Below are 144,179 nucleotides of genomic sequence, written 5' to 3'. Positions count from 1 at the left end.
GAGGAGGACGAGGTAGCCAACACTGCTTCTTTTCAAAAATTTTAAATGAGGGTACACCCCAAAAGAGTGAGAAAGAGCAAAAATGGAACAATGGGTGGGTAAGGTCGGTATCCATTGCTATTCTGCATAAGGTACGGAAAAGTCCCGTGGGATCCATGCCTGGTTCATTTTAATGAACGTGAGCTTGTCCACATTGTCTCTGGACAGGCGGCTGCGCTTGTCTGTTATAACGCCCCCAGCCGTGCTAAATACCCGTTCAGATAATACACTGGCTGCAGGGCACGCCAGCACCTCCAAGGCGTAAAGGGCAAGCTCAGGCCATGTGCCCAATTTGGAGACCCAGAAGTTGAAGGGGGCAGACCGGTCATTCACTACATGTAGGCGTGTGCACACATACTGCTCCACCATGTTGGTAAAATGCTGCCTCCTGCTAAGACGTTCCATCTGAGCTGCTGGTGCTGCTGTTTGTTGTGGCGTGCTGACAAAGCTTTTCCACATTTCGGCCATGCTAACCCTGCCTTCTGAGGTGCTGGCGGTGCCCTGGTTGCGTTGGCGACCTCCTCCTCCTCCTCCTCTGCCTTGTGCTTCCACTGTGGCCCCACTGTCAGATGGGAATGCCAGCAGCATGGCGTCTACCAGCGTGCGCTTGTACTCGCGCATCTTGCGATCGCGCTCCAGTGAGTGAATTAAGGACGGTACGTTGTCCTTGTAACGGGGATCCAGCAGCGTGGCCACCCAGTAATCAGCACAAGTTAGAATGTGGGCAACTCGGCGGTCGTTGTGGAGACACTGCAGCATGTAATCGCTCATGTGTGCCAGGCTGCCCAGAGGCGACGAAAGGCTGTCCTCTGTGGGAGGTGTATCGTCCGTGTCCTCTGTATCCCCCCAGCCACGCACCAGTGATGGCCATGAGCTGGCCTGGGTGCCACCCTGCTGTGAACATGGTTCCATCTCCTCCTCCAGCTCCTCCTCCTCCTCATCCTCCTCATCCTCCAGAACTGTGCCCCTGCTGGACAATTGCGTCCCTGGCGTTTGCGTGTGCAGGAACCCACCCTCGGAGCCCCTTGCGAATGACTGCCCTGAAAGCCTTGGAAATGTTACCTCTTCATCCTCCTCCTCCTCCTCATCCTGTGCCACATCCTCTTCCATCATCGCCCGAATTGTTTTTTCAAGGAGGCATAGAAGTGGGATAGTTAAGCTGAGAACGGCGTCATTGCCACTGGCCATGTTGGTGGAGTACTCAAAACAGCGCAACAAGGCACACAGGTCTCGCATGGAGGCCCAGTTAAATTAAATAGCGGAATAGAAAATATGATCCAAAAAAAGTGTATGTATATCACACGTACACAACCACACTAGGCCCCAATTACTATTGTTTGTACCCCTAAAAGGCTAGGAGTAGGGGGAGTATGGAACAGGCAGCACCCTCAAACCTTCAGAAGTATGAGATGAACCCCAACAACTTGGAAAGGTGGATCTCTCTCACACGTACCAACACAGACTATCCCCCAATTTAACTGATCCCCAAAGGTTTTTGATTAAATAGCAGAATAGAAAATATGATCCAAAAAAAGTGTATGTATATCACACGTACACAACCACACTAGGCCCCAATTACTATTGTTTGTACCCCTAAAAGGCTAGATGAGGAGTAGGGGGAGTATGGAACAGGCAGCACCCTCAAATCTTCAGAAGTATGAGATTGTGTTCACTGTACCCCACAAAGATTGAGTTCACTGCACCCCACAATGATTGTGTTCACTGCACCCCACAAAGATTGTGTTCACTGCACCTCACAAAGATTGTGTTCACTGTACCCCCCAAAGATTGTGTTCACTGCACCCCACAAAGATTCTGTTCACTGTACCCCACAAAGATTGTGTTCACTGCACCCTAAAAGGATGTTGTTCACTGCACCCCAAAAAGATTGTGTTCACTGTACCCCCCCAAAGATTGTGTTCACTGCACCCCACAAAGATTGTGTTCACTGCACCCCAAAAAGATTGTGTTCACTGTACCCCCCAAAGATTGTGTTCACTGCACCCCAAAAAGATTGTGTTCACTGTACCCCCCAAAGATTGTGTTCACTGCACCCCACAAAGATTCTGTTCACTGTACCCCACAAAGATTGTGTTCACTGCACCCCAAAAAGATTGTGTTCACTGTACCCCCCCAAAGATTGTGTTCACTGCACCCCACAAAGATTCTGTTCACTGCACCCCACAAAGGATTTTGTTCACTGCACCCCAAAAAGATTGTGTTCACTGCACCCCAAAAAGGATTTTGATCACTGCACCCCAAAAAGGATGTTGTTCACTGCACCCCAAAAATGATTTTGTTCACTCCACCCCAAAAAGATTGTGTTCACTGCACCCCACAAAGATTGTGTTCACTGCACCCCAAAAAGATTGTGTTCACTGTACCCCCCAAAGATTGTGTTCACTGCACCCCACAAAGATTCTGTTCACTGTACCCCACAAAGATTGTGTTCACTGCACCCCAAAAAGATTGTGTTCACTGCACCCCAAAAAGGATGTTGTTCACTGCACCCCAAAAAGGATGTTGTTCACTCCACCCCAAAAAGATTGTGTTCACTGCACCCCACAAAGATTGTGTTCACTGCACCCCAAAAAGATTGTGTTCACTGCACCCCAAAAATGATTTTGTTCACTGCACCCCAAAAAGGATTTTGTTCACTGCACCCCAAAAAGGATGTTGTTCACTCCACCCCAAAAAGATTGTGTTCACTGCACCCCAAAAAGATTGTGTTCACTGCACCCCACAAAGGATTTTGTTCACTGCACCCCAAAAAGATTGTGTTCACTGCACCCCAAAAAGGATGTTGTTCACTGCACCCCAAAAAGGATTTTGTTCACTGCACCCCAAAAAGATTGTGTTCACTGCACCCCACAAAGGATTTTGTTCACTGCACCCCACAAAGATTTTGTTCACTGCACACCAAAAAGGATTGTGTTCACTGCACCCCAAAAAGATTTTGTTCACTGCACCCCAAAAAGATTGTGTTCACTGCAGCCCAAAAAGATTGTGTTCACTGCACCCCAAAAAGATTGTGTTCACTGCAGCTCACACACAGAAAAATGGATGTGGATCACTGACACCTGCCTATCTCCAATCCCACACCACACAGCAATATCCATTGTAGTTTGTAGAACACAGTTTCCCTAAAATTCAGCAGACTCTGTCCCTAACAGGATTGAGAAGAGATCGTAGATCAGGATTGAGTGCAGATTCACCCCACCCCCCACACAGCAATATCGATTGTAGTTTGTAGAAGACACTGACCCTATAATTCAGCAGACTCTATCCCTAAAATGCCTACAACTCGCCCTGCCTAAACACTCCGACCTGTCCCTCAATTCTATCCGGACACAAATGGTTTTTTCCTGCCTATCTTTCCCTAATCAGCAGCCAGCACATTGATGTGTGCTCTGTCCCTTAGCTAAGCAGCATAATGACGCCGCTGCGGCTGCCTCGAACTTATAAAGACTTGGTCACATGCTTCAGACGGCCAATCACAGCTACTAAGACATTTGCAGGCATGGCTGGGATGGCTTAAGGCACACCAGTTAAACGATTGTTGATTGGCTGTTGAAAGCCCGCCATGAAAAGAGCGCCAAAGCATGCAAAACCCGGAAATAAAACGACCGAACACGGATTTTTACCCGAACATACAGTAAAGTGTCCGTGTCCGTGTTCGGGTAAAAAAAATCCAATTATTCGGTACGAACACGAATAATACAGTCCGTGTTCGCTCAACACTAATCACAACAACAATATACTTTCCTAAAAAGTCGGGGCGCTGTGTAAAATCTACAATGATTTGCCAATCTAATAAACCCGGATTTTATTCCCAATAGAAAATAGAAAACATATCAAATGTCTAAACTGAGAAACCATTTTAGGAAAAAATAAATTGATGGCAGCAACACATCTCAAAAAAGTTGGGGCGGGGCCATGTTTACAAAGGTGTAGCCTCCCCTTTTCTATGACCAACACTCTGTAGGTTAAAGCCCCGTACACACGTACCGATCGTCGTCATACAAACGTTCGTCTTTTCTCCCCGGGATGTCGATGTCTGTTGAAAAGTGCAAAGACAGCACAAGAATTTTGTCCGCCGACTTCAGCTGACTGCAGAAGTGATGTCATGTAATGGTTAACTTTCCCTGTGTTTTTTCTTTTCTGAGCATGCCCAGTCTTGCAAATCTGCGGTCTGTCGGCTGATTTCTGTACTGACTGGCGAACAATCGTCCGTTCTGGTGTCGGCATACAAAAATTTTTATGTTTGCAAGAAAGACTCTTGTCCGCAGAATGTGCGCAGACAGCTGTCGGAGGCACCATACTAACAAGCATACAATCGGCAGATCTTTCGTCCGCCGACGTTTGTATGACGACGATCGGTACGTGTGTACGGGCCTTTAGGTTCACATTTATGCGGCTGCACTTGATGCAGTTTTCAGGCACATTTTGCAGTGCATTTTGCATTTTTAAACCCTCCTTTTTTATGCGTTTTTGCATGCAGTTTTAATGCATTTTACTTTTTTTTTCTCTCTTTAACCACTTAAGCCCCGGAGGATTTGGCTGCTAAAAGACCAGGGGCTATTTTGCGATTCGGCACTGCGTGACTTTAATGGACAATTGCGCGGTCGTGCGACACTGTACCTAAACGAATTTGGCGTCCTTTTTTTCCCACAAACAGAGCTTTCTTTTGGTGGTATTTGATCACCTGTGCGATTTTTTGATCACGCGCTATAAACAAAAAAAGAGCGTCAATTTTGCAAAAATAGCAATATTTTTCACATTTTTTTATATGAAATTCCCCCCAAAAAAAAAATGTAAAAATCAAAATTTTTTAAAATTTTCGGCCAATTTGTTTTATGCTACATATGTTTGGTAAAAAAAATCGCAAAAAGCGTATTTTGATTGGTTTGCGCAAAAGTTATTGCGTTTACTGACTAAGGGAAAGATTTTTGTCATTTTTGTTGTTTTTTTTTTTAACGCGTAATGGCGGCGATCTGCGATTTTTTTGCGGTACGACGTAGATCGGCGTGCGGCGGTCGGCAAGTGGTTAAACACACTGTACATTGTTGGTTGCTAAGGAGCCCACCTGCCCAAAAGCACCCATCCCCCATGTTGAGGGCATGCAGCCTGGTATGGTTCGGAGGGGGGGGGGGGGGGCGCTCACTCGTCTCCTCCCTTTCCTGACCTGCTGGGCTGCATGCTCGGATAAGGGTCTGATAAAGATTTTGGGGGGAACCCCCACCATTTTTTTAAAAAATTGTTGGTGTGGGAGGTCCCCTCTGAATCCATACTAGACCCAAAGGACCTTGTATACCTGCGGGGGGGGGGGGGGGACCTCACGCTGTTTTTTTTCCATTTTTTTCTTTTTGCTGACAATCTTTTTTTTTTTTTTTACATTCAGCTGTCTGCGGAGAACCCTGCTGACAGCTGATGACTCATCAGTTATTAAGGACGCTGTGGTCGGCTTTCCTGCCCACTCCTTAGCAACCAGCTATATACAGTGTTTAAACTGAAAAAATAAAAAACGCAAAACGCAAACACTTTATTACAAAATTACATCGCGTACACAACACTCACATTTTTTGGTGTGATTCTATTGAAGTCTATTGCACGCAAAAAGGGGGGAAAAAAAAGTCCCTGACCCTTACCAATAATGCACCGGCTGCAAAGCGCATAGATGTGAACGTGTAATATAGGAAACTATGTTAAATGGACTGTAGTGTGTTTCTGCAAACTGCAAAATGCACTAAAAAACGCCTAGGTGTGAACCTAGGGTAAAGGTCTAGGAAATGAGGGGATAGGCTGCTAGAGTTTTGGGAGAGGAGAGTCGGCCCATTCTGCCCAATATAGGATTCCAACTACAGAACAGTCCTGGGTCTTTGTCCAATTTTTCCTTCAGTTGGTGAAAGGTCTGGACTTCAGACCAGCTAGTAAAGCTCAGCTCACATATATGCAAATTGAATATGTTTTTAACCGCATCCAATTTGCAGAACATGTGCAATGCCGCGATGCAGTTTTAGAAAGGGTCCTGTCCAGATGCGATTTCAGGTAAAAATTCACACCTGAAACGCACCTGAACAGGTGAACAGAACCCCACCGGACTGCCGCACTGAAACCGCAGTAGCATATGTGTGAACCCAGCCTAAAGCAACTGGACCCTTCTACTAGGAAGCCATGCTGTTGCCATAGATACAGTATGCGGTTTAGCATTGTCCTGCTGAAATATGCAAGGTCTTCCCTGAAAAAGACGTCGTCTGGATAGGAGAATATGCTGCTCTATACCTGGATATATCTTTCAGCCGTGATGGTGCCTTTCCAGATGTGCAAGCTGCTTATTCTATACACTAATTCCCCCCCTCATACCATCAGAGGTGCCTGCTATTGAACTGAGTGCTGACATCAAGCCGGAAAGTTCCCTCTCCTCTTTAGTTAGGAGGATGCGGCGCCCATGGTTGCCAAAAATTTCCATTCGTCTGACCACAGAACAGTTTCCCACTTTGCAACAGACCATTTTAAATAAGCTGTTTTTAATGCACTGCCATCCGAGGGCCCACAGATCACTGCATCTACTATTGTGTTACAGCCTTCTCCCTGCACCCAGAGATTCCTCCAGATTCTCCAAAGCTTGAGGTGATATTATGTACTCTACAGTGGCGGAATTACCAGGGTCAGGACAGGACCACGGTGTTCCACCGCGCCGAAGGGGTCCCAACGCGGGACTTCAATAAAGGGCCCTGCAATGGGAGTAAAAGGCCCCTGAATCAGTGGGAAGGGTCCCGGGAAAAATGGAAAGGATCAATGGTTTCTTGCACCAGGGCCCTAAAGGAACTAGTTACACCCAGGGGTGTATTTTCGTTCTGTGCTGCCCTAGGCAAGACTAAAATTGGGCGCCCCCCCTTCCCCTCCTATGTAAATTTGCCCCACTCCTTTTTTAACGGATGTGACTCCCTCCAAAATTGAAGGACTATAAGTCCCAGCATGAACCCCTGAGATTTCACGAGAGGGGAGTGGGTGTGGGAGAGAGAGAGAGAGGGGGGGGGGATGAGAGAGAGAGGGGGGGATGAGAGAGAGAGGGGGGATGAGAGAGAGAGAGGGGGGATGAGTGAGAGAGGGGGGGTGAGAAAGAGGGGAGATGAGAGAGAGGGAGGATGAGAGAGAGAGAGAGGGGGATGAGAGAGATGAGAGAGAGGGGGATGCGAGAGGGGGATGAGAGAGAGAGGGGGGATGAGTGAGAGAGGGGGATGAGTGAGAGAGGGGGGGTGAGAAAAAGGGGAGATGAGAGAGAGGGAGGATGAGAGAGAGAGAGAGAGGGGGATGAGAGAGATGAGAGAGAGAGAGGGGGATGTGAGAGGGGGATGAGAGAGAGAGGGGGATGCGAGAGGGGGATGAGAGAGAGAGAGAGGGAGGGTTGAGATTGGGGGTGAGAGAGAGAGAGGGTGGGTGAGAGAGGGGGGATGAGTGAGAGAGGGAGGATGAGAGAGAGAGAGAGGGGGGATGAGAGAGAGGGGGAATGAGAGAGATGAGAGAGAGGGGGATGAGAGAGAGAGAGAGGGAGGGTTGAGATTGGGGGTGAGAGAGAGAGGGTGGGTGAGAGAGAGAGAGAGAGAGAGAGAGGGGGGATGAGAGAGGCTGCTCTAGCAACCAATGGCCAATAGAGTCTAAGGTGGACGGGGGGCGGCTTTTTTGCTGCCCCCCTGCAAAGTGCCGCCCTAGGCCTGGGCCTTGTTGGCCTAGGCCAATATACAGCACTGGTTACACCTCTGGTACTGTAGATGATGATTGCGGCCGACGATTTCAACTGTGTAGAGCTGGAAAAGATTTTTCCTAAATTTTTTAAGAATGTGCACTTTCCAACAAGCGAGAAGAGTGATCAGGTATATACAAATGTGTCCAGTGCATATAAAGCTACTTTGTTGCCACATCTTGGTCTATCAGATCATGCCTCTTTAACCACTTAAGGGCCAGGCCTATTTCTGCCACTTGTTGTTTACAAGTTAAAATCAGTAATTTTTGCTAGAAAATTACTTAGAACCCCCAAACAATATACAGTATCTCACAAAAGTAAGTACACCTATCACATTTTTATAAATATTTTATTCTATCTTTTCATGTGACAACACTGAAAAAATGAGACTTTGCTACAATGTAAAGTAGTGAGTGTACAGCTTGTATAACAGTGTAAATTTGCTGTCCCCTCAAAATTACTCAACACACAGCCATTCATGTCTAAACCGTTGGCAACAAAAGTGAGTACACCCTTAAGTGAAAATGTCCAAATTGGGCCCAAAGTGTCAATATTTAGTGTGGCCCCCATTATTTTCCAGCACTGCCTCAGCCCTCTTGGGCATGGAGTTCACCAGAGCTTCACAGGTTGCACCGGAGTCCTCTTCCACTCCTCCATGATGACATAACGGAGCTGGTGGATGTTAGAGACCTTGCGCTCCTCCACCTTCTGTTTGAGGATGCCCCACAGATGCTTAATAGGGTTTATGTCAGGGGACATGCTTGGCCAGTCCATCACCTTTACCCTCAGCTTCTTTAATAAAGCAGTGGTTGTCTTGGAGGTGTTTGGGCTCGTTATCATGTTGGAATACTGCCCTGTGGCCCAGTCTCTGAAGGGAGGGGATCATGCTCTGCTTCAGTATGTCACAGTACATGTTGGCATTCATGGTTCCCTCAATGAACTGTAGCTCCCCAGTGCCGGCAGCACTCATGCAGCCCCAGACCATGACACTCCCACCACCATGCTTGACTCCTCACCTGGTTGCCGCCACACACGCTTGACACCATCTGAACCAAATAAGTTTATCTTGGTCTCATCAGACCACAGGACATGGTTATTATACAAGCTGTACACTCACTACTTTACATTGTAGCAAAGTGTCATTTCTTCAGTTTTGTCACATGAAAAGATAGAATAAAATATTTACAAAAATGTGAGGGGTGTACTTACTTTTGTGAGATACTGTAGATTAGCTCAGAGTTCCTTTTTAACTTGAGTATTGCTTTATTACAGTATAGAATATCAAAATATACTTATAAAATATAGAATATTACTTTGAATTCTGTTCCTTGATATAATAACATTCTGTTTTCCTGTTGTTTTTCTGAGTCAGTCCTGCTGAACCCTGAAAGTTTATGCGGGGTTTAGCTGACTGACATAACATCACTTGCTTATTCACTGAGTAAACCTTAAAGCTCATTTATGCTGTGTCAGTGTGTTCCTTAAAGGTGTATACACTATGTCTGATCCGAGAGTGTCAGGTGGGTTGGACTGTTCACAGGGTCACGGTAGTGCTGAAGAACACCAACTAACCAGCAACCCTCAACTTGGGGGTAGTGCTACATCCAAAACACGTTGGGTGGGCAAAGTACAACATTAAAACGATATCCCACATTGTAACTAATGGTTCCCTGCTATCCCTCACATCACTTTCTGTTGATTATAATGTCCTGGCCTCCCATTTGTTTAGATATCTCCAGTTGTCCAATGCTTTCAAAAGTCAACTTCCCACTGACTCCCTACAGTTGAAACCATCGGAGCTAGAACATGTAATTAGGACTGAGTGTTCAGAGAAACCTACCTCTGTGCTATATAATCACCTATTGTTGGCCCCTCTTCCGGACCTTTCCGGTCTTCGACAGAGGTGGCTGAGGGATAAACCCGAGCTTGAGGATGAGGACTGGGAGGATGTTTGAGATCCTCCATTTCGCCATTTGGTTTCCCAAAGAGATAGACTCATTCAATTCAAAATTGTCTATAGAGCTTATTTCACTCCACATAGGCTGCATATCATGAACCCCTCGATTTCTCAGGAGCGCTGGAGATGTGACCACTCTCCAGCAGATTTCTCTCATGTCTTTTGGGGCTGTCCGGCCATAGTCAAAGAGGAAGTGGTTAATGTTATCAACTCTATTGTTAAAAATTCCCTGAAACCCTCTGTTGGTCTGTGTCTGTTGGGGTTGGTGGAAGCAGTAGACCGTATGGTAGCAGGAACCTGCACTTCCAACAGATGACACCGCACCATATACCATGTAGACATCAACGTGTTTCTGCGGAATTTCAATTATTGCACTGATTTGGGTATATTTACATCAGTATTTGGGACTCTCAGGGACGGAGTTCTCTTGGGTCTCAGTGATACTGTTAGGAACCTGTCAGGAAGGCTCTGGCAGTGGATGAGTTAAGACTCACAGGCTATTCCGGCTCCACCCCTCTCATCTAGAAAGAGCTCTATTTAAGCTGGATCAGCACACAGGTTCAGTGCTGTCTTGTCTTCAGCTCCTGCCGTTGTTCCTGAACCTGTGACCTGTTTGCTGCTGATTTCCTGTTGACCTTTTGGCTTGTTCCTGACTCCGCTCGTCTGCTGCCCGTCCTGACCCCGGCTTGTTTGACCATTCTCTCGGATCTCCCTTGTCTGTTTACCCGCCTTCGGACCTTGATCGGTTCACCCCTGGTGGGGCGACCCTGAGGACCGCGACCTGGTATCCACACGCAGCGAACTCCATCCTCACCACTAGAGGCTCTGGCGAAAACCGGTGGATACTTAGACTCCGCACCTCAGGCTAGCCTGTGTCACTTACCTTGGGGGGTTCCGTCCAAGCTCCGCCCTCTAGCGGACATCGGGGCCTATCTCTGTCGCCAGGTTACCACCAGCACCCTAACAGTACAAGACAGCCATGTCGGAACCTGCAAGAGAGGCTTCACCGTTAGAGGAGATCGGCCAACACCTAGCAGCCCTGTCTCAAGCCGTGAGGACGCTTCAGGATGACTATCTTCCTGGCCGATGGCTCCCACATCAAGTCTGGACCCGTGACCCAAGAAACCCTTCCTCTTCCAATGGTCTCTCCATCTGGCCATAAGGAATTGATACGTTTGGATGTCAGCGCATCTCCCTTATTTCCCATTATCCTGGGATTGCCATGGTTGCAGGCACACAACCCGCAAATCAACTGGATCACAGGAGCCGTCCAGTTCCCGTCTCCTTACTGCAGGAACTCCTGTCTACCCGCTCCATCCAAGTCCCCCCAAACTCTGTTCTGTCTCGAATCTGAGCCTGATTTATGTTCTGTTGTACCCAAGGCATATCACGACTTCCTGGATGTTTTCAGTAAGCGGGGAGCTGAGACCTTACCTCCTCACCGTTCATATGATTGCCCCATCGACTTGCTCCCGGGAGCCGAGATCCCATTTGGCCGAATTTACCCACTATCTGAACGTGAGCTGGACGTTTTAAAGGACTATGTGGACGAAAGTCTGAAGAAGGGGTTTATCCGTCCTTCCACCTCTCCGGCAGGGGCAGGTATCTTTTTTGTAGAAAAGAAGGATCACTCCCTTCGACCTTGTATCGATTACCGAGACTTGAATAAAGTTACCATTAAGAACCGCTACCCTCTCCCTCTGGTTCCCGAGCTCTTTCAGCGGCTCAGATCTGCTGTCCTGTTCACTAAGTTGGATCTCCGCGGGGCCTACAACTTAGTCCGTATTAGAGAAGGCGATGAGTGGAAGACAGCTTTTCGTACCAGGTTCGGGCATTTCGAATATCTTGTGATGCCTTTTGGCCTCTGCAACGCCCCAGCTACGTTCCAACACTTTGTGAACGATATTTTCCGGGATTGGCTGGATATCTTTGTCATAGTTTACCTAGATGACATCCTAATCTTCTCTACATCCCTGGAGCAACATCGCGAGCATGTTCGAAATGTCCTCGGCCGCCTCCGTCAGCATGGTCTCTATGTTAAGGCCGAGAAGTGTGAATTCGAGCGGAGCAGCATCCCGTTTCTGGGGTTAATAATTTCTACAGAGGGTATAGAGATGGATCCCCAGAAAGTCTCTGCCATCCTGGATTGGCCACCTCCATCTGACAAAAAGGGAGTACAGCGATTCGTTGGCTTCGCCAACTTCTATAGAAAGTTCATTAAGGGTTTCTCTCATATCATCACTCCCATTACTCAGCTCACCAAGAAGAGTGTTCGCTTTCAATGGACCCCCGAAGCCCAGTCCGCCTTCTTGGTCCTTAAGAAGCTCTTCACGTCAGCCCCTGTGCTGAGTCACCCGGATCCCACCTTACCCTACCTCCTCGAGGTTGACGCTTCTGAAGTTGCTGTCGGGGCAGTCCTCTCCCAAAGACAGGGAACCAAGGACTTGATACACCCAATAGCCTTCTTTTCCCGGAAACTCTCCTCTGCAGAGAGGAATTATGATGTTGGGGACCGGGAACTTCTGGCGATCAAAGCCGCACTTGAAGAGTGGCGGTATTTGCTTGAGGGGGCTGTACACCCTATTCTTATTTTTACGGATCACAAAAACCTTGAGTATCTGAGATCTGCAAAACGTTTGAGACCCCGTCAGGCACGGTGGGCACTTTTTTTTTCAAGGTTTTCATTCCATATCACCTATCGGCCTGGGTCTAAAAATGTTAAACCGGATGCCCTGATGTTTGATAGCCCGAAGGAAACTTCAGTACCTGACACCATCCTATCCGAAAAGAACTTCCTACTTTTATTCACAAATCTGAAGACCCGTCTTGAGCAAGCCTCTGCCCACATTCCTGGTCCACCTGGAATACCCCTGGTGCACAAAAATGGCTTGTTATGGGTTAAAGACAAGATCTTCGTCCCGGAAGAGGTCAGAACAGCAATTCTGGCTGCCTGTCATGATCACCCTCTGGCCGGTCATTTTGGCGTCCATAGGACCCTTGACCTCCTGCAGCATTCTTTTTGGTGGCCTGACATGGAAGAGAGCTGCAGGAGTTATGTACTCTCCTGTACCACCTGTTCCCGGTGTCGGGATTCGAACCCGTGACCAGCCACATCCCAGGTGGTAGCCCTGCTTACTAGGCTACCGTCCTCTCTGGACATTCCTCCCTGAACATTCCTCCCTGAAGCCTATTATTTAAACCTTAGTCTTGCCAAGCCTTGCTCATCACCCTTGATTCCTGACACCTGGTACTTCCCTATATAAGTCCAGCCCCGTGCACTCAAGTTTGCTGATTATTGAGCTCCTGAGCCTTGATCAAGCTACTCCTCACCTGCTGCTCTTATCTACTACCACAAATCCAACGCTGACCAGGAATTGACTACCGACTACTCTTCTGCTTTGTCCCCATCTACTGAACTGCTACCTCTGTTGCCGATCCGGATTGTCTGACCACGCTTACTGCTGCCCGCCCCGACCTTTGGCTCGTCTGACTTCTCTCTGGGTATTCCCTTGTCTGCTCCTCTGCCTTTGGACCGAACCTGCACTCTGCCTGGCTGGGTGATCCTGAGGACCGCGTCCTGGTGTTAGCTTGCAGCGCAGTCTATCCCCACCATTAGGGGCTCTAGTGAAAACCAGCTAGCACTTAGTTTCCGCACCTCAGGTGAACCCGTGTCCTCATCAGAGTACTACGCGGTGTCCATCCGGTATCCAGCGTCTAACAATCAGCTCCTGAACAACCTAAACAACTTCATCACCGCCATGAGCCTAGTCTTCGATGACCCCAACCGCTGTGCGACGGCCGAGGGGCGACTACATAGTCTGCGACAAGGGAGACGCTCCGTCGCCGAATATACCGCCGAATTTCGCCGTTGGGTCACGGACACCACCTGGAACCCAGCAGCACAGAGGAGCCAATTCCGGCGAGGCCTGTCTGAAGCAATAAAAGACGAACTCGCCAGAGTTGAAGCCCCGGACGATCTGGATGACTTTATTCAAGTATGCATCCGGATAGATCAAAGACTCTCCGAGAGGAAGAGGGAAAGATTCTGGTCCTCGGACCACAGACCCACTTACTCCTTCTCCTCTACCGACCAGCGCGACCCCCAGTCAGCACCTGAACCTATGCAGGTCGACGCACTACGGAGGTCTCTATCCACAGCTGAGAAGGAGAGACGGCTGGCGGAAAACCTCTGCCTCTACTGTGGAGAGCCGGGTCATTTTGCCATCAAATGTCCCAATAAGATTCGAAGAACTATTGCCGTCACGGAGCTAAAGGAGCAATCACAGACTCCAACCCCGCCAGCAGCCCCTGAAGATAACAATACGGCGGCTCATGGATCCCACTTCATCATCCCCATCCTCATCGACATCGAGGGGCGACAACTCCCCTGTTCTGCGATGTTAGACTCCGGGGCGGGAGGCAACTTCATGGACCTAACCTTCGCCCGTGAAAAGAACATTCCACTGACAATGAAGGCAGCCCCTGTTGACCTGGAAACCGTCGACGGATCCCCACTCTCCTCAGGGCCGGCGACTCATGAGACCATCGAACTACAACTCCTTATAGAACCTGATCACCACGAGAAGATCCACTTCTCGCTGATCGCCTCCCCAAAGTTTCCGGTGATCTTGGGCATCCCATGGTTGGCCACCCACAACCCCTCGGTGGACTGGGAAACCCGCTGCATACAGTTCCCATCCGAGTTCTGCTCGCTAAATTGCTCCCACAAACCCGTGCTTCCACCCGAAGACACCACCATATCTGAACTATCCGTCAAGGATCTGCTACCCCCTCAATACCGCGAGTTCCAGGATGTCTGCGACAAGAAAAACGCAGACAATCTGCCACCACACCGACCCTATGACTGCCCTATAGAACTGTTGCCCGGGGCCGAAGTACCCTTTGGCAGTATCTACCCCCTCTCGGAGCCTGAACTCAGGGCCTTGAAAGAGTACCTGGACGAGGACCTAAGGAAGGGGTTTATCCGGCCCTCTACCTCCCCTGCGGGAGCCCCCTTTTTCTTCGTAGAGAAAAAAGACTCCTCCCTGCGTCCCTGCATTGACTACAGGAAGCTTAACGACATAACCGTAAAGAACCGGTACCCACTCCCACTGATTTCAGAACTCCTCGAGAGACTCCGGGCGGCGAAGATTTTCACCAAACTTGACCTTCGTGGGGCCTACAACCTCGTCCGAATCCGCCCTGGGGATGAATGGAAGACCGCCTTTCGGACACGTTATGGTCACTTCGAGTACCTAGTCATGCCTTTCGGACTCTGCAATGCTCCCGCCACCTTCCAGCACTTCATTAACAACGTCCTAAGGGACATGCTCGATCTGTTTGTAGTCGTTTACCTGGACGACATCTTGATCTTCTCCGAAGACCTCGAGCAGCACCGCGAACACGTCCGCAGGGTACTGCAGAGACTCCGACAGAACTCTCTCTATATCAAGCTAGAGAAATGTGAGTTTGAGCGAACCACCACTCAGTTCCTCGGATACATCATCTCCCCAGAGGGCCTAAGTATGGACCCGGGGAAGGTCCAAGCCGTGATGAACTGGCCAATTCCGAGAAACGAGAAGGAGATACAAAGATTCATTGGCTTCGCTAACTTCTATCGGAAGTTTATCCGGAACTTCTCCAAGATCATAGCACCAATTACCCAACTCACCAAGAAATCAGTCCCCTTCTCCTGGACACCAGAGGCACAGGAGGCCTTCACCAAGTTGAAACTCCTCTTCACTTCCGCTCCAATCCTAATCCACCCAAACCCCGAGCTGCCATTTACAGTCGAAGTGGATGCATCTGACTCCGCGGTGGGGGCTATTCTGTCACAACGGACAGGGGAGAAGATGCTACTACACCCGTGCGCATATTTCTCCCGCCAGATGTCCCCCTCCGAGAAGAATTATGACATCGGGAACAAGGAACTACTGGCGATCAAGGATGCCTTCTCTGAGTGGAGACACCTGCTGGAGGGAGCCACCAACCCCATAATCGTACTAACTGACCACAAGAACCTCGAGTTCATCCGCAGCGCTAAGAGACTCTCAGCCAGACAGGCCAGATGGAGCCTATTCTTTTCCCGCTTTAACTTTCTCATCACCTATCGCCCCGGATCAAAGAATGGTATGGCTGACGCCCTCTCCAGAATGTTTTCCGAGCCCTCGCAGAGTAACAAGGGCCAAAACAACATCCTACCCGAGAGAAGGGTCGTAGGGGTCACCTACTCTAAAGAACTCCTGGGCACAATCAAAGAAGGATATGAAAATGACCCCTTCCTTGCCCATCCCACAAGGAATGTCAGCCTTACGTTTAAGAACGGTCATTGGTTTCATCAGGACGTACAGTTATATGTACCAGAAATCGCACGGCTCGAAGTACTCAGACTCAACCATGACTCCAAGCTGGCCGGCCATCTAGGCACAAGAAAGACCCAGGAGCTTCTCTTCCGCTCCTTCTGGTGGCCAACATACAAGGAGGACATCAAGAGGTACATCTTCTCGTGCACGGTCTGTGCCCTCAATAAGACTCCTCGTTCCTCTCCCGTGGGTCTATTACAACCTCTCCCCATTCCCTCCCGCCCCTGGGGCTTGATCTCCATGGACTTTGTGGTAGACCTTCCTCCTTCAAAAGGGATGAACACCATCCTGGTCGTAGTCGACCGCCTCACCAAGATGGCCCATTTCATCCCCTACAAAGGCCTACCCACCGCCAAACAGACGGCCGATCTTATTCTCAGAGAGGTCTTCAGGCTGCATGGGATCCCGGACGATGTGGTCTCCGACCGAGGCGTACAATTTGCCTCTAAGTTCTGGAAGAACTTCTGCTTGGCGCTCGGGGTTAAGGTGAACCTCTCCTCCGCTTTCCACCCCCAGTCAAACGGGCAGACGGAGAGAACTAATCAGACCCTAGAGCAGTACCTACGCTGTTTCAGCTCCCACCTGCAGGATGACTGGCTTGACCATCTCTCCACGGCAGAGTTTGCCTACAACAATGCTGAGCACAGCTCAACCAAGCAAAGCCCCTTCTTTGCTAACACAAGCTCGCACCCGGTGTTCATTCCGCACCTACCTGTCGCCTCCACCCTCCCAGCAGTGGCAGAACGCCTAACAACCCTACAGGAGGCACAAAAGAACATTATAAACAACCTCCAGCTCGCCCAGAGGCGCTTTAAACAGGGAGCAGACAGACGCCGCAAACCCACCCCGGGTTTCCATGTGGGAGACAAGGTGTGGCTGTCCACCAGGAACCTCAGATTGAAGGTCCCCTCCAAAAAGTTGGCCCAAAAATACATGGGTCCGTTCCGGATCTCCGCTCAAATTAATGAGGTCACGTTCCGGCTCAATCTTCCAGACTCCATTAGGGTGCACCCTGTCTTCCATTGCTCCCTCCTCAAGCCATACGTGGAGAACACCTTCACAGGCCGCAACTCGCCCCCTCCACCACCCGTGAGGGTACAGGGTGAAGAAGAATACACTGTAGCAAACATCCTTGACTCCAGGATCCACCGGGGAAGACTACAATATCTAATTGGTTGGGAGGGCTACCCTCCCGAGGATAACTCCTGGGAACCAGAAGAAAACGTCCACGCCCCCAGACTGGTAAGAGAGTTCCACCAACGGCACCCCGGTAAGCCTGCCCCTGCGGTGCCCAGAGGTCACCTTGGAAGGGGGGGGGAGTACTGTCGGGATTCGAACCCGTGACCAGCCACATCCCAGGCGGTAGCCCTGCTTACTAGGCTACCGTCCTCTCTGGACATTCCTCCCTGAACATTCCTCCCTGAAGCCTATTATTTAAACCTTAGTCTTGCCAAGCCTTGCTCATCACCCTTGATTCCTGACACCTGGTACTTCCCTATATAAGTCCAGCCCCGTGCACTCAAGTTTGCTGATTATTGAGCTCCTGAGCCTTGATCAAGCTACTCCTCACCTGCTGCTCTTATCTACTACCACAAATCCAACGCTGACCAGGAATTGACTACCGACTACTCTTCTGCTTTGTCCCCATCTACTGAACTGCTACCTCTGTTGCCGATCCGGATTGTCTGACCACGCTTACTGCTGCCCGCCCCGACCTTTGGCTCGTCTGACTTCTCTCTGGGTATTCCCTTGTCTGCTCCTCTGCCTTTGGACCGAACCTGCACTCTGCCTGGCTGGGTGATCCTGAGGACCGCGTCCTGGTGTTAGCTTGCAGCGCAGTCTATCCCCACCATTAGGGGCTCTAGTGAAAACCAGCTAGCACTTAGTTTCCGCACCTCAGGTGAACCCGTGTCCTCATCAGAGTACTACGCGGTGTCCATCAGGTATCCAGCACCTACTACCTGCCTGTGGTCTTTGCCACTGGGCTCCACTCCTAACTCCGGCCAGCAGTCCTCTGACTCAGGTGAGCCTGTAGGATTGTTACACCCGGTGTAAAACCGCCAGAAGTAAGGCATGGGGCCTTCTCAGACCTCTTCCCATCCCTGATCGGCCCTGGCAAACAATTGCCATGGATTTTATCGTGGAACTTCCACCTTCTGCAGGGTGCTCTGCCATTTTTGTGGTGGTAGATCGACTCTCTAAAATGGCCCATTTTTTGCCCCTCAAGGGTACTCCCACTGCAAGGGAAACTGCAGAGATCTTCATTAGGGAGATCATAAGACTCCATGGGATTCCCAGGAACATCATCTCTGACAGAGGGGTACAATTTACGTCCCGCTTCTGAAAGGCTTTATGTAAACTGTTAAAGATCGAGCTGTCTATGTCCTCAGCCTACCACCCACAGACCAACGGACAAACTGAGAGGACAAACCAAACCCTGGAGCAGTACCTGCGGTGCTTTACCACCTTTGTCCAGGACGACTGGGTAGCCCTGTTACCATTTGCAGAATTCTCCTACAACAATTCCAAGCACTCTGTTATTGGCCAATCTCCCTTCTTCGCTAATTATGGATTTCATCCCTCCTTCTTACCAGATATTCCATGTGAATCCGGAGTTCCTGCAGTCCAAGACACTGTCAACTTCTTTTCCCGGAATAATAACCTTCTGCGGGAGACCTTAGCCAAGGCCCAAACTGCGTCCAAAAGGATCTTTGACAAGAGAAAGAAGGGAGAGTTGATTCTTCAACCTGACGATCGGGTCTGGCTTTCCACGGCTAATCTCCACCTAGCCTGTCCGTCCAAGAAACCGGCTCCCAGATTTATTGGTCCATTTCCAGTTAAAAGGAAACTCAATGATGTGTCCTATGAACTATCCCTACCCGATACCCTTCGGATCCATCCCATATTTCATGTTTCCTTACTGAAGCCCGTGATCCCCGATAACTTCCCTGGTAGAAGTTCAGGTACCCCAGAACCTGTGTTCGTGGATGGAGATGTGGAGTATGAGGTTGAGGCTGTGGTGGACTGTCGAAAGAGAGGCAACCAGCTACAGTTTCTCATCAAATGGAAGGGTTATGGTCCGGAAGAGAACTCCTGGGAGCCTGAACGGAACGTCCATGCTGCGGACCTAATCCAAGCATTTTTTCGTGCTCATCCACAAAAAAGGAGCTTGTTGGGCACCCGGAGGTTGCCCTTAAGGGGGGGGCAATGTTAGGAACCTGTCAGGAAGGCTCTGGCAGTGGATGAGTTAAGACTCACAGGCTATTCCGGCTCCACCCCTCTCATCTAGAAAGAGCTCTATTTAAGCTAGATCAGCACACAGGTTCAGTGCTGTCTTGTCTTCAGCTCCTGCCGTTGTTCCTGAACCTGTGACCTGTTTGCTGCTGATTTCCTGTTGACCTTTTGGCTTGTTCCTGACTCCGCTCGTCTGCTGCCCGTCCTGACCCCGGCTTGTTTGACCATTCTCTCGGATCTCCCTTGTCTGTTTACCCGCCTTCGGACCTTGATCGGTTCACCCCTGGTGGGGCGACCCTGAGGACCGCGACCTGGTATCCACACGCAGCGAACTCCATCCTCACCACTAGAGGCTCTGGCGAAAACCGGTGGATACTTAGACTCCGCACCTCAGGCTAGCCTGTGTCACTTACCTTGGGGGGTTCCGTCCAAGCTCCGCCCTCTAGCGGACATCGGGGCCTATCTCTGTCGCCAGGTTACCACCAGCACCCTAACAGATACCTATTTTCTTTATATGTGGCTTCCCCACAGAAACTCTGAGGAACCTTTAAGATCATAATCCAATGCCATTGTCTTCTTTCCTAATGATCCTCCATACAGTGTGTCATGTATTGGATGTACAGGCAGAAATACTAGACCTTGTTTTTAAGAAGATACATACAATATCCATGTGATTGACTTGAAGTGATACCACCTTTACTTCCTGATGAAGGAGAGCTCCTTCTCCGGCATGCGTTGGGTGGAGGAGGTCGCAATTTCATGACTGCATCCTCCACAGATGGTGAATTTACAGTCCATTACTATTGTGCTGTATGTATCTCATGTATTTTTTGTATTTTCACTTGCATGTGTAACTATTTGTACAATATATTTTTATATTTTTCATTGGATTAATAAACTATATTTTTATATATTTTTTCCTTTTTCATTATCCAATACGTAATGCCTTAAAAGTCCCAATACCAGCAGGAAACTTTCTTCTACGGTAGCAGGAAGGACCATACTTAGTTTACTACTGTTCTATGCCCGTAAGGCCATACCTAAGTCTTGGAAGAAGGCTACTCCTCCATCCCTTACCTTTTGGAAACATTTAGTTAACATCAACCTGCCCTTATACAAATAAACCTATGTTAATAGAGGCTGTCCAAGGAAATATGATAAAGTGTGGTCCAAATGGTTAGCTGATCCATCTACTGCTGTCATGCAGGACATAATCTCACCCTTGTTCACACTGTGATATGTCCAATAAGGAGGTGCGGCGACACTTGGAAGACTCTCCTACCAGTGGCGTACCAATGGGGGTTGCGCTAAATGCCTGATTATCCTTCTCTCCCTCCTGCAGGCATTCAGCAGCTGAAGGAGGAATATGGAAAGATCAATTCCTCTTTATGCAATTGCCCCACCGCTCCTCCTATGCAACTTTTTTTGCTGGCCCCCCAGTGCTCTCCAGCCCCCCTCCCCCCAGTGCTCTTTAGCCCCCCCCCAGTGCTTTTCAGCTCCCCCATATACTCTCTAGCTCCCCCAGTGCTCTCCACCCCCTGTGCTTCCTAGCTCCCCCCTCAGTGCTCTCCAGCCCCTACGCCCTTCAAACCCCTTGCAATGCTTTCCAAACCCCCCGTTAATTCTGTCCAGTAACCCCCTAATGCTCTCTAGTCCCCCCCCCCCCCGTGCTCTTCAGCTCCTTCAGTGCTCTCTGCTTCCCCTGTGCTCTCCGGCTCCCCTAGTACTCTTCTATCTTCTATCATGTCTGCAGTCTCTGACCATCTTTTGTATCACGTCTGCAGTCTCTGACCATCTCTTGTATCATGTCCGACATATCTAAGCATCTCTTGTATCATGTCTGCAGTCTTTCACCATCTCTTGTATCATGTCCTCAGTCTCTGACCATTTCCTGTATCATGTCTGCAGTCTCTGGCCATCTCCCGTTCATGTCTGCAGTCTCTGACCATCTCTTGTATCATGTCCTCAGTCTCTGACCATCTTCTGTATCATGTCTGCATTCTCTGACACTCACCTGTATCATGCCTGCAGTCTCTGACCATCTCCTGTATCATGTCTGTAGTCTCTGACCATCTCCTGTATCATGTCTGCAGTCTCTGACTATCTCTTGTATCATGTCTGCAGTCTCTGACCATCTCCTGTATCATGTCTGCAGTCTCTGACCATCTTCCATATCATGTCTGCAGCCTCTGACCATCTTCCATATCATGTCTGCAGTCTCTGACCATCTTCCGTATCATGTCTGCAGTCTCTGACCATCTTCCATATCATGTCTGCAGCCTCTGACCATCTTCCATATCATGTCTGCAGTCTCTGACCATCTTCCATATCATGTCTGCAGTCTCTGACCATCTTCCGTATCATGTCTGCAGTCTCTGACCATCTTCCATATCATGTCTGCAGCCTCTGACCATGTTCCATATCATGTCTGCAGTCTCTGACCATCTCCCGTATCATGTCTGCAGTCTCTGACCATCTTCCATATCATGTCTGCAGTCTCTGACCATCTTCCGTATCATGTCTGCAGTCTCTGACCATCTTCCATATCATGTCTGCAGTCTCTGACCATCTTTCGTATCATGTCTGCAGTCTCTGACCCGGGGGATGGGGGGCAGACTGCAAGGGCCACTGTGCTGGGGGGCTGTGAAATGTGTGCAATATTCTTGAAAACATTACAAATTTTTGTGTCTTTTCATTTTAAAGTGTGTGTGTGTGGACAGGGGGGGGGGGGGGGGGGGGTGCGGGGGTAAGCCAGATATAGGATCCGCCCTGGTGCCAAATGCTCTAGGTATGCCACTGTCTCCTACCATGTTACCCCGAAAATAAGACGGGTCTTATATAAATTTTTGCACCAAAAGACACAGTAGGGCTTATTTTCAGGGTAGGTCTTATGGTGTAATGTGCTGTCTTCTGTTCTCCTTCCCTGCCTGTCAGGAATCCCCTGTGTGAACCTTGTTTAGTGTTTGTAAAATCCTAGAATCCACTCTATTACTGTTTTATATAATGTCCAGTGTGTGTTTCTGTAATCTAATTGTGTGAAATACCTTCGGTACAGCGCCGCTCTGTGTTCACCTAATCTCCCGCTGCTCTCCTTCTCCTCTCCCCCGCTGACAGCTTAGGGCCATGGAAGCGCCGAGCGGCGCTGTATTGAAGGTATTTCACATAATTATAATATAATACTCGGCGCATCCATTACCCGCTCTGAACACTGCAGAGGGGAGGGGCTGAGATCCCCCGCTGAAAGCTGGGAGAAGAGAAGAGAGCAAAGCGGGAGATTAGCTGAGCGCCGAGCGGCGCTGTACCGAAGGTATTTCACACTATTATATTACAGGATCACATGATGGACATTATATAAAACAGTAATAGAGTGGATTCTAGGATTTTACAAACAGGATTTTAGGTAGGGCTTATTTTTGGGGTAGGGCTTATATTGCAGCCCTCTCAGAAAAGAACAGTAGGTCTTATTTTCAGGGTAGGTCTTATTTTTGGGGAAACACGGTATTAGTCGTATCACTGTTACACATGGGAGGGTGGCATCTAGGACATGAGCCATGTCTAGTCTCAACACGGCCACCAAACTGCTGAAATGTATCATGCTGTTTTTTTGAACCTCTGTGTGGGCAACTGAGACTTCTGTCTGTTTTTGCGTTGTGTATTGTACACTTGATATACAAATAAAAAGATATAAAAAAATAAATAAAAATAAAAAAACAGATATGTGGGCATGTGCTAGGAGTATGGACTGTATGTGAGGTTGTGTTGAGAAATGTTTTATTGCTGTTGTAAACAGTATCCTGATAACTTTAGTTGTATGTTATACAATGACCAGTGGCGGGTGGTGCTCCATGGGTCGGGGGCGGCAAATGGATCTGACCATGGACCACACCAGCTCCAGTCCACACCGCACAACATACCCCCCCCCCCGTGTCCCCCTTCGTTAGTCGGGCTTCCCCTGCGTCTCCTCCCTCCTCCTCCTTCGCCAATAGGATGGCTGCTCCTTTTGGCCAAAAGGGAAATGGGTCTAAGGACCCGCTTCCTGATTGGCCAGGAGGAGAATCCATGTGACAATAGCGAATATTCATTTGCTATTGTCACACAATGGGTGGGCTCGGGGCGCAGTGCTCTGTTCCCCAAGCCCACCCTTTTTTTTAAGCCTATTAGAGCCTCTGTCTCTAATCACGTGCTTCAAAAAAAAAAAAAAATCCCCCATTGGAATCCATGCATCCGGCGCCCTGCATGTAGATTAGGGGGCTGGACGCATGGCTAGGGGGGGGCGGCGCCCCTGCACGCCTAATGGACGGGCTGGCCCTGACAATGACAATAAATTATATTATCTTTTATATTTAAAGTGTAACTCCACTTTTGTTGAGAAGAAACTTTTCCCTCTGGGTGATCTCTGTACATTGCAGGGATTGTAACAAACTTTGTTGCAGATTCCTTCCTTTTGTTATTCTGAAGAAATCATTGTTTGTTCCTCTGTGCTGAGTGGGTCTAATGGGAGTGGTTTCATAATTATCAATCAGCTGTAGCAGCTGCAGAGCACTGATGAGGAAATCTGCAGGGCCTGCATCCCTTTAGACGTGTTCCTATTGGGAGGATCTCACCAAAAATGTTGCAGGGGATGCCAGAAATCTGACTTGTATCTTAGTGCAGACTTCTGGGAAAATTGGTGAGCCAATCACACAAGCAGGAAATGATGTTTCTGGGGGTGTGGTCAGTGTACATTCTGTGTACAGAACAGCTCCAGGCGGCCATATTGCATTTTACAGAAAATTACAACAGCTGCAGATTGAAAAGGAAAGGTCATTTTTAATAACATCCAATTGCAATATGATTTGGGTCGCAGTTAGGCTACATTGTTTTTTCTTTATTTGCTATTTTTTTTTTTTTGCTCATGAAAGTGGAGTTACCCTTTAAAGTCTTTGCAATTTTACGTTGAGGAATCAGTCTGTAATTTTTCGATATTCTTCAGATTTTCACAGATTGCCCACCTTTATTTCTGAGACCCATTGGGGTTGATTTACTAAAACCGGAGACTGCAAAATCTGGTTCAGCTCTGCAGAGAAACCAATCAGCTTCCAACATTTAATTACTTTTTTTCTTTAACCACATAACCCCGCCCACCGCAGATTTACTGTGGCAGGCAGCCGCTCCTGGGCAAAGCGACGTTATACTACGTCGCTCGCTCAGGAGACTCTAGCGCGCTGCTGCCTCTGCTCGTTAGCTGGGGAGCCAGCGCGTGTGACCGGCCACTCTCCCGCAGCTGACAGAGAAGGACGGACGGCTGATATAAACACAACTGTCTGTCATTCTCCCTGAAGAGATCACAGAGGCTATGTGATCCTGCTATATAGGATCGCATGTCTCTGCGATTACTTCACAAGCCACGCCCCCTGACAGTTAGAATCACACCCCTAGGGACACATTTAACCCACTGATCACCAGTAATGTTAACCCCTTCACTGCCAGTGTAATTTTTACAGTAACAGTGCATATTTTTAGCACTGATTACTGTAGTAATGTCACTGGTACCCCCAAAAGTGTCAAGAATGTCAGTTAGGGGTCTGATCTGTCTGCCGCAATCCCGCAAAAAAAAAAAAAAAATCGCAGATCGCCGCCATTACTAGTAAAAAAAAAAAAAAAAACAATAAAAATGACATAAATCTTTACCGTAGTTAGGAAACACAATAACTTTTGCACAAACCAATGAAAATACGCTTATTGCGATTTTTTTTTACCAAAAATATGTAGCAGAAAAACAAATTGGCCTAAAATGTTAAAAAATTTTTGATTTTTACTTTTTTTTTTTGAGAATTTCATATAAAAGAATGTGAAAAATATTGTAATTTTTTCAAAATTGTCGCACTTTTTGGTTTATAGCGCATAAAATAAAAGATCGCAGAGGTGATCAAATACCACCAAGAGAAATCTCTGTTTGTGGGAGAAAAAGGATGTCAATTTAGTTTGGGTACAGCGTCGCATGACCGCGTAATTGTCCATTAAAGCAATGCAGTGCTGAATCGCAAAATAGGGCCTGGTCTTTGAGCAGCCAAATCCTCCATTGCTAAAGTGGTTAAAGCTTATTTGAACAAGCTGATGTTAGAAGCTGATTGGCTAGCATGCGCAGCGGCACCAGATTTTTTCACTCTCGAGTTTTAGTAAATCGGCCCCTCTGACTCTTTTTATACCTAATCGTGTCGCTGACCTGCTGAATCCCAGACCCGGGCTGTGGAAGGGTTAACGTGGTTATTATTTTTTTTATATTACATCATGATATAAAAAGAAAAACGTTGAGCCGTTTGTTTCTATTTGTTTATTTTATACTCTCAGGAATAACAAATAAACACGATACAGATTTTTCCTTTTTCTTCCTTGGATGGCAAATATCAAACTTGGCATTATGAGGAAAAAGAAGATATTTTATAAACAGATACAAAACATATTTCCATCCTTTTTTTTTCCGCTTTTAGGCCCATTTCACACTTGTGCGACTTGTGACTGCAAAGTCGTATGACAAGTCGTACTCCATGATTTCCATTGAGTACCGTTCATAATTGTGCGACTTCAAATCCTGCACTGCTTTGGCCCAACTGCGTGAGTCGCATGAAAGTCAAATGTATCCAAACTCCAAATCACAATAGTAACAAATGTAAACCAATCCTCCGAAAATAATGAAACAAAATTAGTCCGAAATAACAAAATTCGAATTCAAATCAATTTGGATTCGAATTTGGAAACAAATAATAAATGGAAACGAATTGCAATTTTTAGATGTGAAAAATTTGGCTGCCGCACTTGAATAAAAAATTTAAATGATGATACGAATTTTCCAAATTCGGTCAAATTCGAAAACAAAATTGAATTGAATTAAAAAATAAATAAACAAAATTAAATCAAAAGAATTTCCCGGAAAGGATTTCTGAGCCTTCTCCCCTCCATTCTATCCTAGAAAGAACAGCTGTTGGCTTGACATGCACTGTAAGTATGCTTTGCAGATTCTCTAGTAATGATGACAATGTGATAATCTGATTGGCTGCTCATGTCCTGTAAGAAATCAGATTGCCCCCCACCCCTCCCCCCCGATGGCAAACTATGCACACTCCACGCCAGCGTCCTCGCTGTGGCTACAATTGTGTTTCTCCCAGTCAGATTTCGGGCAATCCAGAATACTCAATTCATTTCCGGTACACTTCACGTCATCCAGCAAAATTTTACCAGTGCCTGCGGAGAGAGAAACCCCAAAACATGAACTAGAGAACCACAAACTCCCAGAATTCAGAGAAACAATGTATCACATAGAGAAACAAAAGTATCATTCAGGAAATCAACAATCGCTATGTGTAACAACGTATCACACAGATACATGTTCTATTATTTAATATAGCTGTACAGAGATCACTGAGCCAAACACATCAGTCTCTGTACCAGAGGAGCTTACACTCTAATGTCCCCTCCCCCACAGTCACATCAGTCTCTGTACCAGAGGAGCTTACACTCTAATGTCTCATCCCACACAGTCACATCAGTCTCTGTACCAGAGGAGCTTACACTCTAATGTCCCCTCCCCCCACAGTCACTTCAGTCTCTGTACCAGAGGAGCTTACACTCTAATGTCCCCTCCCCCCACAGTCACTTCAGTCTCTGTACCAGAGGAGCTTACACTCTAATGTCCCCTCCCCCACAGTCACATCAGTCTCTGTACCAGAGGAGCTTACACTCTAATGTCCCCTCCCCCCACAGTCACCTCAGTCTCTGTACCAGAGGAGCTTACACTCTAATGCCCCCCCCCCAGTCACACACTATTATTATTAGTATACATTTATATAGCTCTGACATATACCGCAGTGCTGTACAGAGAACACTGAGCCAGTCACATCAGTCTCTGTACCAGAGGAGCTTACACTCTAATATCCCCTCCCCCCAGTCACATCAGTCTCTGTACCAGAGGAGCTTACACTCTAATGTCCCCTCCCCCACAGTCACATCAGTCTCTGTACCAGAGGAGCTTACACTCTAATATCCCCTCCCCCACCGTCACATCAGTCTCTGTACCCGAGGAGCTTACACTCTAATATCCCCTCCCCCCAATCACATCAGTCTCTGTACCAGAGGAGCTTACACTCTAATGGCCCCTCCCCCACAGTCACATCAGTCTCTGTACCAGAGGAGCTTACACTCTAATGGCCCCTCCCCCACAGTCACATAAGTCTCTGTACCAGAGGAGCTTACACTCTAATGTCCCCTCCCCCACAGTCACATCAGTCTCTGCACCAGAGTGGTTGTGTGTGCTGCAGCTCTCCCTCTCCAGACACCAGGGGGTCAGGTGTGTTACCTGGCCCCAGTGAAGATGGGAGATTCTGGGGATGACCCTGGCGATGGTCCCCCTGAGGGATCCAACTTGCATTCTCATGCTTCATCTTCACCTGAAGACCTCGGCTATGGCCCTAAAAAAGGGGAATCTACCCCCACTTTCAGAGGGTGGGTTGCTGATTGTCTGCTGAGAATTGCAAAGGAGGAAGAAAAGCTGATTATAGAAAGAAGAAGGCCATGCATGATAAAGCATGGAGCAGCAAGTGGCAAAGTTTGAACCCAGAGTTAAACGTTTTTGAGGACGCCATCAAGAAGCAGCAGAGTCTGGTAAAGTCTTTAAAAGAAAAGAGTGGAGCTTTTAACCACTTGCCGACCGCCGCACGACTATCTACGTCGGCGGTCAGCCCCTCACAGGCAAAGTGACGTAGGTCTACGTCACTAGCTTGTGAGGGTCTAGGGAGCGAGCGCGCGCCCCCGGAGGCGCGCTCCCGCTCCCGAGTGGTCACGGACCCCCCCGCGCGTGTGACCGGCGGACCCGATGTCCGCCGGCCACTCTGTGATCGGCGGGGGAGAGGGAGAAAGTCAGGCAGCTTGTGTAAACAAGCTTCCTGTCATTCTCCCCTCTATATGAGAGCTGATCATATGGATCTACTATGTAGATCCGTTGATCACTCTGCATACAGTTGAAGCCACAGCCAATCACAGTTAGAATCACGCCCCTAGGGACACACACAGCCCCTCCCTCTCAAATAAAGTTAACCCCTTCACTACCAGTGTATTTTTACAGTAACAGTGCATATATATAGCACTGATTACTGTAGAAATGTCACTGGTAACCCCAAAAGTGTCAAAAATGTCAGTCAAGGGTCCGATCTGTCCGCCGCAATGTCGCAGTCCCGCAAAAAAAATCGCAGATCGCCGCCATTACGCGTTAAAAAAAAAAAACAACAAAAATGACAAAAATCTTTCCCTTTGTTAGTAAACGCAATAACTTTTGCGCAAACCAATCAAAATACGCTTTTTGCGATTTTTGTTACCAAACATAGGTAGCATAAAACAAATTGGCCGAAAATTTAAAAAAATTTTGATTTTTATATTTTTTTTGGGGGGAATTTCATATAAAAAAAAGGGAAAAATATTGCTATTTTTGCAAAATTTACGCTCTTTTTTTGTTTATAGCGCGTGATCAAAAAATCGCACAGGTGATCAAATACCGCCAAAAGAAAGCTCTGTTTGTGGGAAAAAAAAGGACGCCAAATTCGTTTAGGTACAGCGTCGCACGACCGCGCAATTGTCCGTTAAAGTCACGCAGTGCCGAATCGCAAAATACCCTCTGGTCGTTTAGCAGCCAAATCCTCCGGGGCTTAAGTGGTTAAAGAAAACTTTCAGAATGAGGAGCGATTCCGGAAAATGAGGGATAACGCCAGTCGTGGAAAAGTTTCAGCATCGGCGGTGGCAGTAGGGGTGGAGATTGAGGAGGGGGTCTGGGATGCTGCCCCTGATACCCCATCCAACTCAGGATCTGCTTCACCGGAGGAAATGGCGGCCTCTGCCTCCCTCCCAAGCAAGCTGGAGGAACAGCACAGGAGGTAGAGGAAAATGGTGGAGGACAGCTAAACTTTATTCAGGAGATTGAGTCTCCCTTGAGTGGAAGAACCTTTCGTTTTTCAGAGGACTCTGCTGATGAGGACAATGGCAATGACTCTGTGCCTGGACCTGCAAAGGTAAAACTTATTGAAAAGTCTTTTTTTGCTAAAACTGACAGCAGGAACTCCTCCAGCATGCAGAGCAGCATGGAGGGAATCCCTGCTGTGTTTGTGCAAAGCCCTGCAGACAAGATGGCTGGTATGCCTGCAGGACTGAGCTCTGCTGATACTAAGAAGTCTTTGAATCTGAACTTTGATAATAAGAAAATTGTGACTGTGAACTCTGCTGGGGGGAAGGGAAAGGGATCTACCATTGTCTCTGCACAGTCCCCGGTGGTTGGTGCTGGTATAGCAGATAATGGTGGGAAAGGAAATGGCAGCTGCACTGAGAAATGTGTTTCTGAAACCCAGGGAATAGTAAGAAGGAGTAGAAGGCTTTTACCCAAAAGGAGTATGATAGGAGAGGAGGAGGTGAAGACAGCAGCATCTGGTGTGAGTGGGTCTGCTGGGAGCAGTAGTGCTATGGATGGGAAAATGAATGTGAATGATAAAGCTGTTTGTAATGCTGGAAAGGGGAATGTATGTGTGTTGGTGGATGGAGTGACACCTGCTGCTGCCTCTGGTGGTGATTTGCAGAGCGGGGGTTCTGATATTCCTGCAGCCAATGGTGCAGCTTTAAGATCTGGGGTGTCTAATCCTGCTAACAAAACTTATGCTGGGGCTCTGGCTAGGATGAGGGGGTCACATCAGGCTGGCGGCTCAGGAGGGAGGTCTGCTGCAGGTCTGCCAGCTGCACCCCTGTCTTTCAGGCGCAGGAATGTAGTGCTGCTTAGGTGGGAAGGTGGGGGTGCCCCCCCTATCAGAAGGTTGGTTGTGGACAAGATTTTGGCAATGGGTTTTAAGGAGGATGACATCTTTGCTCTGATCAGTCCGGTAGGCTCCTATGAGTATGATCTCTCCTTTGTTCGCCCCCAGACGCTCAATGTTTTTTGGGAGAAGTATGAGCATGTGTATAGGGGTCTGCCGGAGTGGGAGGGACTCATCCCAAAACTTGTCTCATGCCAACCTCTTGTGAAGAATGTCACCATCCTGGTCAGGAATGAATCCATTCCCTCTGCTGATTTGTCTGTCTGGCTAAGGAGATTTGGGGAGCTTCTGACCCCTCTGAAGAAGATTGTGGATGAGAGGGGCATATGGACAGGTGGGTGGTCGGTGCAGACAAGGTTGCATGTGTATGGGAATCAGGTCCAGCATCTTCCCTCCTCAGCCTTCATTGGCAAGGATAGGATTGTTGTGTTTTACCCTGGCCAGCCCAAGCTCTCTAATAAGTGCAATTCTCGGGGTCATTTTGCCTCCTCGTGTCCAGAGATGAAATGCTCTCTGTGTCAGGGCCTGGGGCATTTGGCTAAGGATTGCAATAAGATCAAATGCAATCTTTGTGATGAGTTTGGGCATGCGTACAGCCAGTGCCCTGAGGCCTTGCATAATCAGTCTGCTATAGTGGAAGAGTTTTTTCGCCTGGACATGGAGGAGGCAGAGGAGAGGGGGGCTGTGTCAGGGGTCCCCAATGTCTCTGTCCCTATTGTCTCAGTGCAATCAGTGTCTGATGGTCCATCCAATGATGTGTCATCCGCTTGTGTCATGCCCCCTGAGTCGGTGTCAGTGGATGTTGTGTCTGTTCCTCCTGTGTCAGTCTCCCCAGTAGTAGTAGGGGCTGTGGAGGGAGCTGGACCAGTGTGCAAGGTTGCACCGACCCCCCCCCCCCCCCTCCTCGGTGTCTGAGGAGATGGAGTGAATGATGGTGGGGGTGCTGGGGTGAAGGGTGGGGGGACTATTGTGGTGAGTGGAGTGAGTGGGTTGGATGATGTTGTGGGTGATGGTGGAATGGAGGGGGAGGGGCTTTACAGTCAGAGTTGTCTCATGAAGATATGGTGTGGTTGGAGGCAAAAAGAAACTCTGGGAAGAAGAAGAAGGATGTGCCTGTACCTGAACCTGGGAGGGTGGAGGTGTCCAATAAGTTTGAGGTGTTTTTTGAGGTGGAGGATGAAGGTTCTTCGGGGGATGAGTCTGTCATTTCAATGGAGGAGGAATCATGGAGGACACTAAAGCGTGCAGGGTCTCCAAGTAGGGAAGGGGGTAAGAAGGCTAAGAAACGTGTACCCCAATCATCCTGATGGCAGTTCCCACTCCTTTAAAAGTGGCGATCATTAATGTCGCCAGTAAAAAATCAGTAAGTGCTCCTAACATGGCCTTATTTTTGCTCAGCAGGTTTGATGCTGATATTTTCTTTTTGTAGGAGACCCGGTAGTCTAGTTTGGCCGATATTCATCTGGCAAAGAGGGAGTGGAGGCATGGGCCCTCCTTCTGGTCTCTGCTGCCCAGCCTTACACTGGAGTTGCGGTACTTTTTCCCGGCATGGTAACCTGTCGGCGGATTATTGAGGTAGAAATGGGGAGATGCATGGTCTTAGACGTCTCCATGGAGGGGGGGCAGGACCTGCGCCTGATTAACATCTATGGACACCAGACAAAGTGGGGCAGGAAATGCCTCTTCATGAAGGTCAAGCCTTTTCTTTTTACAGCCCAGCAAGTTGTCTCTGGTGGTGATTTCAACACCATCACTAGGACTAAGGACAGGAAAGGTATCGGAGCCAGGCTGGACTGTGACGGCTTTTTTTTTTAACAAAATAGCTAGGGAGGCAGGTCTGGTTGATGTGCACATTCACTGCTGCCCAGACGACACGGGATTCACTTTTCAGCGAGGTAGTAGTCAGAATAGAATAGATAGGGTTTTTTTTAAAGGGGAACTCCGCCTTCTCGGCACCAGTGTGTCAGGCGTGGAGTTTTCCGATCACTGTATTCTGTCTGTGACTCTGAATAGCCCCGATACACCACCTAGAGGGAGGGGTACCTGGAAGCTGAATTGGGCACTCTTGGATAATGAGAAGGTGAGTCAAGCCTTTGAGGGATGACCTGGTGTCAAGAAGAGCAGCAAAGAAGCCACTTCTCTCCAGGAAAAACATCCAGAACAGAAGAATGATATTCTGCAAAAGGTCCAGGGATTGGATTGCTGAGGACTGGGGGAAAGTCATTTTCTCTTATGAATCTCCTTTCCGATGGTTCAGGGAATCCGGAAAAAACCTTGTCCGGAGAAGAAAAGGGGAGTGCTACCATTAGTCCTGTGTCATGCATCCTGAGACTATTCATGTGTGGGGGTGGCTTCTAAGCCAAGGGCGGGGGCATTACAATTTGCCATGAATAAAGAATGGTACAAAAACATCCTCCGAGAGCAACTTCTCCCAGCCATCCAAGAACAATTTGGTGAGGAGCAATGCCTTTTCCAGCATGATGGAGCACTTTGCCATAAGGCAAAAGTAATAACTAAGTGGCTTGGGGAACAAAACATCAAAATTTTGGGTCCATGGCCAGGAAACTCCCCAAACCTTAACCACTTAAGGACTGGAAGGTTTTACCCTCTTAATCACTTCAGCTCTGGAAGGTTTTACCCCATTAACCACTTTAGCCCTAGCAGGTTTTACCTCCTTAACCACTTTAGCCCCAGAAGGTTTTACCCCGTTAACAACTTTAGCCCTCGGAAGGTTTTACCCCCTTAAACCACTTCAGCCCTAGAAGGTTTTACCCCCTTAACCACTTTAGCCCCAGAAGGTTTTACCCCCTTAACCACTTTAGCCCCAGAAGGTTTTACCCCCTTAACCACTTTAGCCACAGAAGGTTTTACCCCCCTTAACCACTTCAGCCCCGGAAGGTTTTACCCCCTTAACCACTTTAGCCCCAGAAGGTTTTACCCCCTTAACCACTTTAGCCCCAGAAGGTTTTACCCCCTTTACCACTTTAGCCCTGGAAGGTTTTACCCCCTTTACCACTTCGGCCCCGGAAGGTTTTACCCCCTTAACCAGTTCAGCCCCGGAAGGTTTTACCCCCTTAATGACCAGGCCATTTTTTGAGATTCGGCACTGCGTTGCTTTAACTAACAATTGCACGGTTGTGCGACGCTGTACCCCAAAAAAATGTACGTCCTTTTTTCCCCCCACAAATAGAGCTTTCTTTTGGTGGTATGTGATCACCTCTGCGGCTTTTAGATTTTGTACTATAATCAAAAAAAAGCGACAATTTTGAAAGGAAAAACAAATAATAATTTTTACTTTCTGCTATAAAACATTCCCAATAAAAAAAAATTAAAAATCAAATATTTTCTTCAATTTAGGCAAATTTGTATTCTGATACATATTTTTCTTAAGAAAAAAATCCCAATCAGTGTATATTGATTATATTATTTGATTGGTTTGTGCAAAGGTTATCGCGTCTATAAACTAGGGGAAAGATTTATGTAATTTTTATTTATTGACTTTTTTTGTTGCTAATAATGGCGGCGATCTGCGATTTTTAGCAGGACTGCAACATTGGGGCGGACAGATCTGACCCCTAACTGACACTTTTGGGGGGACCAGGGACATTACTACAGTAATCAGTGCTAAAATCAGGATATGGCCCAGAAGTTGAGTGGCACCATGCCAAGGAGAATTGTAGAGGTCAGGAAAAATAAGGGTCAGCGCTGCAAATATTGCATAAACTTAATAAGGGTCAGCGCTGCAAATATTGCATAAACTTCCCATCATTGTCAATAAAAATCTTTGACTCTTATGAAATGCTTGTAATTATATTTCAGTATCCCATAGGAACATCTGACAAAAAGATCTAAAAACACAGAGGCAGCAGACTTTGTAAAAATTAACCACTTGCCGACCGCCCGACGCCTTTTTACTGCGGCAGGGCGGCTTGGCTGCGTCCAGTCACGTAGTACTACGTGACTGAGTGCATGTGGTTTCGGCGGTGCGCATGCCGCACTCCCGCTGCGTTTAGCCTGCTTTGTTTACATAAGCAGACGGGTCTTCTCTCGGTTTCCGGGGGCAATCGCCGCCGCTCCTCCAGCGATCGTCCAGGAAACCGAGAGAAGACCCGCCTGATTATGTAAACAAAGCAGGCGGCTCTTCTGTCAGACAAGCAGGGAGAGATCAGCAGTTTCAGCTAAGCTACAACCCCCGATCTCTCTGTGCCTGTCACAGAACCAACCCCCCCCCCCCCCCCCCAACAGTCAGCAAGCACATTAGGCATACATTTAACCCCTTTGATCACCCTCAGTATTAACCCCTTCCCTAACAGTGCATATTATTTAGCACTGATTACTGTATTGGTGTCACTGGTCCCCCCAAAAATGTCAGTTAGGGGTCCAATCTGTCCGCCGCAATGTCGTAGTCCCGCTAAAAATCGCTGATCGCCGCCATTACTAAAAAATAAATAAATAAATAAAAAGTCCAAAAATCTATCCCATAGTTTGTAAACGCTGTAACTTGTGCGTGAAACCAATTAAAATGCACTTTTTGTGATTTTTTTTTTTTTTTACCAAAAATATGTAGCAGAATACAAATTGGCCTAAACTGATTAAAAAATTTAATTTTTAAAACATTTTTATTGGGAATGTTTTATAGCAGAAAGTAAAAAAATATGGCGTTTTTTCCAAAATTGTCGCTCTTTTTTTGTTTATAGCGCAAAATCTAAAAACCGCAGAGGTGATCAAATACCACCAAAAGAAAGCTCTATTTATGGGGGAAAAAAGGACATCGATTGTATTTGGGAACAGCGTCGCACGACCGTGCAATTTTCCGTTAAAATAACGCAGGGCTGGATTGCAAAAAATGGCCTGGTCATTAAAGGGGGTAAAACCTTCCTGGGCTGAAGTGGTTAATATTTGTGTCATTCTCAAAACTTTTGGCCACGGCTGTACAGGGCGATTTGTAGATCGCCTCTCACCACCTCCTCATCATTGGCATCAGGAAGGGAATGACTAGCAGGAAAAGCCCAGGAGAACTAAAGGTGACAACGATCCCTAATTACCTCCAGCGGCGGTGAAGGTTGCCACGACCCGGGAGTAGCCCAGCATCCTACAGATGACTTTTCCATCATTATTATCCCATTCATCGTCACAGATCGTTCCCCACTCGTTGTTGCGTTTAATTTCCACTCGACCTCTATTCCCTCCAATAATCCGCACAATATCTAGGGAAAAAAAAAGGGAGGGTTATAATCCTCACCAGCAGGGGGCGATATCCTCTCCTCTGTACATAGATGAGACTTTTGGAGCCTTTTCTATTTCCTGCGCCTGGAACTTAGGGGTCTTTTTTTTTTTTTTAAATTGCATAGCCATTCGTCCAATGAATCTGCATGTACATTTGTTCTGTGCAAAATAAAGTTACATAGTAGTTACATAGTAGTTGAGGTTGAATAAAGACAATAGTCTATCCAGTTCAACCTGTGTAGCCGTAATCATCCCTCATACCCCTGAATGTTCTGGTTCTTCTATGTTCTCTTCTGAGCAAATGTTCTTTCATAGGCAGTAGCAAATTGACACATTATGGCCACTAGATGGAGCTGAGGAACATAGGAAATACATACATCTTCGTAACACATGCAATGTAACAGTTTTAGAGAACGTTAGAAGGAATTAGCAAATGCATGCAAAAATTGGTTACATCCCTCTAGCGTTCTCTAGAATTGTTATAATGTAACAATTCACAAGGCAAGCAAAGTAATACACAGGAAAGCAGATCAGCAGGTCAGGTCAGAGATCATTAGGAACTAGTTGAAGACCACTCAGCACTGAATGCAACGTTCTGATCTATATAGGCTGTTTGAAGCTAATGACAGTGCACACGTGAGGCCGGCATGCTGTGAGATGTGCAAATCTATGTCCGGCGGTCACCCTAAGCACAGAGCCACGCGCCAGAATATGCACACGAACATGTGCCCGCCCTGGTCTTCCCATACTAGAACATACCAGATTTTCTTTACACTCTATCTGGTTGCTCAAGTTGAAGTTCTGGTCCAACTGCCCTGGTTCCTGGCATTAAGTCTTACCTGAAAGTCCAGCACCCTTCTCCCCAGGCTGCCCCTTTGGCCCTGGAGGACCAGGTGGTCCGCTGCTTCCCTTGCTTCCTGGAACTCCATTGGGCCCTGCAGAGTGAAAGTCATTGGATGATGAGGTTGCAATGGATGAGGACACCAACTGATCACAACCAAAAACAAAACTAAAATCTCACTCTCGGGTCTCGCTCTGAAAAGCATCAAATTCCGACTTGTCTATGTCCAGCCAAAACTTTTTCTCTTAGTTTAAAATAGAATGGGGGGATCAGAACCCCTTTTGGGTTCCTACATCTTTCAGGGGCTCCATAAGGACCCGTTCACACCAGAATGGTGTGGTGGAAAGGCGCAATTCCATGCGCATTTCCCACACAGGAATGCTCTTTTCTGAAGTGCGCTGTTGCCAGCAATTGCTAATGGCACCCCAAAAACATCTAACACAGTACAAGGCGTTTGCACCCACCAAACCCATGAGGTTTGGTGCACCTCGATTTTTAAAAGTTGCACCTGCCAAACATTTTGCGCATTCCCATGCGTTTGGTAGCCCATTGAAACAAATAAGCTGTCAAAAATGGAACGTGCAAGAACGCACAAAAACATACGCATTCTAGTTGGAACCAGCCCTTAGAGCAAGGGTCTTCAAACTATGGCCCTCCAGTTGTTCAGGAACTACAATTCCCATCATGCATTGTCATGTCTGTGAATATCAGAGTTTTACAATGCCTCATGGGAGGTGTAGTTCTGCAACAGCCGGAGGGCCGTAGTTTGAGGATCCCTGCCTTAGAGGGACTTCTGCTCTGCTGATGGGAAGACATAAGAGTGGGATAAACAGATAAAATGTTTCTTAATTTTTATTTAAGTTCACTAACGAACAACTGCATCATTTATATCGCCTGACACACTCTAGTTCAGTGGAGTCCAAGACACAGGAGAACAACTATAAGCTGTTGTCAAGGTGGTACAGTGTGCCTACGACCCTGACTAAAATCTACCCCTCGGCCTCTGATCTGTGCTGGAGGGAAGGTGGACAGAGAAGAACGTTCCTTCATATGGTGGGACTGTCCTTTACTGAACCTTTTTGGTCAATGGTTAGTAAACACTTTTCAGATCTTTTTGTGGATCTCCCTGATTCACGATACACTTCCTACTCCACATCCCCCCATGCCTATATCTCGCTATAAAACCAACTGCTCTCCCTCATCTCCTCAATGCAACTAAGAGCCTTATACCAGTCCACTGGAAAAGCTCATGCATTCCAAGCGAAATGGAGTGGATAGAGAAGGTGAGGGAGATCATGGAGGCAGAGGAATGGCTTGCCACCTGCAGGGGTACCCTGAGAAAGATTCAACTTCACCTGGGCACTCTGGAGAGACCACATCTCTGGAACATCCTTAGTTTCTTCCAGCTTGGACATTGCCTTGCTGGCCCTGGCTGACCCCACATTTAGTGTAGGTTCACACTTAGGGCGGGTTTGAAATTGTGTGAGTTCAGCTGAACTCGCACAATTTTAAACCATTATTTTCATTATGACTTTGGGGGCGATTTGACAGACATCTGTGCGGGTTCCTGCACAGATATCTATGGAAATTGCCCCCCCCCCCCCAAATCGCCAAAAGTAGTACAGAAACTTCTTTGGGGAATCGGTGCAGCGCAGCAAAGTCGGTTTCACACCGTTTCGGACCTTGCCATTTCCGGCAATTGCCTCCGATTTGATATGCGATTTGACATGTCAAATTGGACCTATGTGAACGTGGGCTTAAACAACAGGGAAACCAAAATCCCGCAGGTGACAAGCTTTCTGTTGCTATATTTAACCAGCTAATGAACCAGCTAAAGGTGTGCACAGCATGTTCTTCCTGTGTGAACAATAGTTTAATTTCATGATAGTTTGAGGTCATCAGTTTTCTGTTTATTCCGTGAGTCTTATGTCTGTTAAAGATTGCTCTCAATGTTAGTAAGGTCCTCTTATCCTCTTCCTGTGGGGTGAGGGGTTACAGTATCTCACAAAAGTAAGTGCGCCCCTCACATTTTTGTAAATATTTTATTCTATCTTTTCATGTGACAACACTGAAGAAATGACACTTTGCTACAATGTAAAGTAGTGAGTGTACAGCTTGTATAACAGTGTAAATTTGCTGTCCCCTCAAAATAACTCAACACACAGCCATTAATGTCTAAACTGCTGGCAACAAAAGTGAGTACACCCCTAAGTGACAATGTACAAATTGGGCCCAATTAGCCATTTTCCCTCCCCGGTGTCATGTGACTCGTTAGTGTTACAAGGTCTCAGGTGTGAATGGGGAGCAAGTGTGTTAAATTTGGTGTTAGGCTGGCCATACACTATACAATTTTCTTATTCAATTTCCTTTAGATTTACCTTAAACTATGTAGTGCAAAGGCCTGCCTGATTGCATACAAATTGAAAGTTTGTAGGTTTGACCCTATATTACATGGTTTTGGTAAATCTAAAGGAAAGTTGCACAAGAAAATTGTATAGTGTATGGCCAGCCTTAGTTCAACATGGCACTGTTATACAAGCTGTACACTCACTACTTTACATTGTAGCAAAGTGTCATTTCTTCAGTGTTGTCACATGAAAAGATAGAATAAAATATTTACAAAAATGTGAGGGGTGTACTTACTTTTGTAAAATACTGTATGTCCACAGGGACTGACTGTCCGGGACATTGGAGAACCTCCATATGTTTATAGAGCTGATATAACTCATCGTCTTTACTAGTATTCACCTGAACTGCGAATGATGACTCCTGTTACATTTATTTTATTTTATTTTTTTTATTTTTACTGCCTAAAATGTTAAATATATATTTAAAAAAAAAAAAAAAGATAAATCTCTCTAATTGGATAAATAGTAAAAACCCGACAGGAGATCTAATCCTCCCCCATTCCATCCGAGACTAGGAAAAACGTTTTTGGCTTGACATACACCTTAGGATTCCTCCTTTCTGGTGGAATTTCAGGACAGAAATTTGAGCCACCAATCAGATGGACTCATACAGAGCGTGCGGACTCACCTGCCGGTCCGAGGTCACCTTTCTGCCCCGCCTCTCCCTTCGTTCCTGGAAGAGAAATTGGAGAGAAAATTACAGAACTTTTCTCCCAGGGATTACATTGCAGATAATAGAAAGAATCTCCGGCCTGATCCCAGAGATGGAATACAATCACACAGCGTCACATGGTCCAAGAAATGTTTATGGCAAAATATTTCAGATGATAATAATAATAGAAAAAATGAATAAATAAAATAAAAAAATAAAAAGTATCTAGCAATTAATTTACTTTCATGCGCAAAGTTCAACAAGGTATGGGAGACGTGCACAGAAAGGGTTAGAGACAGTCTCAATGGCTCAGCCAATAAATCAAGAGTCGGAACCGACTATCTCCTTATTATATTTTCATCATTATGCCTTCATAATTTTTTGTATGGTCATCATATTCCAACTTGTAACCATGGCTTGGCTATTGTCTATACCAAATTACATGTCCTCAATTACTATGTACTTTATAGGATGAAATAATACTATCTTTATCGTTTACAATGTGAACCATTACCTGTTTGTGTGCCTTCTTATTATATACAATAAAAAGTAAAGATTAAAAAAATAAAAAAAAAATAGTAAAATACAAAAATTATAATAAATATAAAATTATTAATACATATAATAATAATAATAAATATAATAATATTATTATTAATATAATAATAATAATAATATTAATAAATATAATTTAAATAAATACATTGGAATATTAACAACATTTAAAAAAAAATAAAATAAATACTTAAAAAACAAAAAAAATAAAAACAATTATAATTAAAATGAGAAATTGAAATAATAATAATATTTTTGTATTTATTATTTTTATTATTATTATTTTTAACAATAATAACTAATATATATATATATATATATACACACACACACAATACGTAAATAATTTAAGGAAGTAATAATAATAATAAAAAATAAATTGTAATAGTAATAATTTTATTATTTATATATATTTTATTATATATATATATATATATATATATATATATATATATATATATATATATCAATAATAAAGTGAAAAAATATTAATTATAATAATATTTATAATAATAAAAACGCACTGCAAATTACTAAATGAGTAGGCAACACAATCGATGCATTATCTGTGTAATGCATATCTCATAAGAATACAATGTATGTTACATTTAAAGGAGAACTTCAGCCAAAAAAAAATAAAAAAAAATAATAACAAGATAAAATCAAATATCATATTAAGAGATAAAATAATAAAACCAAATTTTGCAGCAATATTCATCTTCGATCCAGAGATTTTCCCTACAGTACTTTTTAATGCCACCAGATGCCTCTGATGGCCAGCATCATTCAACCCACTTCCCTTGAGCCCAGTTCTTCCTGGACCCGCCCCTCCAGCCTGTGACTAGACAGGAAAAGGAGAAGCAGCACAGTGATGACATCATCTCTCTGTCACTCATCTCTCTCCTCCTATCAGCATCCTTTTTTGTCAACACATCAACCGATTAGTTCCTTGTGCTGCTTCTTTATTTCAAACACCAGCCCTGCTGTATAGGGACTGCTAGAGGCTGATAATTGGTCACATTCAGGGACTTACACTGCTTATATGTATAAATAGTATTACAGTGGGTACGGAAAGTATTCAGACCCCCTTAAATTTTTCTCTCTTTGTTATATTGCAGCCATTTGCTAAAATCATTTAAGTTCATTCTTCTTCCTCATGAATGTACACATAGCACCCCATACTGACAGAAAAACACAGAATTGTTGACATTGTTGCAGATTTATTAAAAAAGAAAAACTGAAATATCACATGGTCCTAAGTATTCAGACCCTTTGCTGTGACACTCATATATTTAACTCAGGTGCTTTCCATTTCTTCTGATCATCCTTGAGATGGTTCTACACCTTCATTTGAGTCCAGCTGTGTTTGATTATACTGATTGGACTTGATTAGGAAAGCCACACACCTGTCTATATAAGACCTTCCAGATCACAATGCATGTCAGAGCAAATGAGAATCATGAGGTCAAAGGAACTGCCTGAAGAGCTCAGAGACAGAATTGTGGCAAGGCACAGATCTGGCCAAGGTTACAAAAAGATTTCTGCTGCACTTAAGGTTCCTAAGTGCACAGTGGCCTCCATAATCCTCAAATGGAAGACGTTTGGGACGACCAGAACCCTTCCTAGAGCTGGCCGTCCGGCCAAACTGAGCTATCGGGGGAGAAGAGCCTTGGTGAGAGAGGTAAAGAAGAACCCAAAGATCACTGTGACTGAGCTCCAGAGATGCAGTCAGGAGATGGGAGAAAGTCAACCATCACTGCAGCCCTCCACCAGTCGGGGCTTTATGGCAGAGTGGCCCGACGGAAGCCTCTCCTCAGTGTAAGACACATGAAAGCCCGCATGGAGTTTGCTAAAAAACACCTGAAGGACTCCAAGATGGTGAGAAATAAGATTCTCTGGTCTGATGAGACCAAAATAGAACTTTTTGGCCTTAATTCTAAGCGGTATGTGTGGAGAAAACCAGGCACTGCTCATCACCTGTCCAATACAGTCCCAACAGTGAAGCATGGTGGTGGCAGCATCATGCTGTGGGGGTGTTTTTCAGCTGCAGGGACAGGACGACTGGTTGCAATCGAGGGAAAGATGAATGCGGCCAAGTACAGGGATATCCTGGACAAAAACCTTCTCCAGAGTGCTCTGGACCTCAGACTGGGCCGAAGGTTTACCTTCCAACAAGACAATGACCCTAAGCACACAGCTAAAATAACGAAGGAGTGGCTTCACAACAACTCCGTGACTGTTCTTGAATGGCCCAGCCAGAGCCCTGACTTAAACCCAATTGAGCATCTCTGGAGAGACCTAAAAATGGCTGTCCACCAACGTTTACCATCCAACCTGACAGAACTGGAGAGGATCTGCAAGGGGGAATGGCAGAGGATCCCCAAATCCAGGTGTGAAAGACTTGTTGCATCTTTCCCAAAAAGACTCCTGGCTGTATTAGATCAAAAGGGGGCTTCTACTAAATACTGAGCAAAGGGTCTGAATACTTAGGACCATGTGATATTTCAGTTTTTCTTTTTTAATAAATCTGCAACAATGTCAACAATTCTGTGTTTTTCTGTCAGTATGGGGTGCTATGTGTACATTCATGAGGAAGAAGAATGAACTTAAATGATTTTAGCAAATGGCTGCAATATAACAAAGAGTGAAAAATTTAAGGGGGTCTGAATACTTTCCGTACCCACTGTAAGTTCAGTTTTAAAGCCAAACCTTTGCTTTGGTTTTGGAATGAGTGAAGAAGGAATAGACCCGCTGCCAAATTTCTGTTCCTTTCTGTGTCCTCGTGGGGAGATTTACCTTCACTTCTGATCCTGGTGACCATTGCCACAGGAATAGAGAGGAAATCCCGAATGGGAGACACATTTTCCAGTGATTAAGGGGGGTTTCCCCTTTCTTTGGAGATATAGCTACTCGTGTCTTGGTGTGATTCCAGGACAGGAAGTGAATCTTCCCAGTGGAACATGGATGGCAAAAATCTGAAAAGGATTATAACTATCGTATACTTCATCTAGAATGTGAACCAAGTTTTGGTTTTAGATATACTCCAAGTTGGGTAAACTCTGGCATTCCATATGGTTATATATAAAATATAGTGTACCTGTGTCTCCTTTTTGGCCCTTCTGTCCACTGGCTCCGGCTGCTCCTGGGACACCTGTGTTGGAGTAAAAGCAGGTAAATGTCACCTTACATCGCACTTTGTGCTGTAGCTCTGCATTGTGTTTATGGTTGCGTCCTTATATTATCTTTGCTTTCCATGCATGGGACTGACCCAGCACCTGCATAGCTTCTATATATGATGAGCTTCACCAAGCTGCAGTTTGGACACAATTTGTATCCAAGGCCAACATACAAAGATGAATAGACCTGAATCCCAGAGCAAAACGAAATTATATTTATGGATGATTAGACCCTTTTATCCAATATCTGAACAGATTTATGTTGGGAAAACCCAAGAAGGTCAGTGTCTAGCATTAGTTGGTCACATTAATCTGGGCTTGTTCTGTAATGTTGAAGATGTTTCGTAGGTTTTCTAAGACATTTCTTTAGTTCTAATAAGTGTCATGAACAACCCTCAACATGTATATCCACACAGGGAGCCCCAACACCCCAAACTGCCTTTCACTGGCAACTGGATCAAAGTGTTAGTACTACTTCTGGATATATTGTAAATGTTGGCCATGTAGAGCAATCATGGGCTCCAATGCTCCTCACAACAAGGTTTCCCATACTATTATGAATCCTTCACCATGTTGGAAAAAGCCATTTTACAAAGCTTTAACACCAACAGGTTTATGTTGGTGAAAAGCCAAGAAGGTTCCATATCTAGAAGTAGTTGGTCACATTTATCTGGGCTTGTTCTGTAATGTTGACCATGTTTCGTAAGTTTTCCAAGACATTTCTTCAGTTCTAATGAGTGCCATGAACACCCCCCAACATTTATATTCACACAGGGAGCCCTGACACCCCAAACTGCCTTTCACTGGAAACTGGATCAAAGTGTTAGTGTTACTTCTGGATACACTGTAAATGTTGGCCTTGTGGAGCAATCATGGGCTCCAATGCTCCTCACAACAAGGTTTCCCATACCATTATGAATCCTCCACCAGGTTGGCAAGAGCCATTTCACAAAGCTTTAACACCAACATATTTATGTTGGGGAAAAGCCAAGAAGGTCCATGTCTAGTAGTTGTTGGTCACATTCATCTGGGCTTGTTCTGTAATGTTGAAGATGTTTTCGTAGGTTTTTTAAGACATTTCTTCAGTTCTAATGAGTGTCATGAACACCCCCAACATTTATATCTACACGAGGAGCCACAACACCCCATCTGCATTTCACTGGCAACTGGATCAAGGTGTTAGTGTTACTTCTGGATACACTGTAAATGTTGGCCATGTAGAGCAATCATGGGCTCCAATGCTCCTCACAACAAGGTTTCCCATACTATTATGGATCCTCCACTATGTTGGCAAGAGCCACTTCACAAAGCTTTAACACCAAAATATTTATGTTGGGAAAAAGCCAAGAAGGTCCATGCCTAGTAGTAGTTGGTTACATTCATCTAGGCTTGTTCTGTAATGTTGAAGATGTTTTGTAGGTTTTCTAAGACATTTCTTTAGTTCTAATAAGTGTCATGAACACCCCCCAACATGTATATCCACACAGGGAGCCCCAACACCCCAAACTGCCTTTCACTGGCAACTGGATCAAAGTGTTAGTACTACTTCTGGATATATTGTAAATGTTGGCCATGTAGAGCAATCATGGGCTCCAATGCTCCTCACAACAAGGTTTCCCATACTATTATGAATCCTTCACCATGTTGGAAAAAGCCATTTTACAAAGCTTTAACACCAACAGGTTTATGTTGGTGAAAAGCCAAGAAGGTTCCATATCTAGAAGTAGTTGGTCACATTTATCTGGGCTTGTTCTGTAATGTTGACCATGTTTCGTAAGTTTTCCAAGACATTTCTTCAGTTCTAATGAGTGCCATGAACACCCCCCAACATTTATATTCACACAGGGAGCCCTGACACCCCAAACTGCCTTTCACTGGAAACTGGATCAAAGTGTTAGTGTTACTTCTGGATACACTGTAAATGTTGGCCTTGTGGAGCAATCATGGGCTCCAATGCTCCTCACAACAAGGTTTCCCATACCATTATGAATCCTCCACCAGGTTGGCAAGAGCCATTTCACAAAGCTTTAACACCAACATATTTATGTTGGGGAAAAGCCAAGAAGGTCCATGTCTAGTAGTTGTTGGTCACATTCATCTGGGCTTGTTCTGTAATGTTGAAGATGTTTTCGTAGGTTTTTTAAGACATTTCTTCAGTTCTAATGAGTGTCATGAACACCCCCAACATTTATATCTACACGAGGAGCCACAACACCCCATCTGCATTTCACTGGCAACTGGATCAAGGTGTTAGTGTTACTTCTGGATACACTGTAAATGTTGGCCATGTAGAGCAATCATGGGCTCCAATGCTCCTCACAACAAGGTTTCCCATACTATTATGGATCCTCCACTATGTTGGCAAGAGCCACTTCACAAAGCTTTAACACCAAAATATTTATGTTGGGAAAAAGCCAAGAAGGTCCATGCCTAGTAGTAGTTGGTTACATTCATCTAGGCTTGTTCTGTAATGTTGAAGATGTTTTGTAGGTTTTCTAAGACATTTCTTTAGTTCTAATAAGTGTCATGAACAACCCTCAACATGTATATCCACACAGGGAGCCCCAACACCCCAAACTGCCTTTCACTGGCAACTGGATCAAAGTGTTAGTACTACTTCTGGATATATTGTAAATGTTGGCCATGTAGAGCAATCATGGGCTCCAATGCTCCTCACAACAAGGTTTCCCATACTATTATGAATCCTTCACCATGTTGGAAAAAGCCATTTTACAAAGCTTTAACACCAACAGGTTTATGTTGGTGAAAAGCCAAGAAGGTTCCATATCTAGAAGTAGTTGGTCACATTTATCTGGGCTTGTTCTGTAATGTTGACCATGTTTCGTAAGTTTTCCAAGACATTTCTTCAGTTCTAATGAGTGCCATGAACACCCCCCAACATTTATATTCACACAGGGAGCCCTGACACCCCAAACTGCCTTTCACTGGAAACTGGATCAAAGTGTTAGTGTTACTTCTGGATACACTGTAAATGTTGGCCTTGTGGAGCAATCATGGGCTCCAATGCTCCTCACAACAAGGTTTCCCATACCATTATGAATCCTCCACCAGGTTGGCAAGAGCCATTTCACAAAGCTTTAACACCAACATATTTATGTTGGGGAAAAGCCAAGAAGGTCCATGTCTAGTAGTTGTTGGTCACATTCATCTGGGCTTGTTCTGTAATGTTGAAGATGTTTTCGTAGGTTTTTTAAGACATTTCTTCAGTTCTAATGAGTGTCATGAACACCCCCAACATTTATATCTACACGAGGAGCCACAACACCCCATCTGCATTTCACTGGCAACTGGATCAAGGTGTTAGTGTTACTTCTGGATACACTGTAAATGTTGGCCATGTAGAGCAATCATGGGCTCCAATGCTCCTCACAACAAGGTTTCCCATACTATTATGGATCCTCCACTATGTTGGCAAGAGCCACTTCACAAAGCTTTAACACCAAAATATTTATGTTGGGAAAAAGCCAAGAAGGTCCATGCCTAGTAGTAGTTGGTTACATTCATCTAGGCTTGTTCTGTAATGTTGAAGATGTTTTGTAGGTTTTCTAAGACATTTCTTTAGTTCTAATAAGTGTCATGAACACCCCCCAACATGTATATCCACACAGGGAGCCCCAACACCCCAAACTGCCTTTCACTGGCAACTGGATCAAAGTGTTAGTACTACTTCTGGATATATTGTAAATGTTGGCCATGTAGAGCAATCATGGGCTCCAATGCTCCTCACAACAAGGTTTCCCATACTATTATGAATCCTTCACCATGTTGGAAAAAGCCATTTTACAAAGCTTTAACACCAACAGGTTTATGTTGGTAAAAAGCCAAGAAGGTTCCATATCTAGAAGTAGTTGGTCACATTTATCTGGGCTTGTTCTATAGTGTTGAAGATGTTTCGTAGGTTTTCCAAGACATTTCTTCAGTTCTAATAAGTGTCATGAACATTGGAGCAATCATGGGCTCCAATGCTCCTCACAACAAGGTTTCCCATACCATTATGAATCCTCCACCAGGTTGGCAAGAGACATTTCACAAAGCTTTAACACCAACATATTTATGTTGGGAAAAAGCAAAGAAGGTCTGTGTTTAGTAGTACTTGGTCAATTTCATATGGACTTGTTCTGTAATGTTGAAGATTAACTTTCTTTAATTTAGCCATGTGACTCTAAATTTCAAACATCATTGGACTCAACTAAAAAAAAAAAAAATAAAAAAAATAAATAAATAAATTATATATATATATATATATATATATATATATATATATATATATATATATATATATATGTATATATATATATATATATATATATATATATATATATATTGTGACAGGAAGTCAGGTAAATCTGTGAGTGTTGTCACAGATGGGAGATACACTTCTGCTTGGTTTAGACAATTCACCAATTACTATAGGGTGTCGGCTGCAAAGGTAGCCAGCAGGAAGGTGTAGGAAGTTGAAAAACCTTCCGCTATTCAGAATGAGGAAATTAAGGCCTCTATAATTTGTCCAGAGGAAGTCTATTGATGGCTGCCTCCTGACGCTGTGTGAGTAGAGGAGGACAGTCAGATGGGTGCCTCCTGAAGCTGTGTGAGCATGGGAGAGGAATACCTCCTGAAGCGATGTGTGCTGAGGAGGGTAAAAAGACTGAAGACTTCTCAAGGTGAGCTCATGGATTGTTTTCTATGTGAAGAGAAAAACAAAGGAATGTTTTCTATGTGAAGAGAAAAACAAAGGAATGTTTTCTATGTGAAGAGGTCAATGAACATTTTCTATGTGAAGAGAAAAACCAATGGATGTTTTCAATTTGAAGAGAAAATACATGGACTATTTATGGTCTGCTGTAGGATCAGCAAAGTCTGCCCAACAGTAGGTTGGGGACAGACTCCTTAGGTAGGTTCCTGTGTGTGAGAAGGTAGCCGCCCACAGTGGCAAGGGTTTATTTTATTTAATGTTTATTTTGAAGTATGCTGTTTTTGATGCTTGCACTTGTGTGAAGAAAATTGCAAGAATAAAACCTTACACTGTTGTTTGCAACCACTTCTCGGCTATCTCCCTGTGTAACGAACCCCCCAAGGGGTCATCCACACCCGCCACCGAGCTAATCCCTCACAATATATATATGTATATATATATATATAAAATTATATATAATTATCCTAAAGTGTGACCTGAACTGTCCTGGTCTGTAAAAGTTCTCCAGGTCATGGCATATCTAGTAATAGTTGGTCACATTCAACCCCAACATTTATATCCAAAGGTAGCACCATCATCCAGTTACTAATGAAGGGCAGGTCAAGGTGTTGAGGCTTGCTGTGTGGATATAAATACTCGGAGATCTTTCAGAAACTCATTAGAGCTGAAGAATTGGTTTGTAGAAGCTATGAAATGTCTTCAACATTACAGAACAAGGTCAGTTGAGTGTGGTGCAAGATGTTCCTTCACACAGCTCAAGGTTTGGGGGGGGGGGGGCGGAATTGCAGGGATTGAAGTTGATCAAAAACTTGTGGACGACCCTACATCCAATAAGGGGCAAGTATAGAGCTCCTCCTTCCCGAAACTCCTTACCTGAAGGCCCGATATTCCCGCTGTCTCCTTTGCTTCCTTTCTCTCCTCGTGGGCCCTGGATACCGGGGACTCCAGGGGCCCCCCCACTTCCTGTAATACATGGAGGATGATAAAGTTGTTGCGGTATAGCAATAAAAATGTATTTCTGCTTTGTAGGATTTTATTTTCATCTCTGAACCTTTTCTTTAACCACTTCCATACCGGGCCTATTTTGGCACTGCTCTCCTACATGTAAAAATTATAGTTTTTTTGCTAGAAAATTACTCAGAACCTTCCAAACATTATATATATATTTTTTAGCAGAGACCCTAGAGAATAAAATGGTGTTCATTGCAACTTTTTATGTCACACAGAATTTATGCAGCAATTTTTCACATTTTCTTGAAAAAAAAACAGTAAAAATAGCTCAATAATTTTGTATAATGTAAAACATGATGTTATGCCGAGTAAATAGATACCCAATGTGTCATGCTTTAAAATTGCGCACACTCGTGGAATGGTTTAAAATCTCAGTACTTAAAAATCTCTATAGGGGATGATTTAAACATTTTTACAGGTTACCAGTTTAAAGTTACAGAGAAGGTCTTGTACTAGAATTATTGCTATCACTCTAACGTTCGCAACGATACCTCACATGTGTGGTTTGAACGTCGTTTACAAATGTGAGCGCAATGAACATATGCGTGCACTTCTGCGTGCGAGCATGAGGGGATGGGGGCGCTATAACTATATCTGGTCCCCCCAGGAGCTTGCATTCACTATATCCGATCTCCCCAGGACTCTGCATTCACTATATCTGATCCCCCCCAGGACTCTGCATTCACTATATCTGATCCCCCCAGGACTCTGCATTCACTATATCTGATCTCCACAGGACTCTGCAGTCACTATATCTGGTCTCCCCAGGACTCTGCATTCACTATATCTGATCTCCCCAGGACTCTGCAGTCACTTTATCTGATCTCCCCAGGACTCTGCAGTCACTATATCTGATCTCCCCAGGACTCTGCAGTCACTTTATCTGATCTCCCCAGGACTCTGCATTCACTATATCTGATCTCCCCAGGACTCTGCATTCACTTTATCTGATCTCCCCCGGACTCTGCATTCACTATATCTGATCTCCCCCGGACTCTGCATTCATTATATCTGATCTCCCCAGGACTCTGCATTCACTATATCTGGTCTCCCCAGGACTCTGCATTCACTATATCTGCTGTCCCCAGGACTCTGCATTCACTATATCTGATCTCCCCAAGACTCTGCATTCACTATATCTGATCTCCCCAGGACTCTGCATTCATTATATCCGATCTCCCCAGGACTCTGCATTCACTATATCTGATCTCCCCAGGACTCTGCATTCACTATATCTGATCTCCCCAGGACTCTGCATTCACTATATCTGATCTCCCCAGGACTCTGCATTCACTATATCTGATCCCCCCAGGACTCGGCATTCACTATATCTGCTGTCCCCAGGACTCTGCATTCACTATATCTGATCTCCCCCGGACTCTGCATTCACTATATCTGGTCTCCCCAGGACTCTGCAGTCACTATATCTGATCTCCCCAAGACTCTGCATTCACTATATCTGATCTCCCCAGGACTCTGCATTCATTATATCCGATCTCCCCAGGACTCTGCATTCACTTTATCTGATCTCCCCAGGACTCTGCATTCATTATATCCGATCTCCCCAGGACTCTGCATTCACTTTATCTGATCTCCCCAGGACTCTGCATTCACTATATCTGATCCCCCCAGGACTCGGCATTCACTATATCTGCTGTCCCCAGGACTCTGCATTCACTATATCTGATCCCCCCAGGACTCGGCATTCACTATATCTGATCTCCCCAGGACTCTGCATTCACTACATCTGATCTCCCCAGGACTCTGCATTCACTATATCTGGTCTCCCCAGGACTCTGCAGTCACTATATCTGATCTCCCCAAGACTCTGCATTCACTATATTTGATTTCCCCAGGACTCTGCATTCCCTATATCTGGTCTCCCCAGGACTCTGCATTCACCCGCTGTGCCCATTATGAGGGGTTCCCACCATCCCTGTGCTGAGTTCCTGGGTCCGTACAGCTGCTGTGGCCATTATGAGGGACTTCCACCATCCCTGTGTATTCCCAGGACATACATATCAGTGAGAACACCAAATCCCCTAGATGGACAGGAACAGAGAGGGAGATCTCTTCTGTTGGAGCACCCTAAATCCTAAAGTTTCACTTTTGGGTGGACGGACCTGTTCAGTAATAAAAAAAAAAAAAAAAAAAAAAACAGCACAACAATCAATATGCACCATGGATAAAGACAGACCACCGGGGTACCAGGACGGTATTTCCCAGCACTCCATGCCATGTTATCCATTACATACACAATAAAAAATAAGGTTACCTTTCTGTCCAGATGGTCCTGGAAGCCCCGGCAAACCATTCAGCCCTGCAGAACACAATAATGTTTATATCAGAGGAGATAATCTGAAATTCAACATAAAATTTCCATATTGTCCCCCCTCCTCAAACAGTACTTTGCTTCCACCACAAGATGTCCTCAGTCTTCTGCATTGAATGACGGCCAGCATCATTCAACTCACTTCCTGGTCATGGGCCCGCCCCCAGCCTGTGACTGGACAGTGAAGGAGCACTGTGAGGAGCTCATTGCTCTGTCACTCTGCTCTCTCCTATCAGCGCGTCCCTAGTCAGTACATTAACTGATTGGCTCCTTGGGCTAACAAAAATAAATACATAGATTTAACTATACCAACCTGTTCCTGCTGAAAGCAGCATGGCAGGTGGGGCTTAATGCCGGGCTGCCCCTGCCCAGAGACCCCCTCAACCCCCTAGCATGAGATCTTTGCTCTCATCGACATGGGGGGCAAAGGGTACAGGACTGAATAATACACAGAGCGCTGGGTACAGGACTGCATAATACACAGAGCGCTGGGTACAGGACTGTATAATACACAGAGCGCTGGGTACAGGACTGCATAATACACAGAGCGCTGGGCACAGGACTGCATAATACACAGAGCGCTGGGCACAGGACTGAATAATACACAGAGCGCTGGGCTCAGGACTGCATAATACACAGAGTGCTGGGCACAGGACTGCCTAATACACAGAGTGCTGGGCACAGGACTACATAATACACAGAGTGCTGGGCACAGGACTGCATAATACACAGAGCTCTGGGCACAGGACAACATAATACACAGAGCTCTGGGCACAGGTATACATAATACACAGAGCGCTGGGCACAGGGCTGCATAATACACAGAGCACTGGGCACAGGACTGTATAATACACAGAGCGCTGGGCACAGGACTGCATAATACACAGAGTGCTGGGCACAGGACTTCCTAATACACAGAGTGCTGGGCACAGGACTACATAATACACAGAGCGCTGGGCACAGGACTACATAATACACAGAGCACTGGGTACAGGACTACATAATACAGAGAGTGCTGGGCACAGGACTGCATAATACACAGAGTGCTGGGCACAGGACTACATAATACAGAGAGTGCCGGGCACAGGACTGCATAATATACAGAGCGCTGGGCACAGGACTACATAATACACAGAGCTCTGGGCACAGGGCTGCATAATACACAGAGCGCTGGGCACAGGACTGCATAATACACAGTGTGCTGGGCACAGGACTGCATAATACACAGAGCTCTGGGTACAGGACTGCATAATACACAGAGCTCTGGGTACAGGACTACATAATACACAGAGCGCTGGGTACAGGACTGCATAATACACAGAGCACTGGGCACAGGACTACATAATACACAGAGCTCTGGGTACAGGACTACATAATACACAGAGCGCTGGGTACAGGACTGCATAATACACAGAGCACTGGGCACAGGACTACATAATACACAGAGTGCTGGGCACAGGACTACATAATACACAGAGCACTGGGTAGAGGACTACATAATACATAAAGCGCTGGGCACAGGACTACATAATACACAGAGCACTGGGTAGAGGACTACATAATACATAGAGCACTGGGCACAGGACTACATAATACACAGAGCGCTGGGCACAGGACTGCATAATACACAGAGCGCTGGGCACAGGACTACATAATACACAGAGCGTTGGGCACAGGACTACATAATACACAGACTGCTGGGCACAGATTTACATAATGCACAGAGCGCTGGGCACAGGACTGCATAATACACAGAGCGCTGGGCACAGGACTGCATAATACACAGAGCGCTGGGCTCAGGACTGCCTAATACACAGAGCGCTGGGCACAGGACTGCATAATACACAGAGCGCTGGGCACAGGACTGCATAATACACAGTGTGCTGGGCACGGGACTGCATAATATACAGGAGGGTGTTAGGCATAGAGTACAGGGTTCAGGGCTGGGCACAGGACTACATAATATATAGAGCGCTGGGCACAGGACTACATAATATATAGAGCGCTGGGCACAGGACTACATAATATATAGAGCGCTGGGCACAGGACTACATAATATACAGAGCGCTGGGTACAGGACTGCATAATACACAGAGCGCTGGACACAGGACTGCATAATACACAGAACGTTGGGCACAGGACTACATAATACACAGAGCACTGGGCACAGGACTGCATAATATACAGGAGGATGTTAGGCATAGAGTGCAGGGTTCAGAGGTTTGCTATGCACAGAGGACACTTCTACCCCCACATCCATAGCTCACCTCTGCACCCTTCTCTCACAGATTATCTCTGCAGCCGCCTCTTAGCCCTTCCCCCACAACAGCTAAACTCTCCATCCCTCCATGCAGCTGCATCAGCTCTGACTCCTGCTCCCCCACTGCCCTCACCTGTGTACTAACAGACCCCCCCCCCCCCCCATCTGCTCACCTCCCGGTCTCAGCCCTCCACACTGTAAATTTTTGCCTCTCCTCCACTGAACAGCAGCAGGAGCAGGAGTGAGATCGTCCAGCAGGGGGCGTCAGCATCCACCAGGCTGTTTCTCAGCCAGCATGGGATGCCCTGTCTACATTAAAGAGGAAGTAAACTCCTCAAAATTATTTTTATTTTTTTCTTCCCTGCAAAGTAAATGCATAATGTGCTAGTATGCATTGCATTCTAGCACATTATGTGACACTTACCTCCAACGAAGCCCACGATGTCCACGCTGCTGGCCGCATCCATGTTCACCCGTTGTCTTCCGGGTCTGCGGACTCCAGCAGTATTACTGGCCGAAGCCGCGTGATGTCACTCCCACGCATGCGCGCGGGAGCCGCCAGTCACAGCACAGGGCTCTGAAGAAACGGCACGGACTCGGGGAAACATACCAAACTGCGCCCCCCCTTCCCCCCCAAGATGCAAGAGCATTATGTGTCAGCCAAAATTCCCCCCTCCAAAAAAAAAAATAAATAAATTGACCACTAATCTGTATGCTTACCACCAAACATAAATTCTCCCCTCCCAATATAAATCTGCCCCCTGCAGAAATCCCCACTGCCAGCATAAATATTTGCCCCCCCCCCCCCTTCAAGCTCATATATTCTCTCTCTCCAAATCCCCCCTAATAAAATGTACCCCTGAGTCCTAGCATACATCCTCTACCCATCAAATTTCCCCTCCAAGCAGAAATTCTTTCCTCCCACTTCGAATCCCCCTCCCAGCACAAATCCTCCCCCTCAAATCTTCCTTCCTAGCATAAATACCCCCCAATCATCCCTACCTGCAAAAATTCCCACCCCCCAAAAAAAAAAATTTCCCCTCATAGCACAAATTCCCTCCATCCCCTACCATATCACCTCTTCTAGCACATACCCCCCAAATCCTCTCTCATAGAACAAATCCTCTTCCCCCCTCCCCACCCCCAACACAAATCCCCCCAAATCACCATTCCTAGCACACAACCCTAATTTCCCCTCCTAGAGCAATTCATATCCCCTGCCACCCTCCAAATTCCCCCTCTCAACATAATTCCCCAACCCAATCTCCTTAAGGTGCCCCCCCCCTTGTCACATATCACAGTGCCCAGAGCAGCCGTCCCTTCTGCCCACCCCTTGTCCTGACCCTGGGTACATCTTCCCCAGGGCAGTGCCACTGTGCTATTTTTTACACCCCCCTTGCCTATTAGTCCAGAAATTTGGCATTTTTAATTTGACAGATCCAGCTCCCATCTTCTTCATCATCCACCCTCCTTCATCAGCCATCACCTCCCCATCTTCATCATTATCCACCCACCATCATCGATGACCACTGACCATCCCCCATCCCCCTCTTCTTCATCATCTATCCTCCTTCAACAGCGACCCCTATCACCCACCTTCTTCATCATCCACCCACCACCATTGTCCACCACTGACCATGTCTCCCTCTTCTTCATCATCCATCCGTCCTCGTCAGCCACCACTGACCACCTGCCTTTTTCATCATCCAACCACCTTCATCGTTCACCACCGACCACCTCCCCTTCTTCATCATTTACACACCTTCATCGACCACCATGCCTCCCTCTTCTTCATTATTCACCCACCTTAATCTACCACCACCGACTACACCGCCTTTTGCATCATCCACCCACCTTCATCAGCCATCACTGACCACCCTCCCTTCATTATTTACCCACCTTCATCAGCCACAATGCTACCTTCTTATTCTTTATCCACCCACCTTCATCGGCCATCACTGACCACACCTCCTTCTTCATCATTTACCACCCTTCATCGACTACCATGCCCCATGCCACCACTGACCATCCTCTCCTTCTTTATCATCCACCCTCCTTCATTAACCATTGACCCCCTCCGCCTTCTTGATTAATTTCCCAACCTCAGCCACCATTACTGACCATGCCCCCCCTCTCCTTTATCAACCACCACTGACCGTCCACCCAACTTCTTCATCATTTCCCCACCTTCATCAACCACCACCAACCATGCCCCTCACCCACCCCTTCATTGACCACTGCTCTCCCATTACTCTGGGAAATCTCCAGCTTGGATACTTTAAAAGCTCCCAGGTTTTCTAGTGTGGCCCATCAGAGTTTGCTCTGCCCAATTGCTCTTGGTGTTCATTAAACTTTGACACATTGAGGTCTAAGGATACTCTACTATATCTGCGTCATTGTAGGCCTTCTACGATGCCCCACCTTTCCCACCGTTCCCCATCTATCAGAAGAATGATGGCACTGTAGGGGTCAGGTAGGTTTTTTTTTCCCCCTCTTTTTACCTCGCCAAAGCCCAAACTTTTTTTTATTTTTGCATCGGATGGAGTTGGGAAAAGTTAGAGACTTCTGGCGTTGGTTTTCTATTTGGCGTCTGACTGAGAGGAGATAACACAACTTCTATCTAGAAAATCTCACCATTAAAGCCTTTAGTGCCATTCCGGCCCGGAGGTCCCGCAATTCCCGGTGAGCCCGAAGATCCAACCGTTCCTTTCTCTCCCTTCAGTCCAGGAAAACCTGAAATCAGCCAATTCATCAACCAATTAGACATGTGCAGAACGAAACAATTTCTTTCTTTTAGATTCATTATTTCAATTATTTTGTTTAGTTAAATTTGTTAAATTCGTTTAATTTGTTTTCGGAAATCGATTCGTTTTCAAATTCTATGCAAATTTTCCAAATTCAGTCCAATTGAATTCAATTCAAGCGAAGTCAAATAATTTAAATCACCATTCGAATTCCAATTTATTATAAACTAAATTCAAATTTCGGAAGACGGTCATAATTTTTCTATTTTATTCTAATCTATTGTTTTTTTCTATTTTGTTATTTTATTTTCTATTATTTTCTAATCTATTATATTCAGAATTTCGGAAGGTGGTTATATTCTATTCTATTGTTTTTTTCTATTCTATTCTATTCTTTTCTATTCTATTTTAATCTATTGTATGTCAATTCTAATTTAATCAATGCAAAATTGTATTCATTCTATTCTATTATTCTATTTTCTATTCTTTTCTATTCTAATCTATTCTATACGAAATTCAGGAAGACGGTTATATTCTATTTTATTCAATTTTATTGTTTTTTTCTACTATATTCTATTCTTTTATGTTCTATTCTTTTCTATTCTATTCTAATCTATTCTATTTGAATTTCGGAAGGTGGTTATATTCTATTCTATTTTTTTATTTATTTTTTTGGTGATTCCTGTGATAGCCAATCACCAATCCTTCTCGGTGCGGTTGTGGTAGGTGTGTGGTGGTGGTGTTGTTGGGGGTCGTGGGTGAGTGGGCGGGTGGGTGGTGGTGGGGCTATTGTTTTTTTTTTTTTATTCTATTCTATTTTAATTTATTCTATTTTAATTCTAATTTATTATATTTTAAATTCGAATTTTGGAAGATGGTTATATTCATTCTATTCCATTTTATTCCTTTCTTTTATATTCTATTCTAATCTATTCTATTAGAAATTCAGAAGATAGTTATATTATATTTTATTTTATTGTTTTTTTCTTTTCTATTATTTGCTATTCTATTCTATTATATTATAATCGATTCTATTCTAATCTATTCAAACTTTGAATTTCAGAAGATAATATTCTATTGGTTTTTTTCTATTGCATTCCATTCTTTTATTTCTATTCTATTATTTTCTATTCTATTTAAAATTCGTATTTTGGAAGACCATTATATTCTTTCTATTTTTTTTTTCTATTCTATTGTTTATTCAATTCCATTTTATTGTATTATTTTATTTTCTATTCTATTCCATTCTTTTCTTTCCTTTTCTAATCTATTTTTTATTTTTTTCTATTCTATTCCTTTATTGTCTATTCTATTTTATTATATTATTTCATTTTCTTTTCTATTCTATTCTGTTTTGTTTTACTCTAGTCTTTTCTATTCTTTTCTATTCTTTTCTTTTCTCTTCTATTCTTTTCCATTCCTTTAATTTCTATGCCAGTTTATTCTATTCCTGTTTTCAAGTTCGATTTTGGCCAAACTTAATTTGGTTATTTCAGATTCCTTTAAATTCGTTACTATTGTAATTCAGAAATTTGGATACATCCGAATTTTTGAATAACGAAAAATTCCAACTAATTTTGATTTGCAAAGAAGCGAACTGTGTACACACCTTTTTAAAGTGACGCCATTGCTGGGTAGGAAGGAGTTAATAATGACCTTAAAGGAACCTCATCACCAGATTAACAATTAAGTTCCTATAAGATTATATTTACACTTATGTTACCAGTAACACCTTCTCTTGTGTGGGCATCCAAAAGTCCTGAGACTGCTGGGTGCCGCCATCTTGGATGTGATGTCAGCAACCCCAGTAGACTCAGAGCTGTCACTTAACTGACATTCTATAGTTTTCCCCCTCAGTTAGGAAATGTTGAAAGGGTTTCGATGGAGGGGGGCTAAATTTATAAAGAAATTTGATTTTATTTAATATGTTTTATAACAGAAAGCAAAAAAAATATTGTTTTTTATTTTTTATTTTTAAATTTGTGGTCTTTTTTCATTTATACAGAATAGCTAAAAATAAAAACCCCAGTGGTGATCAAATACCCCAAAATTTGTGTTAAAAAAATATTATAAATTTAATTTGGATACAGTGTTGCATGACTGCGTAATTACCATTTAAAGTAACCTAGTGCTGAATAGCAGAAAAAGGCCTGTTAAAAAGGGGTAATGGGGGGTAAGAAGTAGTGTATTGCAAGCATAAAGATTAGGCAAAATATTATATATCCATTATTGTAAAAATATCTAAAATAAATAAATAAAAAAATGAAATTAAATTAAACTAAAATTAAACTAAAAATAGAAATAAAAATCAAAGTAAAAATAAAATTAAAAATAAAAATAAAGTAAAAAAAAATGTATAGATACAATGAAAAAATAAAAGTAATTATAATAATGGAATTAAATATGAATGAAACAAAGACAGGGATAATCTCTACGAATGGAATAAATGTGGATAAAGCTTCACAATGAGAATTAGGAATATAATGGTTATGAAGGGGGGTAAAACCTTCCAAAGCTCAAGTGGTTAATGAGCCTGAAAAATGTGTGTTTGCTGCAAGGAATCTACAGGGAAAAGGATCCTGGTATCTACTTAGTGTCTCCTATAAGGGTAGCACTACACATAGGATCCATTTAGGAAAGTGCTTGCTTCAGTTTGATCGCACTAATGTGCATTTCAAGCTCAAGAAATTATCAGATATTTTTTCAAAATGTGCAAATAAGAAAAAAATTATTATCAGCAAAAATGGATGAGAAAAAAACTGGGAACAAAAGCATTACATTTTATATATGCAGTGCAGAGTTCAGGAGGGTGCTACATGCAGAGTGCAGATTTCCAGAGGGTGCTACGTACAGAGTGCAGAGTTCAGTAGGGTGCTACGTACAGAGTGCAGAGTTCAGGAGGGTGCTACGTACAGAGTGCAGAGTTCAGAAGGGTGCTACGTACAGAGTGCAGAGTTCAGAAGGGTGCTACGTATAGAATGCAGAGTTCAGGAGGGTGCTACGTACAGAGTGCAGAGTTCAGTAGGGTGCTACGTACAGAGTGCAGAGTTCAGGAGGGTGCTACATACAGAGTGCAGAGTTCAGGAGAGTGCTACATACAGAGTGCAGATTTCAGGAGGGTGCTACGTACAGAGTGCAGAGTTCAGGAGGGTGTTACGTACAGAGTGCAGAGTTCAGTAGGGTGTTACGTACAGAGTGCAGAGTTCAGTAGGGTGCTACGTACAGAGTGCAGAGTTCAGGAGGGTGCTACATACAGAGTGCAGAGTTCAGGAGAGTGCTACATACAGAGTGCAGATTTCAGGAGGGTGCTACGTACAGAGTGCAGAGTTCAGGAGGGTGTTACGTACAGAGTGCAGAGTTCAGTAGGGTGTTACGTACAGAGTGCAGAGTTCAGGAGGGTGCTATGTACAGAGTGCAGAGTTCAGAAGGGTGCTACGTACAGAGAGCAGAGTTCAGTAGGGTGCTACGTACAGAGAGCAGAGTTCAGTAGGGTGCTACGTACAGAGAGCAGAGTTCAGTAGGGTGTTACTTACAGAGTGCAGAGTTCAGGAGGGTGCTACGTACAGAGTGCAGAGTTCAGGAGGGTGCTACGTACAGAGTGCAGAGTTCAGAAGGGTGCTACGTACAGAGAGCAGAGTTCAGTAGGGTGTTACTTACAGAGTGCAGAGTTCAGAAGGGTGCTACGTATAGAATGCAGAGTTCAGAAGGGTGTTATGTACAGAGTGCAGAGTTCAGTAGGGTGCTACGTACAAAGTGCAGAGTTCAGGAGGGTGCTACGTACAGAGTGCAGAGTTCAGGAGGGTACTACGTACAGAGTGCGGAGTTCAGGAGGGTGCTACATACAGAGTGCAGATTTCAGGAGGGTGCTACATACAGAGTGCAGATTTCAGGAGGGTGCTACGTACAGAGTGCAGAGTTCAGGAGGGTGTTACGTACAGAGTGCAGAGTTCAGTAGGGTGTTACGTACAGAGTGCAGAGTTCAGGAGGGTGCTACGTACAGAGTGCAGAGTTCAGGAGGGTGCTACGTACAGAGTGCAGAGTTCAGGAGGGTGCTACATACAGAGTGCGGAGTTCAGGAGGGTGCTACATACAGGGTGCAGAGTTCAGGAGGGTGCTATGTACAGAGTGCAGAGTTCAGGAGGGTGCTACATACAGAGTGTGAAGTTCAGGAGGGTGCTACATACAGAGTGCAGAGTTCAGAATGGTGCTACGTACAGAGTGCAGAGTTCAGGAGGGTGCTACGTACAGAGTGCAGAGTTCAGGAGGGTGCTATGTACAGAGTGCAGAGTTCAGGAGGGTGCTACATACAGAGTGCAGAGTTCAGGAGGGTGCTATGTACAGAGTGCAGAGTTCAGGAGGGTGCTATGTACAGAGTGCAGAGCTCAGGAGGGTGCTACGTACAGAGTGCAGAGCTCAGGAGGGTGCTAAAAGTGATAGTAGTGAGGAGAAAGCACTGAGCCAAGCAATGTTATACAAATATAGTATATACATATTAGAAAACTGCAACAATGTGGCACAAAACTACAAGTTGGGAAGTGGGAAGCACCCAGTGTGGGTGTGATGTGTCTTGGACTATACATGGGTGGAGTGCCGTGGGTGGGCTCAGTACAGGGAGCCACTAATGATTGGTCTACCTGGGTCGCCTTTCTCTCCCTTCGAAGCGCTAGATCCGGGTATTCCAGGCGGTCCTGTACAGGAGGAAACACATGAGGGTCATCTTTTATTATATACAGTGTAATATATAGTAACTGAACATCCTGGACCCTCTACAACAGCCCTAACCCCAGAGTCCGGCTCAGACTAGATTAGAAGTTTACTGGCTCTGAATGGTAAATTATGAGGTGCGCAATGATGTCATCAGACCACATTCCTTAATCACAATTGTTTGGACATGAGAATTTCCTGAGCAGTCATTTCTCACCTGGCATTCCATTTTTCCCGTTGTCACCTTTGTCTCCTTTCTGTCCTGCAGGGCCCTGGGCACCGGATGCGCCGGGGACACCTGGGGCCCCCGTGTCACCTACAATGTGATAATAAACATATCCTGGATTACCAGAGATGTATAGTAACGAAGTAGAACTACTTAAGTACTGTACTTAAGTACCGAAATGCGGTATCTGTACTTTCCTAGAGTAGAATTTTTTTCTCCTACTTCTACTTTTACTTCACTACATTTTTTCGATGATTTCGATACTTCTACTCAAGTATTTTTTTTTGTGCTGCATAGTTACTCGTTACTTTTAAAAAAATTACCACTGCCAGAACAGTAGATGGCAGGTTGCATAAAGCTCAAAAAAATGTGTATAATGTCATTTGTAAATCAGCGCATAGGAAAATAAAGGCTGTGTATAATAAAAGCTGCTATACCAAATCTTTCCAATAAAAAGAAAATATGAAACAAACAAATAAATGGTGCTACAGCGCTTAAAGTGCATCAAGAAACTACTAACAAACACAGGTTAATCATTTGAATAAATCATTTGAAATAATAAAAACAATATGATGTTCATACTTTTGACTTCTTTCTTTAATAACTACATAACACAGTACTTGTACTTCTACTTTCAGTACTTGAGTAGAAATTTTTTTTCAAAACTACTGGTACTTTTTACTTTTAGTACTTAAGTAGCAAATTTTTTGAAAAAACTACTTGCAATACTTAAGTAAAAAAAATGTTGAATACTTTAGTACTTCTACTTAAGTAACTTTTTCTGCGAGCACTTCCACTTCTACTCAAGTAATTTTTTGATCGAGCACTTGTACTTTTACTCAAGTAGAAATTTCGAGTACTTTATACAAGTCTGTGGATTACTAATAATAGTATATACACTATTACCATCTGTATACAAATTGAATTATCCTCTAATTATAATAACCAGTCGAAAACCAACATCTTCATCACAACCGTTATCTTCAGGAGTTCAGGAGGGTACTACGTACAGAGTGCAGAGTTCAGGAGGGTGCTACGTACAGAGTGCAGAGTTCAGGAGGGCGTTACATAGAGAGTGCAGAGTTCAGGAGGGTGCTACATACAGAGTGCAGAGTTCAGGAGGGTGCTACGTACAGAGTGCAGAGTTCAGGAGGGTGCTACATACAGAGTGCAGAGTTCAGGAGGGTGCTACATAAAGAGTGTAGAGTTCAGGAGGGTGCTACGTACAGAGTGCAGAGTTCAGGAGGATACTACATACAGACTTCAGGAGGGTGCTATGTACAGAGTGCAGAGTTCAGGAGGGTACTACGTACAGAGTGCAGAGTTCAGGAGGGTGCTACGTACAGAGTGCAGAGTTCAGGAGGGTGCTACGTACAGAGTGCAGAGTTCAGGAGGGTGCTTCTTACAGAGTGCAGAGTTCAGGAGGGTGCTACGTACAGAGTGTAGAGTTCAGGCGGTTGCTACGTACAGAGTGCAGAGTCCAGGAGGGTGCTACGTACAGAGTGCAGAGTTCAGGAGGGTGCTACGTACAGAGTGCAGAGTTCAGGAGGGCGCTACATAAAGAGTGCAGAGTTCAGGAGGGTGCTACATACAGAGTGCAGAGTTCAGGAGGGTGCTACATAAAGAGTGTAGAGTTCAGGAGGGTGCTACGTACAGAGTGCAGAGTTCAGGAGGGTACTACATACAGACTTCAGGAGGGTGCTATGTACAGAGTGCAGCGTTCAGGAGGGTGCTACATACAGACTGCAGAGTACAGGAGGGTACTACATACAGACTTCAGGAAGGTGCCACGTACAGAGTGCAAAGTTCAGGAGGGTGCTACGTACAGAGTGCAGAGTTCAGGAGGGTGCTACGTACAAAATGCAGAGTTCAGGAGGGTGCTACGAAGAGAGTGCAGAGTTCAGGAGGGTGCAGTGAAGAGAGTGCAGAGTTTAGGAGGGTGCTAAGTACAGAGTGCAGAGTTCAGAAGGGTGCTACGTACAGAGTGCAGAGTTCAGTAGGGTGCTATGTACAAAGTGCAGAGTTCAGGAGGGTGCTACATACAGACTTCAGGAGGGTGCTACGTACAGAGTGCAGAGTTCAGGAGGGTGCTACATACAGAGTGCAAAGTTCAGGAGGGTGCTACATACAGACTTCAGGAGGGCGCTACCTAGAGATTGCAGAATTTAGGAGGGTGCTACGTACAGAGTGCAGAGTTCAGGAATGTGCTACAAAAAGAGTGTAGAGTTCAGGAGGATGCTACCTACAGAGTGCAGAGTTCAGGAATGTGCTACCTACAGATTGCAGAGTTCAGGAAGGTGTTTCTCAAAAGAAACAATAAACCCCAAATTCTGAAGGTGGGGAAACACAATCTTCACCCCTATTATCTTGTTCTGGACTGCAGACTTGTATAAAGTACTCGAAATTTCTACTTGAGTAAAAGTACAAGTGCTCGATCAAAAAATTACTTGAGTAGAAGTGGAAGTGCTCGCAGAAAAAGTTACTTAAGTAGAAGTACTAAAGTATTCAACATTTTTTTTACTTAAGTATTGCAAGTAGTTTTTTCAAAAAATTTGCTACTTAAGTACTAAAAGTAAAAAGTACCAGTAGTTTTGAAAAAAAAATTCTACTCAAGTACTGAAAGTAGAAGTACAAGTACTGTGTTATGTAGTTATTAAAGAAAGAAGTCAAAAGTATGAACATCATATTGTTTTTATTATTTCAAATGATTTATTCAAATGATTAACCGGTGTTTGTTAGTTGTTTCTTGATGTAGCACCATTTATTTGTTTGTTTCATATTTTCTTTTTATTGGAAAGATTTGGTATAGCAGCTTTTATTATACACAGCCTTTATTTTCGTATGCGCTGATTTACAAATGACATTATACACATTTTTTTGAGCTTTATGCAACCTGCCATCTACTGTTCTGGCAGTGGTAATTTTTTTAAAAGTAACGAGTAACTATGCAGTACAAAAAAAAAATACTTGAGTAGAAGTATCGAAATCATCGAAAAAATGTAGTGAAGTAAAAGTAGAAGTAGGAGAAAAAAATTCTACTCTAGGAAAGTACAGATACCGCATTTTGGTACTTAAGTACAGTACTTAAGTAGTTCTACTTCGTTACTATACATCTCTGCTGGACTGTCATCAAAGGTTATTTTATAATCTTGCAGCACAAATGCTTCATATTTGGGTTGGATATTCTCAGGCCTCCTGCCTGGGGGGAGGGATGGAGGTGGCCTCTGGATCTTCTTAGGACTCCTGCCTGATGCCGGAATGTAGGTGGGTGTTGGATCGTCTCAGGCCTCCTGCTTGGGGCAGGGATATAGGCGGCTGTTATATTTTCTTTGGCCTTCTGCTTGGGGGAAGGATGTAGGTGGGTGTTAGATCTTCTCAGGCCTCCTGTCTGGGGGAGGGGTGTAGGTGGCTGTTGGGGCTTCTGAGGCCTCGTGTCTAGGGGAGGGGTGTAGGTGGTTGTTGGGGCTTCTCAGGCTTCCTGTCTGGTAGAGGGATGTTGGGGCTTCTCAGGCCTCCTATCTGGGGGAGGGTTGTAGGTGGCTGTTGGGGCTGCTCAGGCCTCCTATCTGGGGGAGGGATGTAGGTGGCTGTTGGGGCTGCTCAGGCCTATTATATGGGTGAGGGATGTAGTTGGCTGTTGGGGCTTCTCAGGCTTCCTGTCGGGGGAAGAGGTGTAGGTGGCTGTTAAACTTGGACGTTCTCATGCCTCATGTATGGGGGAGGGATTTAGGTGACTGTTGGGGCTTCTAAAGCCTGCTGCCTGAGTAGGTGGACCATGTTTCTGGACAGAGGCTAAGGATGGAGGCCAAGCATGCTGAAAAATGGGGAAATGGGGCTGAAGTACCATTGAGGAACTTCATCTTAATTGTGGAACCTGAGATGCTGGAAGGTTGGTCCTTGAATGAAAGGTGGTGGCCTCTCAGTCGGTAGCTGAACTGAGTGTCTTACAGTCAGCTTTTCAGTCTAGGTTTGGCCCATCAGCCCCTCTTCCCCTCTGAATTTAAAGTACAGAATCTACAGTATATGTAGCTGCCATATTTACATTGGACACACATAGACACTGGCAAATCATTTTCATTTTACTGGAACAAGAACATGTAATGTGAGATTATTTTACCTTTCTGCCCGTCACGTCCTTGGGCTCCAGGCTCACCTTTCACCCCTGAAGAGGACAGAGATCACACTTAGCTGACATTATGAACACTGGAAATGATTATGCCATCTTCTGATACAAGGATTCCAAATCCCCATCATGACCTTTATAAAGACTATTCCTCACCATCTTTTCCATTGTGTCCAGCTGGTCCTGGAGGCCCGGGGGGTCCCGGAAGTCCCTCGGTGGCTCTACTTCCACCATCAGATCCAGGAAGTCCTGTAACCAGAATCACAGATGCTCAGATGACATCACAAGTTTGCAAAGTCCAGATGTTAGTAAGAAGAAACATTTATTAATAAGATTCACTTTGCTGGCTTTCAGTCCCAGGGGATTTGGCTGTGTACTCGTAATGAATAACCTCTGCCATGTACACCTAAAAACATAGCAGCCGCCATTTTTGTTTTGCTACTAAGAGACTTTGGCGGTCCTTTTGAATTTAGACCTCTCATGTGTTCCTGTTTCTTTAAGAAGCTATAGAGAAACTTTCAAGCAGCATGCTGCTAACCCTTTTCTCCCTAAGGGTAAAACAAATCTTAATGCCCAAGCCCAATTTTGCAACTTTGACATGTAATAAAACCATACATACTTCACAACTATTTTGTGCATCTTTTTTTTTTTTTTTTCAGGACAAATTGGGCTTTCATTTGGTGCTAAATGGTAATGGATATCTCCTGTTTTTTTTTTTTTTTTTTTTTTTTATTAGGGAATAAAATAAGGAAAATTTTAATTATTTTTAATATAAGGAAAACTGGCCCAAAATAGTTAAAAAAAAAAAAACATTTTTTTTAAATGTAGCTGTATATTTCTTGCTACCTTCATTTCCTACCACCAAAGAACAACCCAAACAAAAAATTCTCTCACTTCTGACAATCGCAGTGATACCACATATGTGGATGTTAGATGTTAGTTAGTTAGTTTGTATGTAAATACAGCCCAGAAAAAATTATGCACATTTTGCTTCTTTTTTTTTTTTTTTTATCCCACCTAAAACACTGAGAAAAACTGACACTGATACTAATTTAAAAAAAAATCCTGTCCAAAAAAATACTGACCCTGACCTTGACCCAAACGCTAACACTGGCATTGACCTAGATCAAACCTTGATCTAGGTTTTTTTACTTTTTTTTTTTTTTTTAAATTATTATTACCTTATGTACTCGAATATAAGCCGAGGCCCCTAATTTTACCACAAAAAAACTGGGAAAACTTATTGACTCGAGTATAAGCCTAGGGTGGGAAATGCAGCAGCTAGTGGACACAACTGGACCACCACGAGACCTAAAAGAGGGGCTGCGGGCATGGTGCAAGGGCTGCGGACATGGTACAGGAGATGCAGGGCTGTGGGCATGGTACAGGAGATGGCACAGGCATGGTACAGGAGATGGTACAGGAGATGCAGGGCTGCTTGCATAGTACAGGAGATGCAGTGCTGTGGGCATGGTACAGGAGATGGTACAGGCATGGTACAGGAGATGGTACAGGCATGGTACAGGAGATGGTACAGGCATGGTACAGGAGATGCAGGGCTGTGGGCATGGTACAGGCATGGTACAGGCATGGTACAGGAGATGCAGGGCTGTGGGCATGGTACAGGCATGGTACAGGAGATGGTACAGGAGATGCAGGGCTGCGGGCATAGTACAGGAGATGCAGTGCTGCGGGCATGGTACAGAAGAATCTCCTGTACCAAGCCCGCAGCACTGCATCTCCTGAGGAGATGCAAGGGCTGCGGAGGAGTCTCACTTACCTTTTGGTGAGGCGCCTTACATTTAAAAATGCCGGCGCCAACACGTCACCACGCATGCGCCATCTGCCCGGGAATAGCCGAACATGTACGGGCTTTCCCGAGCGGCAGCAGCGCATGCGCACTGCACCGGAAAACAGGTAAGTGGAACCCAGTATAAGCCCAGGGGGGCTATTTCAGCATAAAAAAATGTGCTGAAAAAGTCGGCGTATACTCGAGTATATACGGTATATATTGTTTTTCTACTCACACTTTTTTTTATCTCTACAAAGACAGATAAATATACAATGTATCTTTCTTGTCCATTCACAGAGACAGAAAACATGGGGGCGGGCATCACAGTGACTCATCACTATGATAGCAAATCAGAGGCTATCACAATGATCAGGTGTCTCAGAATCTACGTTCCAGTTCCCGATCGTTAGAACGGGGCCTGAGGCTCTCGGTGAGACCCCGGTCACTGTGCTGGGAGGTACGCAAAATAGCAGCTTAGTGGCAAAAAGCCCAGTGAAGTGGGGCCGCATATTTGTGTTACGTTGGTGCCAAGAGGTTAATCTGCTTATATTTTGCCTATATTTTTACCCCCCTCATCAACAGACTAAAGGCATTTTTTAAAGAAAAATTCAATTTTTTATTACATACCTTATGTTAGACCCAGTGATGTAACCTCTGTGCTACTCTAAGCAAAGCAGTCAGATTCTGGCTGGTGGGAGGGGCTGTACATAGCCCCCTGAAAATATCACAGCACCGTGCCTCAGTACTCCTCTCAGGAGTCCTAAGCCATTGCTGCAAGCAGTGGGCAGGCTCTCGGGAGGAGGTTCGGAATTGTAATCTTTAGTTTCTCGCCCCTTTATGTAATAATAGAATACTTTATATTTTGGGAATTGTGACCTCACCTGTGTCCCCCTTCTCCCCTTTCGCTCCTGGGAGCCCCGGAGGTCCTCGCTCCCCGTTTGTTCCCGGCTTTCCTGAAAACAAAATAAAATGTAATCAGAGAAAAAGAAATAAAAACTCGTCCTGAGTGTAGGACAAAATATTCAGAGATCTGCCAGGAGAACCCGACACAGGAGACAGGATGATAATTCTACAGAATATTCTGCAACAATGTATAAATGACTATTTACTTTGTGATTCAAAGTATCAGATCTGTATTTATACCTGAGTGTGTTCTGATAGTTAGTATTGAATGAGATCTGTACCTGGTATCAGGGTGATGTTGTTGATTCTCATGCTGAGCTGATCGTTCTGGTCTTTGATTAATTGGATTTCCTCCTTCAGGTCATTCAGTCTCGGTGTGGCCCCTGGGGGCCCTTCTGACTGCCGTGTTGCATTTCTCATGGTTATATTACCCTCCAGTCCAAAATTCAGGGGAAATTCTTCTTTTTCTCCGGTTACCTTATCACTGGTGATAATCTCATGCAGACATTTCATGCTGCAGATCTCATCTCTTAATGCTGAGAGCTCATGGCGGAGGGACATATCTACCGGGGAGGAGATACAAATATTGGAGACAATCAATGTGAATTTTTGCAGGGGTTAATGTATACGTGTGGGGGGAAGGATAGTGTTTAGGGGTTTGGGTTTTTTTTTTTTTTGTTAAAAAAGGAATAGGTCTAAGAGTAGGTTGAGGGTTAATGTTTTGGGGCTTAGGTTGAGTTCAAGGGTTAGGTTAAGGGTTGATAAGTAAGGGCTAGGTTGATGAGGACTAAGAGTAGGGCTAGATTTAGGGGTTATAGAGTAAGGATTAGATTGAGGAAGAAGACTAGGCTTAGGTTTAGAGGTTATAGAGTAAAGATTAGATTGAGGAAGAAGACTAGGCTTAGGTTTAGAGGTTATAGAGTAGAGATTAGGTTGAGGACCAAGACTAGGGTTAGGGTTAGAGGTTAGGGTAATGTTTAGAGGTTTAGGTTGATTTTAAGAGTTAATGAGTAGGGGTTAGGTTGAGGACTATGATTAGGGTTTGGTTTAAGGATTGAGGAATATGGATTAGACTAAAGACTTAGATTAGGGTTTGGTTTAGAGGTTAGGGTGAGGGTTAATGTTTAAAAAGGTTTAGGTTGAGTTTAGTAGGGGTTTGGGTTGATTAGTAGGGGTTAGGATGAGGACTAAGATTTGGGTTAGGTTTAAGGCTTGAAGAGTAGAGATTAGACTGAAGACTTAGACTAGGGTTTGGTTTAGAGGTTAGGGTGTTGGTTAATGTTTAGAAGTTTCGTTTGAGTTTAAGAGTTGATGAGTAGGGGTTAGGTTGAGGACTAGGACTAGGGTTAGGTTTAGGGATGAAGAGTAGGGATTAGATTGAAGACTTAGACTAGGGTTTAGTTTAGAGGTTAGGGTGAGGGTTTATGACTAGGGGTTTAGGTTGAGTTTAAGGGTTAGGTTTAAAGGTTGATAAGAAAGTAAAAGGTTTAAACTAGGGTGATGTGTAAAGGTTGGGGGTGAGGATTAATGTTTAGGGGTTTAGGTTGAGGTTAAGGGTTAGGTTTAAGAGTATATAAGTAGAGGTTAGGTTGAGGACTAAGAGTGCAGTTATATTTAGAGGTTAGAGTTAATGTTTAGGCAATTAGGTCGTGTTTAAGGGTTTGTGAGTAGAGGTTAGGTTGAGGACTAAGATAAGGGTTAGGTTTAAAAGTTATAGCATAGAGATTCGTTTGAGGACTAAGACTAGGGTTAGGTTTAGCAGTGAGGGTGATGGTTAATGTTTAGGGGTTTAGGTTGAGTTTAGGGGTTGATAAATAGGGTTAGGTTGAGGAATAAGATTAGAATTGGGTGTAATAGAGTAGGGATTAGATTGAAGACTAGGGTTAGGTTTATCACTTAGGGCGAGGGTTAATGTTTAGGGGTTGATAAAAAAGGAATAGGACTAAGATTAGGGCAAAGGTTAATGTTTTGGGGTTTAGGTTGAGTTTAGGGGTTAGGTTTAAGGGTTGATGAGTAAAGGCTAGGTTGAGGACTAAGAGTAGGGTTAGGTTTAGGGGTTATAGAGTAGGGATTAGATTGAGGAAGAAGACTAGGGTTAGGTTTAGAGGTTATAGCATAGAGATTAGGTTGAGGACCATGACTAGAGTTAGATTTAGAGGTTAGAGTGAGGGTTAATGTTTAGAGATTTAGGTTAGGTTTAAGGGTTGGTGAGTAGGGGTTAGGTTGAGGACTAAGATTAGGGTTAGGTTTAAGGGTTGAAGAATATGGATTAGACTGAAGACTTACATTCGGGTTTGGTTTAGAGGTTAGGGTGAGGGTTAATGTTTAGAGATCTAGGTTGAGTTTAAGGGTTAGGATTAAGGGTTGAAGAGTATAGTCTAGGTTGAGGACCAAGATAAGGGTTAGATTTAGAGGTTAGGGAGAAGGTTAATGTTTAATAGTTTGGGTTAGGTTTAAGTAGAGTTATATTTAAAGGTTAGTGTTAATGTTTAGGTGATTGGGTTGAGTTTAAGGGTTGATGAGTAGAGTTTAGTTTACGGACTAAGATTAGGTTTAAATTTAGAGGTTATAGCTAAAGATTATGTCGAGTACTTAAACTAGGGTCAGGTTTAGATGTTAGGGTGAGGGTTAATATTAGGAGTTTAGGTTGAGTTTAAGGGTTGAGGAATAGGGGTTAGGTTGAGGACAAAAATTAGGGCTGGGTTTATAAAGTAGGGATTAGATTGAAGACTGAGACTAGGGTTAGGGTTATAAATTTAGGTTGAGGGTTAATGTTTAGATCAGCCTTTCTCAACCTTTTCAGCACAGAGGAACCCTTGAAATAAATTTCTGGTCTCTGGGAACCCCTGCTAAAAATTAAAAATCTACAACTCACATTAGTGTGACAGTCAGAGGGAAGAATGCTCCTTACTCTTGTCATCATTGGGAAGAATTACCCCCCTTAAAGATAGCTAAAATAAACAATGGCGTCATTGGGAATTTATCTGAGGCAGAAATTGCCTATTGATCAAGGAACCCCTAGCAACCTCAGGAGGAACCCTGGTTGAGAAACCCTGGTTTAGAGGTTTATGTTTAGTTTGAGGGTTGATGAGTAGGGGTTAAGTTGAGGACTAAGATTAGGGTGAGGTTTAAAGGTTATAGCGTAGAGATTAGGTTGAGGACTAAGATTAGGGATAGGTTTAGCGGTTAGGGTGAGGGTTAACGTTTAGGGGATTATGTGTAGTTTAAGGAATAATAAGTAAGGTTTAGGCTGAGGACCAGGACTAGGGTCTTAAGTAGAGGTTAAGGTGAGGATTGCAGTTTGGGATTTAGGTTGAGTTTAGGGGTTATTGCATAGGGGATTTGGATGAGAACTAAGACTACAGTTAGGTTTTGAGGTTAAGGTGAGGGTTAGTGTTTGAGGGTTTAGGTTGAAGGTTAAGGTTGGATTGGATTTAAGGTCTAAGGCAGGCATGTCCAACCTGCGGCCCAGAACCACAGGCAATGCGGCCCACTGCCCCCTGACAATTTTTTATTTTTTTTGCTGGGAAGGAAGGAAGTCGAGTCGGGGGCACGGCCACAGAGGTTTCAAACTAACTGTAGGCAGAGGCTGCCTCAGAGGGGATCATCCACTAGTTGTGTTAAATTTGTGCTGGGGGGGGGGGGGAGCACGGCAGCGTGGGAAGAACGCAGCAGTGTTTTATTACTTATATACCTTTCTTCTCTACACTCAATGTAGCCCAGAGAAGCCAAATGGTTGGACACCCATGGTCTAAGGCACAGGTGTCAAACACAAGGCCCGTGGGCCTTTTATGTGGCCCTCGCACCTCTCCTGTAGCTGCAGGAGAGCTCCAGTCCTCCTCCCGACCTAATACTTTCTGCTTTCCAGCAATGCCTCCAGCTTCTTCCCAGCAGCACCACAAGGTAAGGGAGGTGCACTGTGATGTAAGGGAGGGTGGGGGACTCAACTTTTGATGGTGGAGAGGCTCTTGACGTCTTATGTAAGAGTGCATTCACATGTCAGCGTTTGGATCGCAGGCAGAATCGCAGCGATTCCGCCCGCGATCCGGAGATTATTGCAAATCGCGGGACGCCTGTGCGTTGCCCGTGATTTGCAATAGCCCCCCAAACGCTGAGCGATGTTGCCGTGATTTCTGCCTGCCGAATCGCGGTAACATCGTGCAAAAAAAATCGCGGGACGCAATACGCTCCAAAGAAGCTCTTGTACTTTTTTGGGACGTAATGCGTCCCGCGATTTTTTTTTGCCCGATGTTACCGCGATTCGGCAGGCGGAAATCGCGGCAACATCGCTCAGCGTTTGGGGGGCTATTGCAAATCACGGGCAACGCACAGGCGTCCCGCGATTTGCAATAATCTCCAGATCGCGGGCGGAATCGCGCCACAATCCATACGCTGACATGTGAACGGAGCCTTAGGGTAGGGGATGCTCTTGACATCTAGTCTTACAGATACAACCGGCCCTTTTGAGGGCAATCATAATGCTGATGCGGCCCGCGATTAAATTGAGTTTAACAACCCTGCTAAGGTATTATTGTAGGAAATAGAGTTGGTTCTTCCATCAGACATCTCTGTGCCTGAGGCCTGCTGTGTGTGTGATCAGTTTGTACCCCCGCTGGGTACAGGTATAGTGTTAGGCCCCTCCCCTTTGTAGGTGATCATTACCTCTGAAGGCCAGGTACACAAAACCACAGGTCAGAAGGAGAAGAGATACAACCACGATGATACGAGAAGTATGTTCTTTGCATCTTCCTCTTGGCTTGTGATCTAAAGAGGGAAGAAAACATAGTAGTGAATTTCGCCGAACAAGCCAAGTGTACCCGTCCCTGCCACTCACAGCAATGTCTGAGCTGAACTTGATTTGATGACCAAACTCTACAGTTGTCTTTTTTAGAAAATATTTATTTCAACATTTTTTTAAAATTTTTATATCTACAGCCGTGGCCAAAGGTTTTGAGAATGACACAAATATTAATTATCACAAAGTCTGCTGCTTCTGTGTTTATGATGTCACTTTGCATAAAAATTTGCAAAAAAAACTGGGAATAATAAACCAATGCGCTAACCGCTAGGAGAGTGGGTAAAAGATAAAAAATAAAAAATATATATATTATAAACTGTGTAATAAAACTTAACAGCAGCCAATTTTTGCAGTGTCACCACTAGCAATAATATAGATTAAAAAAAAAAATATATATATATATATTTAAAATCAGCAGTAGCGGCAGTGTGAACCGGCACTAAGTGAGATAACACCAAGTAGACCAAAAAAGCAGAAAAAAGCTGCGCTAAAGTTAAGGTGATAAATAAATCTAAAAATGTTTTCAAAAAATAAATAAATAAATAAATATTAAAAAATATATCATGAATTGACACAATAAATGTAATAATAAGCATATATGTGCATAAATTAAGTCCTTTTGATGAAACAAAAAAAGTCCCAATGAAGTGATGAAAAATAATATGAAATATAAAGGACCTAGGGGTCCTAGTGGACAACAGGCTTGGCAGAATGGCAGTGGCATGCAATGCCAAGCCACTGCAAGCAAAGCCAACAAAATACTGGGATGTATAAAAAAGTGGATTCACTCCAGAAATAAAGAGATTATTCTCACACTCTACAAGACTCTGGTCCGACCACATCTGGAGTATGCTGTCCAGTTCTGGGCACCGGTCCTCAGGAAGGATGTGCTGGAACTGGAGAGAGTCCAGAGAAGGGCAACTAAAATAATTAGGGGAATGGAGGACATCGGCTATGAGGAAAGACTACAAGCACTGAACTTATTCTCTCTGGAGAAGAGACGATTGAGGGGGGATATGATATCAATGTACAAATATTGTACTAGCAACCCTAGCATAAGGAACAAACTATTCAGAGAAAGAGAATACAATAAGACACGTGGCCACTCACTAAAACTAGAGGAAAAACGATTTAACCTTAAAATACGTAAGGGGTTCTTCACTGTCAGAGCAGTAAGGATTTGGAATTCTCTTCCACAAGCAGTTGTATCAGCAGGGAGCATCGATAGTTTCAAAAAACTATTAGATGGGCACCTTAATGACCACAACATACAGGGGTATACAATGTACAACATACAGGGGTATACAATGTACAACATACAGGGGTATACAATGTACAACATACAGGGGGTATACAATGTACAACATACAGGGGGTATACAATGTACAACATACAGGGGTACACAATGTACAACATACAGGGGTATACAATGTACAACATACAGGGGGTATACAATGTACAACATACAGGGGTATACAATGTACAACATACAGGGGGTATACAATGTACAACATACAGGGGTATACAATGAACAACATACAGGGGGTATACAATGTACAACATACAGGGGTATACAATGTACAACATACAGGAGAATACAATGTACAACATACAGGGGGTATACAATGTACAACATACAGGGGTATACAATGTACAACATACAGGGGGTATACAATGTACAACATACAGGGGTATACAATGTACAACATACAGGGGTATACAATGTACGGTTACCAGCAAACACACACATCATAGGTTGAACTGGATGGATGGATGTCTTTTTTCAACCTCACAAACTATGTAACTATATGTAACTATGTAATATATAACATGTTGTCCTCCACCGCAGTGCACTAATCACCACAACATGCGATTCAGCTTACCAGATGGCAAACGGTATTTAGCCCAAAACAGCCCCTAGATATGGACCAATGTGACGATTCCCGCGGGATATCCACCCCAAGGAGGAACACTGAATTAGCCAAAGAGGATGCCAACAGACTAAATAAAGCAGCAGGCAACACTCAAGGTAGTAATCCACTCACAATCCTGAGGATCCAAATGGCTCAACGTTTCCACCATAAAGGAAAGGATAAATGCTCCATAGTGTGAATCGATATAACAATTTATTCAAATAAAAGAAAAACACTTACAATCTGAAAGAAGATAAGCGCTAAAATCAAGCAAAGCCGGCCGGCTTCTTACTCAGCCCGTCCTTCTGGGTTGCGTTGGTGACGTCAGCACGCCAGACTCGACGCGTTTCGTCAAAGCTGACGTCTTCCTGAGCTTTTTGATCAGCAGCGCAAGCTCAAATGCTGATTAATTCTCAAAACGCAGTGCAAGTGAGTAATAACAATAAAGTGCTCTGAACATATGAACAACTAATAAGTGCAAATAGTATGAAAAGGAATGAAAACTCCCAATAGGAACATAGTGCACAAAAAAATGTGATGACAAAATTTAAATAGAAAAGTTCAAAAAAGTCCAACAATAACTGTATACTGAATCCTTTAAGGATATCCCACCAAGTGAACACAATCTTCCCACAGTGCAGATATTCCTGGGTACAGTGATGGTGACACCCTCCATGTTGAAAAATGGCAGAAATTCACACTCACCAGATGGAGTTGATCCCTCTTGCCATATGGCAAGTAGAGATCCACACAGGCTTATTCAATCTCCGTAATTTAGGTGCAGATTCTCAGCTTGTCCTCCAAATGAGTTCTCTCCTATTAAGTGGATACTGTACAGGACAATCCACAAAAAACAAAGAGAGAGGGAAGCGGACTCCTTGTAGTGTAGTATCGTAAAAAAAAAAAAATGATTTATTGGATAAAAGAGTTATTCCCCAATATGGGTCAATACATAAATAGTAAAATCCAAAAGCAAAAAACAAAGGTCCCATGCAGTTTCCCACACTGTGTTGGGGAGTTGTAAAACACTGGAAGAGCTAGCAACAGCATGCATTCCAGCTAGTGTACAGAATGGGTCGACATGCGTGTCAACTTGACGTGTTTCGTCACAAACATGACGTCTTTGGAAGCTGTATTCACTATCATTCATCATCAGTGGTGTCAGTGGGATAAATAGTGCCCCATCATTGGTGTCAGTGGGAGGAATCGTGCCCCATCATTGGTGTCAGTGGGAGGAATAGTGCCCCATCATTGGTGTCAGTGGGAGGAATAGTGCCCCATCATTGATGTCAGTGGGGGGAATAGTGTCCCAACATTGGTGTCAGTGGGAGAAATAGTGCCCCGTCATTGGTGTCAGTGGGAGGAATAGTGCCCCATCATTGGTGTCAGTGGGAGGAATCGTGCCCCATCATTGGTGTCAGTGGGAGGAATAGTGCCCCATCATTGGTGTCAGTGGGAGGAATAGTGTCCCATCATTGGTGTCAGTGGGAGGAATAGTGCCCCATCATTGATGTCAGTAGGAGGAATAGTGTCCCATCATTGGTGTCAGTGGGAGGAATAGTTTCCCATCATTCAGCTTCGGTTGTGGCTGCAGGAAGGTTCTCTGGCTGTGTGTCTGCTCCAGGTGATTTCTGTGAGAAGGGAAGTTCGGTAAAATCTCTCCCAGCCCTGCTGGCCCCTATCTGGGGAGGCCATGCAGGCCAGCAGGGCCTCTCCTGCTGGAAGCTCTGAACCATCCCCTGGGCAGCTGGATGACATGCCTGCTCCTGGACAAGCCATGGCTGGGGATCTCTCTGCCCCTGGTGAGGATGAGGATACCGAGTCCATTCGGGAGCAAGTGGTGGCCGGGATCAAGGTCCTGAATAGGGAGAGAGACCAGCTCTACAAATTGAGAGCGGAGTTGAGGCGTCTGCGAAAGCAACGTGAAGGTTTGCACAGCCGCAGCCGTGGATCTATGGATTCGGAAATCCAGTTGGCAAAGGTCCGGGTTCAACACCAGGAAACCATTGTGGCCATGATGGAAGGTAAAGAGGGGCCCTTTAAGGAAAAGTTTTGCAATGACCGGAGATTTGCAAGGATGGCAAAGATGGAGGTGGAGGAGGGGACCCCCGGTTCTGACCCCCTGACCCCCCAAGGTGAGGTAAGCAACCCGTTGCCTTCTCAGGGCTCAGGAGGCATGCTGACAGTGATCCAGGCAGTGGAGTCTCCATTACAGGCGGATCAGCTGGTGTTTGGTGAGGAGAACTTTCCTGACAATGTGCCTGATAAGGTAAAGCCTAGCAAGTCCCAAGTGACTGATAAAACTATTTTTGTGCCATTTAACACCTTGGCTAATGCTGATATTTTGCCCAATGACACCCAGGCTGGTAATTTCATATCCAGCAATATTTCAGCAGCTGATGTTTCCTTGCAGGAAAAACTGCGTTTAAAAAATGACATTGCAGCAAAGGAACTACAAGAGCCAGAGCAACCAATTAACCCCCCTTTTGCTGAGTCAAAGGCTGTTTGTCCAGTCACAGCTGCTGTCTCTATACTGCAGCATCAGGCCACCTGTGGTACTACAGCAGAAACTGTGATAGTGAATACTGATTGTTGTGACATTTCTTCCAACACAGCTGTTCTGAATAATCCTACTAATGTGTGTTTAATGGACAATCCTGCTGGCTCAGTACAAGAAGTTAATAATAAGGATAATAATAATAATAGTAATGTACCTGCTAAAGTTACATCGGTGTGGGGTCTTGGCCCTGATAAGCCCTCTTTTGCTCAGGTGGTACGCTCTGCTCCTGGTAATATTATTAGGCCAGGGCTGCAGCCAATGAGGAACCCTGCTTCCAGGCAGAGATTAACACCACAAACTGCCACTTTGAGCACCCCTGGTTCCGGTCTTGGGTCTCTGGCTTCTGCTGGGGGTCCAAGACGTAATGTCGTTATACTTAAATGGGAAGGTGGTGCAGTCTCTCCAGCACGGCGTGTGGTGGTGGATATGATTTTGGAGATGGGCTTTGGGGCGAATGACCTTTATGCCCTAATACACGTAGCTGGGAGCCGGGAGTACACAATCAGCTTCACCAGGCCAGAGGGTCTTGACCTGTTCTGGGAACGATATGAAGCTCGGTGCAGGTCAAGACCCGAATGGGAAGATCTGGCACCAGTTGCTGTTTCGCAGAGATCAACGGTTAAAAAAATAACCATCATTCTCACTAACGAGAGTGTTCCTGCTCGGGACTTAGAGGTCTGGTTAAGGAACTATGGTGAGGTTTTGACAACACCAAATAAAATTCTTGATGAACGTGGCATATGGACTGGGGGTTGGTCAGTAACGGTCAGGTTGGCCAGGGATGGGAATGTTGTCCGTCACCTGCCCTCCTCGGCTTTCATAGGGAGGGATAGGATGACTGTTTTTTATCCTGGTCAGCCAAAGCTATGTCACCGCTGTGGAGAAAAGGGGCATTTTAGCTCCTCCTGTTCAGCCTTAATATGTTCGGTATGTCGGGGACAGGGTCATGTGGCCAGGGACTGCACCCAGGCGATAAGGTGCAACCTGTGCCTGCGCCTTGGCCACCCCTACAGCCGATGTCCGGAGGCCTGGCACAATATGGAGAAGGAGGTAGTAGATGATCTGTTGAGGCTGGACAGGATGGAGGATGAGGCCCCTGGTGTACCATCTTCCCCTGCGGTGACTGACTCCCCTGGTCCTGTTCAGGATCCCTCCCCAGTTTCTGTGGCAAACCCTCCTGTGTCTGTAGGTATTCTTTCTGTGGCTGTCTCTGTGTCCCCCCAGCCTACTGTACCCGCTCCTCTTGTGTCAGAACCTTCCAAGTCTGTGCCCCCTGAGTCAGTCTTGCCCCATGAGTCTCCTAGGTCTGACTTAAAGGAAGGTCCCCCCCCACCCGGAGTGGTGGGATGTGCCAAAAAGGGTGCTGCTGCTTCTTCTGTAAAGAAGTCTTCTGCAAAGACTTTGAAGAAGAAAACAAGAAATGAAAACATCTTGGAGTCTGACCTGCAGTACCTGGAAGAGAGAAGGAAGGTTGTGAGGCGGAAGAGACAGGCGGTGAGGACGGAGCAGGAAGCCCCAGTGTCTGTCCCCAACCGTTCTAGGGCTTCTGCATGGGATATTTCCTCATCTGGAGCTTCCTCTGAACAAAATTCAGACTCAGAAATGGAGTTGGAGGAGGCCTCAAGAAAGAGAGAGGCTTCTGGTGATGAGCAGCAGAGGGGAGCTAAGAAGCAATCCACCCAATAACCCAAATGGCGGTTCCCCCTCCGTTAAAAGTGGTGACAATAAATGTCGCCAGTATTAAGTCAGTAAGAGCTCGTTCTATGGCCTTCTTTTTGTTCAGCCAATTAGATGCTGAAATTTTATTTTTGCAAGAGACTAGGCTCACCTCCTTGGCAGATATTCACATGGCCAAGAGAGAGTGGAGGTATGGTCCATCTTACTGGTCTCTTGCGGCCGAGCCTTACGGCGGGGTGGCGGTGTTGTTTAAAACCGGCATGGTAACTGTCCGGCGGGTTATTGAGGTGGAGATTGGGAGATGTATGGTCTTAGACGTTCTTGTGGGAGGGCAGGACCTGCGCCTAATTAATATATATGGGCCGCACACAAAGTGGGACAGGAAATGCCTTTTTACAAGGATCAAGCCATTTCTTTTTACATCCCGGCAAGTGGTTTTTGGAGGTGACTTTAATACTGTGACTAGGCCCAAGGACAGGAAGGACTTCAATGACAGGCTGGGATATGATAGCGTTTTTTTAAATAGTATGGTTAGGGATGCTGGTCTTGTGGATGTGCACATTAAGCACCTTCCGGATGACACAGGGTTCACCTTTCATCTAGGTAATAGTCAGAGTAGGATAGATAGGTTTTTTTTGAAGGAGGCCTCTGCTTTCTCACCCCCAGTGGTGCAGGCAGTGGAGTTCTCTGATCACTGTATGCTATCTGTGGTCTTGAATGCTTCAGACTTCCCTCAGAGGGGCAAAGGCATCTGGAGATTAAATTCGACTCTCCTTGAGGAAGAACATGTTAGACAATCCTTTGAGGAATTCTTTCAGGCACAGGTGACCATCCTGGACTTTTGTAGCAGCAAGGCTGAGTGGTGGGAGCTGACCAAAAAGAGGATTGCTGGATTCTTCAGGGGCCTAGCCAATAAAAAACAGTTTAATAGATACATGACCTACCAACGTTTGCGGAGGAAGCTGGATATTCTTGTCTCGAGAGGAGGAGATCCTGGGGCAATCTCTGAAGTGAAAATCCTCCTCAGGAAGTGTCAATATGACCGGCATACCTCTTTGGTTCTGGAGAGGGACTATGGGAAATACCACTCGCCTGACCCTTACCAGAACTGCAAACAGGGTGTAGCTGTTAAGATGGTCGTTGGCCTTAAGGATAGTACAGGTTCCTTGACAAAGTCCAGGTCAGGGATCCTGGAGGTCGTGAGGTCTTTTTATGCTGAACTTCTTGGGAGGAAAGAGCTTGACCGAGACAAGATGGAAAGCTTTTTGGACTCTACTCCAGGTCTAAATGGTGGAGATGTCCCTTTGATGAATTTGACAGAAGAGATCACAGTTGAAGAGGTGACGAGGGCAATTGAACAGCTTGCCATCAAAAAGTCACCTGGACCGGATGGTCTGACGGCTGAGTTTTACAAAGCCTTTAAGTCTATTCTGGCCCCACATTTGGTAGAGGTTTTTAACAGTTGTCTTGCTGAGGGGGTGCTTCCCCCTTCCATGAGACACTCAGCTGTGATTCTTCTTTCAAAAGGTAAAGATCCTACGATGATTGAGAATTGGCGCCCCATCAGCCTTCTCAATGTCGATAGAAAGGTGCTGGCGAAGATACTTTTTTGGCGTCTATCGGCAGTAGCAGAGTCTTTGCTTTCTCGCCATCAGCACTGTTCGATCCAGGGTAGGAGCACCTTCACAGCGGTTTTAGCTGTCCGGGAGGCCTTGGAGCAGTGCAGGGCTGCAGGCTGGGGAAAGTATCTACTGGCATTGGATCAGGCAAAGGCTTTCGATCGTGTCAACCATGAGTACCTGTGGTTGCTCTTTAGTAAGTACGGTCTGCCGGGTGGTTTTGTCGATTGGTTAAAAGTCTTGTATAAGGGGGCAGAAAGCTTCCCTCTTGTTAATGGTTGGGTTGGACAGTCCTTTAAGGTTGGCTCTGGGGTGCGCCAGGGTTGTCCCCTGAGTCCCCTGCTCTATGTGTTTGCAATCGACCCCTTCATCAGGAGGCTAGAGAGCAGCATGTTGTGTGGGGTACCAGTGGGAATCCCGGGTGAGCCGCCTTTGAGGGTTGTTGCCTATGCGGATGATGTGTCAGTGATTGTCACTGGGACAGATGAAGCAGAGGAGGTGGTCTCTCTGACATCACGGTACTCTGAAGTATCAGGCTCCAAGATCAATCAGGAAAAGAGTGAAGTTTTTTGGATGGGAAAGGAAGGTGAGGGGTTTGATCTCCCGGACACCTTTCCAGTGCCCCAGGAAAAAATTAAGATATTAGGCATTGAATTTGGACCTGGCGATTATGGCCTCAAAAACTGGGAAGGCAGGCTGGAAGTTGCCAATACTAAGGTGGTCAGCTGGAATAGATGGAAGTTATCTCTGAGGGAAAGGGTTGATCTGATTAAGACTTACCTGATACCGATCTTCTTGTATGTCAGCCCTGTCTGCATCTTGCCAGTGTCTCTCTATGCTAGGATCTATAGTGTGTTCTTCCAGATGCTGTGGGGGAACAGACTGAACCCCATCAAGAGGAATGTCACCTATCTATCCAGGAGGGAGGGTGGCTTAGGTATGGTCAACCCCGTTCTTTTCTTTTCACTGCTATTTCTCAAGTTTAATATTGGTAGTATGCTTGCAGTGGAACCTCCTGGATGGGCAGGCATGTTTAGATCTTGGTTTAGGCCTTTTCTGCGACTTTGGGAAGAAGGTGGCCAAGTGAAGAATCTCAGGGGTCATCGTGGTCAGCTCCCAGCCTATGTCGCTCCGTGTCTGAAGTTGCTGCGGCAGTGGCGACTGTCGGCTGAAGATCTCAGATCCGCTCCGAGGAAAGTCCTTATGAGCCGAGTCTTGAGCGAAGTCTTTCATGACCCACTGGCCTTAAGGGATTGCCCAGGCCCAATTTTGAGGGAAGGGTTAAGATTGATTAATTTGGCTAGAGTCCCCCTTAAATTCAGGGATCTGGCCTGGTTGTGCTTCCACGGGAGGCTCTATGTTCGGGGCAATTTGAAATTCCGCAGTGGGATGGATCGTGGTTGTCCTCGGGAGGAATGTACAGGTGAGGAGGAGACTATGGACCATTTTCTGCTTCGTTGCCCTTTTAACTTAGAGGTATACAAACAGGTGGGGGGGGGGGCCCTCGGCGTTCCTTTCCTCTCCAGGCTGGGTTATGCTGAGTGGGTGTATGGAGCATTCAATACTGGTGGGGGCTTTTGTTTGGATACACTTTTTTTAATTAGCTTAGTAGTCCGTTATTACACCTGGAATGCACGGTGTCAGGTCACCCTTCGGCGTAAAATCCTTCCTGTTCAGGTGGTGGTGTGTGACATTCTGCATGAGGTGGGGAAGATTCGGGCGCTTGAGAGAGACAAGTGGGGTCAGAGGGCTTGGTTGAAGGCGTGGAGGGGTTTCAAGCCTCCCTGACTGCCAGGAGTCTCTTTCCCGGGTGTGGCTTTCTGTCTCTTATCACCCTAGATTTTTTCTTAATGCTCAGTTTTTGATAAATGGCTGCATACATAGGTGATGGGTTGTGCCTCTTAGGCCCTCTCTGCTGCTTTATGTAAATAGTTTAATATAAATGTTGGAAGTGGATTATGTATATATTGTATATATTCTGCACATGGATGTGTATTCCTTTGTTTTCTGTTGGAATATTGTACTATAGTTCTGTTTTTTTACTTTTGTATAAAATTTGTTGCTTGATTCTTTTCAATAAATCATCATTGGTGTCAGTGGGAGGAATAGTGCCCCATTATTGATTTCAGTGGAAGGAATAGCGCCCCATTACTGATTTCGGTGGGAGGAATAGTGCCCCATCATTGGTGTCAGTGGGAGGAATAGCGCCCCATCATTGGTGTCATTGGAAGGAATAGTAGCCCATCATTGGTGTCACTGGGAGGAATAGTGTCCCATCATTGATGTCAGTGGGAGGAATAGTGCCCCATCATTGGTGTCAGTGGGAGGAATAGTGCCCCATCATTGGTGTCAGTGGGAGGAATAGTGCCCCGTCATTGGTGTCAGTGGAAGGAATAGTGCCCCATCATTGGTGTCAGTGGGAGGAATAGTGCCCCATCATTGGTGTCAGTGGAAGGAACAGTGCCCCATCATTGATGTCAGTGGGAGGAATAGTGCCCCATCATTGGTGTCAGTGGGAGGAATAGTGCCCCATAATTGGTGTCAGTGGGAGGAATAGTGCCCCATCATTGGTGTCAGTGGGAGGCATAGTGCCCCATCATTGGTGTCAGTGGGAGGAATAGTGACCCATCATTGGTGTCAGGGGGAGGAATAGTGCCCCATCATTGGTGTCAGTGGGAGGAATAGTGTCCCATCATTGGTGTCAGTGGGAGGAATAGTGCCCCATCATTGGTATCTATGTAGTGTGTGTGTGTGTGTGTGTGGGGGGGGGGGGGGTCTGTTGAATGGTCAGTCAACTGCAGAAAGAGCCTGTAGGAACCCCCCCCCCCCTGGAGCTCCCCCTGCTGGCTACAATGTGTCAGGAAGACCCACGCTGCGCTCCTGAGGCTCCACCCATAATCTTGCTTCATTATTATTAATATTATTGTGTAACGGACATTTTTTCTTATGTAGAAGATTTGGGTGGCATTGAGCAATTCTGTGGCTTTCTCGCTGTGGTGTCAGTGAACTTTTTGTGGTCATTTATTTCTTTTTGTTTTTACAAAGTAATTTTCTAAAAGGGGAAGTGCACTCCAATAATATTCATGTGACTTCTCTGTGCGGCAGGAAATGCTGCTGTCAGGAATATTTCAATTAAAGCAGAACTCCGGGCATATCTAAAAGACTTACTGCAGCTCTGTAGTCATGAATACGTTAATAAATATACACTACATTGTCAAAAGTATTGGGACGCCTGCCTTTACACACACATGAACTTTAATGGCATCCCAGTCTTAGTCCGTAGGGTTCAATATTGAGTTGGCCCACCCTTTGCAGCTATAACAGCTTCAACTCTTCTGGGAAGGCTGTCCACAAGGTTTAGGAGTGTCTATGGGAATGTTTGACCATTCTTTCAGAAGCGCAATTGTGAGGTCAGGCACTGATGTTGGATAAGAAGGCCTTGCTCACAGTCTCTGCTCTAATTCATCCCAAAGGTGTTCTATCGGGTTGAGGTCAGGACTCTGTGCAGGCCAGTCAAGTTCCTCCACCCCAAACTCCCTCATTCATATCTTTATGGACCTTGCTTTGTGCACTGGTGTGCAGTCATGTTGGAACAGGAAGGGGCCATCCCCAAACTCCTCCCACAAAGTTGGGAGCATGAAATTGTCCAAAATGTCTTGGTATGCAACGCCTTAAGAGTTCCCTTCACTGGAACTAAGGGGCCAAGCCCAACCCCTGAAAAACACCCCCACACCATAATCCCCCCTTCACCAAATGATTTGGATCAGTGCACAAAGCAAGGTCCATAAAGACATGGATGAGTGAGTTTGGGGTGAAGGAACTTGACTGGCCTGCACAGAGTCCTGACCTCAACCCCATAGAACACCTTTGGGATGAATTTGAGCGGAGACTGCGAGCCAGGCCTTCTCATCCAACATCAGTGCCGACCTCACATATGCGCTTCTGGAAGAATGGTTAAACATTCCCATAGACACTCCTAAACCTTGTGGACAGCCTTCCCAGAAGAGTTGAAGCTGTTATAGCTGCAAAGGGTGGGACAACTCAATATTGAACCCTACGGACTAAGACATTAAAGTTCATGTGTGTGTAAAGGCAGGCGTCCCAATACTTTTGACATTATAGTGTGTGTAAATAATTTATACCCAGTGGTGATCCTGTGGAGGAGGAGCTACCGGCTGTAATTCTTCCAATTATATAAATATATTCCCTTTTTCCATGGGGGGGGGGGGGGGGGGGGGAGGGGTTTATACATCCGATAATGTCTGTGAATGTCACCCGGAGCTCCTCGCCTATGAATGGGATGGACCGGCTTTGTAACAATGTGTCAGGAAGACGCACACTGCGCTGATGAGGCTCCACCCATAATCTCGCTTCATTATGATTTTATTATTATTGTGTAACGGGTGTTTTTCTTCTGTAGAAGATTTGGGTGGCATTGAGCAATTCCGTGGTTTTCTCTCGAAGGTGCCAGTGAACTTTTTGTGGTCATCCATTTATTTTTGTTTTTACAAAGTAATTATTTTTTTATAAAAGGGGAAGTGCACTCCAATAACATTCCTGTGACTCTCTGTGCGTCAGGAAATGCTGGTGTCAGGAATATTTCACTTAAGGCAGAACTCCGGGCAGATCTAGAAGACTCCGATTACTGCAGCTCTGTGATCATCAATACATCAATAAATGTATCCTCAGATACAAGGAGCTCAAAAAAATGAAAGGAACCCTTTTTAATCAGAGTATAGCATCCAGTCAGATAAGCTCCTGGGATATTGGTCTGGTCAGTTAAGTAACAGAGGGGGTTGTTAATCAGTTTCAGCTGCTTTGACGTTAATGACATTAACAACAGGTGCACTAAATGGGGGCGAGAATAAGATGACCTCCAATGGTTACAGGTGGAGGCCACTGAAATTTTTTCCCTACTCATCTTTTCTGACTGTTTTTCAATAGTTTGGCATTTGGCTGGGGTCAGTGTCACTACTGGTAGAATGAGGCCATACCTGGACCCTATAGAGGGGGTCAGTGTCACTACTGGTAGAATGAGGCCATACCTGGACCCTATAGAGGGGGTCAGTGTCACTGCTGGTAGTATGAGGCCATACCTGGACCCTATAGAGGGGGTCAGTGTCACTACTGGTAGTATGAGGCCATACCTGGACCCTATAGAGGGGGGGCAGTGTCACTACTGGTAGAATGAGGCCATACCTGGACCCTATAGAGGGGGTCAGTGTCACTACTGGTAGAATGAGGAGATACCTGGACCCTATAGAGGGGGTCAGTGTCACTGCTGGTAGTATGAGGCCATACCTGGACCCTATAGTGGGGGTCAGTGTCACTACTGGTAGCCTGAGGCCATACCTGGACCCTATAGAGGGGGTCAGTGTCACTACTGGTAGAATGAGGAGATACCTGGACCCTATAGAGGGGGTCAGTGTCACTGCTGGTAGTATGAGGCCATACCTGGACCCTATAGAGGGGGTCAGTGTCACTACTGGTAGGATGAGGCCATACCTGGACCCTATAGAGGGGGGTCAGTGTCACTACTGGTAGCATGAGGCCATACCTGGACCCTATAGAGGGGGGTCAGTGTCACTACTGGTAGCATGAGGCCATACCTGGACCCTATAGAGGGGGGTCAGTGTCACTACTGGTAGCATGAGGCCATACCTGGACCCTATAGAGGGGGTCAGTGTCACTACTGGTAGCATGAGGCCATACCTGGACCCTATAGAGAGGGTCAGTGTCACTACTGGTATCATGAGGCCATACCTAGACCCTATAGAGGCCTAGACCCTATAGAGGGGTCAGTGTCACTACCGGTAGCATGAGGAGATACCTGGACCCTATAGAGGGGGTCAGTGTCACTACCGGTAGCATGAGGAGATACCTGGACCCTATAGAGGGGGTCAGTGTCACTACTGGTAGTATGAGGAGATACCTGGACCCTATAGAGGGGGTCAGTTTCACTACTGGTAGGATGAGGCCATACCTGGACCCTATAGAGGGGGGTCAGTGTCACTACTGGTAGAATGAGGCCATACCTGGACCCTATAGAGGGGGGTCAGTGTCACTACTGGTAGCATGAGGCCATACCTGGACCCTATAGAGGGGGTCAGTGTCACTACTGGTAGCATGAGGCCATACCTGGACCCTATAGAGGGGGTCAGTGTCACTATTGGTAGCATGAGGCCATACCTGGACCCTATAGAGGGGGTCAGTGTCACTACTGGTAGCATGAGGCCATACCTGGACCCTATAGAGGGGGTCAGTGTCACTACTGGTAGTATGAGGCCATACCTGGACCCTATAGAGGGGGTCAGTGTCACTACTGGTAGAATGAGGCCATACCTGGACCGTATAGAGGGGGTCAGTGTCACTATTGGTAGCATGAGGCCATACCTGGACCCTATAGAGGGGGTCAGTGTCACTACTGGTAGCATGAGGCCATACCTGGACCCTATAGAGGGGGTCAGTGTCACTACTGGTAGTATGAGGCCATACCTGGACCCTATAGAGGGGGTCAGTGTCACTACTGGTAGAATGAGGCCATACCTGGACCCTATAGAGGGGGTCAGTGTCACTACTGGTAGAATGAGGCCATACCTGGACCCTATAGAGGGGGGGTCAGTGTCACTACTGGTAGCATGAGGCCATACCTGGACCCTATAGAGGGGGTCAGTGTCACTACTGGTAGCATGAGGCCATACCTGGACCCTATAGAGGGGGTCAGTGTCACTACTGGTAGCATGAGGCCATACCTGGACCCTATAGAGGGGGTCAGTGTCACTACTGGTAGGATGAGGCCATACCTGGACCCTATAGAGGGGGTCAGTGTCACTACTGGTAGGATGAGGCCATACCTGGACCCTATAGAGGGGGTCAGTGTCACTACTGGTAGGATGAGGCCATACCTGGACCCTATAGAGGTTGCACAGGCAGTCCAACTCCTCCAGGATGACATATCAATACATGCCATTGCCAGAAGGTTTGCTGTGTCTCCCAGCACAGTCTCAGGAGCACGGAGGAGATTCCAAGAGACAGGCAGTTACTCTAGGAGAGCTGGACAGGGCTGTAGAAGGTCCTTAACCATCAGCAGGACCGGTCTCTGCTCCTTTGTACAAGGAGGAACAGGATGAGGACTGCCAGAGCCCTACAAAATGACCTCCAGCAGCCACTTGTGTGAATGTCTCTGACCAAACAATCAGAAACAGACTTCATGAGGGCGGCCTGAGGGCCCGACGTCTTCTAGTGGGCCCTCTGCTCACTGCCCGGCACCGTGGAGCTCGATTGGCATTTGCCATTGAACACCAGAATTGTCAGCTCCACCACTGGCACCCTGTGCTTTTCACAGATGAGAGCAGAGTTCACCCTGAGCACATGGGACAGGCGTGAAAGGGTCTGGAGAAGCCGTGGAGAACGTTATGCTGCCTGTAACATCGTTCAGCATGACCGGTTTGGTGGTGGGTCAGTGATGGTCTGGGGAGGAATATCCATAGAGGGATGCACAGACCTCTACAGGATAGACAATGGCACCCTGACTGCCATTAGGTATTGGGATGAAATCCTTGGACCCATTGTCAGACCCTATGCTGGTGCAGTGGGTCCTGGGTTCCTCCTGGTGCACAACAATGCCCGGCCTCATGTGGTGAGAGTATGCAGCCAGTTCCTGGAGGATGAAGGAATTGATAACATTGAATGGCCCCCACCCTCGCCTGACCTAAATCCAATAGAACCCCTCTGGGACATTATGTTTCCATCCATCCGACACCGCCAGGTTGTACCTCAGTCTGTTCAGGAGCTCAGTGATGTCCTGATCCAGATCTGGGAGGAAATACCCCAGGACACCATCCGTCATCTCATTATGAGGATGCCCCGATGTTGTCAGTCATGCATACAAGCACGTGGGGGGGGGGGGGGGGGGCATACGAACTACTGAGGACCATTCTGAGGTCCTGCAATGAAATTTCAGAAAAATGGACTCTCCTGCTGCATCATTTTTTCACTTTGAATTCAGCCCTCTGTAGGGTGATAATTTTCATTTCCATCAAATGATGTGACATCCTTTCCTTCCTAACACATTACCCAGTCCATACCAGTATAGACCTAACACATTACCCAGTCCATACCAGTATAGACCTAACACATTACCCAGTCCATACCAGTATAGACCTAACACATTCCCCAGTCCATACCAGTATAGACCTAACACATTACCCAGTCCATACCAGTATAGACCTAACACATTACCCAGTCCATACCAGTATAGATATCCAGCATTAGAGTTTTCCCTATTCAGATCTGATGTGTTTTCAAAGTGTTCCTTTCATTTTTTTGAGTACTGTATATGAATGTGACCTGAAATCAGCCATTCCCATCCCCTGTACAGCAGAGCTCAGAATGGGAAAAGCAACACAAAGCGCCAATCAGTTCATATGCTGGCCAGGAGCACGCGGATAGGAGGAAAGAGTGAAGGAAAAGAGACACGAGTTCACCACTGTGCTGCTTCCTTTTCACTGTCCAATCAGAGACTGGGGTGAGTGCAGGACAGCCTAGACTCAGAGGAAGGGGGTCCAATATCACACCTCCCAGCATTCTGAGATGCAAATAAGGGACACCTATTAGCAAAAGTATGCAGGCGTAGGACACACCCCCTGCCATGCCCCCTTATAGGAGAATTTTATAATTCACAAGTGCGTTTCTTTACCACTACTATTCCTTTATATTCGCTTTTGAAATTTACAAATGCAGCAATTTAGAAATTGTATGAAAGGTTTAGCCCTGGGAAACACTTTTTGAAAGATAAAAAGTGCATTTTATATACAACTATATAGATCAGACCAACATAGGGGATCAATGAGGAGGAAAGAGGGACAGAGGGACTTTGTTCCCAATCAGGGATGGTCCCTCCAAATCCGGGACAATAGGGAGCTATGGAATGATATTGGCCATCAGTCTGAGGAAAACTAGCAGCAGATAAAAATCCATCCCTGAGCTCCAATCAGTGACTTTGTCTAGGCTATAGTGCCCCATCATTGGTGTCAGTGGGAGGAATAGTGCCCCATCATTGGTGTCAGTGGGAGGAATAGTGCCCCGTCATTGGTGTCAGTGGGAGGAATAGTGCCCCGTCATTGGTGTCAGTGGAAGGAATAGTGCCCCATCATTGGTGTCAGTGGGAGGAATAGTGCCCCATCATTGGTGTCAGTGGGAGGAATAGTGCCCCGTCATTGGTGTCAGTGGAAGGAATAGTGCCCCGTCATTGGTGCCAGTGGAAGGAATAGTGCCCCATCATTGGTGTCAGTGGGAGGAATAGTGCCCCATCATTGGTGTCAGTGGGAGGAATAGTGCCCCGTCATTGGTGTCAGTGGAAGGAATAGTGCCCCATCATTGGTGTCAGTGGGAGGAATAGTGTCCCATCATTGGTATCAGTGGGAGGAATAGTGTCCCATCATTGGTATCAGTGGGAGGAATAGTGCCCCATCATTGGTGTCAGTGGGAGGAATAGTGCCCCATCATTGGTATCAGTGGGAGGAATAGTGCCCCATCATTGGTGTCAGTGGGAGGAATAGTGCCCCATCATTGGTGTCAGTGAGTGGAATAATTCCCCATCATTGGTGTCAGTGGGAGGAATAGTGTCCCATCATTGGTGTCAGTGGCTGGAATAGTGCCCCATCATTGGTGTTAGTTGTAGGAATAGTGTCCCATCATTGGTATCACTGGGATGAATAGTGCCCCATCATTGGTTTCAGTGGGAGGAATAGTGCCCCATCATTGGTTTCAGTGGGAGGAATAGTGTCCCATCATTGGTGTCAGTGGGAGGAATAGTGCCCCATCATTGGTGTCAGTGGGAGGAATAGTGCCCCATCATTGGTATTAGTGGAAGGAATGGTGCCCAATCATTGGTGTCAGTGGCAGGAATGGTGCCCCATGGTATCAGTGGAAGTAAAGGTGTCCAATCATTGGTGTCAGTGGGGGGAATATTGCCCCATCATTGGTGTCAGTGGGGGGAATATTGCCCCATCATTGGTGTCAGTGGGAGGAATAGTGACCCATCATTGGTGTCAGTGGGAGGAATAGTGCCCCATCATTGGTGTCAGTGGGGGGAATATTGCCCCATCATTGGTGTCAGTGGGAGGAATAGTGCCCCATCATTGGTGTCAGTGGAAGGAATAGTGTCCCATCATTGGTGTCAGTGGGAGGAATAGTGCCCCATCATTGGTGTCAGTGGGAGGAATAGTGCCCCATCATTGGTATCAGTGGGAGGAATAGTGCCCCATCATTGGTATCAGTGGGAGGAATAGTGCCCCGTCATTGGTGTCAGTGGGATGAATAGTGCCCCATCATTGGTGTCAGTGGGAGGAATAGTGCCCAATCATTGGTGTCAGTGGCAGGAATGGTGCCCCATCATTGGTATCAGTGGAAGTAAAGGTGTCCAATCATTGGTGTCAGTGGGAGGAATAGTGCCCCATCATTGGTGTCAGTGGGAGGAATAGTGGCCCATCATTGGTATCAGTTGTAGGAATAGTGCCCCATCATTGGTATCAGTGGGAGGAATAGTGCCCCATCATTGGTGTCAGTGGGAGGAATAGTGTCCCATCATTGGTGTCAGTGGGAGGAATAGTGTCCCATCATTGGTGTCAGTGGGAGGAATAGTGTCCCATCATTGGTGTCAGTGGGAGGAATAGTTCCCCATCAGTGGTATCAGTGGGAGGAATTGTGCCCCATCATTGGTGTCAGTGGGAGGAATAGTGCTCCATCATTGGTGTCAGTGGGAGGAATAGTGCCCCATCATTGGTGTCAGTGGGAGGAATAGTGACCCATCATTGGTGTCAGTGGGAGGAATAGTGCCCCATCATTGGTATCAGTGGGAGGAATAGTGCCCCATCATTGGTGTCATTGGGAGGAATAGTGCCCCATCATTGATATCAGTGAGAGGAATATTGCCCCATGGTGTCAATGGAAGGATTATTGTCCCATCATTGGTGTCAGTGTGAGTCTCCCCTCCCCCAGTGATTAGATTGTACATTGTAACTTTGTGCATCACGAGCTGAGAGGCTGCAGCAGGGGCTGAACTGTGTCAGACATTTACGAACAGTAACTGCACAGGCACCAGGATTTACATGACTGTGTCCTCTCTGAGCCACCACCTCCCTGCAGGAAGTTGATGGTGACCCAGTATGATGCATGAACAAAGATGGTGCCGTCTTTCTGGAGAGAAAATCAGACAAAGGCATTGTCAGGGGGAGTCCTGTGATCTATTATGAGGTAATAAATACCTGGAAGGGTAAAACTGGAACAATACTGAGCATACCTGGGCCTAACTTGAATATATCTGATGACAGGTCCACTCTAAGTGACTGCAGCCATGCTTCAACCAACTTTCCTGCACTGCACTTATATTCACACTTTAATAAATCAGCCCCTTGGTGGAGAGGACAATAGTGTAATGTCAAAAATATTCCAACCCAGTTCACACTGGTATTTAAGGGGGGGGGGGGTTGGGTATGTGCACCCCTCAGATTTAGAGCTGCTCTACTATAGAAATAGCCCCCCCCAGTATAGTAGAGGTCAGGGCAGGTTCTGGGGGTGCCCCCTCTGTGTTGGGTAATTCCCCATCATATGATGATAATTGTATTCTAGTGAGAAGTGAAAATTTGCAGCCTCATCGTGTTAAAAAATTCTTAATTAAGAGAATCGTGAAGTATTTTTATCACCCCACCCCCCGCCCCAAAGATTTCCATTATTTCTTCATGTAGCAGAGGAAATCAGAATTTTCTTCTCACTTCTCGTTTCTTCTATGAAGGAGATTTTATCAGATCAGCATTTTTGGGGGTGAATTCCCCGTCACATGGCAGAGAATCTGAGCTCAGGGAAGTGCGGTCACCCTTCAGCACAGTGCAAGGCAAATACATGTATTCCGTCCAGGGCCGGTGCTTCCACTAGGCAAACTAGGCAGCCGCCTAGGGTGCATTGCAACCTAGGGGCGCAGCCATGAGTCAGCACTCTCTGTCCATCATGAATGATCCTTGTGAGCTGAGGGGAGGGGGCCGCAGTGGGGGAGGAAGAATGGACAGAGGAAGATGCCAGGTGTCTGGGGCAGTGGCTGAACTACCAGGCCCTGGCTTTCCACCACTGTTGGGGGGGGGGGGGGGCAAGAGGCAGGAAGGGAGCCCACAGGAGTGCTGCCTGCATGATGATCCTCTTCGGCTAGAGCTGAGGGGTGTAAACCCTGGGCAGGAAGTGACTCTCTGCACTTAATTGGTAGGCAGCCGTTCATTTCCCTGGGTCGGTATTAAGCAGGGAGCGGAGGAGAGCTGAACCTGACCCCAAGCTTGGCACTGGAGGGCGGCACCTTTGCTGGAGCAGAAACGATGAGGCACCGGAATGGTCTGACGAGGTTGGGGATTAGGGACGTGTGAAGCTATCTGACTACTGCTTCTCCCTTCACCAGGAGCCGGTTGGAGCTGTGGTGAGCACTGTGGTCCAGGAGAGGAGCGTCCTAGGAGAAGGAATCAGCAGGATCACGGGTAAGGAGGGCAGAGTGCGGGCCACTCTCTTCATACCGCCCAGTGAGTGTCCCCAGAACAGGGGATCAGGGTCCCTGGGTGTGACATGGAGGATCCCTGGTGTGAAAGGGAATCAGGGTCACCAGGTGTGCCATGGGGGTTAGGGGGTCACCGGGTGTAACAGGGTTTTGGGGTCACCAGGTGTGCCATGAGGAATTGGGGTCCCTGGGTGTGCTATGGGGCAATATCAGTGTCCCCAGGTGTGACATGGAAAAACATCAGGGTCTCTGGGTATGACATGGAGGAACATTAGGTGCCCCTGGTGTGACATGGAGGATCATCGGGGTCCCTTGGTGTGGCATAGAGCATACCTGCCAGCTGTCCCGTTTTTCCCGGGACAATCCCGGCAAATAGGAGCCTGTCCCGGGTAATTTACATTGTCCCTGTTAATCAGGGACAATGTAAATCATACATTTTTTTAAATTTTGTTCCACACAGTGTCACTCTCACCCCAGCTATGTGTTGTAGTTCTGGCAGCAGGTTGTCTCTCTCTCTGTGCCCGCTCACTCTTCCCGCCTGTCGCAAATTTAACGTGTCACCGGAGGCAGGGTGTCAGCATGGTGCACTTTCCGAAATCCGCCAGCAGGGGGAGGCAGAGCACCTTCCGACAAGCTGACACTTTAGAATTGCAGGGAATTGTGATGAGAATTTTAAACTTTAGGCAGAAGTAGTGCAGCTGAATGGGAGAATTATTCCAACTCTGCTACTTTGGCCTCAAGTTTTCAATTCCCTTTTCAATTTCCTGTAATTCTCTCTTTATGAAGTAGACCCTATAATCTGATAAGTAGGCGGGGATTAATTATGCAGAGTGGGCGGAGCTTCAGGGAAGTGGGTGTGGTAAGTAATTGATAGCTGTGCTGCAAAGTGTCCCTGGAAATTTTTTTCAAATGTTGGCAACTATGCATAGAGGGACATTAGGGTCCCAAGGTGTGACATGGAGGAATATGGGGGTCACTGGGTATGACAGCATAACATAGAGGAGCCATCAGATCAGGGTCACTGGGTATGACATAGAGGAGTTTTTAACCCCTTCTCTTTTTACTTTATTTTTTTGGGGGCGGGGGGGGGGGGCGGGGGGGGGGCGGGGGGGCGGGGGGGCGCGTGTAGCTGGTCTTGCCTAGGGCGTAAAATAGTCTAGCACCGGCCCTGATTCCTGTCCCTATAAAGTCAGAGAAAACCCCCATTTCTGATTCCGGGACTCCAAACACGGATCCTCCCAGGACCGCCACTAACCATACAAATACATAATAAACCTTCTTAAATCACTTCAGCTCCATAAAGTTTTACCCCCCTTCATGACCAGGCCGTTTTTTGCTACTCAGCCCTGTGCTACTGTGACGGTACTCACCGCCACTGGGAGTGAAAAACCGATACTTCACCTCCCTGGCGCTCTGATTATGTCAGGATTTCTGTGCTAAAAATGTTACATTGTTTTGCACGGAAATCTGTCGTTTTACATTTTAACCACTTAAGCCCCGGAAGATTTTACCCCCTTCCTGACCAGGGGGTATTTTGCGATTTGGCACTGCGTGAATTTAACGGACAATTGCGCGGTCGTGCGATGCTGTATCTAAACAAATTTGACGTCCTTTTTTTCCCACAAACAGAGCTTTCTTTTGGTGGTATTTGATCACCTGTGCGATTTTTTGATCATGCGCTATAAACAAAAAAAGAGCGACAATTTTGAAAAAATAACAATATTTTTCACATTTTTTTATATGAAATTCCCCCAAAAAATGTAAAAAATCAAATTTTTTTACATTTTTGGCCAATTTGTTTTCTGCTACATATGTTTGGTAAAAAAAAATCACAATAAGCGTATTTTGATTGGTTTGCGCAAAAGTTATCGCGTTTACTAACTAAGGGAAAGATTTATGTCATTTTTGTTGTTTTTTTTTTTTTAACGAGTAATGGCGGCGATCTGCGAATTTTTTTTGCGGGACTGCGACATTGCGGCGGACAGATCGGACCCTTGACTGACATTTTTGACACTTTTGGGGGTACCAGTGACATTACTGCAGTAATCAGTGCTATACATATGCACTGTTACTGTAAAAATGACACTGGCAGGGAAGGGGTTAACTTTATTAGAGCTGCAGTGACTATGTGTGTCCCTAGGGGCGTGCTTCTTACTGTGCAGGGATGTGGCTGTGTGTGTGTAAAAGCACAGATCAACGGTCCTACATAGCAGGACCGTTAGATCAGTGCTTTTACACATGGGAGAGTGACAGGCGGCTTTGTTTACATTAGCCGCCTGCCTTTCTCCCTTCACTGCAGACGATCGCGAGTGACCGGTGGACATCGGGTCCGCCGGTCACACGCACGGAAGTGTCCGTGAGTGAGCCGAGGCGGGCGCGCGCCTCTGGTGGCGCACGCCTGCCTCTGGCGGCGCACGCCCGCTCGCTATTGGTTCCCAGGCTAGTGACGTACCGGTACGTCACTTTGCCTGGCCGGGGCTGACCGCCGCAGTGTATGTACTTGCGGCGGTCGGCAAACGGTTAAAACTCACCTTCCCTGCGATCCACCGCCGCCCCCCACCACCCCCCCCCCCCCCCCCGCCGTCCTTCCGCTGTCCTCCCCCGCCAATGACGGTGTAACGTTAAAAAACCCTACCTCGTGAAACTTCCCTACCCTCGTCACTTCCGGTGCACATACGTCATGGAACAGCTGAGCCGCTTACCGCTGCGCATGCTCACAGCTGCGGAGGGTAGGGAATTTTCACGGGGTAGTGATTTGTAACGTTACACCGTATCAACTGTTGCCGCACGTACATTAAATCATCTCTGCTGCAACATTAACCACTTGCCGTCTGCTCACTAGAGCTCTACTGCGGCAAAGTGGCTCTTGTAGGTTTGATGACGTAGACCTACGTCGGCAGAGACTCGATCCCGCTGTATTCAGTCACAGCGGGAGTCGGGCCAGGGGAGGAGCGGCGGCGATCGACGCTGCTCTTCCCCGATCGTCGGAGAATTGAGTCTGGAGATCCGCCCACTTGTGTAAACAAAGTGGGCGGATCTCCTAAGTGACAGGCAGGGTCAGATTGCAGGATTCAGCATAGCTCAACCTGCGATCTGTCCCTGTGTCACTCAGTCACCTCCCCCCCCCCCCCCCCCCACACATGGCATACATTAACCCGTCCCTCTCCAATAAAATTAACCCCTTCCCTGCCAGTGTCATTTTTACAGTGACAGTGCATATTTTTAGCACTGATTACTGCAGTAATGTCACTGGTACCCCCAAAAGTGTCAAAAATGTCAGTCAAGGATCCGCAGTGTCGCAGTCCCGCAAAAAAAATAGCAGATCGCCGCCATTACTCGTTAAAAAAAAAAAACACCAAAAATGACAGAAATCTTTCCCGTAGTTAGTAAAAGCAATAACTTTTGCGTAAACCAATCAAAATACGCTTATTGTGATTTTTTTTTACCAAAAATATGTAGCAGAAAACAAATTGGCCTAAAATGATAAAAAATTTAGATTTTTACATTTTTTTGGGGGGAATTTCATATAAAAAAATGTGAAAAATATTGTTATTTTTGCAAAATTGTCGCTCTTTTTTTGTTTATAGCGCAAAAAGTAAAAATCGCACAGGTGATCAAATACCACCAAAAGAAATCTCTATTTGTGGGGAAAAAAAGGACGTAAATTTCGTTTGGGTATGGCATCGCACAACCGCGCAATTGTCAGTTAAAGTCGCACAGTGCCAAATCGCAAAAAGTGGCCCAGACGTAAGACAGCAAAATCCTCCGGTGGTAAAGTGGTTAAATCATCTCCACTCCTACCCCTGTGACTTCCCTGATCTCAGCTCCTAAATGTAAAAGCGGCGGGTGTATGACAATATAAATCACGGTGATCCCGGCTCCGTGAGTTATATTTTCATAGACCCGCCGCTGCTTTTATATTTTGGAGCTGAGATCAGGGAAGTCACTGGGGTAGGAGCGGAGATGATTTAAAGTACCCGCGGCAACAGCTGATGCGGTGTAACGCTAAAAAACCCTACTCCGTGAAAATTCCCTACCCTCCGCAGCTGTGAGCATGCGCAGCGGTAAGCTGCTCAGCTGTTCCATGACGTAGGTGCAGAGGAAGTGACGAGGGTAGGGAATTTTCACGGGTAGGGTTTTTTCACGGAACACCGGCACCTGTCTTCTGGTTCCCTTCCCTGCGAGCGTTTTGCGATGCAGGGGGGGTGGAATCGGCGGCAATTTAAAAAATTTAATTACACTACGTCCCGGTTCACACTTCTGCGATGCGGGAATGCTGTGAATATGCAGCGTGATCCCGCATCGCATCCGCACCCCTGGCAGTTCACACTGCCAAATGCAATACGCAGGGGGTGTCAATTAAAAGTTAACGACACCCCCCAGTTGAGATCGCATATCGCAGTGCGATCTGCAAGTTCGCACAGAATCGGATCGCACATGTGTGAACAGCCATGCGATCCGATTCTGCTGCGGATAAAAAAAGGGTCATGTGCGTGTTTTAGTGCGATTGCGGTGCGAATTCAGCCATACAAACTGTATGACTGAAATTTGCACCGCACAGAGATCGCATGTAATTTAGGAGCAGTGCGCACCGAATTACATGCAATCTCTGTGATCGCACTAATGTGAACCGGCACTAAATGAGATGATAGAAAGCTGTGATTGGATTACACTGTATCATCCCATTTCACCACAGGATTTCACCCGGTGACTTTTCCAGTGCCCTGCCTGTGCTTTTCCAGTTCTTTGTGCCTGGAAAATTGAGAACGACCATGGCGTCCAAAAAGCCTTCCTTTTTGCACAAAAGTGTTTTTAGACGAACTGGAAAACAGCGACAGCGAAACGGAGTTACTGAGCGACAGCGATTCGTGGGAAAATTTGTCATCAGGTACGGAAAGTGACGACAGCGACGATTCCGATGTCTCTTTCTGGCACATAGCTCGAATTTTCCCACCAATCGCTATCGCTCAGTTCTTCAAGTAACTCTGTTTCGCTGTCGCTGTTTTCCAGTTCGTCTAAAAGTGCTTTTGCGCAAAAAAAAAAAAAAAAACGCTTTTTGGGTCGTTCTCAATTTTCCAGGCACAAAGCACTGGAAAAGCACAGGCAGGGCACTGGAAAAGTCTCCTGTACCATGCCCGCAGCCCTGCATTCTCCTGTACCATGCCCGCAGCACTGCATCTCCTGTAGTATGCCCGCAGCCCCGCATTCTCCTGCACCATGCCTACAGCACTGCATTCTCCTGTACCATGCCCGCAGCACTGCATTCTCCTGTACCATGCCTACAGCACTGCATTCTCCTGTACCATGCCCGCAGCACTGCATTCTCCTGTACCATGCCTACAGCACTGCATTCTCCTGTACCATGCCCGCAGCACTGCATTCTCCTGTACCATGCCTGCAGCACTGCATCTCCTGTAGTATGCCCGCAGCCCCGCATTCTCCTGCACCATGCCTACAGCACTGCATTCTCCTGTACCATGCCCGCAGCACTGCATCTCCTGTAGTATGCCCGCAGCCCCGCATTCTCCTGCACCATGCCTACAGCACTGCATTCTCCTGTACCATGCCCGCAGCACTGCATCTCCTGTACCATGCCCTCAGCCCCGCATTCTCCTGCACCATGCCTACAGCACTGCATTCTCCTGTACCATGCCCACAGCACTGCATTCTCCTGTACCATGCCCGCAGCCCCGCATTCTCCTGCACCATGCCTACAGCACTGCATTCTCCTGTACCATGCCCGCAGCACTGCATCTCCTGTAGTATGCCCGCAGCCCCGCATTCTCCTGCACCATGCCTACAGCACTGCATTCTCCTGTACCATGCCCGCAGCACTGCATCTCCTGTACCATGCCCTCAGCCCCGCATTCTCCTGCACCATGCCCGCAGCCCCGCATTCTCCTGCACCAGGCCCACAGCCCTGCATTCTCCTGTACCATGCCCACAGCCCTGCATTCTCCTGTACCATGCCCGCAGCCCTGCATTCTCCTGTACCATGCCCACAGCCCCGCATTCTCCTGTACCATGCCCACAGCACTGCATTCTCCTGTGCCATGCCCGGAGCACTGCATTCTCCTGTACCATGCCTAAAGCCCTGCATTCTCCTGTACCATGCTCGCAGCACTGCATTCTCCTGTACCATGCCCGCAGCCCTGCATTCTCTTGTACCATGCCCGCAGCCCCGCATTCTCCTGTACCATGCCTACAGCCCTGCATTCTCCTGTACCATGCTCGCAGCACTGCATTCTCCTGTACCATGCCCACAGCACTGCATTCTCCTGTACCATGCCTACAGCCCCGCATTCTCCTGTACCATGCTCGCAGCCCTGCAGGGCACTGTGGCATTATAGACAGTAGAAAGTCTGGTGCGCTCATCTGCCCAGTGTCTACTGCTCTGTCCTGCTCCTGCTGTCACTCCGTACACACTCACACCCCTCTGACTGCTTTCATAGACCTATAGAATGTGGGGGCCTCTTGGAGGGCGTGATTTTTTTTTTTTTTTGGGGGGGGGGGGGCAGCATTTCATTCTTGGACCCAGGCAGCACAATGTCTTGGGCCAGCCCTGTATCCAAGGGTAGGAAGACAAATCATGTGGGACACGTTTCCACAGTTATGCAGTGAAAGGGCCAATAAAGTAGGTAACGCTGCGCTGCCAGAGTCTCCGCCTGTATTCGTGCCTCCACCTTCCCCATTATGAAGTCTTGGCTTTGTGCCTGATACCATACTGATTTACTGAGAGAACACAGAGAATTGAACTACTAGCTCCAGAGGAAGCTTTCCAAGCGAAACATGCTGAGCAATCTGGCTCTATGAAACTCTGTATACATCTATAACCACATCAGTGGATCTTTGTGGACGGCAGCTTACACACCCGTCACCTCTAATAGATCATCCCGATGTGAAGTATCCAATATCTTATTGTAGCTTCCATTGTTTGCATTATTACTATGTATGAAGGCTATACATACTAATGCCTTTTTTGAGGCGATGTATTTATGGTTCTCTTTCTGTTTCTTTTTTGCCTTTTTGTTTTTAACCACATAACGACCGCTCACATTGCTGCTACTGCGGCAATGTGGCTCGTTATCGTCCAGCGACGTAGACCTACGCTGGACTCCTCCCCTTGTGGGCGGCGCGCGTGCGCCGCCGGAGGCTCGCTCCCGCTGTTTTCAGTCACAGCGGGAGTCGGGCCAGGGGAGGAGAGGCGGTGATCACTGCCGCTCTTCCCCGATCGTCGGGGAATCGAGTGTGGAGATCCGCCTGCCTGTGTAAACAAAGCGGGCGGATCTCCTAAGTGACAGGCAGGGTCAGATTGCAGGGTTCAGCATAGTTGAACCTGCGATCTGTCCTTGTGTCACTCAGTCACCTCCCCCCCACACATGTCAGTAAGCACCAGGCATACATTAACCCCTCCCTCTCCAATAAAATTAACCCCTTCCCTGCCAGTGTCATTTTTACAGTAACAGTGCATATTTATAGCACTGATTATTGTAGTAATGTCACTGGTACCCCCAAAAGTGTCAAAAATGTCAATCAGGGGTCCGATCTGTCCGCCGCAATGTCGCAGTCCCGCAAAAAAAATCGCAGATCGCCGCCATTACTTGTTAAAAAAAAAAACACCAAAAATGACAAAAATCTTTCCCTTAGTTAGTAAACGCAATAACTTTTGCGCAAACCAATCAAAATACGCTTATTGCGATTTTTTTTTTTACCAAAAATATGTAGCAGAAAACAAATTGGCCAAAAATGATAAAAAATTTTGATTTTTACATTTTGGGGGGGGGGGGGGGGGGGATTTCATATAAAAAAAATGTGAAAGATATTGTTATTTTTTCAAAATTTTCGCTCTTTTTTTTGTTTATAGTGCAAAAAGTAAAAATCGCACAGGTGATCAAATACCACCAAAAGAAAGCTCTGTTTATGGGAAAAAAAGGACGTAAATTTTGTTTGGGTACAGCGTCGCACGACCGTGCAATTGTCAATTAAAGTCGCACAGTGCCGAATCGCAAAAAGTGGCCCAGACGTAAGACAGCAAAATCCTCCGGTGGTAAAGTGGTTAAGATGTCAATCAATAAAAATGTTATGTTTTATGTATTCAGTGCCTGCAAAGTCCATGTTCTCCAACATTTAGTCCCAAACTGGATGGCAACAATGTATAAATGTCAGGATACAATCCCTGGTCAGCGAGACTCCAGGTCAGTCCGTAGAACCAGGGGGTTCCTCCTGAGGTTGTTAGGGGTTCCTCCCTAGGTTGCTAGGGGTTCCCCCTGAGGTTGCTAGGGGCTCCTCCTGAGGTTGCTAGGGGTTCCTCCTGAGGTTGCTAGGGGTTCATCCTGAGGTTGCTAGGGGCTCCTCCTGAGGTTGCTAGGGGTTCCTTGAGCAATGGGCAATTTCTGCCTCTCAGATAAGTTCCCAATGACACCATTGTTCCTTTAGGTATCTGTAAGAGGTAAATTCTTCCCAATGATGAGAAGAGTAAGGAGCATTCTTCCCACTGACTGTCACACTGATGTGTCATGAGTTGAAAATTTAAATTTTTGCAGGGGTTCCCCCGAGACCAGAAATGTATTCCAAGGGTTCCTCGGTGTTGAAAAGGTTGAGAAAGGCTGCTCTAGGTAATGAAATAAAGAGGATCATGAGAACCTCAGGGCCAGCAAGTCCTCAACTGACAGCTCCCACGTTTGAGACATCCGAGACATTTCACTATGAGAAATCTTTGGGAGTTTCAGGGGCCACAAAGAAAAATATTTGGGAATAATGAAAAGGTACCTGTGGACCCCTGGCCTGGTCCTAAACCCCATATATTACCCAAGTTCATTCTATGACAGCTTCTCTTTATGGTTCTTTGGACCACTAATTCGTATTGGGAGAAAAAGTGGTACTGAGAGTATTTAACCACTTTACCACCGGAGGATTTTGCTGTCTTACGTCCGGGCCACTTTTTGCGATTCGGCACTGTGCGACTTTAACTGACAATTGCGCGGTCATGTGACACCGTTCCCAAACAAAATTTACGTCCTTTTTTTCCCACAAAAAGAGCTTTCTTTTGGTGGTATTTGATCACCTGTGCGATTTTTACTTTTTGCGCTATAAACCAAAAAATAGCGTAAATTTTGAAAAAATAACAATATTTTTCAAATTTTTTTATATGAAATTCCCCACAAAAGAAATGTAAAAATCAAAATTTTTTAAAATTTTTGGCCAATTTGTTTTCTGCTACCTATGTTTGGTAAAAAAAAATCACAATAAGCGTATTTTGATTGGTTTGCGCAAAAGTTATTGCGTTTACTAACAAAGGGAAAGATTTTTGTCATTTTTGGTGTTTTTTTTTTTTAACGAGTAAAGGCGGCGATCTGCGATTTTTTTTTTGCGGGACTGCGACATTGCGGCGGACAGATTGGACCCCTGACTGACATTTTTGACACTTTTGGGGGTACCAGTGACATTTCTATAGTAATCAGTGCTATAAATATGCACTATTACTGTAAAAATGACACTGGCAGGGAAGGGGTTAATTTTATTGGAGAGGGAGGGGTTAAAGTATGCCTGGTGCTTACTAACGTGTGTGGGGGGAGGTGACTGAGTGACACAGGGACAGATCGCATGTTCAGCTATGCTGAACCCTGCAATCTGTCACTGTTTGTCACAGAGGAGATCCGCCCACTCTGTTTACACAAGCTGGCGGATCTCCAGACTCGATCCCCCAACGATCCTCCCCTGGCCTGACTACCGCTGTGAATGAGTACAGCGGGAGCGAGCCTCCGGCGGCGCGCGAGAGCGCCGCCCACAAGGGGAGGAGTCCAGCGATGTAGTACTACGTCGCTGGACGTTAACGAGCCACTGTGCCGCAGTAGAGGCACAGTGAGCGGTCGTAAAGTGGTTAATTCCCTGAAACGTGGGCAAAGTTTCACCATTTCCGCAAAATCTTCAGACTGATTAGGGAAGATGGGATTACAAAAATGTTTGGTGATTTAAAGGGTGGGATGGGCTTTCCATGTCTCCAGAGGGTTACAGGAGCTCCCGTTATTTCCCACAGACCTCTTCTTGTGCCAAAATACGCTCCCTCATTGGGATTGTTTATTTGCATTTTTGTTGTGTCAAAACCGGCAAAAAAAAAATACACAAATGCAAAAATCACTAAATGACCTAAAAGACCCAAATATGCTCCCTCCAAAAAAAATAAAAAATCCCACACCCCCTAAATAAAGAAAACAAAATAAAATTTAGATTTTTTTTTTTTCCCCCCAAGCAAGAGTTAGTGTTTGGGGAGATTTTTCACCTGTTGAAATTTTGCAATTTTGGTAAAACCATTGGAGAAGGTGAAATTAAGGTGCTTTCTTTTTTGTTATTAAGGGTACAATGGGGTTGAAATGTCACCGGAGGGATACAGAAGTTGTTCTTCCCCCATCCTCCCTTTTGGCTTGTCTATACTTAAAAAATTATTTTTGGTAATAATTCTATTTTAAAAAAAAAATCATTATTTCTCAAAAAAAAAAAAAAGCAGAAATGAGAACTTCTTAAAAGCTGCAATACAAATACAATTTTTTTTTTTTTAAATGCTAAATATGTTTTATGTAATTTTAGATGACTGAAAAACAGAAACTTTCAATTCCCCTCAATAAACTGCTTAGAGAAAAAAAAAGTACTTTGTGGTTTTGTTTTGGTTTATATAAGGCAGCTTTATTGATTTCACCTATTTTATTGAATTCTATTTCTATTTTTTTTTTAGTTATGGTTTAGTTTTTATAGTTTTATTGATTTTTATTTATCATTATATTGATTTAACTGCAACCTTAGTGTTTTTCGTGTTTTCCCTTTTATGTGTGTGTATTTAATCATTATTCTGTATTACATTTGTTTGTATTTTCTTTTTTTTTTTTGTTGCTGTTTTTTTTTTTTTTTTTTTTTTTTTGTGGGGAAAAAATAAAACAACGGACCTGTTTAGAAGCTGCTTTTTGGCACAAAAAGTAGTCCAGGAGAGGTGATAGGAGCTTCTTTTGCAAACTGCTTAGACAAAAAAAAAGTACTTTGTGGTTTTGTTTTGGTTTATATAAGGCAGGTTTATTGATTTCACCTATTTTATTGAATTATATTTCTATTTTTTTTTTAACTATAGTTTAGTTTCAATAGTTTTATTGATTTTTATTTATCCTTATATTGATTCAACTGCATCATTGGTGTTCTTTGTGTTTTCCCTTTTATGTGTGTGTATTTAATCATTATTGTGTATTAAATTTGTTTTTATTTTCCTTTTTTTTTTTGCTGTTTTTTTTTTCTTTTTGTGTGTGTATTTAATCATTATTGTGTATTAAATTTGTTTTTATTTTCCTTTTTTTTTTTTGCTGTTTTTTTTTTCTTTTTGTGTGTGTATTTAATCATTATTGTGTATTAAATTTGTTTTTATTTTCCTTTTTTTTTTGCTGTTTTTTTTTTCTTTTTGTGTGTGTATTTAATCATTATTGTGTATTAAATTTGTTTTTATTTTCCTTTTTTTTTTTGCTGTTTTTTTTTTTTCTTTTTGTGTGTGTATTTAATCATTATTGTGTAATAAATTTGTTTTTATTTTCCTTTTTTTTTTTTCTTTTTGTGGGAAAAAAAAGTAAAACAACGAGCCTGTTTAGGAGTTGCTTTTTGGCACAAAAAGTAGTCCATGAGAGGTGAAAGGAGCTTCTTTTACAATTTATTGCCTATTGCACCTTTAAAAACCACCAAAAACGATGTAGTTTTGCCTTCTGCATTGACTCCAATACATTTCGCCAAAATGCTCAAATTTGCTGAATTCCCCCAAATTTTGCTAAAATATTGAGGAAATCAAAGATCTCACTTCTGATAATCCCTGCTAGTAATCTGCTTTATTAAAAATAAATCTGTAAAAGTTTTTTCTTTTAGTCATCCTAATTGTCAGCCTCCCTGACTAGGAAAAAAAACCTAAAAATCTATCACTGCCTTCTTCATCGCCATCATCAACGTCCTTAGCCTTTTCACCAGGCACAATATATATTTTTTAAATTTATTTATGACAACTCTTACATGACCAAAATAAATGTAAAAAAAAATGTAAGAAAAATAATAATAATGTTAAAAAAAAAAAAAAAAAAAGTCTGATCATCTTTTGGTGACAAAAAAAAAAAAAAAGAAAACAAGGAAATTATGAAACCAATGCCAATGACACTTTCTGGCAGAGAAAAAAATATTAACCTTCAATGTCCTCAGGGGGTCACAGAATATCTTCCCTGTGGAACGAGAGATTTAATTACTCTATGGAAAGGCTTCTTTACAGTAAGAGCTGTAAAAATAGCGGGAGCTAGTTGAAGGCTGTAGATTCCTTTAAAAAAAGGGGCTGGGTGGGCTAAATATACCTGGCTACTAAAAAACACTATAGGTGGTAAATTCAGGGAGTATCAGTGTCTGAGAACTGAGAAGGAATGTTTTTCCCGATTCCATTTTCAGGGTCAGGGTTCTAAGGACGCATGGGGTTTTATTATTATTATTATTACTATTATGATTTTTTATTATAATTTTTTTCCCTTTGGTCTAGGGAATATTTAATTGCCACTTGGAATCAGACATTTTTTGTTAAAGAAAAATCATATATACAGTATATTTTTGGGTTTCCTGCCTTCTTCTGGATCACCTGCGGGTTTACGGTTCTGCGGTAGCAATGTGTTATTATTTTGAGCCTGTTTTTTTTTTTTTTTTTTTTTTTTTTCGTCTTTTGGTTGAGATGAACACAGAATGTTTCTTCAATTCCTGACCTTTAGCACCCATTTACACGTTCAGGTTGTGGTAACACACGTAACATGCGTTGCTGCGTCATTCGTTTTCAATGACTCCCTAAAGCATTTTGGCATAACGCATCTAAAAATATAAAGGAAGCCTTTTTTTTTTTTTTAACTATGCCAAATTTGTTCTTTGTAATTAGAGATGAGCTGAGAGATTGCAGCAAAATGGAAACTTTCAAGTTCCCTTAATTTGCTGCTTACACAGAAGAAAGAAGAAAAAAAAGCTACTTTGTGTTTTTTTTTTTTTTGTTTAGTTTATTTCATTTAATATTCTTTGTATCTGCATTTTAACCACTTAAGCCCCAGAAGATTTTATCCCCTTCCTGACCAGGGGGTTTTTTGCGATTTTTTTACTGCGTGACTTTAATGGACAATTGCGCGGTCGTGCGACGCTGTACCTAAACGAATTTGACGTGCTTTTTTTCCCACAAACAGAGCTTCCTTTTGGTGGTATTTGATCACCTGTGCGATTTTTTGATCATGCGCTATAAATAAAAAAAAAGCGTAAATTTTGCAAAAATAACAATATTTTTCACTTTTTTTTTTTTATGAAATTCCCCCAAAAAAATGTAAAAATCAAAATTTTTTGACATTTTCGGCCAATTTGTTTTCTGCTACATATGTTTGGTAAAAAAAATTGCAAAAAAAGCGTATTTTGATTGGTTTGCGCAAAAGTTATCGCGTTTACTAACAAAGGGAAAGATTTCTGTCATTTTTGGTGTTTTTTTTTTTAACGAGTAATGGCGGTGATCTGCGATTTTTTGTGCGGGACTGCGACATTGCGGTGGACAGATCGGACCCTTGATTGACATTTTTGACACTTTTGGGGTTACCAGTGACATTACTACAGTAATCAGTGCTATACATATGCACTGTTACTGTAAAAATGACACTGGCAGGAAAGGGGTTAACTGTATTGGAGAGGGAGGGGTTAAGTGTGTCCTAGGGGCGTGTTTCTAACTGGGATTGGACATGGCTACTACTGTAAAAACAGAGATCAACGGTCCTACATAGTAGAACCGTCTGATCTCCATTTTTACACAGGGGACAATGACAGGCGGCTTGTTTACATTAGCCACCTGCCTTTCTCCCTTCCCGCCGAACGATCGCGAGTGACACACGCACTGACTTGTCAGTGAACGAGCCGGGGCGGGCGCGTGCCTGAGCAGGCGCGCACTCGCCCACTATTGGCTCACAAGCCGGTGACAGGCTAGTGACGTACCGGTACGTCACTTTGCCTGGCCGGGGCTGACCGCCGCAGCATATATACTTGCAGCAGTCGGCAAGTGGTTAACCGCTTGCCGACCAGCTGCCACACTTTTACTGCAGCAGGTTGGCTCTATTACGCGAAACGGGGGTACCTGTATGTCCTTTCGTGTAATAGCCAGTGGGGGCGCGCACCCGTGCTGATTGGACACATTTTTATTTTGATCGTGTAAGAGTTGTCATAAATAAATAGAAAATATATATATATATATTGTGCCTGGCCAAAAGGCTAAGGAACGCAAGGATCTTGTGTTCCTGCTATTCAGGAACACAGATCTCTGTGTTAACCTAGTGAGTTCCTCCCTCATACAGTTAGAAAGCACCCCCTAGGAGCATATTTAACCCTCGCCCCTGGTGTTAACCCCTTCCCTGCCAGTGTCATTAGTACCATGACAATGCATATTTTTTAGTAGTGATCGACCGATATCGGATTTTTGTTGCCAATACCGATACTGATATTTTGGCCATTGAATATTGATATCGGCCGATATTGGCCGATATTTTTGTACATTTAAAAAAAATGTTTATTTTTTATTTTTACACATGACAGGTACTGTTGTGGAGGGATCTGGGGGTCTAAAAGACCCCAACCCCCTCCTCCGCACTTAAAAGCATTCAAAACACCAAGTTTGGCGGTTTTGAATGCTGTACTTTTTTTTAATCTGGCGCCGATGAAACCCGGAAGGTATGTCATGACATCACTTCTGGGTTTTTATGTGGAGACCCGATCAGAGCCGAATGCGGCTTTGATCGGGTCTTCGGCAGCCGTGCAGGTAGGATGCGCGGGTCTTTTACATTTAGTCGAGAAGGGTAAAAATATGGGTGCCTTGTCCATAAAAGAGGCTGAAAAGCTCATTCCTGATTTTCCCATTACACCCATATTCCACCACCTCCCCAAAGTCCACAAGGGCTTGGACCCTATTTTAGGTCGACCCATTGTCTCTGGCATTGGTTCCCTTTGTGAGAGACTTGGGGAATGGTTGGATGGGCAACTTCAGGATCTGGTTCTACAACTCCCCAGCTATCTTAGGGACACAAAACATCTCCTTAGTATAATGGATACTTTCGTATGGTCAGAAGAATTGGCTTGGATAACATGTGACATATCCAGCCTATATTCCTCGATACCTCACGATCTTGCAATGCAGGCTGTTGAGTCCAGTTTAAGGCAATACACTAATTTATCCACCAGCTTCCAGCAATACATTTTGGAGGTTCTACAATTTCTTTTGACACACAATTACTTTTCATTCGATGGCAACTTTTACCTCCAAAGGTGTGGGACAGCGATGGGGGCCAAGTTCTCCCCCTCTCTCGCCAACCTCTACATGGGTTGGTGGGAGAGACCCCACATCTTTGGAGGTGAAAATCCTTACAGAGATCGGACCGTTCTATTTTATCGATACATCGACGATCTGATTTTTGTGTGCCATCACGATATAGTCTTAGACGAGTTTTTGTCTTATCTTAATTGCAATACACTGAATTTAAAATTCACGGTCAAAAAAGTCTTAATGATATTGAATTTCTGGATGTCACTCTTGGCCATTCCAGCAACAGGGTTACATCCAATCTTTATAGGAAACCATTATCTGGCAACAGCCTTTTGCATGCAAGATCTAGTCACCCTTTGCACACAATAAAGGGTATACCCGTTGGGCAGTTTTTAAGGCTACGCAGAATTTGCAGCAACAAGTCTGATTTTAAAAAAGAAGCATCTGCACTTTACTCTCGATTTCTGGAAAGAGGTTATCCCCATTGGATGCTCGACAGAGCTTACAATATAGCTCTAGCTAGAAACCGTGATGACCTTTTACATGTGGAGGGTTTTAACGAGCACCCTGAGGTGGACAACCAACTTTCCAGCAATGATGATCATGAGGTGAACAAAAACATTACATCTACCAGCAAATATGAATATAGGGAAAAAGTGACCCATAAAAATAGAAATAAAAATAGGAATAAAAATAAGAACAAGAACATCAATAAAATAACTACATTTCCATCTGTCACTTTGTCCCTACCTTATAGTCTGGAATTCAATGAGGTCAAAAACATCTGCCCACCCTGAACTCTGATGACATTTGTACTGACATCTTGAGTGATGGTGTGAATATAGTTGCTAAAAGGGCAATTACTTTAGGAAACTCTTTGTCACCTAGTCTTTACATATCCAAAAAACGAAGTATTTCTAGAACTTGGCTAGATTGCAAAGGTAATTTCAAATGTGGTATGACGGATTGTGTCACCTGTCCTCAGGGCAGCCGTCAGAAATTTTTGGGCCCCTTACACAGCTTTAGGGCTGGGCCCCTCTGAGCCGGACCACCAAGGGCCTGCCCATGGGCCATCCCACCAAATCCACACATCAGCCACCTCACCTGTACTCACTCAGCCCCCTCTCACATCTGTATATATGTCAGCCCCCCTCACACCTGTATATGTATCAGCCCCCCTCTCACACCTATATACGTGTCAGCCAACCCTCACACCTGTATATGTATCAGCCCCCCCCACACCTGTTTACGTGTCAGCCCCCCTCACACCTGTATATGTATCAGCCCCCCCTCACACCTGTATACGTGTCAGCCCCCCTCACACCTGTATATGTATCAGCCCCCCCTCACACCTGTATGTGTATCAGCCCCCCCTCACACCTGTATATGTATCAGCCCCCCGCTCACACCTGTATGCGTGTCAGCCCCCCTCACACCTGTATATGTATCAGCCCCCCCTCACACCTGTATGCGTGTCAGCCCGCCTCACACCTGTATATGTATCAGCCCCTCCCTCACACCTGTATGCATGTCAGTCCGCCTCACACCTGTATATGTATCAGCCCCTCCCTCACACCTGTATGCGTGTCAGCCCCCCTCACACCTGTATATGGATCAGCCCCCCCCACACCTGTATGCGTGTCAGCCCCCCTCACACCTGTATGCGTGTCAGTCCGCCTCACACCTGTATAAGTATCAGCCCCCCTCACACCTGTATAAATATCAGCCCCCCTCACACCTGTATAAGTATCAGCCCCCCTCACACCTGTATGCGTGTCAGCCCCCTCACACCTGTATGCGTGTCAGCCCCCCTCACACCTGTATCCGTGTCAGCCCCCCTCACACCTGTATAAGTGTCAGCCCCCCTCACACCTGTATAAGTATCAGCCCCCCTCACACCTGTATGCGTATCAGCCCCCCTCACACCTGTATGCGTGTCAGCCCCCCTCACACCTGTATGCGTGTCAGCCCCCCCTCACACCTGTATCCGTGTCAGCCCCCCTCACACCTGTATAAGTATCAGCCCCCCCTCACACCTGTATAAGTATCAGCCCCCCTCACACCTGTATAAGTATCAGCCCCCCTCACACCTGTATGCGTGTCAGCCCCCCTCACACCTGTATTTATATTAGCACCTCCCCCCCACACACACACATACACACACAGCCCCCTCCCTTTCCTTCATTGCCCCCTACTTGTAATTTAGGTCTTCCTACCTACTCCCAGCTCTTGTTTCCACAAAGCTGACACATTGCTGAGACACAGAGGAGCTGCATCAATCACAGCACAGAACACAGTACAAGCAGCACACACGAGGGGTGCACATGCAAATAGTAGCCAAAGGTGGCAGTAATGAGCTTGATTTCTGAGCTCAATGAGACAGCGCAGCAGCAGAAGTTGCCGAGTTTGTTTTTGTAATGCACAACGTGGCTCCCCTTCACCCGCTCCTGCCTTCTCCTGGCCTGGCCGGGCCCCTCGGGACCCTGGGCCCCTTACATTTGTATCGGCTGTCCCCCCCTGATGGCGGCCCTGCGGCTGTCCTCATATCTTGCAGAGAAGTAGCTTTACCTCCACGTATAACAACAAAACATATGATTATATGTACATTTTTCAATTGTAACACACATTATATGATTTACCTTATTATGTGTAAAGCGTGCTCCATACAATATGTGGGTAGAACCACGCGCAAACTCAAAGAACGTTTTAGAGAACATCTCTAAAAGTGTGATATACATATATAGTGATATATGGAAGGTGTGCTCTCACTGTGTCCCTAAATATGAGTGCCACATCCCGATATGAGAAGCATATTTGAGGATTCCCCTTGGGGTGGGACTTTGAAGGTCACTCAAAAGATATACAAAAAATTGTATTTAAATATATATTGGTTTTATTACAAAAATAATAAAAAAAGGTAAACATACACAAATAACATTGAAAGCTAATAAAATTATTGGCAAAACTGATATTGATATGAAGGTGTGCAAATCACTCAACCAATTATTCCAAGCAAGATCCGACGTTTCAAGGTAAAAACCTCTTCTTCAGGGATTTTTTGGGGGAATAATTTTATCTGTAAGTATTGAAGAAATATATCAAAGCAAACAAGCAGTTGTTGATAATATAAAATATAGCAACAGAGTATTCATATGAACATGTTTTTGAGTATAGACATACATTCATTATAGAACAACATTGTAAGTAAAAAAACGTTGTATACACTTACATGGTTGAAGGATGCATGAACACCACAATTGTTTTGCCATAGATTAAAAACATGGAACATTAGCAACACCCACAGAAATCATCGTCAGCCTTGTCTATAAAAGGGAGGTTTGGTATTTGGAGTGGATCCAATAAAGAATATAGCATATGGTGGAAAGTGTGCAGACCAAAGGGGGCCCAAATTGCTCCAGCTGGAGTCCAAATTGGCTCAACCAAGGGGGCGGGGGTCAGTCACAGTAATGCTGTAAATAGCAAGGAGATACAATGAATGAGACGTAACAGATAAAAATAAAATACAAAAATGTTTGTTTTATCTGGGTACAATGTACAGAGAGTACAATGACGCGGCAAAACCAAAAATATGCATATATATGCAAATACTACATATATAAAAGGCAATAGCCCGATAGATCTATGTCTAATGAATGCATGTGTGGCATCTTACTAGGATCAGGCATGGTTGATAGCACTGCTAAAAAAGAAGCCAGTGCATAGAGTTAAACAGAGCCCATGCTCTAGCAATTTTGTGACTATAGAGGATAGTCAGTGAGACTGGACATATAAAGATGAAATATAGTCATGACATAGGCTAAATGTGCATATTTATATATGAATAAAGGTTGGCAAATCCCTCTGAGACAATGAGAACTGACCTTAAGACAGCAGACTCCAAGGCAAACTTCCTCCCAGCAGTGGATGTACTCAGTACTCCATGCTGGGAGTGGTGCCTAAATAGGAGCGCAGTCCGATGAGAGCAATCAAGCTGATTGCATCTCCGCCCCCTGGTGGCCCTGGGCTCCCTGAGCGGCGCTCGCCAGACCCGCCCATAACCACGCCTCGATGACCACAGGAAGTGCGTCACCGGAACGAGAGGCCAGAAGCGAAGCCGGCGGGCGTCTCCCACCGGCACGGGATGTGACGTCACTGAGGCGCACGAATGCGTACAGCGGCGTGTCCCGGAAGTGGAGAGGACATCCGGAGATGTCAGCAGGGAAGGTCCCCACCGCCAGGAATCTCTGGGTCTCTGGGTATCTTTTATATAGATATGTTCGTGCATCCTCGGGGACCCTTTGCTCTAACCCGGCACGGGGTCCGGGTCTGTTACACAAGACCCAGAGATTCCTGGCGGTGGGGACCTTCCCTGCTGACATCTCCGGATGTCCTCTCCACTTCCGGGACACGCCGCTGTACGCATTCGTGCGCCTCAGTGACGTCACATCCCGTGTCGGTGGGAGACGCCCGCCGGCTTCGCCTCTGGCCTCTCGTTCCGGTGACGCACTTCCTGTGGTCATCGAGGCGTGGTTATGGGCGGGTCTGGCGAGCGCCGCTCAGGGAGCCCAGGGCCACCAGGGGGCGGAGATGCAATCAGCTTGATTGCTCTCATCGGACTGTGCTCCTATTTAGGCACCACTCCCAGCATGGAGTACTGAGTACATCCACTGCTGGGAGGAAGTTTGCCTTGGAGTCTGCTGTCTTAAGGTCAGTTCTCATTGTCTCAGAGGGATTTGCCAACCTTTATTCATATATAAATATGCACATTTAGCCTATGTCATGACTATATTTCATCTTTATATGTCCAGTCTCACTGACTATCCTCTATAGTCACAAAATTGCTAGAGCATGGGCTCTGTTTAACTCTATGCACTGGCTTCTTTTTTAGCAGTGCTATCAACCATGCCTGATCCTAGTAAGATGCCACACATGCATTCATTAGACATAGATCTATCGGGCTATTGCCTTTTATATATGTAGTATTTGCATATATATGCATATTTTTGGTTTTGCCGCGTTCATTGTACTCTCTGTACATTGTACCCAGATAAAACAAACATTTTTGTATTTTATTTTTATCTGTTACGTCTCATTCATTGTATCTCCTTGCTATTTACAGCATTACTGTGACTGACCCCCGCCCCCTTGGTTGAGCCAATTTGGACTCCAGCTGGAGCAATTTGGGCCCCCTTTGGTCTGCACACTTTCCACCATATGCTATATTCTTTATTGGATCCACTCCAAATAGCAAACCTCCCTTTTATAGACAAGGCTGACGATGATTTCTGTGGGTGTTGCTAATGTTCCATGTTTTTAATCTATGGCAAAACAATTGTGGTGTTCATGCATCCTTCAACCATGTAAGTGTATACAACGTTTTTTTACTTACAATGTTGTTCTATAATGAATGTATGTCTATACTCAAAAACATGTTCATATGAATACTCTGTTGCTATATTTTATATTATCAACAACTGCTTGTTTGCTTTGATATATTTCTTCAATACTTACAGATAAAATTATTCCCCCAAAAAATCCCTGAAGAAGAGGTTTTTACCTTGAAACGTCGGATCTTGCTTGGAATAATTGGTTGAGTGATTTGAACACCTTCATATCAATATCAGTTTTGCCAATAATTTTATTAGCTTTCAATGTTATTTGTGTATGTTTACCTTTTTTTATTATTTTTGTAATAAAACCAATATATATTTAAATACAATTTTTTGTATATCTTTTGAGTGACCTTCAAAGTCCCACCCCAAGGGGAATCCTCAAATATGCTTCTCATATCGGGATGTGGCACTCATATTTAGGGACACAGTGAGAGCACACCTTCCATTTTGTACATTTTGGTAGCAAATACCGTATCCCCGCTCGCTCCCACTGTTGTCCCTGTTTGAAGCCTTTAAAAGGCTCGGGATGTTGCTTGGCTCACATCCCCTGTCCTTTGCTTCATGACAATTTTTTGACTTTTTTCTTTCTTTATGACTGTTTGGATCACTTGTATTCTACATTTAATATTATAGTGGTATTTCATTGCATAAGACATTAACATTGTGGGTGATCATAATGTCGGGGTTTGTAGGAGATGACTGGGAGACACTTATGTCTCAATATACAGATGAGTACAATCAAAAGGAATACATAGATATCGAGATTTTTTCATGTTTTTTTCAATTAACAAAATTATTAGAAAAGAAGTCCTCTTTTTTTTGGCATGTAAAATCTTTTGGCGACTACCTCAGAGATAACATCAATCCCTTTGGACTTAGAGTCCAAATTTTCCCCACACTGGACGACATAAGTCCATCCTTCAAATTGAAGTGGGAACAGTCACTTCGTGACTGTTCGACCTCTTTAATGAAACATCTCGTCGAGGAGTATACCCTGAGATCAAAAGACTTGGATACAGAAATTTCTTCACTTTGTGAAAAAATTCAAAACTTCAAAACCCATAAGACATTTAAGGATCGCGAGTCCAAATTAAAACAACACCTAGACCTATTTAACAAGAACATCATGAGTAAAAAACAAAAAAAGTTTAATCGTGATAAAAACACATTTAAATTAGGAAAAGCTTATGATTGGACAACACGTAAACATAATTCTAACATCAATAGAAAAACCGATCCATCTATACCAACAAATGTTCAACATCCTTATTCCAATCCAAAAACATTTAATAATGATCGTCCCAAAAGACCCTTCCCAGGTGATATACATGGCAATCAATCTTCCTCAAAAAAACCTAACACAAAATCCACTTCTAAAAATGTCTATCCCCTTTTCAAATCACCTGCTACAAATCAATTAGCTGAAAACAACCTTCAACCACCACCACATCACCAGACCTCATTAGTTACTAACCCCCCATTCACCCAACCCCCTTCTTCTTTTACCAGCACCATTGATTTACAACACGCCTCTTTTTTAGAGATTCTTCACCAACAAGCCCACCAGCTATCCCCACAGCCCCACACATCAACACCACCCATCTAATTACTCCCCCCTCACCCCCCACAGAGTCTACTATTATTAATCTTTCAAGCCATATCTTAACGGAAGATGAATCCACGGCTCTTCGGAAGGGATTAAGCTTTTGTCCAGATGCAGGCCTTGACAAATTTGATTTTGTCAAGGACCTGCATCTATTTGCACGCAAATTAAATTTCAAAGTATTATTCAACAAAGAACCCAAAGCTACATCTCTGAATACTCCGCATAACCCTGCCCTTGAAACTTTGATCTCGCTTTTAGAAGAAAACGAGGATCTCATTGACCGCGTTGATCTTCCCCTGCTATTAGCAAGCGTTGATCAAGCACCCAATGAATCTTCACGTCCTCATCCTATTGTGAAGAAAAAATCCGATAAATGTCCCCCGATACAGAACTCAAATATAAACGCCTTTTTGAAAATGGTTTCCAATGACGTGGATAAGTTAAGAATTAAGTCTCCACATGCATCGAACATTACATTCCAACAACGTCAAGCTATAAACTCCCTTGCTAAAAACAAATCAATTATAATTAAGCCATCGGATAAAGGGGGCAACATCGTCCTAATGGACGATGTACAGTACATCCATATGTGTCAAAAAATATTATGGAACCGTGAATGGTATAGACCTATTACCAATGATATTATAACCAAATACAATACTGCATTCTATAAGTTAGTAGACACAGCCTATTTGCATAATGTTATCACCAAAGACACTTGGGAGTACATTCGCCCATCTTTTCCGGTGGTTCCAACCTTCTATGCCCTCCCCAAGGTCCATAAGGACCTTGGGGACCCCCCAGGGAGGCCCATCATCTCTGGGTGTGGGTCTATTACAGACAGCGCAAGCAAAGTCCTTGATAAATTTTTGAAACCTTTTGTTGTCAAACTCCCATCTCACATACGCGACACTATACATTTCCTACAAAAGATCAGTGATCTCACCCTGCCTCCTGGGTGTCTTCTGGTGGCGATTGATGTTGAGGCATTGTACAGCTCGATCCCCCATTCTAGGGGGGTCGCAGCTGTACGCCACACAATCGCCACCAGTATGGGCCTGGACGCATACGGGGAGTTTATGCTGTCTATGTTGGAATTCATTTTAACACACAACGTTTTTTCATTTCAGGGCTCCCACTTCCTCCAGGTACAGGGCGTAGCGATGGGCACATGTTGTGCCCCATCCTACGCCAATTTGTACCTGGGGGAGTGGGAAAAAACAATTTTGGCAGATGAAAATCTCACGATATACACCGATTGCATCCGCACATGGATGCGATATATTGATGATGTTTTTGTGATTTGGGATGGACCTAGAGAGTTGCTTAACAGATGCATGGAGAGACTTAATCGTAATGAATTTAATCTAAAATTCACGATGCATGCCGATACCACTAGGATAACTTTTTTGGACGTTGAGGTCTTCTGTGATGGGGATGGTGTTCTCCGCAGTGGACTTTATCGTAAGCCCACTGCTGGGAACACCATCCTCCACGCCACGAGCTTTCACCCCCAACCGCTTATTCGCTCAATCCCGTCGAGCCAATACCTACGTCTACGTCGTAATTGTACCAACGTGGATACTTTTAAAACAGCAGCCACCGGTTTGAGGGATAGATTGCTTGCGAGAGGCTACTCTCGCAAGCTGCTAAAATCTGCATATAAGAAGGCACTGTTAAGCGACAGAGACTCACTTCTTGTCCCTAGAGTCCGTGAAAATGATGACACCCTGAGGATCATTACCACTTTCTCTCAGCAACATCAGGACCTAAGGAAAATTATTGAAAAATATTGGCATATTTTGGCCTTAGATCCAGTTCTAAGCCCACACATACCTTATAAACCATCAATCTCATACAAACGGGCACCAGCTTTGAAGGATAGACTGGTGCATAGTGAACTAAAAAGCCAGTCTACTTTCGATCCATGCAAGTACAAAGGTACTTTTTCCTGTGGGGCATGCCATTATTGTAGTTACATGCATACCATGCAGAATCCCATCCTCCCCAATGGCCAGAGGTTTAAGGCCAAGCACTTTGTGAATTGTAGGACTATCGGCATCGTATACCTTTTGGTTTGCGAATGTAATTGTTTTTATGTTGGAAAAACTAAATTAGAATTTTGGAAACGCATGTACAAGCATATTAGAAGTATGCGTAAACGTGACCCCGATTTGCCTTTGGGCCGCCATGTGTCCAGTGCACATGGGGGCAAATTCCCTAAGATCAAGTTTTTGGCCCTCGACCGGATCCATCCCAGCCCCAGAGGAGGCGACTGGAATAAGCGCCTCCTCCAAATGGAGCTGAGATGGATCCATTCGCTAAGGGCAACGGAACCCCCAGGCCTTAACGACATGGTGTCGTTTAGACCCTTTTTGGAGGGGTTTGCCTCTGGAGGTATGGAGAGATGACATCTTCCTCCTCCCAGAGTTTCTCACATAGTACGCTCTCCCTACCAAGCTCCCTGGATACTCTGTATATTCACCTGACTACCCACATTTTTCTGTCTATGCAATGTAATGGATTTATTTGAAATATTCTGTAAAAGGACATGGAACTGACACCACCTACGGCCTCGTCGATTCAGCCTTGATACTAATATGTATTATATATATTCTTTTTGGTCACTAGAGCAGCTGAGTGTATGTTTGGCTGCCTACTAACAAGTGGCCAATTGGCACCTCTATAGCATAAAATAGCCCAAGATCATAACAGTTGATGTTATTATGGTCACAACATGTAGACATCTCTGTTTCTAACACTTGCATGTATTATATAGAGTACATGCATCTGTTTGATTGACATTCTTTTATATAGATATGTTCGTGCATCCTCGGGGACCCTTTGCTCTAACCCGGCACGGGGTCCGGGTCTGTTATACAAGACCCAGAGATTCCTGGCGGTGGGGACCTTCCCTGCTGACATCTCCGGATGTCCTCTCCACTTCCGGGACACGCCGCTGTACGCATTCGTGCGCCTCAGTGACGTCACATCCCGTGCCGGTGGGAGACGCCCGCCGGCTTCGCCTCTGGCCTCTCGTTCCGGTGACGCACTTCCTGTGGTCATCGAGGCGTGGTTATGGGCGGGTCTGGCGAGCGCCGCTCAGGGAGCCCAGGGCCACCAGGGGGCGGAGATGCAATCAGCTTGATTGCTCTCATCGGACTGCGCTCCTATTTAAGCACCACTCCCAGCATGGAGTACTGAGTACATCCACTGCTGGGAGGAAGTTTGCCTTGGAGTCTGCTGTCTTAAGGTCAGTTCTCATTGTCTCAGAGGGATTTGCCAACCTTTATTCATATATAAATATGCACATTTAGCCTATGTCATGACTATATTTCATCTTTATATGTCCAGTCTCACTGACTATCCTCTATAGTCACAAAATTGCTAGAGCATGGGCTCTGTTTAACTCTATGCACTGGCTTCTTTTTTAGCAGTGCTATCAACCATGCCTGATCCTAGTAAGATGCCACACATGCATTCATTAGACATAGATCTATCGGGCTATTGCCTTTTATATATGTAGTATTTGCATATATATGCATATTTTTGGTTTTGCCGCGTTCATTGTACTCTCTGTACATTGTACCCAGATAAAACAAACATTTTTGTATTTTATTTTTATCTGTTACGTCTCATTCATTGTATCTCCTTGCTATTTACAGCATTACTGTGACTGACCCCCGCCCCCTTGGTTGAGCCAATTTGGACTCCAGCTGGAGCAATTTGGGCCCCCTTTGGTCTGCACACTTTCCACCATATGCTATATTCTTTATTGGATCCACTCCAAATAGCAAACCTCCCTTTTATAGACAAGGCTGACGATGATTTCTGTGGGTGTTGCTAATGTTCCATGTTTTTAATCTATGGCAAAACAATTGTGGTGTTCATGCATCCTTCAACCATGTAAGTGTATACAACGTTTTTTTACTTACAATGTTGTTCTATAATGAATGTATGTCTATACTCAAAAACATGTTCATATGAATACTCTGTTGCTATATTTTATATTATCAACAACTGCTTGTTTGCTTTGATATATTTCTTCAATACTTACAGATAAAATTATTCCCCCAAAAAATCCCTGAAGAAGAGGTTTTTACCTTGAAACGTCGGATCTTGCTTGGAATAATTGGTTGAGTGATTTGAACACCTTCATATCAATATCAGTTTTGCCAATAATTTTATTAGCTTTCAATGTTATTTGTGTATGTTTACCTTTTTTTATTATTTTTGTAATAAAACCAATATATATTTAAATACAATTTTTTGTATATCTTTTGAGTGACCTTCAAAGTCCCAATCCAAGGGGAATCCTCAAATATGCTATATAGTGATATACGTATATTAAAATCTACAAACGCAGCGCGACATTTTAATAATGCACATGGGGGCGACACATCGTTGGTACAGGTTCAAATTATTGATCACATCACCAGACCCGTTAGAGGTGGCGATGTGTTTCAACTTCTTTGCAAGAAGGAGGTTTCATGGATTTTTAGGCTTCACACCCGAATTCCACATGGCCTCAACTGGGAATGTGATGTCACTCATTTTTATGAGTGACGCCTGCTTCCAGATAGACTATTTATTTTCCTGCTTATATTCCATATTTGAAAAGCCACTGTGATGCATTTTAAGTTTATATTTGATTGATACATAATGCATTTCAGTGTACATATGTCTTTTTCATATGTTGTTTTCATATGCCCTTTTGAATTATAATGTAACAATATTGTATGGGGTCCCTCTCCCCTTCCTTTTACATCTAGGTATGGGGTTATCCCTTGGCTTTTTTGTCTTCTGTTTTTAGTTTAGTTTTCATCTTTCCATGTCTCATCTTCTGGTTTTCTTGCTCTGTGCCTTTGATCTGTGGGATCTTTTTCATGACATTGCCTCGCAAGATCTCCATCGATCTGTGTATGGGATTTTGACATAAGATGTCTGTTGAGAGAGGTGTTTGTCTTCTCTCTCTCTCTTGGTCTTTTTTGGCATTTTTTCCTGTCTTAAGAGATGTTCCTTGTTCATAACATCTACAGTGGGTACAGAAAGTATTCAGACCCCCTTAATTTTTTCACTCTTTGTTATATTGCAGCCATTTGCTAAAATCATTTAGGTTCATTCTTCTTCCTCATGAATGTACACATAGCACCCCATACTGACAGAAAAACACAGAATTGTTGACATTGTTGCAGATTTATTAAAAAAGAAAAACTGAAATATCACATGGTCCTAAGTATTCAGACCCTTTGCTGTGACACTCATATATTTAACTCAGGTGCTTTCCATTTCTTCTGATCATCCTTGAGATGGTTCTACACCTTCATTTGAGTCCAGCTGTGTTTGATTATACTGATTGGACTTGATTAGGAAAGCCACACACCTGTCTATATAAGACCTTCCAGATCACAATGCATGTCAGAGCAAATGAGAATCATGAGGTCAAAGGAACTGCCTGAAGAGCTCAGAGACAGAATTGTGGCAAGGCACAGATCTGGCCAAGGTTACAAAAAGATTTCTGCTGCACTTAAGGTTCCTAAGAGCACAGTGGCCTCCATAAACCTCAAATGGAAGACGTTTGGGACGACCAGAACGCTTCCTAGAGCTGGCCGTCCGGCCAAACTGAGCTATCGGGGGAGAAGAGCCTTGGTGAGAGAGGTAAAGAAGAACCCAAAGATCACTGTGGCTGAGCTCCAGAGATGCAGTCAGGAGATGGGAGAAAGTTGTAGAAAGTCAACCATCACTGCAGCCCTCCACCAGTCGGGGCTTTATGGCAGAGTGGCCCGACGGAAGCCTCTCCTCAGTGTAAGACACATGAAAGCCCGCATGGAGTTTGCTAAAAAACACCTGAAGGACTCCAAGATGGTGAGAAATAAGATTCTCTGGTCTGATGAGACCAAAATAGAACTTTTTGGCCTTAATTCTAAGCGGTATGTGTGGAGAAAACCAGGCACTGCTCATCACCTGTCCAATACAGTCCCAACAGTGAAGCATGGTGGTGGCAGCATCATGCTGTGGGGGTGTTTTTCAGCTGCAGGGACAGGACGACTGGTTGCAATCGAGGGAAAGATGAATGCGGCCAAGTACAGGGATATCCTGGACAAAAACCTTCTCCAGAGTGCTCTGGACCTCAGACTGGGCCGAAGGTTTACCTTCCAACAAGACAATGACCCTAAGCACACAGCTAAAATAACGAAGGAGTGGCTTCACAACAACTCCGTGACTGTTCTTGAATGGCCCAGCCAGAGCCCTGACTTAAACCCAATTGAGCATCTCTGGAGAGACCTAAAAATGGCTGTCCACCAACGTTTACCATCCAACCTGACAGAACTGGAGAGGATCTGCAAGGAGGAATGGCAGAGGATCCCCAAATCCAGGTGTGAAAGACTTGTTGCATCTTTCCCAAAAAGACTCCTGGCTGTATTAGATCAAAAGGGGGCTTCTACTAAATACTGAGCAAAGGGTCTGAATACTTAGGACCATGTGATATTTCAGTTTTTCTTTTTTAATAAATCTGCAACAATGTCAACAATTCTGTGTTTTTCTGTCAGTATGGGGTGCTATGTGTACATTCATGAGGAAGAAGAATCAACCTAAATGATTTTAGCAAATGGCTGCAATATAACAAAGAGTGAAAAATTTAAGGGGGTCTGAATACTTTCCGTACCCACTGTATATTCCTGGTATATATTCATTATTTTCATATGTTGTTTATCCCCCTTTTTTAAGGATTGGATATTTAGATATTATATGATATATTGGATGTGATGGTTGTCCTCTACTTTTTATGGTCTCGATCTCTTTTTCTTTTTGACATTTACATATGTGTACACATGCATTTATTTATTTATTTAATCATGCATGTTCAATTTGTTATCATGGCAGATTTCATCATTAGATATTAATGCTTATTATGTATTTTTGTCAATAAAGATCATTTTCCATACTTTGGACATATTTATGCACACGGAATCTCTATTACACGGGCTGTATTTTTGGATTGGCTTTGATTTTTCAATATTTACAGATTAAGATGGCTGGGGTTCTTTTTGTAATTTCTTGCAACTTTTGCAATATTTTTGCTTCATCCCTACACACTTTTTCACAGTGTTATACTTTGATATTCGTTTATAGTCAAAAGTCTTTTCAAATCATTCTAATATCATATATTCATTATCACTTTCATGGTTTATTGATGGTGAAACATTGGTTTTCCACCTTGCATTTTTCTTTACATGTCTTCCATTGGCTTCGCCGCTTAATATTTTCCTCTTTTTATATTTTTATATATATAAAAAATATAAAGAAAAGTCTCCTCCCCTTCCCCTTCTTTTTGTTCTGTTTTTTACATATATGGATAATATTTACTCTATATTAATTCAATTCCATTGATATCCATGCAGCCTGTTTTCTGAGACATTCCGTGTTGCACATATGATGTGATTTTATCCAATTTTTATTTAATGTTTCCACAAATATACTTTCTCAATTAAAATTTTTTTTATTGTTCCCCTTAGGGGATTTCATGTGATTGTTATGTCCTCACTGCGATACTGGGAACAAATTGGTCTGATCATCCCTTTAAATGGTTCAGCATGTGAATGATTACACCACCTGATCCTTGTTTGATGATTTGCTTACAAATATTTTGCCGAGTCTTGCAGTCTCGCAGTGTGGTTATGAGTAAGCGACTGGGAATTTCGTGAAACGCGTCAACCTTCCCCTCCCGCTCCTTTTAATGACAGCCGAGTGGCTTCTGAGCCGCATCGATTATCATTACAATTCAGCCGACCATCGGCTATGGATGCCGGTATCGGGGTGATGCCTCCAGCTGCAGACATCACTCCGGTACAGCACTTTCCTGAAATATTGGCAATATTGGTAACCTCCGGGGGGATTTTGATATATCAGGGAAAGTGCAGATCGGCCCCCGATATATCAGCTTTCCCAATAATCGGTCGATCCATCATTTTTAGCACTGATTACTGTAATCATTTCACTGGTCCCCCCAAAAATGTCAGTTAGGTGTCCAATCTGTCCGCCGCAATGTCGCAGTTTCGCAAAAAATCGCTGATCGCCGCCATTACGCATTAAAAAAAAACACCAAAAATGACAAAAATCTTTCCCTTTGTTAGTAAACGCGATAACTTTTGCGCAAACCAATCAAAATACGCTTTTTGCGATTTTTTTTTACCAAAGCATAAAACAAATTGGCCGAAAATGTTAAAAAATTTTGATTTTTCGTAAAATAAAACAAAGAATTAAATAAATAAAAATGCCATAAATCTTTCCCCTAGTTTGTAGACGCGATAACTTTTGCACAAACCAATCAATATACACTTATTGGGTTTTTTTTTTTTTTACTAAAAATATTGGCCTAAATTGATGAAAAAATTTGATTTTTTTTTTAATTTTTATTTTATTGGGAATGTTTCATAGCAGAAAGTAAAATATATATATATATTTTTTTTTTTCAGAATTGTCGCTCTTTTTTTGTTTAGAACGCAAAAAATAAAACTGTAGAGAAGATCAAATACCACCAAAAGAAAGCTCTGTTTGTGGGGAAAAAATGGACATCAATTTTTATTTGGGTACAGCGTCGCACGAACACGCAATTGTCAGCCCCGGCCAGGCAAAGTGACGTACTGTGAGGCTCTGGGGAGCGAGCGCGCGCCGCCGGAGGCGCGCTCCCACTCGCGCGGTCACGGACCCCCCCCCACTCATGATCGTCCGTGACAGCGGGAGAAAGGCAGGCGGCTAGTGTAAACAAGCCGCCTGTCATTCTCCCCTGTGTATGAATAGTGATCATACGGTTCTACTATGTAGGACCGTTGATCACTGTTCCTACAGCTCAAGCCACAGCCAATCACAGTTAGAATCACACCCCTAGGGACACACACAGCCCCTCCCTCTCAAATAAAGTTAACCCCTTCACTACCAGTGTCATTTTACAGTAACAGTGCATATATATATATATAGCACTGATTACTGCAGTAATGTCACTGGTAACCCCAAAAGTGTCAAAAATGTCAGTCAGGGTCCGATCTGTCCACCCCAATGTCGCAGTCCCGCAAAAAAAAAAATCACAGATCGCCGCCATTATGCGTTAAAAAAAAAAACACCAAAAATGACAAAAATCTTTCCCTTTGTTAGTAAACGCGATAACTTTTGCGCAAACCAATCAAAATACGCTTTTTGCGATTTTTTTTACCAAAGCATAAAACAAATTGGCCGAAAATGTTAAAAAATTTTGATTTTTAAATTTTTTTTTGGGAATTTCATATAAAAAAATTTGAAAAATATTGTTATTTTTGCAAAATTGACGCTCTTTTTTTGTTTATAGCGCATGATCAAAAAATCGCACAGGTGATCAAATACCACCAAAAGAAAGCTCTGTTTGTGGGAAAAAAAGGACGTCAAATTCATTTAGGTACAGCATCGCACGACCGCGCAATTGTCCGTTATAGTCACGCAGTGCCGAATCGCAAAATACCCCCTGGTCAGGAAGGGGGTAAAATCTTCCGGGGCTTAAAGCGGAGTTCCGGGCACAGAAGTCATTTTTCAATGAACATACCCCCGGGACAGTCAGGGCTAGTACATTCCACAATGGCTAGCCTCTGATCTGTCCCGGTTCGCACTTACCTACAAGAAGAAATACTTACTTATAAAATTTCTTCCACAGCGTTTCCATCTCTCTTGTGGGCAGCTGAAGCCGGCGTGGTCCTCTTCTGTGTCTTCTTCCGCGTCTTCTTCTCCCAGAATGCGCCGCACCGGCCCCTCTCGTCACTTCCGGTGCGGCGCCGCATTCCTAAACAGCTTCTGGGCATGCCCAGAAGCTGTTTAGCAGGGGAATGCGGCGTCGCCCGGAAATGACGTGCGGGGCCGGTGCCGTCGCATTGATTCCTGGGAGCGATGACGTTCAGCTCCCAGGAATCATCGCGAGGCAGGAAGTGACAGGGTGAGCCGCGGCGCTGGAGGAGGAAGTACCCTGAGGTGAGTATTTACGATCTACAATTACAAGGTGAGTTTTAAAAAAAAAAAAAACCTAACTATCCAATTCCTTTTCAAGTTATCCAGAACTAGCGGATGGGCACAAAAAAAAAACATTGATTTTGTGCCCGGAACTCCGCTTTAAGTGGTTAAAGTAACGCAGTGCCGAATCGCAAAAAATGGCCTGGTCATTAAGGGGGTAAAACCTTCCAGTCCTTAAGTGGTTAAGGTTTGGGGAGTTTCCTGGCCATGGACCCAAAATGTTGATGATTTGTTACTGAGAATATGTAGCAGAATACAAATTGGCCTAAATCAATGAAAAAATTTGATTTTTAATTTTTTTTTTTTTTTTATTGGGAATGTTATATAGTAGAAAGTAAAAAAATATATTGTTATTTTTTCAAAATTGTCTCTATTTTTTTGTTTATAGTGCATGATCAAAAGATCGCACAGGTGATCAAATACCACCAAAAGAAAGCTCTATTTGTGGGAAAAAAAGGACGTCAAATTCGTTTAGGTACAGCGTCGCACGACCGCGCAATTGTTCGTAAAAGTCACGCAGTGCCGAATCGCAAAATAGGCCCTGGTCAGGAAGGGGGTAAAATCTTCTGGGGCTTAAGTGGTTAAGAGAATCCTCCTAATCTCAGCTCGTTACCTGTATAGCAGACACCTGGGAGACAGAAATCTGCTGATTGATAGGGAATCAAATATTTATTTCACTCAATAAAACGCAAATCAATTTATAACTTTTTTGAAATGAGTTTTTCTGGATATTTTTGTTATTCCGTCTCTCACTGGTAAAATAAACCGACCAATAAAATTATAGACTGATCATTTCTTTGTCAGTGGGCAAACGTACAAAATCAGCAGGGGATCAAATTCTTTTTAACTCACTGTAAATCTTGGGGGGGGGGGGGGGGGGGCTGCACTATTTGGCATGTTCACCCTGGGCTCTAGATGACCTTGTCTCGGCTCTGCCATGTAGTGCCTTACAGCAGTTGGGTGTCCTTCGAAATGACGGGCGCAGCAACTCACATTGCATAACACGCATTACAAGTAGGATTTATCAAAACTTGAGTTTTTTTTCACTGAAATTTCAGCAAAATTTAGTCGATTTCAGTGAATGTTTCCATTTTCAAATCAATGCAGAATTAAGTTATTTTGGTATTTTTTTTTTTTTTTAAGGTGCAACTGCCATTTAATTGAGGGTTACAGAAGTTCCTCCCCCCTATCTTAGACTTGGTTCCTCATTCACTTCTTTTAAAAAACAACCCACATAAAGAGAAGTAAAATAAAAATTGTATAGAGATAATACAAATTATAATCAAAGAAGAAAAAAAACAATGTAACCACTTCTGGACCGGAAAGGTTTTACCCCCTTAATGACCAGGCCATTTTTTGCGATTTGGCACTGCGTTACTTTAATGGACAATTACGCGGTCGTGCGACGCTGTACCCAAATAAAATTGATGTCCTTTTTTTACCACAAATAGAGCTTTCTTTTGGTGGTATTTGATCACCTCTATGGTTTTTATTGTTTGTGCTATAAACAGAAAATTCGAAAATTCAGAAAAAAATATATTTTTCACATTTTTTTATCTGAAATTCCCCAAAAAAATGTAAAAATCTAAATTTTTTTACATTTTTGGCCAATTTGTTTTCTGCTACATATATTTGGTAAAAAAAAAAATTGCAATAAGCGTATTTTGATTGGTTTTCACAAAAGTTATTGCATTTACTAACTACAGGAAAGATTTATGTCATTTTTATTGTTTTTTTTTTAACTAGTAATGGCGGCGATCTGCGTTTTTTTTTTTGCGGGACTGCGACATTGCAGCGGACAGATCGGACCCTTGACTGACATTTTTAACACTTTTGGGGGTACCAGTGACATTACTACAGTAATCAGTGCTATACATATGCGCTGTTACTGTAAAAATGACATTGGCAGGGAAGGGGTTAACTTTATTAGAGATCCAGGGGTTAAGTGTGTCCCTAGGGGCGTGCTTCTAACTGTGGGGGGGGGGGGGCGTGGCTTTTGATGTAACCACAGAGACATACAATCCTACATAGCAGGATCGTATGATCTCTGCAGTTACACCAGGGAGAATGACAGGCGGCTTTGTTTACATCAGCCGCCTGCCTTTCTCCCTCTCCAGCGGGAGATCGCGAGTGACCGGCAGACATCGGAGCCGCCGGTCATTCGCGCAGGGATGGCCGTGAACGAGCGGGGGCAGGAGCGCGCCTCCGGCGGTGCGCACTCACCCCTACAGGCTCCTGGGCGAGCGACGTACCCCTACGTCACTTTGCCCAGGAGGGGCTGACCGCCGCAGTAAATGTACTTGCGGCGGTCAGCAAGCGGTTAATGAGTGAAATAAGTATTTGATCCCCTATCAATCAGCAGATTTCTGGCTCCCAGGTGTCTTCTATACAGGTAAGGAGCTGAGATTAGGAGGATTCTCTTAAAGGGAGTGCCCCTATTCTCAGCTTGTTACCTGTATAAAAGACTCCTGTCCACAGAAGCAATCAATCAATCAGATTCCAATCTCTCCACCATGGCCAAGACCAAAGAGCTGTCCAAGGATGTCAGGGAGAAGATTGTAGACCTACACAAGGCTGGAATGGGCTACAAGACCATCGCCAAGCTGCTTGGTGAGAGGTGACAACAGTTGGTGCGATTATTCACAAATGGAAGAACCACAAAATAACTGTCAGTCTCCCTCAGTCTGGGGCTCCATGGAAGATCTCACCTCGTGGAGTTTCAATGATCATGGAGAACGGTGAGAAATCAGCCCAGAACTACACAGGAGAATCTTCTCAATGATCTCAAGGCAGCTGGGACCATCGTCACCAAGAGAACAATTGGTAACACACTACGCCGTGAAGGACTGAAATCCTGCAGAGCACACAAGGTCCCCCTGCTCAAAGTACATGTACAGCCCGTCTGATGTCTGCTAATGAACATCTGAATGATTCAGAGGAGAACTGGGTGAAAGTGTTGTGGTCAGATAAGACCAAAATTGAGCTCTTTGTCATCAACTCAACTCGCCGTGTTTGGAGGAGGAGGAATGCTGCCTATGACCCCAAGAACACCATCCCCCACCATCACACATGGAGGTGGAAACATTATGCTTTGGGGGTGTTTTTCTACTAAGGGGACAACTTCACCGCATCTAAGGAACGATGGACGGGGCCATGTACCATCAAATCTTGGGTGAGAACCTCCTTCCCTCAGCCAGGGCATTGACAATGGGTCATGGATTGGTCTTCCAGCATGACAATGACCCAAAACACACAGCCAAGGCAACAAAGGAGTGACTCAAGAAGAAGCACATTAAGGTCCTGGAGTGGTCTAACCAGTCTACAAACCTTAATCCCATAGAAAATATGTGGAGGGAGCTGAAGGTTGGAGTTACCAAACGTCAGCCTCCAAACCTTAATGACTTGGAGAGGATCTGCAAAGAGGAGTGGGAGAAAATCCCTCCTGAGATCTGTGCAAACCTGGTGGGCAACTACAAGAAACGAACAAAAGAAAAAAATTAAGTGCTGATCTGCATGCTTAGCTCAAATCCTATTATTCCACTTATGCTCCCAGCACAATTCCCCCTGCCCCCCCCAAAAAAAAATTCCCCCCCCCCTTGCACAAATCCTCCCCAACATCCACTTCTAGCATAAATGTACCCCACCCATGCCTACCAGCACAAATCCTCTTCCCAGAAAAATATTTCCATCCTAGCACAAATACCCCCCTCAAATTTCCCCTCCTAGCATAAATGTCCCCCAATCATCCCTACTAGCACAAATCCCCCTCCCAGAAAATAAAAATTCCATCCTAGCACAAATCCCCCCCAAAAAAAAATTCCATCCCAGCACAAATCCCCCCCAAAGAAAATTTTCACTCCTAGTATAAATGTTCCCCAATCATCACTACTAGCAAAAATCCCCCTCCCAGAAAAAGTTTACATCCTAGCACAAACCCCCCCCCCCCAAAATTTCCACTCCTAGCATAAATGTCCCCCAAATCATCCCTACTAGCACAACCCCCCCCCCCAGAAAAAAATTCCATCCTAGCACAAATCCCCCCCCCCAAAAAAAAAATTCCATCCTAGCACAAATGCCCCCCCAAGAAAATTTCCACTCCTAGCATAAATGTCCCCCAATCATCCCTACTAGCACAATCCCCCCCCCCCTCAAAAAAAATTCCATCCTAGCACAAACCCCCCCCCCCAGAAAAAAATTCCATCCTAGCACAAATCCCCCCCCCCAAAACAAATTTTCATCCTAGCACAAATGCCCCTCCCCCCCAAGAAAATTTCCACTCCTAGCATAAATGTCCCCCGATCATCCCTACTAGCACAAATCCCCCTCCCAGTGACCAGAGAGTGAGAGCGATAACACCAAATTTACCACACCTGCTCCCCATTCACACCTGAGACCTTGTAACACTAACGAGTCACATGACACCGAGGAGGGAAAATGGCTAATTGGGCCCAATTTGGACATTGTCACTTAGAGGTGTACTCACTTTTGTTACCAGCGGTTTAGCGGTTTACCAGCTGTGTGTTGAGTTATTTTGAGGGGACAGCAAATTTACACTGTTATACAAGCTGTACACTCACTACTTTACATTGTAGCAAAGTGTCATTTCTTCAGTGTTGTCACATGAAAAGATAGAATAAAATATTTACAAATATGTGAGGGATGTACTAATTTTTGTGAGATATTGTGTGTATACATTGCGGCTTTGAAGTGGTTTAGTGGGATTGTGGATGAAGCGATTAGCCATTTTTTATATTTTTTAGCTGGCCATTCTGTTGCTCAAAAAAAAAGTGATCTGAGCAACTGATAAGCCTCTGGATCGCTTTTAGAAGCAGCAGGAGGTGTGTCCCTCCCCCCTCCCGCCGCTCGCTGTTTCAAGTGGCTGGTCACAGAGGTGATGAGAGACCAGATTGTCTCTTATCACCCCAATGATCTTGGAGGACTGGAGTGACGACAGACCTGCTCACGGATATAGAAATACGGACAACTTAGGAAACAGTGACCAATTAGTTTCAGTATTAATCACAGTAATAGGAAACACAAGGGTAATATAAGGACACTGAATTTCAAAAGAGCCAATTTCCCAAAACTGCGCTCGCTGCTAGAAAACATCAATTGGGATAGAACCCTGGGAACAAAGAACCCGGAGGAAAAATGGGAGTGTTTCAAAAGCATACTAAACAAAGGGATTGGCCAGTGCATTCCAAAGGGGAATAAATTTAAAAGAGCAAAACTAAACCCTGGGTGGCTAAACTCCAACATAAAAATGCATATTAATGCTAAAGGAAAGGCCTTCAAAAAATACAAGGCCGAGGGGTCATTGGCAGCATTCAAGCATTACAAAGAGTGTAATAAGAAATGTAAAGACGAAATCAGGGCGGCTAAAATAGAACACGAGAGACATATAGCGGAAGAGAGTAAAAAGAACCCCAAGAAATTCTTTAAGTATATAAAAAGTAAGAAAGCGAGGCCAGAACACATTGGCCCCATAAAAGACGATAAGGGAGTTATGGCCACAGAGGACAGGGAAAAGGCGAAAGTGTTAAATAATTTCTTCTCTTCAGTCTTCACAAAAGAATCGGGGGGCTACACGAACCCAGCTTGTAAGGCCGAACTAAACAACACACCTCAGGAAATACCGCCATGGCTAACAGAAGATAGACTTAGAACTAAACTAGAGAAACTTAACATAAATAAATCACCGGGACCGGATGGCTTGCACCCGAGGGTTCTTAAAGAGCTCAGCCAGGTGATTGCCAGACCATTATTCTTGATCTTTAAGGATAGTTTACAGACGGGTATGGTGCCAGCTGATTGGAAAAAAGCCAATGTGGTACCAATATTTAAAAAGGGGCCGAGATATATCCCGGGTAACTATAGGCCGGTCAGCCTAACATCAGTAGTCTGCAAGATTTTGGAGGGGATGTTAAGGGACCTCATACAAGACTTTAGTAATGAAAACTGTATTATTAGTAGTAATCAGCATGGATTCGTGAAAAATCGTTCTTGCCAAACCAATCTATTAACCTTCTATGATGAAGTGAGCTGCCACCTAGATAAAGGAAAGCCTGTGGATGTGGTGTATCTGGACTTCGCAAAGGCCTTTGACACCGTTCCCCACAAACGCTTACTGTACAAACTAAGGAAGATAGGTATGGACCATAAGGTGAGTACCTGGATAGAGAACTGGCTCCAGGGGAGAGTGCAAAGGGTGGTGATTAATGGGGAGTACTCGGATTGGGCGGGTGTGGAAAGGGGGGTCCCCCAAGGTTCTGTCCTGGGACCAATCCTGTTTAATTTATTCATAAATTATCTAGAGGAGGGGATATCTAGTACAATCTCAGTATTTGCAGATGATACTAAACTAAGCATGCCAATATCTTCTATGCAGGATGTGGAAATCTTACAAGCGGACCTGAACAAAATAATGGGGTGGGCAACTACATGATAGGTGTCAGGATGTTGGCCTTATGAATCTAGGAATGTCTTTTGATTGTTCATGATATCCTCATTTCAACATTTATGGCATGCCTGGTACCCATTTTTCAGAGTAGGTAGGAGTGACATCAAGTCTTTCTGGTGACAGTTCACTCCCCACTTCTGGAAACTGGGCCAATTGGGACGTTTGAAAGGGGGTGGAGCCGGGGCGTGTGAAGTGCCGTCTTTTACCATCCTGACACCCACCAGGGTCTTCAGGGTCATCAAGCTACATTTGACAGCAACACACATCAATGTGTGTTTCTGTGACTTTTATGATGTATTTTTATAGCTATCATCACCAATAAATTGAGTTTTGCACAGTGATACCTTCTGAGCCCGTTGTTTTGCAACCTTTCTGAGATGGTCTGCACCACCTCATCCTCTTGATTGACTTCATTACATTTGGTTACTCAAGGTTCCCGGTCCACACTAGACCACTAGGTACTGTTTACACATTCTTCGCTTGCTGTATATGCAAGCATGAGAATTGGTCTCCTATACCAGGTTTTTTACCTTCTTGATCGTGGGCAACTACATGGCAGATGAGGTTTAATGCTGAGAAATGTAAAGTAATGCACTTGGGTGTCAGAAACCAGAAAGCAAGCTACTCATTGGGGGGGGGGGGGAAACCTCTGGGTGAATCTAAGATGGAAAAGGACCTGGGGGTACTGGTAGACAACAGGCTTGGCAGTGGCATGCAATGCCAAGCCGCTGCAAGCAAAGCCAACAGAATATTGGGATGTATAAAAAAGGGGATTTACTCCAGAAATAAAGAGATTATTCTCCCACTCTACAAGACTCTGGTCCGGCCACATCTGGAGTATGCTGTCCAGTTCTGGGCACCGGTCCTCAGGAAGGATGTGCTGGAACTGGAAAGAGTCCAGAGAAGGGCCACAAAAATAATTAGGGGAATGGAGAACATCAGCTATGAGGAAAGACTACAAGCACTCAACTTATTCTCTCTGGAGAAGAGACGATTGAGGGGGGATATGATATCAATGTACAAATACTGTACTGGCGAACCTAGCATAAGGAAGAAACTATTCAGCGAAAGGGAATACAATAAGAAACGTGGCCACTAACTAAAACTAGTGAAAAGGCGGTTTAACCTTAAAGTACGTAGGGGGTTCTTCACTGTCAGAGCAGTAAGGATGTGGAATTCTCTTCCGCAAACAGTGGTATCAGAAGGGAGCATCGATAGTTTCAAAAAACTATTAGATGGGCACCTTAAAGACCACAACATATAGGGGTATACAATGTACAACATACAGGGGGTATACAATGTACAACATACAGGGGTATACAATGTACAACATACAGGGGTATACAATGTACAACATACAGGGGTATACAATGTACAACATACAGGGGTATACAATGTACAACATACAGGGGGTATACAATGTACAACATACAGGGGTATACAATGTACAACATACAGGGGGCATACAATGTACAACATACAGGGGTATACAATGTACAACATACAGGGGTATACAATGTACAACATACAGGGGTATACAATGTACAACATACAGGGGGTATACAATGTACAACATACAGGGGTATACAATGTACAACATACAGGGGTATACAATGTACAACATACAGGGGGTATACAATGTACAACATACAGGGGTATACAATGTACAACATACAGGGGGTATACAATGTACAACATACAGGGGGTATACAATGTACAACATACAGGGGTATACAATGTACAACATACAGGGGTATACAATGTACAACATACAGGGGTATACAATGTACAACATACAGGGGTATACAATGTACAACATACAGGGGGTATACAATGTACAACATACAGGGGTATACAATGTACAACATACAGGGGTATACAATGTACAACATACAGGGGTATACAATGTACGGTAAACAACAAACACACACACACATCATAGGTTGAACTGGATGGACTGATGTCTTTTTTCAACCTCACAAACTATGTAACTATGTAAGTCTAGGTAGTGAGCAAAAGATTAATTTTTTTTATTTATTTATTTATTTATTTTTAAGGTAGAGAAGAGATTTGGGGTCTTATAGACCCCAGATCTCTCCATAAAGAGGGCCCGTCATCCTCTATTTCTATTAGAAGGGATGTAATAGGAATAAAAGTGATGACATTTTTTTTTTTAAAGGGACAGTGTTAAAAAAAAAAAAAAAGAAATTAAATAAGAAAAACATTTTTTATGCCCCTCCCTCTGTGCTTACATGCAAAAGTGAATGCACATGTAAGAGGAGTTTGCACCACAAATGTTACAGCAAGTGCAAAAATTCCTCCTCTATAATTATTTAACAGGTAACCTGTAAAAAATATGTAATGCGTCGCCTATGGAAATTTCTAAGTACAGCAGTTTGTTGCCATTCCACAAGCGTTTGTAATTTTAAAGCTTGACATAATAAATATCTATTTACTCTGCATGACATCATCTTTCATAGTTTACTGAAAAAAATGTTTTTTTTGCTTGTTTTTTCTGCATTAACATTCATTAAAGTGTATTTTTTTTTCCAAAAAATTGCATTTGAAAAACGGCTGCGCAAATACTGTGTGACATAAAAAAAAAAAAAAAATGGAACGACCGCCATTTTATTCTCTAGGGACTCTGCTAAAAAATATATATATATAACGTTTGGGGTTCTAAGTAATCACTCTTATCTCTTTATACAATATAATATCTAATAATACATGACACAATAAATTATACTATACAAAATGATTAGCACTAAAAATAATGATTATAACTGTAAATATTTTTAAAAAATAATTACAATGTTTATATTATTCCTCAGACGCCCCCTGATCTGTTCCTGCACTGATGAGCATTAAAATGCATCCTACAGGTTGTCACTCTCTATATATCAGGAAGGCGATGACTGATAATCTCTATCATTTTACAGCAACATGATTAAAAAGAAAAAAATTAAATAAGAATTTTTTCTTTTTTTTATGCCCCCCTCCCTCCGTGCTTGCATGCAAAAGTGAACGCATATGTAAGCGGTGTTTGCACCACAAATGTTACAGCAAGTGAAAAAATTCCTCCTCTATAATTCTTGAACAGGCAGCCTGTAAAAAATTTGTAATTTGATTTTTAAGTACCGCAGTTTGTTGCCATTCCACAAGCGTGTGTCATTTTAAAGCTTGACATAATAGATATCTATTTACTCTGCATAACATCATCTTTTTATATTTTTCTGACAAAAAAACATTTTTTTTGCATTAACATTCATTAAAGTACATTTTTTTTTCAAAAAAATTGCATTTGAAAAACCGCTGCGCAAATACCATGACATAAAAAAAATAGAACGACCGCCATTTTATTCTCTAGGGACTAAAATATATATATATATAACGTTAGAGGTTCTAAGTAATCACTCTCATCTCTTTATAGAATATAATATCTCTTATCTCTTTATACAATATATATTATCTAATAATATATGACACAAAAAATTATACTATACAAAATGATTAGCACTAAAAATAATGATTATAACTGTAAATATTTATAGAAAATAATTACAATGTTGATATTATACTGAGCATTCCTCAGACGCCCCCCTGATCTGTTCCTGCACTGATGAGCATTAAAATGCATCCTACATGTTGTCACTCTCTATATATCTGGAAGGCGATGACTGATAATCTCTATCATTTTACAGCAACGTGATTATAAATAAAAAAATTATAAAAAAAAACACAGATCTAGAAGAAGATTACCATCCTGTTATTATGAAACAATTTTTTACCAAAAATTTCAAAAGTGGCCATAGAAGACGACTCCATGTTGCCCGTCTGTTTCAAGGAGCTGAACTTTCTGTCTTCATCAGACTGAGGATAGACCGGGTTATCCATCACATCAAAGCCAGGAAGAGATCTGGAGGACTCTGTCCAGCTTCCCTCATTTATACCCTTCACCCCGAGGTTTCACAATGACAGGTCAGCACTTTACAAAACTACTTCTCTATAGAACATGTATGATTATCAGTCTTTAGGACCCTCCTTCCAGGTCAGAGCTTCCTCCAACTCAGAGCTGCATTTGTACCCCAGAAGTAATATACTGCTCCTTAGGGGCAAAGCCACCAACCATTGGAGGAAACAAGAGCATGATCCACCCTTCCAACCATGAATTCCAATACTGGGAAAATACCCCAGTCCTAAAATGATTTACTATACATTTTGTTATTTTCTAATTTTCACATCCTCTGCCTAAAACTGCTACAAATTTAATAGGGCAAAAAGTGAGCGCAGAGAGCTGTGGAGAGACCAGATCGTCTCTGATCACCTCCATGATCTTGGAGGACTGGAGAGACGCCATGACGTCACTACCGGTCGAGGGCGGAGGTAAACAATTTTTTTTTTTTTTTTTTTAAGCAAAAGATCAAATTTTTAATTTACTTTATTTTTAAAGGTAGAGGAGATGTGGGGTCTTATAGACCCCAGATCTCTCCATATAGGACCTGTCATCCCTTGCATTGAGATTCATTAAAGTGTATTTTTTAGAGAAAAAAAAAAACTGCATTAAAAGGTCACTGCACAAATACAGTGTGACATGAAAAAAAAGTGTAATGATTGCCATTTTATTCATTTTATTCTCTAGAAACTCTGCAAAAAAAATATATATATATATATATATATATATAATATTATTATACAGAATGTGGAGCACTTTAGATACAGCTGAAATATCTTTTATCTCTTTATACAATATAATCTCTCTTATCTCTTTATATAAAATAATATCGCTTATCTCTTTATACAATATAATATCTCTTATCTCTTTATACAATGTAATATTTCTTATCTCTTTATATAAAATAATATCTTTTATCTCTTTATACAATGTATTATCTCTTATCTCTTTATACAATATAATATCTCTTATCTCTTTATATAAAATAATATCTCTTATCTCTTTATACAATATAATATCTCTTATCTCTTTATATAAAATAATATCTCCTATCTCTTTATACAATGTAATATCTCTTATCTCTTTATATAAAATAATATCTCCTATCTCTTTATACAATGTAATATCTCTTATCTCTTTATATAAAATAATATCTTTTATCTCTTTATACAATGTAATATCTCTTATCTCTTTATACAATATAATATCTCCTATCTCTTTATACAATGTAATATTTCTTATCTCTTTATATAAAATAATATCTTTTATCTCTTTATACAATGTATTATCTCTTATCTCTTTATACAATGTAATATCTCTTATCTCTTTATATAAAATAATATCTCTTATCTCTTTATATAAAATAATATCTATTATCTCTTTATACAATATAATATCTCTTATCTCTTTATATAAAATAATATCTCTTATCTCTTTATATAAAATAATATCTCTTATCTCTTTATACAATATAAAATCTAATAATACATGCCACAATAAATTATACTATACAAAATGATTAGCTCTTAAAAATAATTATATAAAATATTTTTGAACAATAATTACACAGTTAATAATATACTGAGCATTCCTCAGACGCCCCCTGATCTGTTCCTGCACTGATGTGCATATGACAGGTTGTCACTCTCTATATATCTGGAAGGCGATGACTGATAATCTGTATTAATCCGCAAAGGGCAAAAAACAAAAAAGAAAAGAAATTTTAAAAAAAATGTCAAGCGCCCCCATCCCTCCGTGGCCACGCACAGAAGTGAATTCATATATAGGCGGTGTTTGCACCACACATGGGAGGTATCACCACGGATGTTACAGCGAGTGTAAAAATTCCTCCTCTGTAACTCTCAACCGGTAACCTGTAAAAAATTTTAAAATGTCGCCTATGGAGATTTTTAAATATTGTAGTTGGTCGCCATTCCACAAGCGTGTGCAATTTTAAAGCGTGACATGTTAGATATTTATTTACTCTGTATGACATTATCTTTTATATTTCACCTAAAAAATTATATTGTGGGGGGGGGGGGGGGGTTGCATTGAGATTCATTAAAGTGTATTTTTGTAAAAAAAAAAAAAAACTGCATTAAAAGGCCACTGCACAAATACAGTGTGACATAAAAAAGTGTAATGATTGCCATTTTATTCTCTAGGGTCTCTGCAAAAAAAATATAAAAATATATATATATATATAATGTTTGGGGTTCTAAGTAATTTTCTAGCAAAAAATACTGATTTAGGCATGTAACAAAAGAGTGCCAAAAAAAGTTTGGTCCGTAAGTGGTTAACTTTTAGGTTTACAAATATTATTATACAGGATGTGTAGCACTTTAGATACAGCTGAAATATCTTTTATCTCTTTAGACAATGTAATATCTCTTATCTCTTTATATAAAATAATATCTATTATCTCTTTATACAATATAAAATCTAATAATACATGCCACAATAAATTATACTATACAAAATGATTAGCTCTTAAAAAAAAATTATATAAAATATTTTTGAACAATAATTACACAGTTAATAATATACTGAGCATTCCTCAGACACCCCCTGATCTGTTCCTGCACTGATGTGCATTAAAATGCATCTTACAGGTTGTCACTCTCTATATATCTGGAAGGCGATAACTGATAATCTGTATTAATCCGCAAAGGGCAAAAAAAAAAGAAAAAGAAAATAAATTTTAAAAAAATGTAAAGCGCCCCCATCCCTCCGTGGTCACGCACAGAAGTGAATTCATATATAGGCGGTGTTTGCACCACACACGTGAGGTATCACCACGGATGTTACAGCAAGAGCAAAAATTCCTCCTCTGTAACTCTCAACAGGTAACCTGTAAAAATTTTTAAAGTGAAGTCTATGGAGATTTTTAAGTACTTTAGTTTGTCGCCATTCCACAAGCGTATGCAATTTTGAAGCATGACATGTTGGATATCTATTTACTCTGAATGACATCATCTTTCATATTTCACCCAAAAAATTATATTTTGGGTTTTTTTTTTTTGCAATAAAATTCATTCAAGAGTATTTTTGCTTTTTTTTCCCAAAAATTGCATTTGAAAGACCACTGCGCAAATACTGTGTCACATAAAAAAAATGGAACGATTGCCATTTTATTCACCTCCGCTCGCCACTCTGCATGGTTGTACAATACTGTCAAGGGCAGGGCCGGACTGGCCATAGGGCAGACCGGGCATATGCCCGGTGGGCCGAGGCCTCTGCTCCGGGCGCATGAAGTGTCCCTCCGCTCTGATGCCGGTTGCCGCTGGCCTCTCCGAGGGCCGGCCGCCGCATTACCGGCCGGCGGCCGCTACCGCATATTCTTCTAGCTGCCCGCCCCGGGTATGTCCCCGACTCCCCGTCACTCCTAAGGCACTGTTTGGGCTGGCCGCTCACTGCGGCCGGCTCCGCAGCCACCCAGCGTAGCTATGGAGGGGTGAACCAGGTGACCGTGTCTCACTGTGAAGGGGGTGGAGCTAGAGGGAACCCCTTCTGCCTGTCGGGTTGAGAAGAAGCGGGAACAGTGTCTCATGGCTCTGCAGCCGCACCCCCCGCTGACAACAACACACCACCCAAGCTAAGGCCGGCTGCAAGGTAAAGAAAGGGCATCCCATCCCTCCCCCCGCTCCCCTCTCCTGGATCCCACCATCCCTTCCCCCGCTCCCCTCTCCTGGATCCCACCATCCCTCTCACCGCCACCCCTCTCCTGGATCCCACCATCCCTCCCACCGCCACCCCTCACCTGGATCCCACCATCCCTCTCACCGCCACCCCTCTCCTGGATCCCACCATCCCTCCCACCGCCACCCCTCTCCTGGATCCCACCATCCCTCCCACCGCCACCCCTCTCCAGGATCCCACCATCCCTCTCACCGCCACCCCTCTCCTGGATCCCACCATCCCTCCCCCCGCTCCCCTCTCCTGGATCCCACCATCCCTCTCACCGCCACCCCTCTCCTGGATCCCACCATCCCTCCCACGCCACCCCTCTCCTGGATCCCACCATCCCTCCCACCGCCACCCCTCTCCTGGATCCCACCATCCCTCCCCCCACTCCCCTCTCCTGGATCCCACCATCCCTCCCACCGCCACCCCTCTCCTGGATCCCACCATCCTTCTCACCGCCACCCCTCTCCTGGATCCCACCATCCCTCCCACCGCTCCCCTCTCCTGGATCCCACCATCCCTCTCACTGCCACCCCTCTCCTGGATCCCACCATCCCTCCCCCCGCTCCCCTCTCCTGGATCCCACCATCCCTCCCACCGCCACCCCTCTCCTGGATCCCACCATCCCTCCCACCGCCACCCCTCTCCTGGATCCCACCATCCCTCCCCCTGCTCCCCTCTCCTGGATCCCACCATCCCTCCCACCGCCACCCCTCTCCTGGATCCCACCATCCTTCTCACCGCCACCCCTCCCCTGGATCACACCATCCCTCCCACCGCCACCCCTCTCCTGGATCCCACCATCCCTCCCACCGCCACCCCTCTCCTGGATCCCTCCATCCCTCTCACCGCCACCCCTCTCCTGGATCCCACCATCCCTCCCACCATCACCCCTCTCCTGGATCCCACCATCCCTCTCACCGCCACCCCTCTCCTGGATCCCACCATCCCTCTCACCGCCACCCCTCTCCTGGATCCCACCATCCTTCTCACCACCACCCCTCTCCTGGATCCCACCATCCCTCCCACTGCCACCCCTCTCCTGGATCCCACCATCCCTCCCACGCCATCCCTCTCCTGGATCCCACCACCCCTCCCACTGCCACTGATGTCATCCTTATCCCCACCACCACTGCCACTGATGTTATTCCTATCCTTACCACCACTCCCACTGATGTCACCCCTATCCTCATCATTCCCACTGATGTCATCCCTATCCTCAACACCGCCACTGATGTCATCCCTATCCTCAACACCGCCACTGATGTCATCCCTATCCCAACCACTATCACTGATGTCATTCCTATTCCCACTGCCACTTATGTAACCCCTATCCCCACCACCAATGCCACTGCTGTCACCCCTATCCCCACGACCACTGATGTCACCCCTATCCCCACCACCACTCACTGCCACTGATGTCACCCCTATCCCCCACCACCACTGATGTCACCCCTATCCCCCACCACCACTGATGTTATCCCTATCCCAACCACTATCACTGATGTCATTCCTATTCCCATTGCCACTGATGTAACCCCTATCCCCACCACCAATGCCACTGCTGTCACCCCTATCCCCACCACCACTGATGTCACCCCTATCCCCCACCACCACTGCCACTGATGTCATCCCAATCCCCACTACCACTGATGTCATCCCAATCCCCACTACCACTGCCACTGATATCATCCGAATCCCCACTACCACTGCCACTGATGTCCTCCCTATCCCCACCACCACTGCCACTGATGTCATCCCTATCCTACCACCACTACTGATGTCATCCTATCCCCACTACCACCACTGCTACTGATGTCATCCCTATCCCCACTACCACCACTGCTACTGATGTCATCCCTATCCTCACTACCACCACTACTGATGTCATCCCTATCCCACCACCACTGCTACTGATGTCACCCCTATCCCCACTACCACCACTGCTACTGATGTCATCCCTATCCCACCAATACCATAAGAAACTACATACACATTTTGGGGGCGCTTGTGAACAAAAACCTTGATTTTACTACACGTGTAATATATGACCCTGCACACTGGAATGAGAGCAATAATTATAGGATCATTATTCATGGTTAACTCTGAACTGATGACCTCTATGATCTTTAATAGCTTTGCCTATGGAAAATATAGGGTACTGAAATGTGTTGCTATTTTCGGACATGCATAGTCTTAAGGTTTGACATGTTGGGTATTTATTTACTTGACACAAACTCATCTTTTATATTTTACCCAAAAATTCAGTAATATATTTTTAATGTACCCTAAAATTACCATTATCTCTTAGCCTGGGTTCACACTAAATGCGGACAGCATCTAAATAGCAACCCGTCCATGCAAACAGATTGCGGAGTGTATGTTAGGTTAACGACACCCCGCAATCGGTTTTCAAAACACAGTGCGATTTGCAGAATCGGATCGCATGGGTGTGCAGGCTAAATATAACTAAAAAACATAGAGAAACCGGTAGTTGTTCATCATTGGTCATTTTGTTTAAAAAAAAAAAAAAAGCATGGGCTGCTCAGCCTAAAATGCCCGGGCCTATTTTATGTCCCAGTCCGGGCCTGGTCAAGGGGATTTTTAACCTATTTTACCCTAAAATTACCAAATATTTTATTGGAAAACCCACTTTATGGGAAATAAAGCCTTTTAAAACTTTATCACACTATCTGGAGCCTTTATATCTTTTATATCCATCTACTGTATGCTGATACGTGGAATGGTGAGGAGGAAACCATAATCTGCTTATCCAGGAGGCAATACAAGGGGACCTACCATGGCCCTGAGGGCCTACAAGTCTTAATATCATATGATATATGAGACCCATTACATCTGGTAAGTCACCCATCTTTTAACATACCACAGGATAAAGGAAACCTGCACCTGCACTTTAAAAAGTCACAAATTGGAGAAAAATTATCACTGAGCCCCTTCACTTATTAATTCATCTGAAAGAAAGTTTTTTTGCACTGAAGAAAACCCAATTGGAACTATTTATTGTCACTTGTTGATTTTATTTTCACGTGATGATGAACTTATGTTTTTAATATTAATACATTTTATTTCTTATTATTATGTGCAATTTATGTCACAATATTGATTTATATGTCACAATATTCATGTATTTATTTATACAATATTGATTAGTTTCTATAAATTATTGGGGTCAAATTATTTGCTTTATACTACTTGCACAATATCTTGCACATCTTATTTGTTGTTTGACGTTTATTTATAAACATTAGCAAGCACTGTAAATAAAATAAAAAATACTGATTTAGACCCTGTTCAGACAGGGGCGACACGACTTGGTGGGGTGACCTCGGCGCGACTTGCAAGGACTTCATATCATTGAAGTCAATGCAAGTCGCCTCCAGGTCACTCCAAAGTTGTACAGGACCCTTTTTCTAAGTCGGAGCGACTTGTGTCACTCCTATTAGAACCGGTCCTGTACTATTCAATGGTGAGCGACCCACCACGACTTGTCAGGCGACCAAGTCGCCTGACAAGTCGCGCTAGTGTAATTGGGGTCTTAGGCTGGTAACCAAAAATGCCAGAAAAGGTTTGGTCCGTAAAGTGGTTGACTTTTAGGTTTCCAAATATTATTATACAGGATGTGTAGAACTTTAGATACAGCTAAAATGTATTTTTATACAATATAATATCTCTTATCTCTTTATACAATGTAATATCTCTCTTCTCTTCATACAATATAATATCTCCTATCTCTTTATAAAATATAGTATCTCTTATCTCTTTATACAATATAATATCTAACAATACATGACACAATCAATTATACTATACAAAATTATTAGTTCTAAAAATAGAAACTATATAAAATATTTATGAAAAATAATTACAATGTTGATATTATATTGAGCATTCCTCAGACGCCCCTTGATCTGTTCCTGCACTGATGAGCATTAAAATGCATCCTACAGGTTGTCACTCTCTATATATCAGGGAGGTGATGACTGATAATCTCTATCATTTTACAGCAACATGATTAGAAAAAAAAAAAAAAACAGATCTAGAAGAAGATTACCATCCTGATATTATGAAACAATTTTTACCGTAAATTTCAAAAGTGGCCATAGAAGACGGCTCCATGTTGCCCGTCTGGTTGAAGGAGCTGAACTTTCTGTCTTCATCAGACTGAGAGTAGACCGGGTTTTCCATCACAAAACCAGGAATAGATCTGGAGGATTCTGTCCAGCTTCCCTCATTTATTCCCTCCACCCAGAGGTTTCACAATGACAGGTCAGCACTTTACAAAACTACTTCTCTATGGAACATGTATGATTGTAAGTCTATAGGACCTTCCTTCCAGGTCAGAGCTTCCTCCAACTCAGAGCAACGTTTGCAACCCAGAAGTAATATACTGCTCCTTAGAGGTAATGGTACCATTGGAGGAAACAAGAGCATGATCCACCCTTCCAACCATGAATCCCAATACAGGGAAAATACTCCAGTCCTAAAAATATTTACCATACATTTTGTTTTTCATTTTCACATCCTCTGCCTAAAACTGCTACAAATGTAATAGGGCAAAAAAAGCGCAGAATCGTTAGGAACCTGAAGTCTTTATTGTTCAAGTGCTTACAACAAGCCGGGTAAGGGACAGGCTGTCCTTTGCCCTGCTTGTTGTAACGATGAAGACTTTGGATTCCCATGGTTTCTTAATCCGGCGCTCTTCTTTGACCTATTACACACATTAAGTATCGGTATCCCTTCCTATTCCCTTGATTGGATGAGTTCCTTTAAGTGAGTCAGAA

General features: G+C 44.5%; 1 protein-coding gene across 1 annotated transcript; it reads right to left on the bottom strand.

Moving 5' to 3' along the window:
* Positions 1-26,421: 26,421 nt before the first annotated feature.
* LOC309558758 (uncharacterized protein) lies at positions 26,422-143,735 on the bottom strand. Its single transcript, XM_082261806.1, has 15 exons — positions 143,478-143,735; positions 72,489-72,590; positions 68,108-68,389; positions 67,805-67,876; positions 65,288-65,380; positions 65,126-65,170; positions 61,000-61,098; positions 60,713-60,766; positions 50,998-51,062; positions 48,605-48,749; positions 42,939-42,992; positions 39,263-39,307; positions 36,225-36,320; positions 35,205-35,366; positions 26,422-26,557 (listed from the first exon to the last, which is right to left on the bottom strand). The coding sequence occupies exons 1-15, from the start codon at positions 143,581-143,583 to the stop codon at positions 26,427-26,429; spliced, it is 1,551 nt and encodes a 516-aa protein (XP_082117932.1). The 5' UTR covers positions 143,584-143,735; the 3' UTR covers positions 26,422-26,426.
* Positions 143,736-144,179: the final 444 nt, after the last annotated feature.

This window comes from Pelophylax lessonae, assembly GCF_965119305.1.
Source record: "Pelophylax lessonae genome assembly, chromosome: 6".
Taxonomy (NCBI): Eukaryota; Metazoa; Chordata; class Amphibia; order Anura; family Ranidae; genus Pelophylax; species Pelophylax lessonae.
The sequence above is the reverse complement of the archived record's forward strand: the minus strand, read 5'-3'. Positions and strand labels throughout refer to the sequence as shown.

What these genes read in the sequence shown, in the direction of transcription:
- LOC309558758 (XM_082261806.1), bottom strand. Translation starts at nt 143,583, where the DNA reads ATGGAAAACCCGGTCTACTCTCAGTCTGATGAAGACAGAAAGTTCAGC. An exon ending in GTAACCTTATTTTTTATTGT is followed by an intron (nt 48,750 to 50,997) that starts GTATGTAATGGA and finishes CCTACAAAGCAG; the next exon opens with AAATACATTTTTATTGCTAT. An exon ending in CGGGAATATCGGGCCTTCAG is followed by an intron (nt 42,993 to 48,604) that starts GTAAGGAGTTTC and finishes ACTCCAACACAG; the next exon opens with GTGTCCCAGGAGCAGCCGGA.